The sequence below is a fragment of the Pristiophorus japonicus genome, chromosome 10 (genome assembly GCF_044704955.1).
Source record: "Pristiophorus japonicus isolate sPriJap1 chromosome 10, sPriJap1.hap1, whole genome shotgun sequence".
Classification (NCBI taxonomy): domain Eukaryota; kingdom Metazoa; phylum Chordata; class Chondrichthyes; family Pristiophoridae; genus Pristiophorus; species Pristiophorus japonicus.
This window is the reverse complement of record NC_091986.1, coordinates 218,031,911-218,176,089: the sequence shown is the minus strand read 5'-3', so window position 1 is coordinate 218,176,089 and position 144,179 is coordinate 218,031,911. Positions and strand designations below refer to the sequence as shown.

At 50.3% G+C, this 144,179-nt stretch overlaps 1 protein-coding gene across 4 annotated transcripts; it reads right to left on the bottom strand.

The window, feature by feature from the left end:
* Positions 1-25,296: 25,296 nt before the first annotated feature.
* Positions 25,297-130,336, bottom strand: LOC139275300 (solute carrier organic anion transporter family member 2B1-like). Of its 4 annotated transcripts, none has more exons than XM_070892574.1 (16): positions 130,234-130,336; positions 78,889-79,007; positions 74,252-74,389; positions 68,871-69,033; positions 68,734-68,772; positions 65,308-65,520; positions 63,641-63,739; positions 61,489-61,619; positions 57,376-57,469; positions 50,972-51,136; positions 46,771-46,975; positions 45,057-45,207; positions 40,070-40,230; positions 36,647-36,711; positions 30,419-30,539; positions 25,297-28,937 (listed from the first exon to the last, which is right to left on the bottom strand). In XM_070892574.1, the coding sequence occupies exons 2-16, from the start codon at positions 78,982-78,984 to the stop codon at positions 28,736-28,738; spliced, it is 2,043 nt and encodes a 680-aa protein (XP_070748675.1). In that variant the 5' UTR covers positions 78,985-79,007; positions 130,234-130,336; the 3' UTR covers positions 25,297-28,735. The 4 variants fall into 4 exon arrangements, with proteins under 4 accessions (XP_070748675.1, XP_070748676.1, XP_070748674.1 ...); XM_070892575.1 differs by having other exon boundaries at positions 78,889-79,002; XM_070892573.1 differs by lacking the exon at positions 130,234-130,336 and adding an exon at positions 129,625-129,770.
* Positions 130,337-144,179: the final 13,843 nt, after the last annotated feature.

Sequence of the window (144,179 nt, the reverse complement as noted above, 5' to 3'; positions counted from 1 at the left end):
GCGAAGATAGACAGATTTTTGAGCGATAAGGGAGTGAAGGGTTATGGGGAGCGGGTAGGGAAGTGGAGCTGAGTCCATGATCAGATCAGCCATGATCTTATTGAATGGCGGAGCAGGCTCGAGGGGCCGAATGGCCTAATCCGGCTGATATTTCTTATGTTCTAACAAAGGGACCTTGGCGTGCAGGTCCACAGATCCCTGAAGGTAGCAGGCCAGGTGGATAAGGTGGTTACGAAGGCATACGGATACTTGCCTTTCTTAGCTGAGGTATGGAATACAAGAGCAGGGAGGGTTTGCTTGAACTGTATAAAACACTGGTTAGGCCACAGCTGGAGTACTGCGTGCAGTTCTGGTCACCACATTACAGGCAGGACATGATTGCACTAGAGAGGGTACAGAGGAGATTTACGAGGATGTTGCCTGGACTGGAGAATTTTAGCTATGAGGAAAGATTGGATAGGCTGGGGTTGTTTTCTTTGGAACAGAGGAGGCTGAGGGGAGACATTATTGAGGTGTATAAAATTATGAGGGGCCTGATATAGTGGATAGGAAGGGCTATTTCCCTTAGCAGAGGGGTCAACAACCAGGGGGCATAGATTTAAAGTAATTGGTAGAAGGTTTAGAGAGGATTTAAGAGGAAATGTCTTCACCCTGGGGGTCTGGAACTCACTGCTGAAAGAGTGGGAGAGGCAGAAACCCTCACCACATTTAAGAAGTACTTGGATGTGCACTTGAAGTGCCGTAACCTACAGGGCTACGGACCGAGAGCTGGAAAGTGGGATTAGGCTGGGTAGCTCTTGGTCGGCCGGCACGGACATGATGCGCCAAAATGGTTTCCTTTCGAGCTGTAAACGTCTGTGATTCTATGATTACAAAAAGGATATGGGGGCATTGAGAAGACCGAAGCCACTGTTTTCAGTTCCCGCCACAAATTCCATCCCCTAGCCACTGACTCCATCCCCCTCCCTCGTCATTGTCTGAGGCGGAACCAGGCTATTCGGAACCTTGGCCCCCTATTTGTCCCCGAGATGGGTTTCCGACCACGCATCCGCTTGATCACCACGATCGCCTACTTGCAGCTCCGTAACATCGTCCGTCTCCGCCTCTGCCTCAGCTCATTCTCTGCCTTTGTTACCTCTAGACTCGAAAGCACTCCTGGCTGGCCTCCCCTCTTCCACCCTCCATAAACTTCAGGTCATCCAGTGCCCCATGTCCGGACTCGCACCAAGTCCCGCTCACCCATCACCCCCTGTGCTCGCTGACCTACATCGGCTCCCGGTTAAGCAACTTTAAAATTCTCATCCTGGTTTTCAAAACCCTCCATGGCCTCGCCCCTCCCTATCTCTGTAATCTCCTCCAGCCCCACAACCCTCCGAGATCTCTGCACTCCTCTAATTCTGCCCTCCTGAGCATCCCTGATAATAATCGCTCCACCATCGGTGGCCATGCTTTCTGTTGCCTGGGCCCCAAGCTCTGGAATTCCCTCCCTAAACATCTCCACCTTTCTGTCCTTCAAGACGTTCCTTAAAACCTACCTCTGTGACCAAGTCCAGTCCTAATATCTCCTTAAGTGACTCAGTGTCAGAATTTGCTTGATAATGTTCCTATGAAACATAGAAACATAGAAAATAGGTGCAGGAGAAGGTCATTCAGCCCTTCGAGCCTGCACCGCCATTCAATATGATCATAGCTGATCATTTCCTCAGTACCCCTTTCCTGCTTTCTCTCCATACCCCTTGATCCCTTTAGCTGTAAGAGCCATATTTAACTCCCTCTTGAACGAATTGGCATCAACAACTTTCTGTGGTAGAGAATTCCACAGGTTCACAATTCTCTGAGTTGACATGTATCTTACATTATTATATATAACTGTATCCTAACATGCTGTACATGACTGTAATAAGATATGACCTGTAACCACCAGCATACCTTACCACCGGGGGTGCACTTGCAAGAGACAGGTATATAAGCACAGGTCTCAGGCAAGTGCAGCATTCCAGAGCTGTGAAATAAAGGTGCAGGTCCAGAGTGACCTTGACTTCACGACATGCCTCGTGTGAATCTGTACTGAGGGGACAGGACTTTACAGTGTCGACGGGTTACGGGATTACAGAATCCACAGAATGGCGAACAACGGATCAGATGAAAAGTACAATGTGGGAGACAATTGGGAGGACTTTATAGAAAGGCTCCAGCAAAGCTTTTTAACCGAAGACTGGTTAGGCGACGATAAGGCAGACAAGAGAAGAGCCCGTCTCTTGACCAGCTGTGGCTCGAAAACTTACGCTTTAATGAAGGACCTGTTGGCACCCGAGAAACCAGCAAGCAAGTCGTTTGAAGAGTTGAGCATACTGGTAAGAGACTACCTGAAGCCAGTGAGCAGCCTACACATGGCCAGACACAGGTTCTACAACTACAGACGCTGTGTGGGCCAGAGCATACCCGACTTCGTGGCGGAACTTCGGAGGTTGGCTAGTTTATGTGAGTTTTCCGATGAACTGAGGAGAGAAATGCTGAGAGACTTTTTCATTGAAGCAATAGGCCACGCAGGCATATTCCGAAAGCTCATACAGACCTAGAACCTGACCTTAGAGGCAGCAGCACTGGTTGCACAGACATTCTTGGTAGGGGAAGAAGAAACGAGGTTGATTTACAATGCAGGTACGACAACTAACGAAATATTGGAACAAGAAGTTCACAGCACTAAACAAGCTGCTACCCCCACACACAGACAAAACCGGGAGAACAGGCTCTCGACAGCAGGCAGAAGCCATCAAGCTGCTACCCCACACAGAGACAAAACCGGGAGAACAGGCTCTCGACAGCAGGCAGAAGCCATCAAGGGCCACAGGAACGGCCGTTCACACCTCATCAACTCACAATGCGAGCAATCAACTACAAACTGTGAGAAGCTCAAGAGAGATCAGCCAGACGCAGCTTATTCATTGGGAACTCTTTGAACAATGGAACAGGTCTGTGCTGGAGGTGTGGGGGTGGGCACTCGTCAAGGGGATGTCGATTTCAGCAGGCTGTTTGCAGAAATTGTGAATATACAGGGCATTTGGCCCGCATGTGCAAAAAAATGGCAGCTCGGCTGGTATACGAATCGGATGGGTCGGAAAGCGGACCAGAAGATGGTGGGGACAGTACCCGGGACACCGATGTACAGCGGGTCAACACGATCAATGGCCGCTGCTCCTACAACAGGACGCCTCCTATAATGATGAGGGTCCTACTCAACGGGATATCTGTCAACATGGAGCTGGATACGGGAGCGAGTCAATCTCTCATGGGCGCTCAACAATTTGAACAACTGTTACCGCATAAAAGAGATAGATCAAAACTCACAAGGGTCGACACCAAACTAAGGACCGATACCAAAGAAATTGTACCAGTCCTCGGCAGCGCCATGCTCTCTGTCACACACAAAGGGACAGTGAACCGACTTCCCCTGTGGATTGTCCCCGGAGACCCCCCAGCACTGCTGGGGGGAAGCTGGCTGGCAAAACTAAACTGGAAATGGGATGATGTCCATGCCATGTCATTAGAGGAACGGACCTCCTGCTCAACAGTTATAAAGTGATTTGAACATCTCTTTCAGCCAGGTGTGGGCACTTTCAAAGGGGCCAAAGTCAAAATCTACATCACACAGGATGCTAGACCGGTCCATCACAAGGCCAGAGCTGTACCCTATGTGATGAGGGAAAAGATTGAACACGAACGAGACAGGCTTCTGCGGGAAGGCATTATATCACCCGTGGAATTTAGCGACTGGGCAAGTCCCATCGTCCCAGTCATGAAGCCTGATGGATCCGTACGAATCTGTGGGGACTACAAATCTACCATAAACAGAGTCTCCCTATAGGACCAGTACCCGCTGCCCAGAGTGGAGGACTTATTTGCCACATTTGCTGGAGGTAAACTTTTCTCAAAATTAGACCTCACATCTGCGTATATGACGCAAGAATTGACCGACGAGTCGAAGTTACTCACCACCATCAACACACATCGAGGCCTTTTCATGTACAATAGATGCCCATTCGGCATCAGGTCAGCAGCTGCCATATTCCAGTGCAACATGGAGAGTCTGCTCAAGTCCATCCCGGGAACGGTTGTATTTCAAGACAACATATTTATCACGGGCAGGGACACCGACTCCCATCTCCGTAATTTGGAGGAAGTACTAAAGTGGTTGGATTGGGTAGGCCTACGAGTCAAGAAATTCAAGTGCCTGTTTCTCGCACCCGAGGTTGAATTTTTGGGCAGAAGGATTGCCGCTGATGGAATCCGCCCAACAGAGTCCAAAACAGAAGCAATTCGCCTGGCACCCAGACCCTGGCATGTCTCAGAACTGTGCGCCTTTCTCGGGCCACTCAATTACTTTGGGAACTTTATGCAGAACTTAAGCACGCAGCTGGAGCCTCTCCACGTGCTACTCAGGAAGGGGTGCGATTGGTTTTGGGGGGACACCCAGGAACGCGCCTTCAATAAGGCACGCAACCTTCTGTGTTCCAACAGTGTTTTGACTTTCTTTGACGGTAAAAAGCTAGTTCTCACATGCGATGCGTCAGCCTATGGGGTCGGGTGCGTTTTGCAACATGTCAATAGTGCGGGCAAATTACAACCCATAGCTTATGCCTCCAGGTCACTTTCGCGGGCGGAGTGTGGGTATGAAATGGTAGAGAAGGAGGCGCTCGTGTACATGTATGGTGTCAAAAAGATGCACCAATACCTTTTCGGGGCCAAGTTCGCATTAGAAACCGACCACAAGCCCCTCATGTCCCTCCTATCTGAGAGCAAGGCAATAAACGCCAACGCCTCGGCGCGAATTCAACGGTGGGCACTCATGCTGGCGTCCTACGACTATACCATAAGGCACAGACAAGGCACAGACAACTGTGCCGACGCGCTCAGCAGACTACCCCTGGTGACCACGGAAGGGTCTGACGAACAGGACTGTGAGATAGTCATGGCAATCAATGCCTTTGAGTCCACAGGTTCGCCCATGACGGCTCGCCAAATCAGAGCCTGGACGGCCAGTGACCCCACGTTATCCTTAGTAAAAAGATGTGTCCTAACCGGTGACTGGGCAGAGGCTCGCGATGCCTGCCCCGAGGAATTAAAACCCTTTCACAGGCGCATGCATGAGCTATCACTACAAGCAGACTGCCTGATGTGGGGCAGCCGAGTAGTTATGCCTCTGCGAGGCAGAGAGGCATTTGTCCGGGAGCTCCACCGCGAGCACCCGGGGATCGTTCTCATGAAGGCCATAGCCAGATCCCACATCTGGTGGCCTGGTATTGACGCAGACTTGGAGTTCTCTGTCTGAAGGTGCACCATTTGTGCCCCCAGGGAGGCTCCACTGAGCCCCTGGCCCTGGCCTATCAAACCGTGGTCGCGAGTGCACGTAGACTATGCGGGCAAATTCATGGGCAAAATGTTCCTTGTAGTTGTAGATGCATTTTCAAAGTGGATCGAATGCACCATTTTAAACTCGAGCACAACCTCCACCACTGTGGAGAGCCTCGCAACCATGTTTGCAACGCACGGAATCCCTGACATATTGGTCAGTGACAATGGTCCGTGCTTCACCAGCGCAGAATTCCAAGACTTCATAATTGACCACGGCATAAATCACGTCAAGATGGCACCGTTCAAGCCGGCCTCCAATGGCCAGGCGGAGAGAGCTGTGCAAATCATTAAACAAGGTGTGCTTAAAATCCAAGGTCCCACGCTGCAGGGTCGCTTGTCGCGACTGCTGCCGGCATACAGATCTCGTCCACACTCACTGACTGGGATCCTCCCGCGCAACTGTTGATGAAAAGGACTTTAAAAACAAGGCTCTCATTAATCCTCCCAGACATGCACGAAATCGTTGAGGCAAAGCGCCGTAAGCTGACTGAGTACCATGACAGAAATTCGAGGGGGAGATGGAATGAGATAGGGGACAAAGTGTTTGTACTAACCTATGCCAGGGGTCCCAAATGGCTTGCAGGGACAGTAACAGGCAAGGAAGGAAACAGGCTACTGGTAATACAAATGGACAATGGCCAAACCTGCCGGAGGCATGTAGACCAAGTCAAAAGCAGATTTACCAACAGCACTGCGGAACCAGAGGCATACTACAATGTGGAACTCGCACCACACCTGGTGGACAGACAGAGGGAACAACCTGAGGAAAGGGCAATCCCAACAGACAGCCCAGGCGAGTCAACAACAATTACACCAATCGAAACAGGCAGCCCAGGCGAGATACCAGCAACCACACCCAAAGAAAAACAGACACCAAGGCAAACAACTGAACCACAACTCAGATGCTCCACGTGAGAGCGTAGACCACCTGAGAGACTGAATCTATAAAGACAATAAGACCTTGGGGGAGGGTGATGTCATGTATCTTACATTATTATATATAACTGTATCCTAACATGCTGTACATGACTGTAATAAGATATGACCTGTAACCACCAGCATACCTTACCACCAGGGGTGCACTTGCAAGAGACAGGTATATAAGCACAGGTCTCAGGCAAGTGCAGCATTCCAGAGCTGTGAAATAAAGGTGCAGGTCCAGAGTGACCTTGACTTCACTACATGCCTCGTGTGAATCTGTACTGAGGGGACAGGACTTTACATGAGTGAAGAAGTTTCTCCTCAATTCGGTCATAAATGGATTACCCCTTATCCTTGGATTGTGACCCCTGGTTCTGGACTTCCCCAACATCGGGAACATTCTTCCTGCCTCTAGCCTGTCCAATCCCATTGAATATTATATATTTCTATGAGATCCCCTCTCATCCTTCTAAATTCCAGTGAATATAAGCCTAGTCAATGCAGTATTTCTTCATATGTCAGTCCTGCCATCCTGGGAATCAGTCTGGTGAACCTTCGCTGCACTCCCTCAATAGCAAGAATGTCCTTCCTCAGATTAGGAGACCAAAACTGTACACAATATTCCAGGTGAGGCCTCACCAAGGCCCTGTACAACTGCAGTAAGACCTTCCTGCTCCTATACTCAAATCCCCTCGCTATGAAGGCCAACATGCCATTTGCCTTCTTCACCGCCTGCTGTACCTGCATGCCAACTTTCAATGACTGATGTACCATGACACCCAGGTCTCGTTGCACCTCCCCTTTTCCTAACCTGTCACCATTCAGATAATATTCTGCCTTCATGTTTTTGCCACCAAAGTGGAAAACCTCACATTTATCCACATTATACTGCATCTGCCATGCATTTGTCCACTCACCTAACCTGTCCAAGTCACCCTGCAGCCTCTTATCATCCTCCTCACAGCTGCCACCCAGCTTAGTGTCATATACAAACTTGGAGATATTACACTCAATTCCTTCTTCTATATCATTAATGTATATTGTAAAGAGCTGGGGTCCCAGCACTGAACCTTGTGGTACCCCACTAGTCACTGCCTGCCATTCTGAAAAGGACCCGTTTATCCTGACTCTCTGCTTCCTGTCTGCCAACCAATTCTCTATCCACGTCAGTACATTACCCCCAATACCATGTGCTTTAGATGTAAAAGATCCCACGACTATTATAGAAGAAGAGTTCTCCCCGGTGTCCTGGTCAACATTTATCCCCCAACCAACATCACTAAAATAGATCACCTGGTCATTTACTTCATTGATGTTTGTGGGAGCTTGCTGTGCACAAATTGGCTATAGCGTTTCCTACATGACAACAGCGACTACCCCGCTTCAAAAGTGTTATGTATGAAGAAAGAGTCAGACTGAACACTGTGAGCTCAAAGTAAAGTGTGACCTTAGTCTTTTATTGCAGGTCTCCAGAGTGCCTCTCCAACCTGTGAGGCCTTATTAAATACCTGTGCTCCCAAGGGATTATGGGATCCCTTGGACTCCAGGGGATGAGCCCTCTGGTGGCTGTACGGGGTATATACAGGTTTACATATGTAACAACACTCCCCCCAAAGTCAACATAGAAACATAGAAACATAGAAAATAGGTGCAGGAGCAGGCCATTCAGCCCTTCTAGCCTGCACCGCCATTCAATGAGTTCATGGCTGAACATGCAACTTCAGTACCCCCTTCCTGCTTTCACGCCATACCCCTTGATCCCCCGAGTAGTAAGAACTTCATCTAACTCCCTTTTGAATATATTTAGTGAACAGTGTAACTATTTACAAGGTGAGTTGATCTGTGGCCCTTCTTGCCCTGGTTGATCGTCTCGGGGGAAAATGCTGGTGTTGGCGAATCATCTGTTGGGTCCTCGCTGGGCTGCAGTGCAGCTGGCCTTGCTGGGCTGCTATGGATGATGGGTTCTGCTTTGTGGCCAACCACGGTGTCGGTTGCCACTGGTGTGTACGTTGGGGCGGCTCAAAGAAGGTAGGATCCAAGGTGGATTGCTCAGGATAGTCCGTGAATCTGAGTTTGATTTGGTCCAAGTATTTCTGGTGAACGAGTCCATTTGAAAGTTTGACCCGAAACACCCTGCTCCCCTCTTTGGCCACAACAGTGCCGGGAAGCCACTTGGGACCTTGTCCATAATTTAATACAAATACAGGATCATTGATTTCAATCTCGCGTGATACATTTGCGCTCACATGATATGTACTTTGTTGAAGCCACCTGCTCTCTACCTGTTCAGTTAGATCAGGGTGAACTAACGAGAGCCTTGTCTTAAGTGCTCTTTTCATGAGCAGGTCAGCAGGTGGGATCCCAGTGAGCGAGTGGGGTCTCATTCAGTAGCTAAGCAGGACATGGGATAGGTGAGTCTGCAGTGAGCCTTTCGTTACCTTCTTCAAGCCCTGCTTGATGGTTTGCACTGCTCTCTCTGCCTGACCATTGGATGCTGGTTTAAATGGGGCAGAGGTGACATGTTTATCCCGTTGCGGGTCATGAATTCTTTGAACTCGGCACTGGTAAAACATGTCCCGTTGTCGCTCACCAGGACGTCAGGTAGCCCGTGCATGGCAAACATGGCCCACAGTGGTGGCAGCGGACGTGCTAGCCAACATTATCTCACATTCAATCTATTGTGTTCCTAACGCAGATGAGGCTGCACACAGGGAGGTTAAAGTGACAGTGACCTCAGTCTTTAATAAGACACTCCAGAGTGAGGAACAGGACTTAGGGGCCGGCTTATATTTAGTGCTCCCAAGGGATGCTAGGATCCCTTGGGACTTCAGGGGATGAGATCCCTGGTGGCGGAACATGGGAGTGCATGCTGTACAGATACACAACACTGTCTATCTCTGCCTTAAATATATTCAATGTCTCAGCTTCCACAGCTCTCTGAGGCAGCAAGTTCCACAGATTTACAACCCTCTGAGAGAAAGAATTCCTCGCATCTCAGTTTTAAATGGGCGGCCTCTTATTCTAAGATTATGCCCCCTAGTTCTAGTCTCCCCCATCAGTGGAAACATCCTCTCTGCATCCACCTTGTCAAGTCCCATCATAATCTTATACGTTTTGATAAGATCACCTCTCATTCTTCTGAATTCCAATGAGTAGAGGCCCAACCTACTCAACCTTTCCTCATAAGTCAACCCCCTCATCACCGGAATCAACCGAGTGAAACTTCTCTGAACTGCCTCCAAAGCAAGTATATCCTTTCGTAAATATGGAAACCTGTTACATTCATAATAAATGGTGAGACTGAGTACTGTGTGTAATGAACAAGTGTGACCTTAACTCCTTTATTAAGATTCCAGAGTGCAGGTACCTTGTGGGTGGCCTGCTTATATACTGTGCTCCCAAGGGATGCTGGGATCACTTGGGACTCCAACAGGTGGGCCCTCTAGTGGTCAGGTGTCATGGAGGTTACAAAGGGTTAAATACATAACATCACTCCCCCGTGAAGTCAACAGAACACTTATTTACACGGTGAGACGATCTGGGACAATGCGCTCCCTTGTCGATCATCTCGGTACAAATGCTGGTGTGGGTGGGTTGGTCAGTTCTTCACTGGGCTGTTGGGCAGCCGGCCTTGTCGGGTTGCTGGGGATGGTGAGTTCTGTTTCGTGGTCAAACATGATGTCAGTTGCCACTTGTGTGTGTTTGTTGGAGGATCAAAGTTTGTGGTGTCCTCTTCGGGTTGTGACGTAGCTGTTGGTGAACCGCAATTTGATTTGGTCCAAATGTTGTCTGTGAGTTTGTCCATTGGCCAATTTGACCTGAAACACCGTCTTTGGCTGTGACCGTGCCAGCGAGCCATTTGGGACCATGTCCATAATTGAGCACAAACACAGGATCATTGATTTCAATATCGTGTGACAAATTTGCGCGGTCATGGTACACACTTTGTTGATGCCGCCTGCCCTCCACGTGATCATGGAGATCAGGGTGGACAAGAGAGAGCCTTGTTTTAAGTGAAATTTTCATGAGCAGCTCAGCTGGGGGGAACCCCGGTGAGTGAGTGGGGTCTGGTGCGGTAGCTGAACAACACTCGGGACAACCAGGTCTGCAGGGAGCCTTCCGACACGCGTTTCAAGCTTTGCTTGACGGTCTGAACTGCCCGTTCTGCCTGGCCATTGGATGCGGGCTTGAACGAGGAAGATGTGACATGTTTGATCCCTTTGCGTGTCATGAATTCCTTGAATTCAGCACTGGTGAAGCACGGCCCAGTGTCGCTGACTAGGACATCAGGCAAACCGTGCATGGCAAACATGGCTTGTAGGCTTTCGATGGTGGCCGTGGACGTGCTTACAGACATTATTGCACATTCAATCCATTTTGGGTAAACGTCCACGACAACCAAAAACATTTTGCCTAGAAATGGGCCTGCATACTCCACGTGGATCCTCGATCAAGGTTTGGATGGCCAGGACCACAAACTTAGCGCTGCCTCTCTGGGTGCATTGCTCAGCTGACAGCAAGTGTTACACTTGCGCACACATGACTCTAAATCTGAGTCAATGCCGGGCCACCACACGTGGGATCTGGCTATGGCTTTCATCATTACAATGCCTGGGTGGGTGTTGTGCAGTTCGCAAATGAATGTGTCTCTGCCTTTCTTGGGCAAGACCACTCGATTGTCCCAAAATAGACAGTCCGCCTGCAGGGACAACTCGTCTTTGCGTCTGTGAAACGGCTTAATCGCTTCCTGCATCTCCACTGGGACACTGGACCAGCTCCCATGGAGGACACAGTTTTTTTACCAAGGACAGTAAAGGATCCTGGCTGGTCCAGGTCCTGATCTGACGGGCCATAACGGGGGACTTCTCGTTCTCAAATGCCTCCATGACCATGAGCAAGTCCGCTGGCTGCGCCATTTCCACCCCGGTGGTGGGCAATGGCAGCCAACTGAGAGCATCAGCGCAGTTCTCTGTGCCCGGTCTGTGGCGGATTACATAGTTGTATGCCGACAGCGTGAGCACCCATCTTTGGATGTGGGCAGAGGCATTGGCATTAATCCCTTTGCTCTCCGAGAATAGCGATATGAGCGGCTTGTGGTCAGTTTCAAGCTCGAACTTGAGGCCAACTAAGTACTGGTGCATTTTTTTTACCTCGTAAACGCACACCAGAGCCTCTTTTTCAATCATGCTGTAGGCCCTTTCGGCCTTGGACAAACTCCTGGATGCATAGGCGACCGGTTGCAAAATCCCCGATTCATTAGCCTGTTGTCACTCACACCCGACCCCGTATGACGACGCATCGCAAGCTAACACCAATCGTTTACATGGGTTGTACAGGACAAGCAGTTTGTTAGAACACAATAAATTTATTGTTTTCTTAAAGGCAGCTTCTTGTGAATTCCCCTGTACCCAGTCATCTCCCTTGCGCAGTAGCGCATGTATGGGTTCGAGCAGGGTGCTTAACCCAGGTAGTAAATTACCAAAATAGTTAAGGAGTTCGGGGAATGACCACAGCTCCGTCACGTTCTGGGGTCTCGGCGCGTTCTTGATGGCCTCCGTCTTGGCGTCGGTGGGTCTGATGCCCTCTGCTGTGATTCTCCTTCCCAAGAATTCCACGTCCTGTGCCAGGAAAACACACTTTGAGCGTTTCAACCTGAGCCCCACGCGATCCAACCGACTAAGAACCTCCTCTAGATTCTTCAAGCGCTCCATGGTGTCCCGACCTGTAACCAATATGTCGTCCTGGAAGACCACTGTACAAGGAACCGACTTTAGCAGGCTCTCCATGTTCCGCTGGAAGATCGCCGCGGCCGACCGGATCCCAGACCTTTGTGCGTGTTGATGCAGGTGAGGCCTTTCGAAGATTCCTCCAGCTCCTGCGTCATGTAGGCCGAGGTCAGGTCCAGCTTGGTGAACATCTTTCCTCCAGCCAGGGTCGCAAATAGGTCGTCTGCCTTGGGTAGCGGGTACTGGTCCTGTAGTGAAAAACGGTTAATCGTTACTTTATAGTCCCAGCAAATTCTAACTGTACTGTCCTCCTTGAGTATCGGAACAATCGGACTGGCCCAGTCGTTGAATTCCACCGGCGCGATGATGCCTTCATGTTGCAGATCAATTTCCACTTTTTCACGTATCATGTGGTGGATTGGTCGCGTACCGGGAACCAAATAGATCTGCACTTTCGCCTCCGAGAAGCTTCCAATGCCTGGCTCGGATAATGATGGGAACTTGCTTAGAACCTGGGTACATGAGGCGTCGTCGGTGGACGAGAGTGCTCGGATGTCGTCCCAGTTCCAGCGGATTTTCCCTAGCCAGCTTCTGCCAAACAACATGAGGCCATCTCCTGGTACAATCCACAGCGGGAGTTCGTGTACTGCTCCATCGTAGGAGACTCTGACTTCAGCACTGCCAATTATAGGGATTAGTTCCTTTATATAAGTCTTTAGTTTGGTGTGAATGGGGCTGAGTTTGGGCCTGTGTGCCTTCTTTCCCTACAGCCTGTCAAAGGCCTTTTTACTCATTATTGGCTGATTTGCCCCAGTGTCTAGCTCCATAGACACTGGAATACCGTTCAGTTCAACTTTCAACATTATTGGCGAGCATTTCGTCGTGAATGTATGTACCCCGTATACCTCTGCCTCCTCCGTACGAGTTTCCAATTCCATCTGATCCACTGTGGATCGATCTTCCTCTGCAACATGGTGGTTTGCAGGGTTTGCAGCTCGCCTGCACATTCGATGGAGGTGTCCCATTGTTCTGCAGCCATTGCACGCATAGTGCTTGAAGCGGCATTGATGGGGCCGATGATCACCTCCACAGCCTCAACAGGGTGTTAACTGCCTCGCATTAACGATTGATGGAGCTCTGGGTCAATTGAGGTCGGGCCTCAGCAGCCGGCGTGTACGTTCTTCCATGTACATTTCTGCTCACAGCCGACGTTACTTTATGCACAATACTGGCCAAAACTTCTTTGTTCTGTGAAATCTGCTTGGTCTCATCGCTGGTGGACATAAATGTCTGGGCTATCGTTAAGGCTTTACTCAGATTCAGAGTTTCTACAGTCAACAGTTTGCGAAGGATTATCTCATGTCCGATGCCCAGTACAAAAAGGTCTCTGAGCATTTGTTCTAGGAATCCCTCAAGCTCACAATGTCCTGCGAGGTGCCTTAGTTCGGCGACATAGCTCGCCACATCCTGGCCCTCCGAACATTGACACTTGTAGAACCGATATCTCGCCATCAAAATGCTTTCCTTAGGATTTAGGTGCTCCCGGACCAGCGTACACAATTCTTCATAGGATTTCTCTGTTGGTTTTGCCGGGGCCAGGAGATTCTTCATGAGGCCATAGGTTGTTGCCCCACAGACAGTTTGGAGGATCGCCCTTTGTTTGAAACATAGAAAATAGGTGCAGGAGTAGGCTATTCGGCTCTTCGAGCCTGCATTCTCGTCCCCTTCTAGCTCGTTGGCCACAAAGTATTGGTCGAGTCTCTCCACGAAGGCCTCCCAATCATCCCCTTCTGAGAACTTCTCCAGGATGCCAACTGTTCGTTGCATTTTCACGCGATTGTTCGTTACCTCGTCGCCAATTGTAACACTCATAATAAAGGGTGAAACTGAGTACTGTGTGTAACGAGCAAGTGTGACCTTAGCTCCTTTAATAAGATTCCGGAGTGCAGGTACCTCGTGGGTGGCCTGCTTATATACTGTGCTCCCAAGGGATGCTGGGATCCCTTGGGACTCCAACAGGTGGGCCCTCTGGTGGTCAGGAGTGATGCAGGTTACAAAGGGTTAACTGCATAACAAAACCAAAACTGTATGCAGTACTCTAGGTGTGGCCTCACCAATTCCCTGTAGAACTGTAGCAAGACGGCCCTGCTTTTATACTCTATCCCCCTTGCAATAAAGTCCAAGATTCCATTGGCCTTCCTGATCACTTACTAACCTTTTGTGTTTCATGCACAAGTACCCCCAGGTCCCTCTGTACTGAAGCACTTTGCAACATACCATTTGCTTTGCTAATTGCTTGCTGTACCTGCACATTACCTTTCAGTGATTAGTGTACAAGGACACCCAGGCCCCTCTGAACACCAACAGTTCCCAATCTCTCACCATTTAAAAAATACTCTGCTTTTCTATTCATCCTACTAAAGTGGCTATCTGAGGCCCAAGCACCGATGTGGCTTTGGTTTGGCATCTCATCCAAAGGACTGCACCTACGACGGTGCAGCGCTCCCTCACTCCTGCGCTGGAGTGTGGGCTGAGATTTTGTGCGCGGGTCTCCGGATTGGGTCTTGAGCCCGCGGCTTTCTGGCTCGGAGGTGAGAGTGACACTCATCATCATAAGCAGTCCCTCGAGTCGAGGATGACTTGCTTCCACGCCAAAAAGTTCACAGGCGTTTCAATTAAGGACCTGATATTCCAGATCCCGAACTACATCCCGAAGGGTGGAAGATGCCTGTGCGTGGATTTTTTTAACGTGGGGTGACCGTTGCACACCAGCCACCACACGGGCTTGACAGAGCTAGGTCTTGGTCCAGTGGCAAGGGTTAACCAGGACGACTGGAGACCAGCTCTGCTGCACGGGACCTAGTGCGCACACATATCGCAGTGTGGGCTGGGCCCGTGCTGCCCCTGGGCCCTCGCCTCTTCTGGGCCCCGAACTCACGCCTCTCCTGGGCCCCGATCACGTCCCTCTACGATCTCTCGCCGCTCCTTCGGCCCGACCTCGCTGCTCCTGCTGTACCTGCCCACGCTCCAATCAGCGACCTGGTCCTTGATGAGGTCCCATCCAGTCGCCCTCTTTGCTGCCGTTGCCCTCCTGCTCCTAACACGTGCTGCTCTCTGGAGTGGTAGGCCGTCACGCTGCTCCCATGGTGCTCGCAGGCCGGGGGTCGCGCAGACTGCTGGGCCGGCCAAGCGGAAGGAATGGCACTACTGAACCACGGCTGCTAATGTTGAATGTCATGCCCGAGGACCTAATGACCTTTGCAAATGCCACTGATTTCTCTGCACAGATATTCATCCAGGGAAAAAAACCATAACGACTTGTGCATGAAACACAAAAGGTTAGTATGCAGGTGCAGCAAGTGATCAGGAAGGCCAATGGAATCTTGGCCTTTATTGCAAAGGGGATGGAGTATAAAAGCAGAAAAGTCTTGCTACAGTTATACAGGGTATTGGTGAGGCCACACCTGGAATACTGCGTGCAGTTTTGGTTTCCATATTTACGAAAGGATATTCTTGCTTTGTAGGCAGTTCAGAGAAGGTTCACTCGGTTGATTCCGGAGATGAGGGGGTCGACTTTTGAGGAAAGGTTGAGTAGGTTGGGCCACTACTCATTGGAATTCAGAAGAATGAGAGGTGATCTGATCGAAACGTATAAGATTATGAGGGGGCTTGACAAGGTGGATGCAGAGAGGATGTTTCCACTGATGGGGGAGACTAGAACTAGGGGGCATGATCTTAGAATAAGGGGCCGCCCATTTAAAACTGAGATGAGGAGGAATTTCTTCTCTCAGAGGGTTTTAAATCTGTAGAATTCGCAGCCTCAGAGAGCTGTGGAGGCTGGGACATTGAATATATTTAAGATAGAAATAGACAGTTGCTCAACCAAGAAGGGGATAAGGGGTTTTGGGGAGCGGGCGGGGAAGTGGAGCTGAGTCCATGATCAGATCAGCCACGATCACATTAAATGACGGAGCAGGCTCGAGGGGCCATATGGCCTACTCCTGCTCCTATTTCTTATGTTCTTATGATATATGTTCTAATTATTTTCTGATTTCTTTGGTAATAAGGAAATCCATCTCTCCCCCGCTGCTTTTGCCAAATTTGTACTCAGGAAATTGTGTTGCATCGTGCGTGACATCAAAATGTGACAACCGCTCTGAGCTTATTTGATTGTTTAGAATCTATGGTGAGCAGATGTTTTCAAGAGTAACATTTATCTACAGCTGTTCTGTACGTTTTACACTTGAAAGGAAATATGTTGATTTCATTTTAATAATTGAGTCTTGTTTTGATGTTGCCAGGACATAATGGCCAAAAATCACGGCTTCCCCTGGTCCGTACGGAGTGTGTACAGGCTGTGTACAGCGTGTGTACGAGGTGTGTACGGAGTGCGTACGGGGTGTGTACAGGGTGTGTACGGAGTGTGTACGGAGTGTGTACGGGGTGTGTGTGTACAGGGTGTTTGTGTACGGGGTGTTTGTGTACGAGGTGTGTACGGGGTGTGTAAGAGGTGTGTACGGGGTGTGTACGGACTGTGTACGGGGTGTGTACAGACTGTGTACGGGGTGTGTACGGGGTGTGTACGGAGTGTGTAAGGAGTGTGTACGGGGTGTGTGTGTACGGGGTGTGTACAGACTGTGTACGGGGTGTGTACGGAGTGTGTACGGGGTGTGTACAAACTGTGTATGGGGTGTGTACGGAGTGTGTACGGGGTGTGTACGGAGTGTGTACGGGGTGTGTACAGACTGTGTACGGAGTGTGTACGGAGTGTGTACAGACTGTGTACGGGGTGTGTACGGAGTGTGTACGGAGTGTGTACGGGGTGTGTATAGACTGTACGGGGTGTGTACGGAGTGTGTACAGACTGTGTACGGGGTGTGTACAGACTGTGTACGGGTGTGTACGGGGTGTGTACAGGGTGTGTACGGCGTGTGTACGGGGTGTATACGGGGTGTGTACGGGGTGTGTACAGGGTGTGTACGGTGTGTGTACAGGGTGTGTACAGACCCGGGAAGGTATCGCAAAAGATGTTTATCAGCGCATACTTTTCCGATCTATCACGCTGTAGCTCGACAGATCTCGTGCATCTCGGGTGTGAGGCTATTTGCACAGGCAAGATTGCGGGATTTACCCATACCTTGCCCAGCAAATGTCCTCAAAACTCCTGTGCCTGATAAAAGCATAGCCTACTGATACAGGCATAAGTTTTTTAAAACATACAAAAACACGTTAAAATAAAGTTATAAACACATATTTTATTGTTTGAAAACCCTCCCCACTACGGTAAGTTTATTTTTAACCATAATTAAAAAACCTTAATAAAATTGGGAAAATATTTTATTTTTATAAGACATAATTACTTTAATTTCAATTAATTTTAAATATGCGTGGTCTGTTTTTTATTTTTTCTTATTTTGTGTGTTTGGTTTTATTCCCATTAATAGCACTGAGACTTTGTAGATACGTGTATCTCAGTGCTATTAATGGGAACATGTGAAATACTTATCACTTTCCATATGCACCGACCATGAGACTTGGCTTTGGGGCCCAGTCCACTTGTTAACATTGAAGGACTGGAATTCCCACCTATTGTATGCAGTGGATGGAATCACTTAAAGTAACATGATATTAGCCGAGGCATAGATTATAAGAGCAGGGAGGTTATGCTTGAACTGTATATCATCATCATCATAGGCAGTCCCTCGGAATCGAGGAAGACTTGCTTCCACTCCAAAAATGAGTCCTTAGGTGGCTGAACAGTCCAATATGAGAGCCACAGTCCCTGTCACAGGTGGGACAGACAGTCGTTGAGGTAAAGGGTGGGTGGGACTGGTTTGCCGCACGCTCCTTCCGCTGCCTGCGCTTGCTTTCTGCATGCTCTCGGCGACGAGACTCGAGGTGCTCAGCGCCCCCCCCGGATGCCCTTCCTCCACTTCGGTCTTTGGCCAGGGACTCCCAGGTGTCGGTGGGGATGTTGCACTTTATCAGGGAGGCTTTGAGGGTGTCCCTGTAACGTTTCCTCTGCCCACCTTTGGCTCGTTTGCCGTGTAGGAGTTCCGAATAGAGCGTTTGCTTTGGGAGTCTTATGTCAGGCATGCGGACAATATGACCAGCCCAGCGAAGCTGATCAGGTCTGGTCAGTGCTTCAATGCTGGCCTGGTCGAGGACACTAATGTTGGTGCATCTGTCCTCCCAGGGGATTTGTAGGATCTTGCAGATACATCGTTGATGGTATTTCTCCAGCGACTGTATAAAACACTAGTTAGGCCACAGCTGGAGTACTGCGTGCAGTTCTGGTCACATTACAGGAAAGATGTGATTGCACTGGAGAGGGTACAGAGGAGATTTACGAGGATGTTGCCTGCACTGGAGAATTTTAGCTATGAGGAAAGATTGGATAGGCTGGGTTTGTTTTCTTTGGAACAGAGGAGGCTGAGGGGAGATCTTATTGAGGTGTATAACATTATGAGGGGTCTAGATGGAGTGGATAGAAAGGACCTGTTTCTCTTAGCAGAGGAGTCAACAACCAGGGAGCATAGATTTAAAGTAATTGGTAGGAGGTTTAGAGGGGATTTGAGGGGAAACATTTTCACCCAGAGGGTGGTGGGGGTCTGATACTCACTGCCTGAAAGGGTGATAGAGGCAGAAACCCTCACCACATTTAAAAAGTACTTGGATATACACTTGAAGTGCCGTAACCTATAGGGCTACGGACCGAGAGCTGGAAAGTGGGATAAACCTGGATAGCTCTTTGTTGGCCGGCACGGACACAATGGGCCAAAGTGGCCTCCTTCCATGCTGTAAATTTCTATCTCTACGATTCAATGATCCTTGCGGCACTACACTAGTTACAGCCTGTCAACCCGAAAATGACCCATTTATTCGTACTCTCGCTTTTCTGTCCATTAACCAATCCTCAATCCATGCTAGGATATTACACCCAATCCTCGTGAGCCCTAATTTATTTTAATAACCTCTTGTGGCACCTAATTGAATGTCTTTGGAAAATCTAAATACACCACATCCCCTTATCTATTCTGCTCTTAACTTCAAAAAACAGATTCGTCAAACATGATTTTGCTTTTATAAATCTGTGTTGACTTTGCTCATTCCTATTATTATTTTCTAAGTGCCCTGTCACCACATCTTTAATAATAGATTCTAGCATTTTTCCCTAATACTGATGTCAGGCTATCTGCTCTGTAGTTCCCCGTTTTCTCTCTCCCTCCGTCCTTTCTTAAATAGCGGGGTTACATTAATGACCTTCCAATCTGCGGGAAGCTTCCTCGAAGCTATGGAATTTTGGAAGATGTAGACCGACTATCTCTGTAGCCATCTCTTTTAAAACCATAGGATGCAGGGTATCAGGTCCAGAAGATTTATTGGCTTTGTCCCATTAATTTCTACAGTACTCATTTTTTTTACTAATACTAATTACTTTCAGTTCCTCATTCTCATTAGCGATGGGTAATAGCTGCTGGCCTTGCCAGCGACACCTGCATCCCATGAATGCAGAACAATAATAATAATTTAGAAAAATAAAACACACACAAACTGCAGAGTGTTCAAACATAAATGTAATTATTTCATTGGTATATAAAGGATAACGTATACAAGCAGTTAATCACATTCTTTACACTACAGACAGGTACAATTATATATTTTCTCATTCACATTTGATAAGAGTTCACCGTAGTGATTGTTTATTGTGCTTTTATATTGTTTCCATTTAGATTTGTCCGTCTACCATGCTGGTACTCATGAAGCTGGCCATGGGCATCATCGGTGAAACGGAGCACCCTCTCTCCTCACACCCTCCCTCCGCACAGCCTCAGGCTCTCTCTCCTCCAGTGCCCTCGAACTAGCAGAACCACAGTGGGTAGCACTCTCGCTTGTAAATCAGGAGGGCATGGGTTCAAGTCCCACTCTAAAGAGTTGAGCACAAAAATCCCAGTGCCAGTACTGAGGGAGTGCCGCACTGTCGGAGGGGCAGTACTGAGGGAGCGGCGCACTGTCGGAGGGGCAGTACTGAGGGAGCGGCGCACTGTTGGAGGGGCAGTACTGAGGGAGCGGCGCACTGTCGGAGGGGCAGTACTGAGGGAGCAGCGCACTGTCGGAGGGGCAGTACTGAGGGAGCGGCAGTACTGAGGGAGCGGCGCACTGGCGGAGGGGCAGTACTGAGGGAGCGGCGCACTGGCGGAGGGGCAGTACTGAGGGAGCGGCGCACTGTCGGAGGGGCAGTATTGAGGGAATGCCGCACTGTCGGAGGGGCGGTACTGAGGGAGCGCCGCACTGTCGGAGGGGCAGTACTGAGGGAGCGCCACACTGTCGGAGGTGCAGTACTGAGGGAGCGTCGCCTTTCGGATGAGACATTAAACCTCTCAGTTGCATGAAAGATCCCACGGCCACTATTTCGAAGAAGAGCAGGGGAGTTATTCCCGGTGTCCTACGTCCAATATTTATCTCTCAACCAACATCACTAAAAGATTATCTGGGTCATTATCACATTGCTGTTTGTGGGAGCTTGCTGTGCGCAAATTGGCTGCCACGTTTCCTACATTCCAACAGCGACTACACTTCAAAAAGTATTTAATTGGCTTTGGTACGTCGAGGTCGGAAAAGTTGCTATATAAAGGCAGGCGTTTCGTTGTTGAAGGCTTGCGAAACCCAACCTTGTGGTGAACTAAACGCAATGCTTCATGTAACGCATTTTCTCTTCCCTTGGCCATTTTATCGGGAACCCATATATCATCATTTTGGGCCCCAACCCTTCGTCCTAGGGTTTTTACAATGCACAAAAAATAATTATCTTTCAGTAAGTATCACTTCCTGGAGTGAGACAGCTGTGTTTTGCGTTTTGTATCCTGTACTGACAGCAACCCGTGACAGGTCTTGCACAATAACATGGGAGGCTTCTTCTCATTGCTAAAGACATTTACTACAACACATTTGAATTTCCTAAACCTCTCTCTCACTTCTTTTATAATGTTCCTGGAAAAACACCTCCTTGGCCAAACCTGTCCCAATATCTCACTGCCAGATTTTGTCTGAGTCACGCTCCTGTGTGAAGCACCTTGGGACATTTCATTGCGTTGAAGGTGCTATATAAATGTAAACTGTTGTTGTAGAATACCGATTTAATCATTTGTGCGGCTTTGGTGGCCTTACAAAAGAGGGCACTTGGTTTAATGTTATAATGAAAATAGTGTAGAGCTGTTGAGTCGGGAGTGGCTTAGCCAGTCACGTGATGTTCACAAGACTCCATAAAACCCCAGCCAGTTGGGTTCGGGAGATCCACGATGAGGTATGCAGTTGTGAGCCTGGTGGATGAACTGGTAATTTGTAATGTGATTGTTAAACCTTTGCTAATAAACCAACTCGTTCTTAAAAAAATAAAATTAGAAAATCCCAATGAGCGTTGGATTGGCAATGCTAGTCTTGGTGAATCAGAGGGTGGGGTGTTTGCCTCTGATCGTACCGTCACAGTGAAGTTGTCTTTTCACTATAGATGGTGTGCAAATACACGCAACCTTGCAACAGATCACATCAAGTGGAACGTTGGCAGAACACAGGAAGACTTGCATTTATATAGCGGATTTCGTGACCGCTGGACGTTCCAAAGCGCTTTACAGCCGATGCAGTACTTTATTTTTGGAGTGTAGTCACTGTTGTAACACAGGAAACTTGGCAGCCAATTTGTGCACAGCAAGCTCCCACAAACAGCAATGTGATAATGGGCAGATAATCCATTTGGGTGACATTGATTGAGGGATAAATTTTGGCCCCAGGACACCGGGGAGAACTCCCCTTCACTTCTTCGAAAGTGTCGTGGGATCTTTTACATCCACCTGAGAGAGCAGGCGGGGCCTCGGTTTAACATCTTATCTGAAAAGTTGCACCTCCGACAGTGCGGCGCTCCCTCAGCACTGTCCCTCCGACAGTGCAGTGTTCCCTCAGTACTGCCCCTCCAACCGTGCAGCACTCCCTCAGCACTGCCCCTCCGACAGTGCGGCGCTCCCTCAGCACTGCCCCTCCGACAGTGCGGCATTCCCTCAGTACTGCACGGGGAGTGTCGGCCTAGATTTTGTGTTCAAGTCTCGAGTTGGGTTTGAACCTACAACCTTCTAACTCACAGATTGGCTGAGGGGCAGGGAGTGCCATTTAGCACTATATAAGTATAAGCCCAATGAGTTGAAATCGTGCCACGTAATCTATCTCAATAACAAATGTGTTACTTGGGAGTGACGTCTTACTAAGTGTCAGTTTGGCTCAGTGGGCAGCACTCTCGCCCTCACCCGATTGTAGCTCCACGCCTTAGTCCATTGTCAGGTTGCCAGTACCGTACAGTGCTGCCTTGTCAAGGGTAGCCCCTTTCACTTGTCGCAAGGTGGAGGAAGTGAAGTTCTAGTTGTACAGGGCCCAGCCAGTTCTGGGCCCCGCTCCTCGCGGAGGATATATCGGCCTCAGAAGGGGAGCAGTGCAGATTCCCCAGAAATGATACCGGGGCTGAAAGGGTTAAATCACCAGGGCAGGTAGCACACAGACTGGGCTTGTGGAAAATTGAGGGTTGGGAAGAGGAGGAGGCCAATCAGCCCCTCGAGCCCATTCCGTCATTCAATGGGATTCACGGCTAGTCTGTATCCGACCTCCATATCCCTTTATTAAACTTGGCAAGCTAAAATCTATCGCTCACGGATTTAGAATGCTGAAGTTGGCCAGCAGGATTGATCTAATCGAGGTGTTTGCAGGCCTCAATAGGACAGAAACGGGGAAAGTATTTCCTCTGTTTGGAGGAATCAAGAGCTTAAATTTAGAGCGAGGCCGTTCAGGAGTGAAATGGATAAATGCTAATCCTTTCTAACATCTCAAACCCGATTTACGAACACAAGAAATAGGAGCAGGAGTTGTCCATTTGGCCCCTCGAGCCTGCTCCACCATTCAATAAGATCGTGGCTCAAAAGAACAAATTCAAAATGCATAAATGTTTAAAACTTCACAGTTTAGGAATAAATGTGCAAAAATATATTCGTAAGTAAATGCTCATGTGAAGCAAATTGCTATAAAATCTGAATTAATATTTAGTTAAAATTGACACACCATAATGTTTCATTCACTAGGCCCCATCAATCAGATGGAGACTCTATCCAGGTTCACTATTTACAAAGCAAAACAGGTCTTGGTAATTCTACCAAATCACCGTATTAAGCACCATTAAATCACGCAGAAACATTCTAGTGTGATGCAGTAGGCACTAATAGCTCGCCAAGACTGCATATCAATAGAATTCACACCAAGTCTCACTCACCCAACACCCCCTGCAATCACTGACCTACATTGGCTCCTGGTCAGGCAATGCCTCGAGTTTAAAATTCTCACCCTTGTATTCAAATCCCTCATAAGAACATCAGAAATAGGAGCAGGAGTCGGCCATTCGGCCCCTCGAGTCTGCTCCGCCATTCAATATATCATGGCTGATCCAATCACGGACTCAGCTCCACTTCCCTGCCCGCTCCCCATAACCGTTTACTCCCTTATCGCTCAAAAATCTGTCGATCTCCGCTTTAAATATATTCAATGACATAATAAGAACATAAGAATTAGGAACAGGAGTAGGCCATCTAGCCCCTCGAGCCTGCTCCGCCATTCAATAAGATCATGGCTGATCTGGCCGTGGACTCAGCTCCACTTACCCGCCCGCTCCCCATAACCCTTAATTCCCTTATTGGTTAAAAATATATCTATCTGTGACTTGAATACATTCAATGAGCTAGCCTCAACTGCTTCCTTGGGCAGAGAATTCTACAGATTCACAACCCTCTGGGAGAAGAAATTCCTTCTCAACTCGGTTTTAAATTAGCTCCCCCGTACTTTGAGGCTGTGCCCCCTAGTTCTAGTCTCCCCGACCAATGGAAACAACCTCTCTGCCTCTATCTTGTCTATCCCTTTCATTGTTTTAAATGTTTCTATAAGATCACCCCTCATCCTTCTGAACTCCAACGAGTAAAGACCCAGTCTACTCAATCTATCATCATAAGGTAACCCCCTCATCTCCGGAATCAGCCTCGTGAATCGTCTCTGTACCCCCTCCAAAGCTAGTATATCCTTCCTTAAGTAAGGTGACCAAAACTGCACGCAGTACTCCAGGTGCGGCCTCACCAATACCCTGTACAGTTGCAGCAGGACCTCCCTGCTTTTGTACTCCATCCCTCTCGCAATGAAGGCCAACATTCCATTCGCCTTCCTGATTACCTGCTGCACCTGCAAACTAACTTTTTGGGATTCATGCACAAGGACCCCAGGTCCCTCTGCATCGTAGCATGTTGTAATTTCTCCCCATTCAAATAATATTCCCTTTTACTGTATTTCCCCCCCCCCCCCAAAGGTGGATGACCTCACACTTTCTGACATTGTATTCCATCTGCCAAACCTTAGCCCATTCGCTTAACCTATCTAAATCTCTTTGCAGTCTCTCTGTGTCCTCTACACAACCCGCTTTCCCACTAATCTTTGTGTCATCTGCAAATTTTGTTACACTACACTCTGTCCCCTCTTCCAGGTCATCTATCTATATTGACCCAGCCTCCACAGCTCTCTGGGGCAGAGAATTCCACAGATTTACAACCTTCTGAGAGAAGAAATTCCTCCTCAACTCAGTTTTAAATAGGCGGCCCCTGAGACTATGCCCTCTAGTTCTAGATTCCCCCACGAGGGGAAACATCCTCTCTGCATCTACCCTGTTGAGCCCCCTCAGAATCTTATTAGGTTTTAATAAGATCACCTCTCATTCTACTAAACTCCAATGAGTACAGGGCCCAACCTTCTCCACAGCCAGCATCTATGCCTAATGCTCATCATCAGTCAGCGACTGGAAGGGTGAGGAGGGTCTGAGAGGAGAGCAGGATTGGTGACCCTCCTCGGCGCCCTGTGCCAGCCAACCAGTGAGCTGGCAGCCATGGTCTGAGACTCTAGGTATCAGACAGGTAGGGTGGGACTGCCAACAACTGTGGACCTGTTCCCCAAGCAAGAGTCAGGAGCAAGGAAATGGGGAGAGAACTTTGAAAATGCTCTACCTTGGTCTCCAGAGATCATCATCATAGGCGGTTTCTTGAAGCGAGGATGACTTGCTTCCATGCCAAAAAGGGATGAGTTCACAGGTGTTTCAATGAAGGACCTAATATTCCAGGCCCCGAACTGCATCCTGAAGGGTGGAAGATGCCTGTGCGTGGATTTTTTTAACATGGGGTGGCCGTTGCACACCAGCCACCACACGGGCTTGACAGAGCGAGGTCTTGGTCTAGTGGCGAGGGTTAACCAGGACGACTGGAGACCAGCTCTGCTGCAAGGACCGAGCGCGCACATATATCGCAGTGTGGGCTGGCCCCAGTTGCCCCTGGGCCCTCACATCTTCTGGGCCCCAGATTCACGCCTCTCCTGGGCCCCGGTCACTTCCATCTACAAACTCTTGCCGCACCTTCGCCCGCACTGCAATCAGTGACCTGGCTTCGAAGCGGCCACCCTCCTGCAGTGGTATGCCACCGAACGCTGCTCCCTCTGATGGCCCCAGGCCTCCAGAGAACACAACCAGCAAAGACATGCCGATCCAGGCCGACTTGAACAACCGACCACCAACCATTGGGCCCATCATGCCTGTGCCGGCTCTGTGACAGAGCGATCCAATCAGTCCCACTCCCCCCGCTCTTTACCCCACAGCCCCACAAACTTCTGCTTTTCAAGTATTTATCCAGTTCCCTGTTTGAAAGTTACTATTGAATCTGCTCCCACCGCCCTTTCAGGCAGCGCGTTCCCGATCACAACAACTCGCTGCGGTACAATCAAACTCTCCTACTCTCTCCCTTCTGCCACTGGAAACAGTGTCGCCTTATTTACGCCGTCAAAACCCCATCATAAATTTGGAACCCCTCTGTTAAATTGCCCCTTAACCTTCTCTGCTCCGAGGAGAACAAGCCCCAGCATCTCCCGTCTCTCCGCGTAACTGAAGTCCCTCATCCCCTGGAACCATTCTGGTCAATCTCCTCCGCACCCTCTCCATGAGGGAGGAAGGGATGGAAGGATACGGTGATGGGGGGGAGATGGAACTGGGGTGGGAGGGGGCTGGTGTGGAGCATAAACCCCGGCACGGAGCAGCGGGGGGGCCCCGATGGCCCGTTTCTGTGCCGTGAATTCCACGTGTGGATTAAGGTGTGCAACACCACACGTTAATCCACGCACAGACATCTTCCACCCTTCAAGATGTAGCTCGGGATCTGGTACACAAACACTGAAACACCTGTGAACTCATCCCTTTTTTGGCATGGGAGCAAGTCATCCTCACTTCGAGGGACCATCTATGATCAGCGTCCCTTGTGGCAATTTACCAAACATAGTCCTGCTTTGTTTCAACAGGTTCACCAATTCATATAAAATAGCACAAACAGTAAGCTCTACCTTTCAGTAACTTGTGTAAAAGCGCAGATTAATAAACAGATTGCATACAATGAGATATAGATGCACAGGGAGGTAGATCAGTAGCGGGTAGATATGTATACGTATGAATACTTGGGTTGAGGGCTACAGATAATACTCTGGGTTTGGGTCTTGTTCCTGTCTGCAGTGCTGTGCCGAGTTGCGTCCATTTAAGAGGAGGCTACGTCCAACGTGACGTCCTCCAGGGACACCGCGAAGAGATGAAGCTGATCACCGCTCGCCCGGCAACCTTGTGACACCGACACAAAGACCTCGAGAGCGGCAACCAGTCATCGAGCTCCCGCAACTTTGCGGGGGGAAAAAAAAAAGTGACGCGGTGGGACATGCCGACCCGGAAGTGACATCACCGGGGGGGGGGGGGGGGAAAGAGAACCAGAAATGGCCGCCCGGCGTCATTAACCACTGCCGTCAAAAAAATAAATGGGAGGGAAAAGACGCGTTAATCACTAGCGGCACGGTCCCGGCCTGCAAGACCATCCATCGGCAGGCCGGGGCCATTAGAGGGAGCAGCGCGAGCTGCTGCAGGAGGGCGACGGCTGACTGCAGCGCGGGCAGGTACAGCAGGAGCGGCGAGGTCGGGGTGGAGGAGCGGCGAGAGTTCATAGAACGACGTGATCGGGGGCCCAGGAGAGGCGTGAGTTCGGGGCCCAGGAGCGGCCAGGAGCCCAGGGGCCCAGCCCACACTGTGCGATATGTGTGCGCGCACTAGGTCCGTGCAGCAGAGCAGGTCTCCAGTCGTCCTGGTTAACCCTCGCCACTGGACCAAGACCTCGCTCTGTCAAGCCCCGTGTGGTGGCTGGTGTGCAACGGTCACCACACGTTAAAAAAATCCACACACAGACATCTTCCACCCTTCAGGATGTAGTTCAGGACCTGGAATATCAGGTCCTTCATTGAAACACCTGTGTACTCGTTGAACTCATCCTTTCTGGCGTGGAAGCGGGTTATCCTCGACATGAGGGACCGCCTACGATGATGACGACTCCTGCCGAGGGCTGGATTCTCGCCATGTTGCCGCCTCTTGTCTCCGCCTTGGAGATGCAGTAATGACGGCGGGGATGGTTTCTGGGCGGGAGGCCAGTGCCCAGCGCCCACCGCCGGGACATTTGTTACCGTTTTTTGCGGGGGAGGGGCGGGAAGAGCGGCGAGCAGCACCGCCCGGGAGTCTCGAGCCGGTGTGCAACTCCCTCCCCTCCCCAGTTTCGACAACGCTTCAATTTTAGACTGACCCCGAACCCGTGGCGCGCCGTGAAGCGAGCGCCTGGGGAAAACCAGGCCGTCAAGTGCTGTCCCGGCGGGCGGTGAGCGACGGGATTGGTCAACGAGGCCAGCACAACGGTTTTTGTTTCGTTTTATGATTTATCCTAATGTGGGATGAGTAAGGTATTGGGGCTGTTTTGTGTGTGTTTGGTGTCCATTGGGGAAATCTCTCTCAGGGCGTTCTGCGGCCGGCTGTTTATCTCGGGACGTTCAGTCGCTCAGCCGAGAGAGAGAGAGGTGTGGAACGCCTCCCTTAGCGCCCCACACTCAGGGCCCCAGCTGCTGAATTTTGTGGCCGAGGACGCAAACCATTTCCCCCCGGGGCAAACGTCACCACCCCGTCGCCATTACCACCCGAATAATCCTCCCAACCGAAAATCCGGCCTGTCGGCTTTCCGATTCATCGCCGGGTGTCTTTACGCCCGGGGCAAACGCCACTGAGCCATCCCGTCCCACCTAAAGTCCGCTCGGGGAAGAGACCGAGGAAGGACTCGAGACAGGGGCGGAGCAACCGCCGCCGGCCAAAATCTCAACACAGCACTGGACACAGAAATAAGAGGAGGCCACCAGCAACCCCCACCCAACCCACATCTCCTGGGATCCCCAGAGCGTGATAGGGGGTCTCGCTCTCGCAGCACGTCAAAATTCAACAAAAAAAAACAACACTCCTTTCACAGACTTTTACACCTCTTCACTAGGAGGCCTTCACGACGGAGGGTAGGGGGTGGGTGAATAAAAACATCCCAGACAATCCAAGAGACAAGTCAGATCAGCAGCCGGGTACAATAGGAGTGAAGACCAACCAGGGAAGACGACCAGTTTTCCGAAGGCAGCCATCGATTCCACAGCATTGCCTCCTGGCTCTCCTCTGTCCTCTGGCTGTTGACGTGCATGTAGATTCCCCTCCCCCGCCCGCCCGCCAAATCTCTCTCTCACACTTTCGATTCGGGCTGGACCAAGCTTCCGTTCCCTCGCGCCATCATTTGTTTTCTCTCTTTCCTGTTCCCCGGAGCTTTGGCCGTCGTTCCACCTGGCTGTTGGTCCCCCCTTAGCAATTCCTTCACGAGGAAGTAATAAGCCAGCAGGAAGAGCAGAAACGCTCCACACTGGAACAGCATCTGCAACCCGATGTACCTGGGCAACACCAAAAGAGACAAAGCACAATAACGTCACAGCTACTTTTATAAAGCACGAATACATTTTCCCATAGCTGGAGTACTGCGTGCAGTTCTGGTCAACCCTATTGTAGGAAGGACTTATGAAGGGGAAGTCATGTTTGACAAATTTGCTGGAATTCTTTGAGGATGTAATGAACAGGGTGGATAAAGGGGAACCAGTGGATGTGGTGTATTTGGATTTCCAGAAGGCATTTGACAAGGTGCCGCATTAAAGGTTACTGCACAAGATAAAAGTTCACGGGGTTGGGGGTAATATATTACATGGATAGAGGATTGGCTAATGAACAGAAAACAGAGAGTCGGGATAAATGGGTCATTCTCCGGTTGGCAATCAGTAACTACTGGGGTGCCGCAGGGATCAGTGCTGGGACCCTAACTATTTACAATCTATATTAACGACTTGGAAGAAGGGACTGAGTGTAACGTAGCCAAGTTTTTTGTCGATACAAAAAGTGGGAGGAAAAGCAATGTGTGAGGAGGACACAAAAAATCTGCAAAAGGACACAGACAGGCTAAGTGACTGGGCAAAAATTTGGCAGATGGAGAATAATGTTGGAAAGTGTGAGGTCATGCACTTTGGCAGAAAAAAACATCAAAGAGCAAGTTATTATTTAAATGGAGAAAAATTGCAAAGTGCTGCAGTACAGCGGGACCTGGGGGTCCTGGTGCATGAAACACAAAAGGTTAGTATGCAGATACAGCAAGTGATCAGGAAGGCCAATGGAATCTTGGCCTTTATTACAAAGGGGATGGAGTATAAAAGCAGGGAAGTCTTGCTACAGTTATACAGGGTATTGGTGAGGCCACACCTGGAATACTGCGTGCAGTTTTGGTTTCCATATTTACGAAAGGATATACTTGCTTTGGAGGCAGTTCAGAGAAGGTTCACTCGGTTGATTCCGGGGATGAGGGGGTTGACTTATGAGGAAAGGTTGAGCAGGTTGGGTCTATACTCATTGGAGTTTAGAAGAATGAGAGGTGATCTTATTGAAATGTATAATATTCTGAGGAGGCTTGACAGGGTAGATGCAGAGAGGATGTTTCCATTGTTGGAGGAAATCTAAAACTACGGGGCATAATCTTAGAAGAAGGGACCGCCCATTTAAAAATGAGATGAGGAGGAATTTCTTCTCGGAGGGTTGTAAATCTGTGGAATTCTCTGCCCCAGAGAGCTGTAGAGGCTGGGTCATTGAATATATTTAAGGCAGAGATAAGGGAGTAAAGGGTTATGGGGAGCGGGCAGGGAAGTGGAGCTGAGTCCATGATCAGATCAGCCATGATCGTATTAAATGGCGGAGCAGGCTCGAGGGGCCGTATGGCCAACTCCTGCTCCTATTTCTTATGTTCTTATGTTCTAATGTTAGTACATTTGCCTACTCCAATCAACCGCCGAGGATCCCCAATCTCTATCTTTCCAACGAAAGGTCAACAACGTACCTGACCCGGAAGCGATCGAGGTCGTAGTATCTGCAGGCTGCTTTTTTATTGCATTTCTTCTCCCATCGGATACACGTGCTGTCGATCGTACTGCCGTAAATGATTGGTCCAGGCAACCAGGCTAGGAAAGAACGTCAGATCGTGAGGATGTCGGATGTGACTCACGGCATGCTGCAAATGTTCAAGGCAACAACCCAGAACTGTGAACAAGAAACGGCAATTTGGCCCTACAATCACATTCCTCCCACAGCCCATGTACACTCTCCCCCATCACAGACCCTACCCACCCATTTAATCCCCTCCCACAGCCCATGTACACTCTCCCCTATCACAGACCCTACCCACCCATTTAATCCCCTCCCACAGCCCATGTACACTCTCCCCTATCACAGACCCTACCCACCCATTTAATCCCCTCCCACTCAGACATTTAGAGGCTGCATGGATGAACTACAACAATTGTACATTCCTGTCTGGCGTAAAAATAAAAAAGGGAAGGTGGCTCAACCGTGGCTATCAAGGGAAATCAGGGATAGTATTAAAGCCAAAGAAGTGGCATACAAATTGGCCAGAAATAGCAGCGAACCCGGGGACTGGGAGAAATTTAGAACTCAGCAGAGGAGGACAAAGGGTTTGATTAGGGCAGGGAAAATAGAGTACGAGAGGAAGCTTGCAGGGAACATTAAGACGGATTGCAAAAGTTTCTATAGATATGTAAAGAGAAAAAGGTTAGTAAAGACAAACGTAGGTCCCCTGCAGTCAGAATCAGGGGAAGTCATAACGGGGAACAAAGAAATGGCGGACCAATTGAACAAGTACTTTGGTTCGGTATTCACTAAGGAGGACACAAACAACCTTCCGGATATAAAAGGGGTCCGGAGGGTCTAGTAAGGAGGAGGAACTGAGGGAAATCCTTATTAGTCGGGAAATTGTGTTGGGGAAATTGATGGGATTGAAGGTCGATAAATCCCCAGGGCCTGATGGACTGCATCCCAGAGTACTTAAGGAGGTGGCCTTGGAAATAGCGGATGCATTGACAGTCATTTTCCAACATTCTATTGATTCTGGATCAGTTCCTATGGAGTGAAGGGTAGCCAATGTAACCCCACTTTTTAAAAAAGGAGGGAGAGAGATAACAGGGAATTATAGACCGGTCAGCCGGACATCGGTAGTGGGTAAAATTATGGAATCAATTATTAAGGATGTCATAGCAGTGCATTTGGAAAGAGGTGACATGATAGGTCCAAGTCAGCATGGATTTGTGAAAGGGAAATCATGCTTGACAAATCTTCTGGAATTTTTTGAGGATGTTTCCAGTAGAGTGGACAAGGGAGAACTAGTTGATGTGGTATATTTGGACTTTCAGAAGGCGTTCGACAAGGTCCCACACAAGAGATTAACGTGCAAAGTTAAAGCACATGGGATTGGGGGTAGTGTGCTGACATGGATTGAGAACTGGTTGTCAGACAGGAAGCAAAGAGTAGGAGTAAATGGGTACTTTTCAGAATGGCAGGCAGTGACTAATGGGGTACCGCAAGGTTCTGTGCTGGGGCCCCAGCTGTTTACACTGTACATTAATGATTTAGATGAGGGGATTAAATGTAATATCTCCAAATTTTCGGATGACACTAAGTTGGGTGGCAGTGTGAGCTGCGAGGAGGATGCTATGAGGCTGCAGAGCGACTTGGATAGGTTAGGTGAGTGGGCAAATGCATGGCAGATGAAGTATAATGTGGATAAATGTGAGGTTATCCACTTTGGTAGTAAAAACAGAGAGACAGACTATTATCTGAATGGTGACAGATTAGGAAAAGGGGAGGTGCAAAGAGACCTGGGTGTCATGGTACATCAGTCATTGAAGGTTGGCATGCAGGTGCAGCAGGCGGTTAAGAAAGCAAATGGCATGTTGGCCTTCATAGCGAGGGGATTTGAGTACAGGGGCAGGGAGGTGTTGCTACAGTTGTACAGGGCCTTGGTGAGGCCACACCTGGAGTATTGTGTACAGTTTTGGTCTCCTAACCTGAGGAAGGACATTCTTGCTATTGAGGGAGTGCAGCGAAGGTTCACCAGACTGATTCCCGGGATGGCGGGACTGACCTATCAAGAAAGACTGGATCAACTGGGCTTGTATTCACTGGAGTTCAGAAGAATGAGAGGGGACCTCATAGAAACATTTAAAATTCTGACGGGTTTAGACAGGTTAGATGCAGGAAGAATGTTCCCAATGTTGGGGAAGTCCAGAACCAGGGGTCACAGTCTAAGGATAAGGGGTAAGCCATTTAGGACCGAGATGAGGAGAAACTTCTTCACCCAGAGAGTGGTGAACCTGTGGAATTCTCTACCACAGAAAGTTGTTGAGGCCAATTCACTAAATATATTCAAAAAGGAGTTAGATGAAGTCCTTACTACTAGGGGGATCAAGGGGTATGGCGAGAAAGCAGGAATGGGGTACTGAAGTTGCATGTTCAGCCATGAACTCATTGAATGGCGGTGCAGGCTAGAAGGGCCGAATGGCCTACTCCTGCACCTATTTTCTATGTTTCTATGTTTCACCCATTCAATCCCCTCCCTCGGCCCATGTACACACTCCCCATCACTGACCTTACCCACCCATTCAATCCCCTCCCACAGCCCATGTACACTCTCCCAATCACTGACTCTACCCAACCAATTAATCCCCTCCCTCGGCCCATGTACACTCTCCCCATCACTGACCCTACCCACCCATTCAATCCCCTCCCACAGCCCATGTACACTCTCCCCTATCACAGATCATACCCACCCATTCAATCCCCTCCCTCGGCCCATGTGCACCCTCCCCTATCACGGACCCTACCCACCCATTTAATCCCCTACCTCGGCCCATGTACACTCTTAAGACAGAGATAGACAGCTTCTTAACCGATATAGGAATACGGGGTTATGGGGAGCAGGCAGGGAAGTGGAACTGAGTCCATGATCGGATCAGCCATGATCGTATTAAATGGCGGAGCAGGCTTGAGGGGCCGTATGGCCTATCCCTGCTCCTATTTCTTATGTTCTTATTTCCTAATGTTCTCCATCACGGACACTACCCACCGATTTAATCCCCTCCCACAGCCCATGTACACAATCCCCTATTATGACACTACCCACCCATTGAATCTCCTCCTACAGGCTCTATAGAAAGTGAGCTTGTTGGACCAAATGGGCCTTTATACCTCCCTCGAGTTTAGAAGGTTGCTGGATGACCTAATCAAGATCTTTGATTCAATACAGGGCTACAGAGAAACTATGTCTTGAGGGAGATAATCTCAAAGTTAGAGCTAGGTCTTCTAAGAGTGATGTCAAGAAGCACTTCTTCACACAAAGGGTGGGGGAAATCTAGAACTCTCCCCCTAAAGAGGCTGTGGATTCTGGGGACAATTGGAGCTTTGATGACTGAGATTGGTAAATTTTTGTTGGGTAAGAGGTCAAGGAATTTGGAGCAACGGTGGAGAAATGGAATTGAGGTACAGGTCAGTCATGGTGGGACATTGAATGGCGTGAATGGTGGAAGAGAGTGTTCGAAGACCAGGCCCTCAAATCTGCCACCAAGCTCATGGTCTACAGGGCTGTAATAATACCCGCCCTCCTGTATGGTTCAGAGACATGAACCATGTACAGTAGATACATCAAGTCGCTGGAGAAATATCACCAACAATGTCTCAGCAAGATCCTGCAAATCCCCTGGGAGGACAGACGCACCAACGTTAGCGTCCTCGATCAGGCCAACATCCCCAGCATCGAAGCACTGACCACACACGACCAGCTCTGCTGGGCGGGCCACATTGTCCGCATGCCCGACACAAGACTCCCAAAGCAAGCGCTCTACTCGGAACTCCTTCACAGCAAGCGAGCCCCAAGTGGGCAGAGGAAACGTTACAGGGATACCCTCAAAGCCTCCTTGATAAAATGCAACATCCCCACGGACACCTGGGAGTCCTTGGCCAAAGACCGCCCTAAGTGGAGGAAGAGCATCCGGGAGGGCGCCGAGTACCTCGAGTCTCATCGCCGAGAGCGTGCAGAAACCAAGCGCAGGCAGCGGAAGGAGCGTGCGGCAAACCAGACTCCCCACCCACCCTTTCCTCCAACCACTGTCTGTCTCACCTGTGACAGAGACTGTAATTCCCGTATTGGACTGTTCAGTCACCTGAGAACTCACTTTCAGAGTGGAAGCAAGTCTTCCTCGATTCCGAGGGACTTCCTATGATGAATAGTGGAACAGTCTCAAAAGGCTGAAAGGCCTCCTGTTCCTATTAAAGCATTAAGTCAAGTGAGAATAATGAAACAAAATGTCAGGCTGCAATTCTACAAGGCCTTGGTGAGACCACACCTGGAGTACTGAGCACAGTTTTGGTCTCCGTATCGAAGGAAGGAAATACTTGCCTTGGAGGCGGTACAACGAAGGTTCACCAGACTGATTCATAGAAACATAGAAAATAGTTGCACGAGTAGGCCATTTGGCCCTTCTAGCCTGCATCGCCATTCAATTAGTTCATGGCTGAACATGCAACTTCAGTACCTCCTTCCTGCTTTCTCGCCATACCCCTTGATCCCCCTAGTAGTAAGGACTTCATCTAACTCCTTTTTGAATATATTTAGTGAATTGGCCTCAACAACTTTCTGTGGTAGAGAATTCCACAGGATTCACCACTCTCTGGGTGAAGAAGTTTCTCCTCATCTCGGTCCTAAATGGCTTACCCCTTATCCTTAGACTGTGACCCCTGGTTCTGGACTTCCCCAACATTGGGAACATTCTTCCTGCATCTAACCTGTCTAAACCCGTCAGAATTTTAAACGTTTCTATGAGATTCCCTCTCATTCTTCTGAACTCCAGTGAATACAAGCCCAATTGATCCAGTCTTTCTTCATAGGTCAGTCCCGCCATCCCGGGAATCAGTCTGGTGAACCTTCGCTGCACTCCTTCAATAGCAAGAATGTCCTTCCTCAGGTTAGGAGACCAAAACTGTACACAATACTCCAGGTGTGGCCTCACCAAGGCCCTGTACAACTGTAGCAACACCTCCCTACCCCTGTACTCAAATCCCCTCGCTATGAAGGCCAACATGCCATTTGCTTTCTTAACCGCCTGCTGTACCTGCATGCCAACCTTCAATGACTGATGTACCATGACACCCAGGTCTCGTTGCACCTCCCCTTTTCCTAATCTGTCACCATTCAGATAATAGTCTGTCTCTCTGTTTTTACCACCAAAGTGGATAACCTCACATTTATCCACATTATACTTCATCTGCCATGCATTTGCCCACTCACCTAACCTATCTAAGTCGCTCTGCAGCCTCATAGCATCCTCCTCGCAGTTCACACTGCCACCCAACTCCTGGGATGAGAGGGTTGTCCTATGAGGAGAGATTGAGTAGATTGGGCTGATACTCTCTGGAGTTTAGAAGAAGAGAGGTGATCGCATTGAAACATAGAAGTTTCTGAGGGTGATTGACAGGGTAGATGCAGGGAGAATATTTCCCCCGGGCTGGGGAATCTAGAACCAGGGGTCACAGTCTCAGGATAAGGGGTCGGCCATTTAGGACTGAGATGAGGAGGAATTTCTTCACTCAGAGGGTGGTGAATCTTTGGAATTCTCTACCCCAGAGGGCTGTGGGTGCTCAATCGTTGAGGAGATTCAAGGTTGAGATAGCTAGATTTCTGGACTGCAGGGGAATTGAGGGATATGGAGATTATGATGTCTGTAATGCACTTATGAATGATTCCACGAGACAATGTGTTGTACTCAAAACTGTAGTGACCTTGGTCCTTTATTTGTAACTCCAGAGTGAGGCACAAGCATGCTGGGCAGCCTTTTATACTGGGCCCTGCACACCTAATGCAGGTGACCCTCAGGTCTCCCACCGCAGTGCCCTCTGGTGGACAGACTCTGCCACAGGGGCAGGAAACCCCGGTCTCCACCAGTTGCACCCTCTAGTGGTGCCAGCATCGTATATACACAGTGTAAACCTTATTGATAGCACATCAGATAACAAGTCTCCATCTTATGCAACTATACAGTGACTACACAGAGAGTATATCTATAGTCTGCATATATAACAGGGATAATGCAGGAAGGTGGAGTTGAGGTCTTTCTGAATAGCAGAGCAGGCTCGAGGGGCCAAATGGCCAACTCCTGCTCCTAATTCTTATGTTCTTTACATGCAGCATCTGCAAGTTAGATCAAGTTATCCTCGCACTTACCGAGAACTCGGAATAGCATGAACTGAATGCCAATCGCAAAGGATTTATCTTCAGGCTTCACTGACCTGCCGATCAACAAATAAGAAACGGAGACAAAATAATTGATAACTATGTATAAACATTTTCTCAATGGTAAATAAGTAACTTGTAAGGGGACTTCCAAGGCTGATATAGCTCAGCAAGATTGTCCTGTGAGCAGCGAGTTCATTCAGAGAATTACATGGAATATACGGCACAGAAACAGGCCATTCGGCCCAACCAGTGTGTGTCGCTGTTTGGACTTAGAACGAAAGACTTGGATTTCTATATCACCATTCACGACCACCGGATGTTCCAAGGCGCTTTACAGCCAACGAAGTACTTTTGGAGCATAGTCACTGTTGTAATGTGGGAAACGCGTCAGCCAATTTGCGCACAGCAAGCTCCCACAAACAGCAATGTGATAATGATCACATAATCTGATTTTAGTGATGTTGATTGAGGGATAAATATTAGCCCCAGGACACCGGGGAGAACTCCCCTGCTCTTCTTTGAAATAGTGGTCATGGGATCTTATATGTCCACAAGAGAAAACAGACAGGACCTCGCTTTAACGTCTCACCTGAAAGACGGCCTCTCCAACAGTACGGCGCTCCCTCAGTACTATCCCTCCGACAGTGCAGCTCTCCCTCAGTACTGCCCCTCCAACAGTACGGCGCTCCCCCAATACTATCCCTCCGACAGTGCGGCGCTCCCTCAGTACTGCCCCTCCGACAGTGCGGCGCTCCCTCAGCACTGCCCCTCCGACGGTGCGGCGATTCCCTCAGCACTGCCCCTCCAACAGTGCGGCGCTCCCTCAGCACTGCCCCTCCGACGGTGCGGCGCTCCCTCAGCACTGCCCCTCCGACAGTGCGGCGCTCCCTCAGCGCTGCCCCTCCGACAGTGCGGCGCTCCCTCAGCGCTGCCCCTCCGACAGTGCGGCGCTCCCTCAGCGCTGCTCCTCCGACAGTGCGGCGCTCCCTCAGCGCTGCCCCTCCGACAGTGCGGCGCTCCCTCAGCGCTGCCCCTCCGACAGTGCGGCGCTCCCTCAGCGCTGCCCCTCCGACAGTGCGGCGCTCCCTCAGCGCTGCCCCTCCGACAGTGCGGCGCTCCCTCAGCGCTGCCCCTCCGACAGTGCGGCGCTCCCTCAGCGCTGCCCCTCCGACAGTGCGGCGCTCCCTCAGCGCTGCCCCTCCGACAGTGCGGCGCTCCCTCAGCGCTGCCCCTCCGACAGTGCGGCGCTCCCTCAGCGCTGCCCCTCCGACAGTGCGGCGCTCCCTCAGCGCTGCCCCTCCGACAGTGCGGCGCTCCCTCAGCGCTGCCCCTCCGACAGTGCGGCGCTCCCTCAGCACTGCCCCTCCGACAGTGCGGCGCTCCCTCAGCACTGCCCCTCCGACAGTGCGGCGCTCCCTCAGCACTGCCCCTCCGACAGTGCGGCGCTCCCTCAGCACTACACTGGAGTGTCAGCCAAGATTTTTGTGCTCGAGTCTCTTGAACCCACAACCTTTTGACTCAGAGGCGAGAGTGCTGCCCACTGAGCCACAGCTGACAGTCAGCAGATCAGAATTTTGGAGCGGCAGGGTCAGGAGCAAGCTTTGGCAATGTGTGCGTTTATAAAGTGGGATGTTCAGGGAATATAAAGTGCCCCAGAGGAGTGTGTACAAAGGCCGAGGGATTGGATTGCTGGCACAAAGCAATGCTAGGCTTCGGGAGGAAGCTGGCTGCACTCCACAGCATACCCGTGGAGGATAGGTCTGAGCTTGACATGTCCTGGAAGATGGCCATCCTGAAGACAGGGTCAACAACCTCCAGGATTGAGCAGCAGTTCACAGGAATAGGCAATCAATCACCAGGACACTGCAGGCAGCAATACTGCCGGGAAAACCATCATAGACGGAGAGGAAACTGGGATTGAACAATCCAACTTCAAGACAGTATCAGCCGTGAATGTGCCTTAAGTCCAGGGACTCGAGCACATAAATCTAGGCTGACAATCCCAGTGCAGTGCTGAGGGAGCGCCACACTGTCGGAGGGGCAGTACTGAGGGAGCGCCGCACTGTCGGAGGGGTGGTACTGAGGGAGCGCCGCACTAGCGGAGGGGCGGTACTGAGGGAGCGCCGCACTGTCGGAGGGGTGGTACTGAGGGAGCGCCGCACTAGCGGAGGGGCGGTACTGAGGGAGCGCCACACTATCGGAGGGGCGGTACTGAGGGAGCGCCGCACTAGCGGAGGGGCGGTACTAAGGGAGCGCCGCACTAGCGGAGGGGTGGTACTGAGGGAGCGCCGCACTAGCGGAGGGGCGGTACTGAGGGAGCGCCACACTGTCGGAGGGGCTGTACTGAGGGAGCGCCGCACTGTCGGAGGGATGGTACTGAGGGAGCGCCGCACTGTCGGAGGGGCAGTATTGAGGGAGCGCCGCACTGTCGGAGGGGCCGTCTTTCGGATGAGACGTTAAACCGGGGCCCCGTCTGCTCTCTCAGTTGGACATAATAGATCCCACGGCACTATTTCAAAGAAGAGCAGGGGAGTTCTCCCCGGTGTCCTGGGGCCAATATTTATCCCTCAATCAGATTATAAGAACATAAGAATTAGGAACAGGAGTAGGCCATCTAGCTCCTCGAGCCTGCTCCGCCATTCAATAAGATCATGGCTGATCTGGCCGTGGACTCAGCTCCACTTACCCGCCCTCTCCCCGTAACCCTTAATTCCCTTATTGGTTAAAAATCTATCTATCTGTGATTTGAATACATTCAATGAGCTAGCCTCAACTGCTTCCTTGGGCAGAGAATTCCACAGATTCACAACTCTCTGGGAGAAGAAATTCCTTCTCAACTCGGTTTTAAATTGGCTCCCCCGTATTTTGAGGCTGTGCCCCCTAGTTCTAGTCTCCCCGACCAGTGAAAACAACCTCTCTGCCTCTATCTTGTCTATCCCTTTCATTATTTTAAATGTTTCTATAAGATCACCCCTCATCCTTCTGAACTCCAACGAGTAAAGACCCAGTCTACTCAATCTATCATCACAAGGTAACCCCCTCATCTCCGGAATCAGCCTAGTGAATCGTCTCTGAACCCCCTCCAAAACTAGTATATCCTTCCTTAAGTAAGGTGACCAAAACTGCTCGCAGTACTCCAGGTGCGGCCCCACCAATACCCTGTACAGTTGCAGCAGGATCTCCCTGCTTTTGTACTCCATCCCTGGGTCATTATCACATTGCTGTTTGTGGGAGCTTGCTGTGCACAAATTGGCTGCCGCGTTTCCCACATTACAACAGTGACTACATTCCAAAAGTATTTAATTGGCTGTAAAGCGCTTTGAGACATCCGGTGTTCGCGAAAGGCGCTATATAAATGCAAGTCTTTCTTTCTTCTTAAATCACTCAATGAAATCAATGAACGAATCTTACCTCAGTACCAACATGAAGGAAGGGGTCTGGCAAAGAGTGGCCACGAAGGCAGTCAAGGTTAGGAAGAACATAAAAGGCAAGAGGAGTTTGTAGCAGCCAGTGCCACAAGTGCCAGGTTTCACCCAGTTTTCAGCCGCAACGCAAGCACAGTTGGTGTAATTCTTTGAAGGGAAGAAGACAGAAAGAGGAGCGTTAAATTCTCAGCGGATTTTTCAAAACATTCATTCATGGGATGTGGGCGTCGCTGGCAAGGCTGGCCTTTATTGCCCGTCCCTGGAGAAGGTGGTTATTATCTGCCTTCTAGAGCCACTGCAGTGTCACCCTGCATCCCAGTGTTGTACTGAGGGAGCGCCGCGCTGTCGGAGGGGCAGTGCTGAGGGAGCGCCGCGCTGTCGGAGGGGCAGTGCTGAGGGAGCGCCGCGCTGTCGGAGGGGCAGTGCTGAGGGAGCGCCGCGCTGTCGGAGGGGCAGTGCTGAGGGAGCGCCGCGCTGTCGGAGGGGCAGTGCTGAGGGAGCGCCGCGCTGTCGGAGGGGCAGTACTGAGGGAGCGCCGCGCTGTCGCAGGGGCAGTACTGAGGGAGCGCCGCACTGTCGGAGGGGCAGTACTGAGGGAGCGTCGCACTGTCGGAGGGGCAGTACTGAGGGAGCGCCGCACTGTCGGAGGGGCAGTACTGAGGGAGCGCCGCACTGTCGGAGGGGCAGTACTGAGGGAGCGCCGCACTGTCGGAGGGGCTGTCTTTCAGATGAGACGTTAAACCGAGGCCCTGTCTGCTCCCTCATGGCCAATATTTGGAAGAAGGGCAGGGGAGATCTAGTCGTGATCACGTTGCTGCGTGTGGGAGCTTGCTGTGCGCAAATTGACTGCTGTGTTTCCCACATTACGACAGTGACTACATGTCAGAAGCTTTTGGAGTGTCTTGAGGATGTGAAATACACTGTGCAAGTCTTTATTTCCTTCTAATCGTCGCGCAAAGCCCAGTCTAACCGCACCTCTTGGCTAGGATTAGCTATCTCAGCACGGATGAGGAATATTCTGGTACAAAGGGCTGATTTATTGATATTAAATTCTGCGAATGCTTTCACTGGGCCTCTGATGAGTTGTGTAACTGATGAAGCAGAGCAAGATGAGACAGGTTTCACGAAGATATATCAAGAATGATGTGTGGAGCAGCCAGGTCCTCCCACGCATTGTTACACAACATAAGGCATGCAACATAAGGCACCCATTATCCTGAATTTTTCTTAAAGTTAGTAATTAAAGCAAAGGCCTTCACTACACTGTCGGAGGGGCAGTGCTGAGGGAGCGCCGCACTGTCGGAGGGGCAGTGCTGAGGGAGCGCCGCACTGTCGGAGGGGCAGTGCTGAGGGAGCGCCGCACTGTCGGAGGGGCAGTGCTGAGGGAGCGCCGCACTGTCGGAGGGGCAGTGCTGAGGGAGCGCCGCACTGTCGGAGGGGCAGTGCTGAGGGAGCGCCGCACTGTCGGAGGGGCAGTGCTGAGGGAGCGCCGCACTGTCGGAGGGGCCACCTTTCAGATGAGACATTAAACCAAGGCCCCGTCTGCTCTCTCAAGTGGATGTAAAAGATCCCATGGGCACTATTTTGAGAAGCATGGGAGTTCTGCCAGGTGTCTTGGGGCCAATATTTATCCCGCCAACAAACATCGCTAAAACCAATTATCTGGGTTATTTATCTCATAAAAGTCAGTTATGGTAAAGAACTTGCTTCCAAACTAGTTTCGCAATCATTGCTTCATCCTGGGCCAAGTCTGATGTTTAAATATCTTGGCATCATTTTATCTACATCAAAAGTGCATTGTCGCATTTATCAACACTTCTTGAATCAGTTTTGAACATCTCTGACCATGCCTGGGATTTTTCTCTGTTGTGTGTGATCCCACTAATGAGCGTTCGTCCGGTTGGGAGGAGGGTGAACTGACCAGGGACTCGGGATTATTCCCAGGAACTGCTCCCGATATGCTGAGCAATGTTTGTACACGTGAGTATGTTCCCCCAACAACCACATCCTAATGTGATTTGTTAGGGTTAGGGTGTTCATTTGTCCGTTCTGCTGCCCCTTGAATAAGGGGAAAACTTGATTTTAGGTTTTGCACAAAATAGTTGTGGAGCTGTTGAGTTGGGGAGTGGCTCAGCCAGTCACGTGATGTTCACAAGACTCAATAAAACCCCAGCCAGTTGGGTTTGGGGGATCCACGATGAGGTATGCAGTTGTGAGCCTAGTGGATGAACTGGTAATGTGTAGTGTGATTGTTAAACCTTTGTTAATAAACCAACTAGTTCTTAATAGCAATGTGTTGCTATGAATTCTTAAGCAAAGAACCCATGAAGCAAATACATTAAAGCAATGTTCCCATTAATTTTTGGTGGGGGCCATGCGGCCCCTGTAACAGGCTGCACGGGTTGATCAAATTTCCACACGTGCGCAGTTTTTCGATTGGACAGTTGGTTTACCATCAATGTGGGAGGTGCAGCTCTCAGGGAACGATGGCCGAAAGGGTCACTGGTGATTTGTGGCAGTAGAGCAGGTTAGTTAATCCACCATTAAACCCATGCTGAACCCAATCTGTTGGGCCAATACAGGACCAGTGTTATCCTGCCTTCCAAGCTCTATCTCCAGTACCCGTGCATCAATTCCATGGGATATATGAACTTGCATCGTATTTACAGCACGGAAACAGCCCATTGGGTCCCACTGCTCCGTGCCGGGGTTTATGCTCCACACCAGCCCCCTCCCATCCCTCTCCATCTCCATCTCACCCCATAACCATATCCTTCTATTCCTTTCTCCCTCATGTGTTTACCCAGCTTCCCCTTAAATGCATCGATACTATTCGCCTCAACCCCTCCCTGTAGCAGCGAGTTCCACATTCTCACCGCTCTCTGGGTAAAGAAGTTTCTCTTGAATTCCCCATTGGTGGGACACTTGAGAGCTTTATTGTGCATCTAACCCACTGTAGTTGACCCGGGAATGATATATCTAAAAAGGACTTGCATTCATATAACGCCTTTCATGATCTAAGAGCATCTCAAAGTGCTTTACAGCCAATGAAGTACTTTTGGAGTGCAGTCACTGTTGTAATGTGGCAAACACGGTGGCCAATTTGTGCACAGCAAGCTCCCACACACAGCAACGTGATAACGACCAGATAATCTGTTTTTATGTTATGTTGCTTAAGGATAAATATTGGACCCAGGACACCAGGGAGAACTCCCCTGCTCTTCTTTCAAATAGTGCCCTGGGATTTTTTACATTCACCTGAGAGGGCAGACATGGGCCTCGGTTTAACTTCTCATCCGAAAGTAGGCACCTCCGACAATGCAGCGCTCCCTCAGTACTGCCCCTCCGACAGTGCAGCACTCCCTCAGTACTGCCCCTCCGACAATGCAGCGCTTCCTCAGTACTGCCCCTCCGACAATGCAGCGCTCCCTCAGTACTGCCCCTCCGACAGTGCGGCGCTCCCTCAGTACTGCCCCTCCGACAGTGCGTGCTCCCTCAGTACTGCCCCTCCGACAATGCAGCGCTCCCTCAGTACTGCCCCTCCGACAGTGCGGCGCTTCCTCAGTACTGCCCCTCCGACAGTGCGCGCTCCCTCAGTACTGCCCCTCCGACAATGCAGCGCTCCCTCAGTACTGCCCCTCCGACAGTGCAGCACTCCCTCAATACTGCCCCTCCGACAGTGCAGCGCTCCCTCAGTACTGCCCCTCCGACAGTGCAGCGCTCCCTCAGTACTGCCCCTCCGACAGTGCAGCGCTCCCTCAGTACTGCCCCTCCGACAATGCAGCGCTCCCTCAGTACTGCCCCTCCGACAGTGCGGCGCTTCCTCAGTACTGCCCCTCCGACAGTGCGTGCTCCCTCAGTACTGCCCCTCCGACTGTGCAGCGCTCCCTCAGTACTGCCCCTCCGACAGTGCAGCACTCCCTCAGTACTGCCTCTCCGACAGTGCGGCGCTCCCTCAGTACTGCCCCTCCGACAGTGCGGCGCTCCCTCAGTACTGCCCCTCCGACAGTGCGGCGCTCCCTCAGTACTGCCCCTCCGACAATGCAGCGCTCCCTCAGTACTGCCCCTCCGACAGTGCGGCGCTTCCTCAGTACTGCCCCTCCGACAGTGCGCGCTCCCTCAGTACTGCCCCTCCGACAATGCAGCGCTCCCTCAGTACTGCCCCTCCGACAGTGCAGCTCTCCCTCAATACTGCCCCTCCGACAGTGCAGCGCTCCCTCAGTACTGCCCCTCCGACAGTGCAGCGCTCCCTCAGTACTGCCCCTCCGACAATGCAGCGCTCCCTCAGTACTGCCCCTCCGACAGTGCGGCGCTTCCTCAGTACTGCCCCTCCGACAGTGCAGCGCTCCCTCAGTACTGCCCCTCCGACAATGCAGCGCTCCCTCAGTACTGCCCCTCCGACAGTGCGCCGCTTCCTCAGTACTGCCCCTCCGACAGTGCAGCGCTCCCTCAGTACTGCCCCTCCGACAGTGCGGCACTCCCCCAGTACTGCCCCTCCGACAGTGCGGCACTCCCTCAGCACTGCCCCTCCGACAGTGCGGCACTCCCTCAGTACTGCCCCTCCGACAATGCGGCGCTCCCTCAGCACTGCCCCTCCGACAGTGCAGCGCTCCCTCAGTACTGTCCCTCCGACAATGCGGCGCTCCCTCAGTACTGCCCCTCCGACAATGCAGCGCTCCCTCAGTACTGCCCCTCCGACAATGCAGCGCTCCCTCAGTACTGCCCCTCCGACAGTCCGGCGCTCCCTCAGTACTGCCCCTCCGACAATGCGGCGCTCCCTCAGTACTGCACTGGGAGTGTCAGCCTAGATTTAAGTGCTCAAGTTTCTGGAGTGGGACTTGAACCCACGACCTTCTGACTCAGAGGCGAGGGTGCTGCCCACTGAGCCACAGCAGATACCCCAACTGCAGGTTACGCTGGTCACATCATCTCAGTTCAGGGCTCGTGGGTTAAAACCGTCTCACCGAACTTACCACAACTCTTCGTTGGTCTTCGAAGGAGACAGAGTTACAGCCTGCATGACACGGAGAGAGGAATTCAAGGCCACTGCTGGAGCAGACTGGATTGTAGGCCTGATCTCTGCAGGAACATCCTTGATTACAGCTCAGCTCAACGCCCGATGTGCTAGAAAGTGTAGAGAAAAATGGTTTTAAAGCAATAGAACCGATATTTATTCATCCTCTCCATTTAAACATTTTGTTCGAAGCATCACCAAGGTGAACTATGTCTGCCAGTGCACCCAGGTCATGAGCAGCATGGATTTAGATGTACAATAAATTTCCCCTAGTTCTGTTCCTCAACAATTAGTCTCAATTCTGACCACAATCTCTGAGTCACACACCATCCCAACTTGGAAATATATCGGCCGTTCCTTCATCGTCGCTGGGTCACAATCCTGGAACTCCCTCCCTAACAGCACTGTGGGAGCACCTTCACCACACGGACTGCAGCGGTTCAAGAAGGCGGCTCACCACCACCTTCTCACGGGGCAATTAGGGATGGGCAATAAATGCCGGCCTTGCCACTGTCGGAGGGGCAGTTCTGAGGGAGCGCCGTACTGTCGGAGGGGCAGTACTGAGGGAGCACCGTACTGTCGGAGGGGCAGTACTGAGGGAGCGCCGCACTGTCGGAGGGGCAGTGCTGAGGGAGCGCCGCACTGTCGGAGGGGCAGTGCTGAGGGAGCGCCGCACTGTCGGAGGGGCAGTGCTGAGGGAGCGCCGCACTGTCGGAGGGGCAGTGCTGAGGGAGCGCCGCACTGTCGGAGGGGCAGTGCTGAGGGAGCGCCGCACTGTCGGAGGGGCAGTGCTGAGGGAGCGCCGCACTGTCGGAGGGGCAGTACTGAGGGAGCGCCGCACTGTCGGAGGGGCAGTACTGAGGGAGCGCCGCACTGTCGGAGGGGCAGTACTGAGGGAGCGCCGCACTGTCGGAGGGGCAGTGCTGAGGGAGCGCCGCACTGTCGGAGGGGCAGTACTGAGGGAGCGCCGCACTGTCGGAGGGGCAGTAATGAGGGAGCGCCGCACTGTCGGAGGGGCAGTAATGAGGGAGCGCCGCACTGTCGGAGGGGCAGTGCTGAGGGAGCGCTGCACTGTCGGAGGGGCAGTACTGAGGGAGCGCCGCACTGTCGGAGGGGCAGTAATGAGGGAGCGCCGCACTGTCATTACTGATCTCAGTATTGTTCCCTCAGTACTGCCCCTCCGATAGTGCAGCTCTCCCTCAGTACTTCACTGGAGTGTCAGCCTAGATTTTGTGCTCAAGTCTCTGGAGTAAGACCTGAACCCACAACCTTCTGACTCAGAGGTGAGAGGAAGTGTTGCCCCTGAGTCATTGCCAACACATCAACCGAGGGGAAACAGCTTTAGGGGAGACTAGAACTTAGAATTAGAGGCCGCCCATTTAAAACTGAGATGAGGAGGAATTTCTTCTCTGAGGGTTGTAAATCTGTGGAATTCGCTGCCTCAGAGAGCTGTGGAGGCTGGGTCATTGAATATATTTAAGACAGAGATAGACAGTTTCTTAACCGATAAGGGATTAAGGGGTTATGGGGAGCGGGCAGGGAAGTGGAGCTGAGCCCATGATCGGATCAGCCATGATCGTATTAAATGGCGGAGCAGGCGCGAGGGGCCGTATGGCCGACTCCTGCTCCTATTTCTTATGTTCTGATCCCGTGGCTGTGGGGTTGTACAGTACCTGTTGAGGAATTTGTAGTTGTGTGTCAAGCCCGCGACCTTCTGCGTGGAGCAACCCAGGAACAGGAGCGGGGCAGCAGCACAGATGGAGACAAATATGGACATGAAGCACATGATTGCCGACCCACGGAGGGTCATGTTAAACCTCCTCAGGATGGCCCCGCCAATCAAGATGCCAAGCACAGCCCCGGGGACGTGAATACTCCCTTGAGTTGGAACAAAAAAAGGCAGAGTTAAAAAAAAATTGGTGCAGTCAAATTAATTTACCACAGACAACAAACGCAGGAGTAAACCTTCGTGTGGGAGCGAGTTGTCAGTCCCGGAATCAGCGGCGTGTATCTCAACACTGCCAGCTCCTTCCCACCTTTGGCTCGTTTGCCGTGAGGAACACCAGCCAGAGTTCCTGTGCCGAGTGGCATCTGTTATATATGTGGACTTGTATTTACTCTGTACGGCCACCAGAGGGCTCATCCCCCGGAGTCCCAAGGGGTCCCATAATCCCTTGGGAGCACAGGTATTTAAGGAGGCTTCACAGGCTGGAGGCGCACTCTGGAGACCTGCAATAAAAGACTAAGGTCACACTTTACTTTGAGCTCACAGCGTTCAGTCTGACTCTTTCTCCAGACACAACAATATCCACTGGCGTTGCCCGCATCCCCGACACAAGACTCCCGAAGCAAGTGCGCTACTTGCAACTCCTACACGGCAAGCGAGCCAAAGTTGGGCAGAGGAAACGTTACAAGGGACACCCTCAAAGCCTCCCTGATAAAGTGCAACATCCCCACCTGGGAGTCCCTGGCCCAAAGACCACCCTAAGTGGAGGAAGTGCATCCGGGAGGGCGCTGAGCACCTCGAGTCTCGTCGCCGAGAGCATGCAGAAAGCAAGCGCAGGCAGCGGAAGGAGCATGCGGTAAACCTGTCCCACCCTCCCCTTCCCTCAACCACTGTCTGTCCCACCTGTGACAGAGACTGTAATTCCCGTATTGGACTGTTCAGTCACCTGAGAACTCACTTTGGGAGTGGAAGCAAGTCTTCCTCGACTCCGAGGGACTGCCTATGGATAATGATGCTCCTTCCCAGCCCCATAGGTCGTCGCTGTTGTAACATAGGGAAACCCGGCAGCCAACCTGCGCACAGCAAGCTCCCACAAACAGCAACGTGTTACTGACGCGACAATGGGATCGAAATTGCCCCCCTCCGCCCGAAACAGGGCGCACCTACCGATCTCGAAGGTATCGCGGGATGGACAATCCGGAGACATTTAGCGCTGTGTGGGTTTTATATTGGGAGCGGGGCGGATATACGTTCGGGTCGGAGTGGCCGACGCTCGAATTCGTCAGCGCCGCGCTCACGATGACATCACGCTGGTGCGTCACAACGCCCCTCCCCTTCAGTTAAAGGGGCAGGCCGCTGCGAGCTCTGCAGCCAACTAGTGGCAAACACCGGGCCACCAGGCCGGGACAAGAGGGGGCTGCCCAGGCTAGCCTGTTGGCGGCCCGGCCGAACCCGGGGAGCAGAACTCTCGGCCCGACGAGGCAGTCGGCCGACAAAAAACAAATAACACGGAGTCGCCGGCAGTGCGCCCTCCCCTTTAAAGGGATGACGCGCCGCCCAGCCAGAGAAAGGGCACCGACAGAGAAAGCTGTCGGCGGCACTGACCGACGGGGCAGTTCACGGGAGGTGGGCGTCGCCGGTCAGTAAGGGGTCGGCGCTTGCCCAAGGGGGCAGGAAAAGAGACGGCGCGGTCCCCTACACCGCTCCAAAACTAAAGGATGGCACTATCCAAAATGGCGGCCCTGTGGGGGCCAGTCCGCATCGACCCGTGCCCGCCGCGGGTCAGGTACAAACGGGCAACTTTGGCCCCAATGTGTTTTGGCCACGTTAGTTGAGGGATAAGCTGGTAAGTGGGATTAGACTGGATAACCTCTTGTTGGCTGGTGCAGATACGATGGTAAGTATTGCAGGGAATCGAATATGGCCAGGGTGATCTCCTGGACTAGTCTCGATCACCTGGATGGGTTGGAGGGGAATTTTCCCCAATTGGCCTGGGTTTTTTTTAAATCTGGTTTTTGCCTCTCCCAGGAGATCGCATGGCTCCGGTTGGGGTGGAGTGTAGAATGTTTCGGTGTAAGGGGTGTCGCAGTTGTGTGGGGCGGACTGGTTGGGCTGGGTGCCCTTTACCTGTCCGCCATTGTTCATTGCTCATAGGTTTATATGTAACCTTCAGGGCTGCTGACCGAGGGCCGTGCGGCTCTTTGTGAGCCGGCACGGACACGATGGGCCGGAATGGCCTCCTTCTGCGCTGTACATTTCTATTTCTTTCTATAAATATTGGCCCCCAGGACACCGGGGAGAACTCCCCTGCTCTTCTTCGAAATAGTGGCCGTGGGATCTTTTACATCCACCTGAGAGAGCAGGCGGGGCCTCGGTTTAACGTCTCATCCGAAGCGCAGCATCTCCGACAGTGCAGCACTCCCTCAGCACTGCACTGGGAGTGTCAGTCTGGAATTTTTGTGCTGGAGTCCCTGGAGTGGGACTTGAACCCACGACCTTCTGACTCAGAGGCGAGTGTGCTGCCCACTGAGCCACAGCTGACTCCAGCGATGAGAAAATCCACCGATGTTCCCATACGGGACATCAAATGAGTCTATGTTAAAACAAATATTCAAACACAACTTGTATTTATATAGCGCCTTTAACGTAGTGAAACGTCCCAAGGTGCTTCACGGGAGTATTATGCGACAAAAATTTGACACCGAGCCGCATAAGTAGAAATTAGGGCAGGTGACCAAAAGTTTGGTCAAAGAGGTAGGTTTTAAGGAACGTCTTGAAGGAGGAAAGTGAGGCAAAGAGGCGGAGAGGTTTAGGGAGAGAGTTCCAGAGCTTGGGGCCCAGGCAGCTGAAGGCACGGCCACCGATGGTGGAGCGATTATAATCAGGGATGCTCAGGAGGGCCGAATTTGAGAAATGCAGACATCTCGGGGGGCTGTGATGCTGGGGGAGGTTACAGAGATAGGGAGGGGTTGGGATTGTAGGGCTGGAGGAGGTTACAGAGATAAGGAGGAGCTGGGATTGTGGGGCTGGGGGAGGTTACAGAGATAGGGAGGGACTGGGGGAGATGAGAGAGATAGGGAGGGGCTGGAGGAGGTTACAGAGATAGGGAGGAGCTGGGATTGTGGGGCTGGAGGAGGTTACAGAGAGAGGGAGGGGCTGTGATTGTGGGGCTGGGGGAGGTTACAGAGGTAAGGAGGGGCTGGGGGAGATGAGAGAGATAGGGAGGGGCTGGAGGAGGTTACAGAGATAGGGAGGAGCTGGGATTGTGGGGCTGGAGGAGGTTACAGAGATAGGGAGGGGCTGTGATTGTGGGGCTGGGGGAGGTTACAGAGATAGGGAGGGGCTGTGATTGTGGGGCTGAGGGAGTTTACAGAGCTAGGGAGGGGCTGTGATTGTGGGGCTGGGGGAGGTTACAGAGCTAGGGAGGGGCTGTGATTGTGGGGCTGGGAGAGGTTACAGAGATAGGGAGGGGCTGTGATTGTGGGGCTGAGGGAGGTTACAGAGCTAGGGAGGGGCTGTGATTGTGGGGCTGGGGGAGGTTACAGAGCTAGGGAGGGGCTGTGATTGTGGGGCTGGGGGAGGTTACAGAGATAGGGAGGGGCTGTGATTGTGGGGCTGGGGGAGGTTAGAGAGATAGGGAGGGGCTGTGATTGTGGGACTGGGGAGGTTAGAGGTAAGGAGGGGCTGGGGGAGATGAGAGATAGGGAGGGGCTGGAGGAGGTTACAGAGATAGGGAGGGGCTGTGATTGTGAGGCTGGGGGAGGTTACAGAGCTAGGGAGGGGCTGTGATTGTGGGGCTGGGGGAGGTTACAGAGGTAAGGAGGGGCTGGGGGAGATGAGAGAGATAGGGAGGGGCTGGAGGAGGTTACAGAGATAGGGAGGGGCTGTGATTGTGGGGCTGGGGGAGGTTACAGAGGTAAGGAGGGGCTGGGGGAGATGAGAGAGATAGGGAGGGGCTGGAGGAGGTTACAGAGATAGGGAGGGGCTGTGATTGTGGGACTGGGGAGGTTACAGAGACCATGTCCCCAACTACCCCCCCCCCCTCACCTCCCAGTCTTTGTCAACCGGAAGGGAACGAAAACAAGAGGAATCCCGAGGGATCGATTCGAGCTTCAGAAAGAATCCACATGTTTTCCCGATGTGCTCACCGATCAGGAGGTTTGCAAACGATGCGGTGACACTGAACTGCTGCTCCAGGAACTTGCCGATGAAGACGGCTAACCCGGACATCAGGGCCGACATACACACCTGCGCCAACACCACCAGCAGGTAAATCGAACTCCGCAATGTGCGCAGCAATATCCGAGGGAAACCTGCGGGAAAGACAAGCAAAGTTGAGGTAGGAGCTTTGCGTCTTCGCACAATACAATCATAGAGTCTTACAGCACCGAGCGAGGCCATTGGACCCATCATGCCTGTGTCAGCTGTCCGACAGAGCGATCTCATTTAGTCCCACACCCAAGCTTTTTCCCCCATAACCCTGCAAAGCAGCCCCCTTCAACTACATGTCCAATTGTCTTCGTTACATCCTCACATTTACGTCCAGGAGAGAGAGAAGACTTGGTTTAACGTCTTATATGAAAGAGGACACTCCGACAGTGCGGCACTCCCTCGGCACTGCCCCTCCGACAGTGCGGCGCTCCCTCGGCACTGCCCCTCCGACAGTGCGGCACTCCCTCGGCACTGCCCCTCCGACAGTGCGGCACTCCCTCGGCACTGCCCCTCCGACAGTGCGGCACTCCCTCGGCACTGCCCCTCCGACAGTGCGGCGCTCCCTCGGCACTGCCCCTCCGACAGTGCGGCGCTCCCTCGGCACTGCCCCTCCGACAGTGCGGCGCTCCCTCGGCACTGCCCCTCCGACAGTGCGGCACTCCCTCGGCACTGCCCCTCCGACAGTGCGGCACTCCCTCGGCACTGCCCCTCCGACAGTGCGGCGCTCCCTCGGCACTGCCCCTCCGACAGTGCGGCACATACACGGCACTGCCCCTCCGACAGTGCGGCACATACACGGCACTGCCCCTCCGACAGTGCGGCACTCCCTCGGCACTGCCCCTCCGACAGTGCGGCACTCCCTCGGCACTGCACTGGGAGAGTCAGCTTAGACATTTGTGCTCAAGTCTGTGGAGTGGGACTTGAACCCATGACCTTCATCAATAATAGCGTCAATTTTGCCCCATCAGCACTTGGACTTTGCCATTTCATGTTCCCTCTTTCCCCTCCAAGTGAAGGAATATTTTGCACACCGACCACTGAAGCAACGAAACTCATGTCCCTACTTGTTTTTCCGTACAAGAGGATTGGCAGCTCTTTGAGGCCTGTGCCAGCTTGATTGAAACAGTCTGCTGACAGCTGCCATGAGCAAAATTCTCTGGTAAAAGGGGCCTGTCACTCCCGGGAGTACGTACTCACTGACCTACATTGGCTCCTGCTCAGCAATGCCTCGAATTCAAAATCCCTTCAGGGCCTCACACCCTCCTCACATTTAAAATTCTTATCCTGGTTTTGAAGTCCCTCCATGGCCCTTGCCCCTCCCTGTCTCTGTAACCTCCTCCAGCCCTACAACCCCCCAGAGATCCCTGCGCTCCTCCAATTCTGCCCTTTTTTTCAGTTCCCGATTTTAAATCGCCCAAATCATCAGCAGCCGTGCCTTCAGTTGCCGAGACCCCAAGCTCTGGAACTCTCTCCTAAACCTCTCCGCCTCTCTTTGCTCCTTTAAGATGCTCCTTAAAGCCGACCTCTTTTACCAAGCCTGCCCCAATATCTCCTTATGCGGCTCGGTGTCAAGTTGTTGTCTGCGAACACACCCGTGAAGCAACTTGGGACGTTGTACTACGTTAAAGGTGCTATATAAATGCAAGTTGCTGTTGTGAGAGAGAGAGAGAGAGAGGGTGCCTCTGGGACCTGATTAAATCTGTATGATCCAGCTGCTGGTTCCAAAACAATCTTCGAGCTTCAATCTACGGTCCCGTGCCAAAAACAGCAACAGGAACAAACATGAGCAACAGATTTTGTCCAACTTAATTCCAGGAGACAAGGTCAACCAAAGATTTCACTGTGAAGCCAAACTGTTGTGAAATGCACAAAAGGCAGGGGCCAGACACATCACTTAAAGTATTGACCCCTGATGACCCCCAATTTCCATTGCTGGTATGCTAAACCTTTATAAACCACTGGTTAGCCCCTCGCTGCAGAGCAAGATCCTGCAAATCCCCTGGGAGGACAGACGCACCAACGTTAGCGTCCTCGACTAAGCCAACATCCCCAGCATCGAAGCACTGACCACACTCAACCAGCTCCGCTGGGCGGGGCCACATCGTCCACATGCCAGACACGAGACTCCCAAAGCAAGCGCTCTACTCGGAACTCCTTCACGGCAAGCGAGATAAAAGGTGGGCAGCGGAATAGTTACAAGGGACACCCTCAAAGCCTCCCTGATAAAGTGCAACATCCCCACCGGCATCCGGGAGTCCCTGGCCAAAGACCGCCCTAAGTGGAGGAAGTGCATCCGGGAGGGCGCTGAGCACCTCGCGTCTCGTCGCCGAGAGCATGCAGAAAGCAAGCGCAGGCAGCGGAAGGAGCATGCGGCAAACCTGTCCCACCCTCCCTTTCCTTCAACCACTGTCTGTCCCACCTGTGACAGAGACTGTGGTTCTCGTATTGGACTGTTCAGCCACCTAAGGACTCATTTTTGGAGTGGAAGCAAGTCTTCCTCGATTCCGAGGGACTGTCTATGATGATGATGATGGAGTGTTGCATCCAATTCGAGGCACCGCACTTTAGGATGGACCTCAATACCTTGGAGAGGGTGCAGGGAGATTTATCAGAATGGTTCCAGGGTTGAGGCGGGGGGGGGGGGGGGGGTGGGTGTCAGTTATCTGGAAAGACGATGACGACAACAACAACTTATATTTATATAGCGCCCTTCACGTAGCCAAACGTCCCAAGGTGCTTCACAGGAGTGTTACAAGACAAATATTTGACACTGTGCCACATAAGGAGATATTAGCGCAGGTCATCAAATGCTCGGTCAAAGAGGTGGGTTTTAAGGAGCATCTTGAAGGAGGAGAGAGAGGTAGAGAGGTGGAGAGGCTTAGGGAGGGAGTTCCAGAGCTTGGGGCCCAGGCAGCTGAAGGCACGGCCACCGATGATTATAATCAGGGATGCTCTGGAGGGCAGAATTTGAGGAGCGCAGAGATCTCGGGGGGGGTTGTGGGGCTGGAGGAGATTACAGAGATAGGGAGGGGCGAGGGCCATGGAGGGATTTGTAAACAAGGATGAAAATCTGGGGTTGGTCTCCTTAGAGCAGAGGTGATGAATATCGAGGTGTTCAGAATCATGAACGGCTTTGACAGAGCAATAAGGAGAAATTGTTTCCACTGGCGGGAGGGTCAGTAACCAGAGGGCACAGATTTAAGAAACTTGGCAAAAGAACCAGAGGGAGAGATCAGGAGAATTTATTTGTGATCGGGAACACGCTGCCTGAAAGGGCGGTGGGAGCAGATTCAATAGTAACTTTCAAAAGGGAATTGGATAAGTATTTGAAAAGGGATAAAATTACAGGGCTGTGGGGAAAGAGCGGGAGTGGGGAGGGTGTAGGGTGTGGGGAGTGGGACTGGTTGGATTGCTCTTTCAGAGAGCCAGCACAGGCACGATGGGCTGAATGGCCTCCCTCTGTGCTGTATGAACCGATGGCACGATAGCCAATCGGTACTGAGGTCTTGTGGGAGAAGGATAGTCATCTGTAAACAAGCTGAAGAAAAAGGACCTCAAGGGGGATGGGCATTCCACACGACAAACAGTTTGAGTTCAAACAGGAAGAGGCGTAATGAAGCACATTTGAGTTTGGCCAATCAGCTAAAGGGTCAAGTTATCACTGGCCAAACACAACTGGACACCCGGTTATCAAGCGGGCCCAGTGTGCTGTGAACTATAAAAACATGAGGATAAAGGACATCTTTCTCTTGGGCTGAAGACATCGAAGGGAGCGATTAGCTGACAGAAACATAGAAACCTAGAAAATAGGAGCAGTAGTAGGCCATTCGGCCCTTCGAGCCTGCACCGCCATTCAATATGATCATGGCTGATCCTCTATATCAACACCATAGTCCCGCTTTCTCTCCATACCCCTTGATGCCTTTTGTGTCTAGAAATCTATCTATCTCCCGCTTAAATATATTCAGTGACTTGGCTTCCACAGCCTTCTGTGGTAGAGAATTCCACAGGTTCACCCCCCTCTGAGTGAAAACATTTCTCCTCATCTCGGTCCTAAATTTCCTACCCCGTATCCTGAGACTGTGACCCCTTGTTCCAGACTTCCCAGCCTGGGGAAACATCCTCCCCGCATCCAGTCTGTCCAACCCGGTCAGAATTTTATACCTTTCAATGAGATCCCCTCTCATTCTTCTAAACTCTAGTGAATACAGGCCTAGTCGACCCAATCTCTCCTCATACGACAGTCCTGCCATCCCAGGAATCAGTCTGGTGAACCTTCGCTGCACTCCCTCTATGGCAAGTATATCCTTTCTTAGGTAAGGAGACCAAAACTGCATACAATACTCCAGGTGCGGTCTCACCAAGGCCCTGTATAACTGTAGTAAGACATCCTTGCTCCTGTACTCAAATCCTCTTGCAATGAAGGCCAACGTACCATTTGCCGTCCTAACTGCTTGCTGCACCGGCATGTTTGCTGTCAATGACTGGTGTACAAGGACACCCAGGTCCCTCAGTACATCCACACTTCCCAAGCCATCACCATATACCGTATATACTCGCGTATCCTGCAATCTCGCGTATCATGCGACCCCTAAATTTTCGTCCCCAAAACATGATTTTACCGTATATCTCATGTATCATGCAAGTCACTTTTTTGAGATCGAATACAGACCTTAACATGAAACATCGAGTGGATTCTGCTCTCTCTCCGTACTCTCTCTCTCCATGCTCTCCCCCCCGACTCTCCCCCCCCCCCCCGACCTCCGCGACTCTCTCTCCCCCCCCGACTCTCTCTCCCCCCCCGACCTCCGCGACTCTCTCTCCCCCTGAAGAGAAGAATTTCAGCAGGAGTCAAACGGATTTTTTTTTGCATTGGGAGGATGTAGTTAGTGGTGTGCTGCAGGAACTTGGCTCGTTTTCCACATAAACTAATGATTTGGTCATGAGTATCGAGGAACTAATATCAACCAGGGATATTCGATTTACAACCATCATGGAGAGTGAGAGGAGAAACCAAGAGAAATGTCTTTACATAGAGGATTGTTGGAGCATGCCGAGATTCAGCGTGGATACGGTCTGCTTAACAGCCGAACAGCCTAACATTGGCCAGCACTTCACACCCGCAAATTTTGTATCTCGCGCATCATGCGACCCCCCAAATTTAGGTTACAATTTAGGTCTTCAAAAGTCGCATGATACGCGAGTATATACGGTAAATAATAGTTTCCTATCAAAGTGGATAACTTCACATTTATCCACGATATACTGCATCTGCCATGTGTTTACCCACTCACCTAACCTATCTAAATCGCCTTGCAGCATCTTTGCATTGTCCTCACAACTCACAATCCCACCAAGTGTTGTGTCATCAACAAACTTGGAAATATTACAATTAGTTCCCTCATCCGAATCATTTGTAGGGAAGGTTTGAATCCGTTGGAGTGATCACCCACAGGGTTATATGCAAGCCAGTTTGGATATATACACTGAGAGGCATTGTGTATAACCAGCTAACTTAGGGGAATATACATTGTGCAGGTTAAATTAGTTTTAATTGTACGTAACTAGCGAAATTGAGGCATAGATGTTGCGACGTTTGAATTTTTAAAAATCGGTAAGCTGGAGAATTTGTACTTTTGTTTTGCGTGCAGTTTTGGTTTCCATATTTACGAAAGGATATACTTGCTTTGGAGGCAGTTCAGAAAAGGTACACTAGGTTGATTCTGGGGATGAGGGGGTTGACTTATGAGGAAAGGTTGAGTAGGTTGGGCCTCGACTCATTGGAATGCAGAAGAATGAGAGGTGATCTTATCGAAACGTATAAGATTATGAGGGGGCTTGACAAGGTGGATGCAGAGAGGATGTTTCCACTGATGGGGGAGACTAGAACTAGGGGGCATGATCTTAGAATAGGGGCATCCCATTTAAAACTAAGATGAGGAGAAATTTCTTCTCTGAGGGTTGTAAATCTGTGGAATTCGCTGCCTCAGAGAGCTGTGGAGGCTGGGTCATTGAATATATTTAAGACAGAAATAGACAGTTTCTTAACCGATAAGGGGTTATGGGGAGTGGGCAGGGAAGTGGACCTGAGTCCATGATCGGATCAGCCATGATCTTATTAAATGGCGGAGCAGGCTCGAGGGGCCAAATGGCCAACTCCTGCTCCTATTTCTTATGTTATGTTCAACATTTTAAACCTGTACTCAGTAGTGTTGAACTAGGAACTTAGTAATTTTTTCTTTTTAATAAAGCCCATTGTTTTGGAAAATATCAGTGTTTTTATATGTTTTGGGGTTCGAAACCCGTCGGAAAAATCCTACAGCCCGTGGGAGAGACCTACTCCGAATGAACTGGAACAGCGTCAGGTTCTGCGTCACATCCTCTTGCCTGGATTTTAATTCCTTCAAATTTTTTTCCGAGTTCCCGTCGGAGTCCTGAAAAAGAAACAGAGGAGAAGTGTCCTGATCAATCGCGTCGATGGTCATTCCTGTGGGTAACATAGAAACATAGAAAATAGGTGCAGGAGTAGACCATTCGGTCCTTCGAGCCTGCACCACCATTCAATATCATGGCTGAACATGCAACTTCAGTACCCCATTCCTGCTTTCTCTCCATACTCCTTGATCACTTTAGCCATAAGGGCCATATCGAACTCCCATTTGAATATATTTAACAAACTGGTCTCAACAACTTTCTGTGGTAGAGAATTCCACAGGTTCACCACTCTCTGGGTGAAGAATTTTCTCCTCATCTCGGTCCTAAATGGCTCACCCCTTACCCTTAGACTGTGATCCCTGGTTTTGGACTTCCCCAACATCGGGAACATTCTTCCTGCATCTAACCTATCCAATCCCGTCATAATTTTGTATGTTTCTATCAGATCCCCTCTCATTCTTCTAAATTCCAGGGAATATATGCCTAGTCGATCCAGTCTTTCTTCATATGTTAGTCCTGCCATCCTGGGAATCAGTCTGGTGAACCTTCGCTGCACTCCGTCAATAGCAAGAATGTCTTTCCTCAGATTAGGAGACCAAAACTGAACACAATATTCCAGGTGAGGCCTCACTAAGGCCCTGTACAACTGTAGTAAGACCTCCTTGCTCCCATACTCAAATCCTCTCGCTATGAAGGCCAACATGCCATTTGCCTTCTTCACCGCCTGCTGTACCTGCATGCCAACTTTCAATGGCTGATGTACCATGACACCCAGGTCTCGTTGCACCTCCCCTTTTCCTAATCTGTCACCATTCAGATAATAGTCTGTCTCTCTGTTTTTGCCACCAAAGTGGATAACCTCACATTTATCCACATTATACTGCATCTGCCATGCATTTGCCCACTCACCTAACCTGTCCAAGTCACCCTGCAGCCTCTTAGCATCCTCCTCACAGCTCACACTGCCACCCAGCTTGGTGTCATCTGCAAACTTGGAGATATTACATTCAATTCCTTCGTCCAAATCATTAATGTATATTGTAAATAGGCAGCACTGAACCTTGCGGTACCCCACTAGTTACTGCCTGCCATTCTGAAAAGGACCCGTTTATTCCCACTCTTTGCTTCCTGTCTGCCAACCAGTTCTCTATCCACATCAATACATTACCCCCAATAACATGTGCTTTAATTTTGCACACTAATCTCTTGTGTGGGACCTTGTCAAAAGCCTTTTGAAAGTCTAAATACACCACATCCACTGGTTCTCCCTTGTCCACTCGACTAGTTACATTGTCAAAAAATTCGAGAAGATTTGTCAAGCATGATTTCCCTTTCATAAATCCATGTTGACTTGGACCAATCCTGTCACTGCTTTCCAAATGCGCTGCTATTACATCTTTAATAATTGATTCCAACATTTTCCCCACTACTGATGTCAGGCTAACCGGTCTATAATTACCTGTTTTCTCTCTCCCTTCTTTTTTAAAAAGTGGGTTTACATTAGTTATATCTGCCTCGGCAGCATCTCCTAAACCCGCGACCTCTACCGCCTAGAAGGACAAGGGCAGCAGGTCTATGGGAACACCACCACCTCCACGTTCCCCTCCGAGTCACACACCACCCCAACTTGGAAATATATCGGCCGTTCCTTCATCGTCACTGGGTCAAAATTCTGGAACTCGTTCCCTAACAGCACTGTGGGAGCACCTATACCACATGGACTGCAGCGGTTCAAGAAGGCGGATCACCAACTTCTCAAGGGGCAATTAGGGATGGGCAATAAATGCCGGCCTTGCCAGCGACGCCCACAAAACCGCGTGAGTTTTGGTTTCCATATTTACGAAAGGATATACTTGCATTGGAGGCAGTTCAGAGAAGGTTCACTCGATTGATTCCGGAGATGAGGGGGTTGTCTTATGAGGAAAGGTTGAGTAGGTTGGGCCTATACACATTGGAATTCAGATGATTGAGAGGTGATCTTGTCAAAATGTATAAGATTATGAGGGGGCTTGACAAGGTGGATGCAGAGAGGATGTTTCCACTGATAGGGGAGACTAGAACTAGAGGGTATGATCTTAAAATAAGGGGCTGCCCACTTAAAACTGAGATGAGGAGGAATTTCTTCTCTCAGAGGGTTGTAAATCTGTGGAATTCGCTGCCTCAGAGAGCTGTGGAAGCCGGGACATTGAATAAATTTAAGACAGAGATAGACAGTTTCTTAACCGATAAGGGAATAAGGGGTTATGGGGAGCGGGCAGGGAAGTGGAGCTGAGCCCATGATCAGATCAGCCATGATCTTATTGAATGGCGGAGCAGGCTCGAGGGGCCGTCTGGCCTACTCCTGCTCCTATTTCTTATGTTCCTATGTAATCAACCTGTGTCCAACTGTGCCCTCCTCGCCCGCTCGGCAATTTCGGAAATATTTGGCTGGTCAGCCAACGTTGTCCCGGACGGCAGGGCTGAGTTTAAATATACTCCCTCCCTCCGGACAACGGGACATATGCCGAGATCGGTGCCCACCAGTACTGTAGCCTGTGGGGTCTGCACTGGAGGACATCTAATCACCTTGGCCAAGGCAGGTTCCCGGGCTACTGTAGATTCATCCTGAGTGCTCCCTTGTCCCAAATTGCTTATCCAGTCTCTGTTGCCAGGCACGTGGGACACTTCCCTTCCCCCATCCCACTCGTAGAATCACTTCACATTGGCTCAAGGGGGGTCACAGTGACTCAAGACAAATGTACCTTTTCCAAGTTTTTGAAGATGGGTGTGTCCAACCATTTGAGAAAAGTTTTCAGGGGATATTATGGGAAACAGATAGGGTGGAAAGGGAGAAACATTATTGCCGCTGGTTCGGGGAGTCTAGGACTCAGGGTCATAGTCTAAATATTAGAGCCAGATCTTTCAGGAGTGAAATTAGGAAACACTTCTACACACAAAGGGTGGGAGAGGTTTGAAACTCTCTTCCCCAAATGGCAACTGATGCTGGGAGTCAATTGTTAATTTTAAATCCGAGATTGCCCGTGTCCTAGCTCGCACCGAGTCCCGCTCACCCATCACCCCGTGCTCGCTATCCCGTGTCCTAACTCGCACCAAGTCCCGCTCACCCATCACCCCCCTGTGCTCGCTGTCCCGTGTCCTAACTCGCACCAAGTCCCGCTCACCCATCACCCCCTGTGCTCGCTGCCCCGTGTCCTAACTCGCACCGAGTCCCACTCACCCATCACCCCCTGTGCTCGCTGCCCCGTGTCCTAACTCGCACCAAGTCCCGCTCACCCATCACCCCCTGTGCTCGCTGCCCCGTGTCCTAACTCGCACCGAGTCCCACTCACCCATCACCACCTGTGCTCGCTGCCCCGTGTCCTAACTCGCACCAAGTCCCGCTCACCCATCACCCACTGTGCTCGCTGCCCCATGTCCTAACTCGCACCAAGTCCCGCTCACCCATCACCCACTGTGCTCGCTGACCTACATTGGCTCCCGGTTAAGCAACACTGCGATTTCAAAATTCTCATCCTTGTTTTCAACTCCCTCCATGGCCCTCGCCCCTCCCTATCTCTAGCCCCACAACCCCCTCACCTCACCTCCCTCCCTCCTCCCACCCCTCCCCCCTCCCCCCTCCCAGATGTCTACGCTCCTCTAATTCTGCCCTCCTGAGCATCTCTGATTATAATCGCTCAACCATCGGTGGCCGTGCCTTCAGCTGCCTGGGCCCCAAGCTCTGGACGGCTGTACAGTCCAATACAAGAACCACAGACTCTGTCACAGGTGGGACAGATAGTCGTTGAGGGAAGGGAGGGTGGGACTGGTTTGCCACATGCTCTTTCCGCTGCCTGCGCTTGATTTCTGCACGCTCTTACATTCTACGGCATAATACTCCTGTGAAGCGTCTTGGGACGTTTCATTAAGTTAACGGCGCTATTAATAGATGTTGCTGTCATTGCTAACAGGCTTGAAGGACTGAATGGCCAGCTCCTGTTCCCACCTCCCTTCAGATTGACACCTCTGCCAAGGGACTTACCTCCTTGGGCATCTCTCTTGGGAAGAAAAAGTATGGAATGGAGAACAACAGGACACAACTGGCTGCAATGAGAAAACCAAGCCACCAGGCTCCCACCCACCTCGGGTCTCCGAACTTCAAATCAATCTCGTCTGTAACAGAGAAAAAAAACTCAATTAATATCAGGCCAAATAAACTCGCAAACTACAAAGCCACAAAACAAAGGGCATCGCGATGGGTCACCTACCGGTACCTCGTCCCTGGTCTCGGAGTCAGTAGCTTGTGGCTTCAAGCCCCACCCCATAGACTTCACGAGGCCGATGTTCCCAGTGCAGTACTGAGGGAGTGCCGCACTGTCCCAGGGGCAGTACTGAGGGAGCGCCGCACTGTCGGAGGGGCAATAGTGAGGGAGCGCCGCACTGTCGGAGGGGCAGTACTGAGGGAGCGCCGCACTGTCGGAGGGGCAGTACTGAGGGAGCGCCGCACTGTCGGAGGGGCAGTAGTGAGGGAGCGCCGCACTGTCGGAGGGGCAGTAGTGAGGGAGCGCCGCACTGTCGGAGGGGCACAATCTTTCAGGAAGTAGGTGCACTAACTGATTTTGCCGAATGGCCGCCACAAACAAGCATTAACAAGTCTCTCGGAGGCCCTGAATTTCGGCCCCCTCGTGTCAGTAATGGTGACCATGAAACTACCGGATTGTCGTAAAAACCCAACTGGTTCACTAATGTCCCTTTTGGGGAAGGATATCTGCTGCCCTTACCTGGTCTAGGCCTATATGTGACTCCAGACACACAGCAATGTGGTTGACTCTTAATCACCCTCGGAAATGGCCCAGTGAGACACTCAGTTGTACCAACCCGCTAGAAAAACACATCACGGACTGCAGCGGTTCAAGAAGGTGGCTCACCACCACCTTCTCAGGGGGCAATTAAGGATGGGCAATAAATGCCGGCCTTGCCAGCGACACTTACATCCCAGGAATGAAGAGAGAAAAAGAAAAAATAAGGGGGTGATCTAATCGAGGTGTGTACGATGATTAAAGGGTTCGATCGGGTAGGGGGAGTCCAGAACAAGGGGGGCGTCACCTTAAAATTAGAGCCCGGCTGTTCAGGGGTGATGTCAGGGAGCACTTCTTCACACAAAGGGTGCTGGGAATCTGGAACTCTCTCCACCCAAAAAGCTGTTGAGGCCAGGGGGCAATTGGAGCTTTCAAGACTGAGACGGATAGGTTTTTGTTGGGTCAGGGTATCGAGGGATAGAGAGCAAAGGCGGGTAGATGTAGTTAAGATATAGATCTAAGTGAATGGCTCTACGTGGAGCTCCGACACGGCAAGCGAGCCCCAGGTGGGCAGAGGAAACGTTACAAGGACACCCTCAAAGCCTCCCTGATAAAGTGCAACATCCCCACCGACACCTGGGAGTCCCTGGCCAAAGACCGCCCTAAGTGGAGGAAGTGCATCCGGGAGGGCGCTGAGCACCTCGAGTCTCGTCGCCGAGAGCATGCAGAAACCAAGCGCAGGCAGCGGAAGGAGCGTGCGGCAAACCAGACTCCCCACCCTCCCTTTCCTCCAACCACTGTCTGTCCCTCCTGTGACAGAGACTGTAATTCCCGTATTGGACTGTTCATTCACCTGAGAACTCACTCTTAGAGTGGAAGCAAGTCTTCCTCGATTCCGAGGGACTACCTCTGATGCACGTCAGCAGAGCTGGTCTCCAGTCGTCCTGGTTCTGTCAAGCCCGTGTGGTGGCTGATGTGCAACGGTCACCTCACGTTAAAAAAATCCACGCACAGGCATCTTCCACCCCCTTCAATTGGAGTTCAGGACCTGGAACATGGGGTCCTTCATTGAAACACCTGTGAACTCGTGTGGAAGCAAGTCATCCTCGTTCGAGGGACCGCCTATGATGATGATGACGATGAATGGTGGAGCAGTCTCGAGGGGCTGAATGGCCTCCCCCTGGTCCTGTAATTGCTACGCCCTTCACAATACACTGGGGGGTAATAGTGGGTGATGGTTTAATACGGGGAGCATTGAATTCGAGGCTGGTTATACACCACGCCCCGATATTCCTGACCACTGAAGTCAACGGGGGAGGGGCGCAGTCCAACCGTGCCCATTTTACCCACGGTTAAGGGCACCCCTGACTGGGCACCTCCAACGGAGGCACTTACCCGCTGATTGCTTATCGATGTCCACGTAGAATCGGAGAGCAAAAGAGCCCAACATGAAGCCGAATGCGGGGCCCAGAACACTGACTGCAAACAGAATCCCTAGGGAGAAAAACACAGCAATCAGGGGGAGCACAAAAACATCAGAAATAGGAGCAGGAGTCGGCCATACGGCCCCTCGAGCCTGCTCCGCCATTTAATACTATCATGGCTGATCCGATCATGGACTCAGCTCCATTTGCCCGCCCGCTCCCCATAACCCTTTACTCCCTTGACTGGGGAGAAACAAGCTCCTCTATTCCCCCTTCGACACGAGAGGGGGAATAGAGGAGCGGTTTCCTTCTTTAAATATTGATAAACGTTAATGCAGTCCGGCAGACCCAAGATAGTGAGAGGGAAAACACGGCGAGTCAGGAATTATGGTGCGCTGAAGCCAAACTTGGATTCTAAAAGGCGACAGAAGCCAGAATTTAAAAAAAACAAAATTCAGACTTGGCTTCTTTGCTGCCTTGATTTATCCCACAGTCTCTCAAATTCTCTCGGTCCTAGGACGATGCTCGGTTGTCAGCCGTGGCTCTATGGGCAGCGCTCTCGCCTCGGAGTCAGAGGTGGTGGGTTCAAGTCCCACCCCAGAGACTCGAGCACAAAAATGTAGGCGGACACTCCTAGTACAGGGAGCGCCGCACTGTCGGAGGGGCAGTGCTGAGGGAGTGCCGCACTGTCGGAGGGGCAGTACTGAGGGAGCGCCGCACTGTCGGAGGGGCAGTGCTGAGGGAGCGCCGCACTGTCGGAGGGGCAGTGCTGAGGGAGCGCCGCACTGTCGGAGGGGCAGTACTGAGGGAGCGCCGCACTGTCGGAGGGGCAGTGCTGAGGGAGTGCCGCACCGTCGGAGGGGCAGTACTGAGGGAGCACCGCACTGTCGGAGGGGCAGTGCTGAGGGAGCGCCGCACTGTCGGAGGGGCAGTACTGAGGGAGCGCCGCACTGTCGGAGGGGCAGTACTGAGGGAGCGCCGCACTGTCGGAGGGGCAGTACTGAGGGAGCGCCGCACTGTCGGAGGGGCAGTACTGAGGGAGTGCCGCACTGTCGGAGGGGCAGTACTGAGGGAGCGCCGCACTGTCGGAGGGGCAGTGCTGAGGGAGTGCCGCACCGTCGGAGGGGCAGTACTGAGGGAGTGCCGCACTGTCGGAGGGGCAGTACTGAGGGAGTGCCGCACTGTCGGAGGGGCAGTACTGAGGGAGTGCCGCACTGTCGGAGCTGCCGTCTTTCGAATGAGACGTCAAACTGAGGCACCACCTGTTCTCTCAGGTGGATGTAAAAGATCCGGTTGCAATATTCAAAAGAAGAGCAAGGGGAGTTCTCCCCGGTGTCCTGGGGCCAATATTTATCCCTCAATCAACATCACTAAAACAGATTATCTGGTCATTATCACATTGCTGTTTGCGGGAGCTTGCTGTGCGCAAATTGTCTGCTGAGTTTCCCACATTACAACAGTTAACACACTCCAAAAAGTACTACATTGGCTGTAAAGCGCTTTGGGACGTCCGGTGGTCGTGAAAGGTGCTATATAAATGCAAGTTCTTTCTAAGTGGAGCAGAGGGCTGTCGGCCCAAATGGTTTTCGTCCTCAACCCAACAGGTACACGCTAGGGCTGAAAGCATGCTCGACCTACCGAGATACAAAGGCGAGTTCCTGTCGCTGGCAAAATCGTCAACGTAGGAGATCCCGAACGGCTGAATGGGAACGCCGCCAATTCCCAGCAGCAGCTGCCCAATGATCAGCAGGGAAAGCATTTGGTGATCGCTGTTGCCATTGTTGACAGTGCAGCTCTCAACGTTTAGCTCCTGGGCTGCTCTTGTCGCAGAGCAGATATCGGAGACATTATCTAGAAGCAAACAAAAATCATGCCTATTTCATTTAAATAAGTTACGAGCTTATAAGTCATGGCAAAACTTTGAGTTGGCACTGCTGGGAATGAAACAGCACAGAAGGAGGCCGCTCGGCCCATCGAGCCTGTGCCGGCTCTGTGACAGAGCGATCCAATCAGTCCCACTGCTCCCCCCCCCCCCCCCGCTCTTTCCCCACAGCCCGGCACATTTTCCCCTCTAAATATTTATCCAATCCCCGGTTTGAAAGTCACTGTTGAATCTGCTCCCACCGCCCTTTCAGGCAGCGCGTTCCCGATCACAACAACTCGCTGCGTAAAAACATTCTCCGCATCTCCCCCACTGGTTCTTTTGCCGATTATCGTCAATCTGTGTCCCTCTGGTTACCCACCCTCCCAACACTAGAAACAGTGGCTTCTTATTTACTTTATCAAATCCCCTTCATGAATTTGAACAACTATCAAATCTCCCCTTAACCTTCTCTGCTCCAAGGAGAACAACCCCAGCTTCTCCAGTCTCTCCACGTCGCTGAAGTCCCTCATCCCTAGTGTCAGCTGTAGCTCAGAGGGCAGCTCTCTCTCCTCCGAGTCAGAAGGTTAGTGGGTTCAAGTCCCACTCCAGGGACTTGAGCACAAAATTCTAGGCTGATACTCCCAGTGCAGTGCTGAGGGAGCGCCGCACTGTCGGAGGGGCAGTGCTGAGGGAGTGCCGCACTGTCGGAGGGGCAGTGCTGAGGGGGAGCGCCGCACTGTCGGAGGGGCAGTGCTGAGGGAGCGCCGCACTGTCGGAGGGGCAGTGCTGAGGGGGAGCGCCGCACTGTCGGAGGGGCAGTGCTGAGGGGGAGCGCCGCACTGTCGGAGGGGCAGTGCTGAGGGAGCGCCGCACTGTCGGAGGGGCAGTGCTGAGGGGGAGCGCCGCACTGTCGGAGGGGCAGTGCTGAGGGAGCGCCGCACTGTCGGAGGGGCAGTGCTGAGGGGGAGCGCCGCACTGTCGTGTTTCAGATGAGGCATTAAACCGAGGCCCCGTCTGCCCTCTCAGTTGGACATAAAGATCCCATGGCACTATTTCAAAGAAAAGCAGGAGAGCTCTCCCCGGTGTCCTGGCCAATATTTATCCCTCAATCAACATCACTAAAAACAGATGATCTGGACATTATCAGCTTGCTGTGTGCAAATTAGCTGCCACGTTTCCTACGTTACTACAGTGACTACACTTCAAAAGTACTTCATTACAGTAAAAAAGCTTTGGGATGATCAGTGGTTGTGAAAGCCGCTATAAGAACATAAGAAATAGGAGCAGGAGTCGGCCATTCGGCCCCTCGAGCCTGCTCCGCCATTCAATAAGATCATGGCTGATCTGATCATGGACTCAGCTCCACTTCCCTGCCCGCTCCCCATAACCCTTTACTCCCTTATCGCTCAAAAATCTGTCTATCACTGCCTTAAATATATTCAATGACCCAGCCTCCACAGCTGTTCAAATTCATGTCTTTCTTGCTTTTTCTATTAAATCTCCTCCACACCCTCTCCAAGGCCTTGATATCCTTCCTAAAGTGCAGTGCCCAGAATTGGTCTCAAATACGGCAGCTGAGGTTTAAACAATGATGTATAAAGGTTAACGTTATAAAAACACTGGTTAGGCCACAGCTGGAGTACTGCGTGCAGTTCTGGTCACCATATTACAGGAAAGATGTGATTGCACAGGAGAGGGTGCAGAGGAGATTTACAAGAATGTTGCCTGGACTGGAGAATTTTAGCCATGAGGAAAGATTGGAGATGCTGGGTCTGTTTTCTTTGGAACAGAGGAGGCTGAGGGGAGATCTGATTCAGGTGTATAAAATTATGAGGGGCCTGGATATAGTGGATAGGAAGGGCCAGTTTCCCTTGGCAGAGGGGGCAACAATCAGGGGGCATAGATTTAAAGTAATTGGTAGGAGGTTTAGAGAGGATTTGAGGGGAAATTTCTTCACCCAGAGGGTGGTGGGGGTCTGGAACTCACTGCCTGAAAAGGTGGTAGAGGCAGAAACCCTCACCACATTTAAAAAGTACTTGGATGTGCACCTGAAGTGCCGTAACCTACAGGGCTACGGACCGAGAGCTGGAAAGTGGGATTAGGCTGGGTAGCTCTTTGTCGGCCGGCATGGACATGATGCGCCGAATGGTCTCCTTCCGTGCTGTAAATTTCTATGATTCTAACATAACTCCCTTGCTTTGTGCACTGAACATTATATCGGCAGGTGCATTGCACACGGATTTCATCATAGGCAGTCCCTCGAAATTGGGGAAGACTTACTTCCACTCTAAAGGTGAGTTCACAGGTGACTGAACAGTCCAATACAGGCATTACAGTCCTTGAAATGCTGGGGATGTTGACGTGATCGAGAACACTGATGTTGGTGAGTCTATTGTGCGTAGTACAATATAGTGCGTAGTACAATATAGTGCGTAGTTGGGCTGTAGTAATACCCGCCCTCCTGTATGGACCATGTTCAGTAGACACCTCAAGTCGCTGGAGAAATACCACCAGCAATGTCTCTGCAAGATCCTACAAATCCCCTGGGAGGACAGACGCACCAACGTCAGTGTCCTCGACCAGACCAACATCCCCAGCATTGAAGCACTGACCACACTCGACCAGCTCCGCTGGGCAGGGCCACATTGTCCGCATGCCCCGACACGAGAATCCCAAAGCAAGCGCTCTACTCGAAACTCCTACACGGCAAGCGAGCCCCAGGTGGGCAGAGGAAACGTTACAAGAACACCCTCAAAGCCTCCCTGATAAAATGCAACACCCCCACCGACACCTGGGAGTCCCTGGCCAAAGACCGCCCTAAGTGGAGGAAGTGCATCCGGGAGGGCGCTGAGCACCTCGAGTCTCGTCGCCGAGAGCATGCAGCAAGCAAGCGCAGGCAGCGGAAGGAGCGTGCGGCAAACCAGACTCCCCACCCCACCCTTTCCTTCAACCACTGTCTGTCCCACCTGTGACAGGGACTGTGGCTCTCGTATTGGACTGTTCAGCCACTCTTAAAACAAGGCCTTAAATGGCTGAAAGTCCTCCTCGATTCCGAGGGACTGTCTCTGATGATGATGATGATGATGATGAAGAAGATATCATGCGTCTTGGATTTACACCACAACGGAAGTACAAAACCTTGTGCGAACAGCGGCAATTCGCACAAGCGTGGTCAGCAAAACACCAACACAAAAACCTACCTTTAAAACTTGCATCTGCTGTTCTGTTCCAATCCATTTCTGTATATATATATAAAAAATAATCTGTAACAAGTGCCAATAACTGTCTCCCAAGACAACCCCTCCCCAAGAACTGCTTGAACAGAAGAAATACTCACTTGCGATGGACTGATCGTACATGTATGATCCCATAAGAAAGTGGGGCAGCGCCATTGTGAATGCAGCAACACTAACGAGGATCCCTCCACAACCAATCAGGCGAGGCCGATGCACCAGACTGCCGAAATAACTCACAAACACTATGAAGCCCGCACTTCCGATCTGAAATGACAGCATGAAACACAAAAAGTTAGTGTGCAGGTACAGCAAGTGATCAGGAAGGTAAATGGAATGTTGGCCTTTATTGCAAGGGGGGGGATAGAGTATAAAAGCAGGGAAGTCCTGCTACAACTGTACAGGGTATTGGGTGAGGCCACACCTGGAGTACTGCGTGCAGTTTTGGTCTCCGTATTTAAGGAAGGATGTACTTGCATTGGAGGCTGTTCAGAGGTGGTTCACTCCCTCAGCGCTGCCCCTCCGACAGTGCGGCACTCCCTCAGTACTGCCCTTCCGACAGCACGGCGCTCCTTCAGCACTGCCCCTCCGACAGCGCGCAGCATTCCCTCAGCACTGCCCCTCCGACAGCGCGCCGTTCCCTCAGCACTACCCCTCCGACAGCGCGCCGCTCCCTCAGTACTGCCCCTCCGACAGTGCGGCACTCCCTCAGTACTGCCCTTCCGACAGCACGGCGCTCCTTCAGCACTGCCCCTCCGACAGCGCGCAGCATTCCCTCAGCACTGCCCCTCCGACAGCGCGCCGTTCCCTCAGCACTACCCCTCCGACAGTGCGGCGCTCCCCGAGCACTGCCCCTCCGACAGCGCGGCGCTCCCTCAGCACTACCCCTCCGACAGTGCGGCGCTCCCCGAGCACTGCCCCTCTGACAGCGCGGCGCTCCCTCAGCACTGCCCCTCTGACAGCGCGCCGCTCCCTCAGCGCTGCCCCTCCGACAGCGCGGCACTCCCTCGGTACTACACTGGGAGTGTTGGCCTGGATTTTGTGCTCAAGTCCCTGGAGTGGGGCTTGAACCCACGACCTTCTGACTCAGAGTCGAGAGTGCTGTCCACTGAGCCACAGCTGACACAGTTAGAATCTGTACCTTCTACTGGAAAACGAAGAAAGTTGGAAAGGATAGGGTGATATACTTCATACCACACCTTGTTTCAATATTTATCTATTTAGTTTGGCAACAATCATCATTAATTATGTTAAGTCCACTACTTAAACAGAATGTCACTCTGACCCAAAGGTGCGATACGCAAACTGGCCTGGCAGTAAATTGAAAGAGTCTATCTTAGCCCGGGCACTTTCTGTTAGTTTACTTCCTGGTTCGGCCTCCGCTGGAGTATTGTGGCCAATTCTGGGCACCGCACTTTAGGAAGGATGTGAAGGCCTTGGAGTGGGTGTGGAAGCGAGTCACTAGAATGGTTCCAGGGGCCAAGGGTCTTCAGGTATTTGGAGAGACTGGAGAAGCTGGATGTTAAGTTCAGAATAACTCCACGAGACTGTGTTGTAAGCTCAAACCATTGTGACCTTGGTCTCTTTAATATAACTCGAGTGAGGGGGCAGTGTGGTGGACTACCTTTTATACCTGCTTGGCCAGGGTGCATAGGTGACCCTTAAGTCTCCCACAGGTGTGCCCCCTGGTGGCAAGTCTTACACATTGGTGAGGTTTGCATATAAAACACTAGGGTTGTTCTCCTTGGAGCAGAAAGGGTCAAGAGGAGATTTGATCGAGGTGTTCAAAATCATGAGGGGGATTTGATAGAGTAAATAAGGAGAGACTGTTTCTAGTGTCGGGAGGGTCAGTAACCAGAGGGACACAGATTGACGATAATCGGCAAAAGTACCAGAGGGGGAGATGGGGAGAATGTTTTTACCCAGCGAGTTGTTGTGATCGGGAACGCGCTGCCTGAAAGGGTGGTGGGAGCAGATTCAATAGTAACTTTCAAACGGGAAATTTGATAAATACTTGAAAAGGAAACATTTGTAAGGGCTGTGGGGAAAGAGCGGGGAGTGGGACTGATTGGATCACTCTGTCACAGAGCCAGCACAGGAACAATGGGCCGAATGGCCTCCTTCAGTGTTGTATCATTCTACGATTAATAATAGCGGCTGTACATTTGGACTTAATACGGCTAAAACCTTGAGTAATTAAAGGGTTTTTGAAGGTGTGTTTATGTTATGTTATCGTTTAGTTCCATAAGAACATAACATAAGAATTAGGAACAGAAGTAGGCTATCTAGCCCCTCGAGCCTGCTCCGCCATTCAACAAGATCATGGCTGATCTGGCCGTGGACTCAGCTCCACTTACCCGCCCGCTCCCCATAACCCTTAATTCCCTTATTGGTCACAGGGACATCTGATGATCACTCTCTGCCTTGAACAACTTGCATTTATATAGCGCCTTTAATGTAGTAACACGTCCCAAGGCGCTTCACAGCAGTGTTTTAGGACAAAACAAATAAATTTGACAGTGAGCCACACAAGAAGAAATTAGGGCAGGTGACCAAAAGCTTGGTCAAAGAGGTAGGTTTTAAGGTGCGTCTTAAAGAAGGAGAGAGAAGTAGAGAGGCGGAGAGGTTTAGGCAGGGAGTTCCAGAGCTTGGGGCCCAGGCAGCAGAAGGCACGGCCACCGATGGTGGAGTGAGTATAATCAGGGATGCTCAAGAGGGCAGAATTAGAGGAGTGCAGAGATCTCGGGGGGGGGGGTTATGGGGCTGGAGGAGATTACAGAGATAGGGAGGGGGCAAGGGCCATGGAGGGATTTGTAAACAAGGATGAGAATTTTGAAATCGAGGCGTTGCTTAACTGGGAGCCAATGTAGGTCAGCGAGCACAGGGGGTGATGGGTGAGCGGGACACGGTACGAGTTAGGACACGGGGCAGTGAGCACAGTGGGTGATGGGTGAGCGGGACTCGGTGCGAGTTAGGACACGGGGCAGTGAGCACAGGGGGTGATGGGTGAGCGGGACACGGTATGAGTTAGGACACGGGGCAGCGAGCACAGGGGGTGATGGGTGAGTGGGACACGGTACGAGTTAGGACACAGGGCAGCGAGCACAGGGGTGATGGGTGAGCGGGACTTGGTGCGAGTTAGGACACGGGGCAGCGAGCACAGGGGGTGATGGGTGAGCGGGACTCGGTACGAGTTAGAACACAGAGCAGCAAGCACAGAGGGTGATGGGTGAGCGGGACTTGGTGCGAGTTAGGACACGGGGCAGCGAGCACAGGGGGTGATGGGTGAGCGGGACTCGGTGCGAGTTAGGATACGAGGCAGCGAGCACAGGGGGTGATGGGTGAGCGAGACTCAGTGCGAGTTAGGACACGGGGCAGCCGAGATTTGGATCACCTCCAGTATATGTAGGGTGGAATGTGGGAGGCTGGCCAGGAGTGCGTTGGAGTCATCAAGTCTGGAGATAACAAAGGCAGGGATGAGGGTTTCAGCAGCGGATGAGCTGAGGCAGGGGCGGAGACACGGAGGTGGAAATAGACGGTGTTAGTTAAGCTGTGGATATGTGGCCGGAAGTTCATTTCAGGGTCAAATATGACACCAAGGTTGAGAACACGAGCTCTGAATTTAATTCACCTCCTTGCCTGGTGGAAACTGGGCTGGGAGGTGCGGGGAGGGGGGAGGTAAGAAGGAGCTGTTAAAATGAGGCCGCACTTTAACCCCCTCTGTGTCCCGACGTTAACCTGCTCTTTTAACCAGGCAAGCGGGACATCCGCAGGTGGGGTACCTCTTTAAATATGCAGATCGGGGTCCAATGATGTCATCGGGATCCGATCTGCAACATTAGTGGGAGGCCCGAGTGTGGGAGTCGTGACACTTACCCCCACCACCAACTCCTCCTCCCTGACCTACCTCCCTCCCCCACCCCACACCATACCAGGAATAAAGGGGTTATGGGGAGCGGGCGGGGAAGTGGAGCTGAGTCCATGATCGGATCAGCCATGATCGTATTAAATGGCGGAGCAGGCTCGAAGGGCCGAATGGCCGACTCCTGCTCCTATTTTCTTATGTCCTTAGGTTTAGCCTTCCTGATCCCCAGGCTCTCGCCCAGATCGGGTCGACAGCATACCCTCACCACTCTCCCAGCGTTACAAAGCTCTCCACAAACCTGGAGTCCATCATCCCGCTTACCATTCTAGTAAACCGCTAGAATCACAGAAGACGGCCATTCAGCACATCATACCTGTGCCGGCTCTCTGGAAGAGTGATCCAACCAGTCCCACTTCCCCCTGTTCTTTCCCCGTAACCCTGCAAAATTTTTCTCCTCTGCCCCCTCTCCAAGGCTTTAAGATCCTTCCTATAGTGTGTTGACCAGAATTGGACACAGTACTCCAGTAAGGTCCAATCTAGTTAAAGTTTTAGCACCATTTCCTTGCTTGACATTCCTGAGAACACACGATAGGAATGTAGGAAGGCAAATTAGTTCATTAAAAGCCAAAGAATATAATAAGTAAAAATTCTAATTTAATATAATTATTCTAATTCAAACAAAATAAATGTGTATCTGAGAAAGATGTGCGATTTAAAGTCTTCCTTGTTGCTTGTGAGCAGGTGTGACTGGTGTGGCGAAATTCATAGATGCAGGGAGGATGTTTCCCCCGGGCTGGGGAGTCTAGAACCAGGGGTCACAGTCTCAGGATAAGGGGTCGGCCATTTAGGACTGAGATGAGGAGGAATTTCTTCACTCAGAGGGTGGTGAATCTTTGGAATTCTCTGCCCCCGAGGTCTGTAGATGCTGAATCGTTGAGTGTATTCAAGAATGAGAGAGATAGATTTTTGGACTCTAAGGAATTCCAAGGGGAAAGGCAGTGAAGTGGAGTCAAGGTAGAAGATCAGCCATCATCATCATCATAGTCCCTCGGAATCGAGGAAGACTTGCTTCCACTCGAAAAGTGAGTTCTCAGGTGACTGTACAGTCCAATACGAGAATTACAGTCTCTGTCACAGGTGGGACAGACAGTGGTTGAGGGAAGGGGTGGGTGGGGAGTCTGGTTTGCCACACGCTCCTTTCGCTGCCTGCGCTTGCTTTCTGCATGCTCTCGGCGACGAGACTTGAGGTGCTCAGCGCCCTCCCGGATGCACTTCCTCCACTTAGGGCGGACTGGTCTTTGGCCAGGGACTCCCAGTGTCGGTGGGGATGTTGCACTTTATCAGGGAGGCTTTGAGGGTGTCCCTGTAACGTTTCCTCTGCCCACCTGAGGCTCGCTTGCTGTGTAGGAGTTCCGAGTAGAGCGCTTGCTTTGGGAGTCTTGTGTCGGGCATGCGAACAATGTGGCCCGCCCAACGGAGCTGGTCGAGTGTGGTCAGTGCTTCGATGCTGGGGATGTTGGGCTTTTCAGCCATGATCTTATTGAATGGTGGAGCAGGCTCGAGGGGCCATGTGACTTCTAATTCTTGTACCCCTGCAGGCCCATAACCTCTGTAACCTACCTCATTCAGAGAGGACAGCATCCCCGAGGTCTGGCTGGACAGTCCGAATCGCTTCTCAACGGTTGAAATGATGCTTTTCAGGTACCCGGATACCAAGAGCTGGGAGAGCTGCAAGAGGCCATGACACAGGACAAAAAACTGAGGGAGAAAGGAAGATAAAAAATATCTGGTGTGAGTTGAGACCAGTTGCCAAAGTTGCTCCCTCCCCCAATTTATGAGGATGTTGCCGGGACTGGAGAATTTTAGCGATGAGGAAAGATTGGATAGGCTGGGGTTATTTTCTTTGGAACAGAGGAGGCTGAGGGGAGACCCAATCGAGGTGTATAAAATTATGAGGGGCCGGGATATAGTGGATAGGAAGGACCTATTTCTTTTAGCAGAGGGGTCAACAACCAGGGGGCATAGATTTAGAGTAATTGGAGGAAGGTTTAGAGGGGACTTGAGGGGAAATTTCTTGGGGGTCTGGAACTCACTGCCTGAAAGGGTGGTAGAGGCAGAAACCCTCACCACATTTAAACAGTACTTGGATGTGCACCTGAAGTGCCGTAACCCACAGGGCTACGGACCGAGAGCTGGAAAGTGGGATTAGGCTGAATAGCTCTTTGTCGGCCGGCGCGGACACGATGGGCCGAATGGCCTCCTTCCGTGCTGTAAACTTCTAGGATTCAATCTTCCCCCCCCCCCCCACTCTGATGCCCCCACCCCCCCCCATGTTCTCCCCTCTTTTCCTGAAGGTCCATCCTCCAGCACCTCCACCCAAAGGACCATTCATGCTCGAGCCTTAAGGTTGCCAACCCCTCCAGGATTGGCCTGGAGTCTTCAGGAATTGAAAATTAATCTAAGGATACTGCTGGGAGCAAAAACACCTGGGAGCAACATCATAAGGGCAATAAATGTTTTAATTAAGTTTTCATTGAACGCTTTTGTTTATTAGTTATAAATATCTCGGTGATGAGGAAAAGGGGCTGTTTGACTGACAGTCAAGAATTATCCAATCGGGTAACGAAGAGACTGTTCTCTTTGTGATTGGCCGGGGGAAGGCAGGGCCCCACGAGATAGAAACATAGAAAATAGGTGCAGGAATAGGGCATTCAGCCCCTCGAGCCTGCACCACCATTCAATAAGATCATGGCTGATCATTCACCTCTGTACCCCTTTCCTGCTTTCTCTCCATACCCCTTGATCCCTTTAGCCGTAAGGGCCACATCTAACTTCCTTTTGAATATATCCAATGAACTGGCATCAACAACTCTACGGTAGGGAATTCCACAGGTTAACAACTCTCTGAGTGAAGAAGTTTCTCCTCATCTCAGTCCTAAATGGCTTAACCCTTATCCTAAGACTGTGATCCCTGGTTCTGGACTTCCCCAACATCAGGAACATTCTTCCTGCATCTAACCTGTCGTGTCCCGTCAGAATTTTAGATGTTTCTATGCGATCCCCTCTCATACTTCTAAACTCCAGTGAATAAAGTCCCAGTCGATCCAGTCTCTTCTCATATGTCAGTCCCGCATCCCGGGAATCAGTCTGGTGAACCTTCGCAGCACTCCCTCAATAGCAAGAACGTCCTTCCTCAGATTAGGAGATCAAAACTAAATACAATATTCCAGGTGAGGCCTCACCAAGGCCCTGTACAACTGCAGTAAGACCTCCCTGCTCTTATACTCAAATCCCCTCGCTATGAAGGCCAACATACCATTTGCCTTCTTCACCACCTACTGTACCTGCATGCCAACTTTCAATGACGGGTGTCATGGTACATCAAGGTCTCGTTGCACCTCCCCTTTTCCTAATCTGCCGCCATTCAGATAATATTCTACCTTCGTGTTTTTCCCCCAAAGTGGATAACCTCACACTTATCCACATTATACCATTATACTGCATCTGCCATGCATTTGCCCATTCACCTAACCTGTCCAAATCACCCTGCAGCCTCTTAGCATCCTCCTCACAGCTCACACCACCATCCAGTTTAGTGTCATCTGCAAACTTGGAGATATTACACTCAATTCCTTCATCTAAATCATTAATGTATATTGGAAACAACTGGGGTCCTAGCACTGAACCCTGCGGCACCCCACTAGTCACTGCCTGCCATTCTGAAAAGGACCCGTTTATTCCCACTCTTTGCTTCCTGTCTGCCAACCAGTTCTCTATCCACGTCAGTACATTACCCCCAATACCATGTGCCTTAATTTTGCACACTAATCTCTTGTGTGGGACCTTGTCAAAAGCCTTTTGAAAGTCCAAATACACCACATCCACTGGTTCTCCCTTGTCTACTCTACTAGTTACATCCTCAAAAGATTTGTCAAGCATGATTTGTCAATCAAGATGGACGTGTCAGCCGACCAATGGTGGGAGTGTGGCGGAGAGGTGGTGAGAGGCAGGAGGTCATGTGATGAAACCTTCAGGAATATGTCCAACCAGATTTGGCAACTGGTACCCATCCCCCAGCCCCAATTTTCTCCCCTCCACTCCACTCCTGAAGGTGCTGCCCGGGGAGGGTTCCATCCTCCAGAAGACCATTCTACATGCGTGAGCCTGGACAGCCACTAGTCAACTGTGGGGCCCACTACATTCATTCTGGCCCTACCCAAAATCCACAAGGATTGCATTGATGGCCACCAGGGTGATTCATGGGCCGGAGTGATGGACACCAGGGCGATTCGTGGGCCGGAGTGATGGACACCAGGGCGATTTGTGGGCCGGAGTGATGGACACCATGAAGGTCATGGGCCAGAGTGATGGACACCAGGGCGATTCGTGGGCTGGAGTGATGGAAACCAGGGCGATTCGTGGGCCGGAGTGATGGACACCATGAAGGTCATGGGCCAGAGTGATGGCCACCAGGGCGATTCATGGGTCAGATTCGGTGTTCCGATTTAGAATTGATCAGTGAGGCAACAGTACAGCTCTTTGCCAACTTCATGAAACGTAACATTTCGACAGGACAAGCCATAAAAATACCAACTACGAGCAAAAACACGACGGAGTTGCCTGGGCTGGAGCAGGAGGGCGGACAGGTTAGATGGTCTTGTGGCCATGTCTTGGTCAGCACAGAACACCACCTTGCACTTATATAGTGCCTTTAATCTGCTAAAGTGTCCCAAGGCATAATCAAAGAAAATTTGACAGAGACTCACATATTACGACTGGTGACCAAAAACTTGGTTAAAGAGGTCAGTTTTAAGGAGACTCTTAAAGGAGGAGAGAGAGGTAGATAGGTGGAGAGGTTTAGGGAGGGAGTTCCAGAGCTTGGGGCCCAGGTAGCTGAAGGCACAGCCACCGATGGAGAGGCAAAGAAAATTAGGGAATACGCAACAGGCCAACAACAACAACTTGTATTTATCTAGCGCCTTTAACATAGTGAAATGTCCCAAGTCGCTTCACAGGAGTGTTAGGAGATAAAAATTTGAGACCAAGCCACATAAGTAGAAATTAGCGGTGACCAAAAGCTTGCTCAAGGAGGCAGGTTTTAAGGAGTGTCTTGATGGAGGAAAGAGAGGTAGAGAAGCGGAGAGGTTTCGGCAGGGAGTTCCAGAGCTTGGGGCCCAGGCAGCTGAAGGCACGGCCACCGATGGTGGAGCGATTATAATCAAGGATGCTCAAGAGGGAAGAATTAGAGGAGCGCAGAGATCTTGAGGGGGGTTGTGGGGCTGGAGGAGATTACAGAGATAGGGAGGGGCAAGGCCATGGAGGGATTTGAAAGCAAGGATGGGAATTTTGAAATCGAGGCGTTGTCTGACTGGGAGCCAATGTAGGTCAGCGAGCACAGGGGGTGATGGGTGAGCGGGACTTGGTGCGAGTTAGGACACGGGGCAGTGAGCACAGTGGGTGATGGGTGAGCGGGACTTGGTGCGAGTTAGGACACGGGACAGCTAGCACAGGGGGTGATGAGTGAGTGGGACTTGGTGCGAGTTAGGACACGGGGCAGCTAGCACAGGGGGTGATGAGTGAGTGGGACTTGGTGCGAGTTAGGACACGGGACAGCTAGCATAGGGGGTGATGAGTGAGTGGGACTTGGTATGAGTTAGGACATGGGGCAGCGAGCACAGGGGGTGATGAGTGAGCGGGACTTGGTGCGAGTTAGGACACGGGGCTGCGAGCACAGGGGGTGATGAGTGAGCGGGACTTGGAGAGAGTTAGGACACAGGGCAGCAAGCACAGGGGGTGATGAGTGAGCGGGACTTGATGAGAGTTAGGACACGGGGCAGCCAAGTTTTGGATCACCCCTATTTCACGTAGGGTAGAATGTGGAGGCCAGCCAGGAGTGTGTTGGAAGAGTCAAGTCTAGAGGTAACAAAGGCATGGATGAGGGCTTCAACAGCAGATGAGCTGAAGCAAGGGCAGAGACGGACGATGTTACATAGAATTGGAGGTGTGCAGAGATCTCGGAGGGTTGTAGTAGGAAGCTAGAGATAGGGAGGGGGTGGGGGCAAGGCCATGGAGAGATCTGAAAATGGAAACGTTGCTGGACCAGGAGTCAATATAAATCGGCGAGCATGGGGGCCGGGGGGGTGAACGGGAATGGGTGGGAGTTCGGATACGGACAGCAGAGTTTCAGATGAGCTCAAGTTGGCGTGGGTGTCAATAAGGAACGCAAGGCAATGGTCTCCGTTGAGTCCTCCACCCACCTTTACACTGTGAAACGGGTTTTTGGAACACCTTCTGGGCCCTCCTTCACTGCGGCTGGCCTTTGACGTACCAGGTGGAGGCCCGGTCATACCCATCTTCACAGCTGAGTCACTCTGTTCTGAATGAGAGAGAGAGAGAGAGAGAGAGAGAGAGAGAGAGAGAGAGAGAGCGAGAGAGAGAGAGAGAGAGAGAGAGAGAGATCCAATGTTGGTTAACATGTTTGCCAGTCTGTACCGTGATGACAATTGCACGCAAGTGCCATGAGTCCTTGCCCATGTTAACATAAGAACATAAGAAATAGGAGCAGGAGTCGGCCATTCGGCCCCTTGAGCCTGCTCCGCCATTCAATAAGATCATGGCTGATCTGATCATGGACTCAGCTCCACTTCCCTGCCCGCTCCCCATAACCCTTTACTCCCTTATTGCTCAAAAATCTGTCTATCTCCACCTTAAATATATTTAATGACCCAGCCTCCACAGCTCTCTGGGGCAGAGAATTCCACAGATTTGCAACCCTCTGAGAGAAGAAATTCCTCCTCATCTCAGTTTTAAATGGGCGGCCCCTTATTCTGAGACTATGTGCCCTCTAGTTCTAGTCTCCCCCATCAGTGGAAATATCCTCTCTGCATCCACCTTGTCAAGCCCCCTCAATCTTGTATTTCAATATGATCACCTCTCATTCTTCTGAATTCCAATGAGTAGAGGCCCAACCTACTCAACCTTTCCTCATAAGTCAACCCCCTCATCTCTGGAATCAACCGGGTGAACCTTCTCTGAACAGCCTCCAATGCAAGTATATCCTTCCTTAAATACGGAGACCCAAACTGTACGCAGTACTCCAGGTGTGGCCTCACCAATCCCCTGTACAGTTGTAGCAGGACTTCTCTGCTTTTATACTCGATCCCCCTTGCAATAAAGGCCAACATTCCATTTGCCTTCCTGATTACTTGCTGTACCTGCATACTAACTTCTTGTGATTCATGCACAGGGACCCCCAGGTCACTCTGTACTGCAAACAACAACGTATTTAGATAGCACCTTTAACGTAGTAAAACCTCCCAAGGCGCTTCACAGGAGCGTTAGAAGACAAAAACTAAATTCAACACTGAGCCAGATAAGAAATTACGGCAGATGAACAAAAGCTTGGTCAAAGAGGCCCCTATATAAACGGAAACTGTTATAATGTCGTTTCAATTGCACCTGATAACACGGTGTGTACACAACACATTTCAAATCCAGTCCCACCATTGGAGCTTGTGATAAGGACACACCAATCTAAATCAAAGGACATAAGAACAGGAGGAGGCTGTCCCTCCATTCAATGAGATCACAGCTGACCTGTATCTTTACTCCACTTACCCGCCTTGGTTCCGTAACCCTCAATACCCTTCGCGCAACAAAACTCTATCCATCTCAGGTTTGACATCTCCAATTGACCCCCGGCCTCAACAGCTTTTTGGGGGAAATAGAGTTTCAGATTCCCAGCACCCTTTGTGTGAAGAAGTGCTCCCTGACATCACCCCTGAACGGCCAGGCTCTAATTTTAAGGTGACGCCCCCCTTGTTCTGGATTCTCACACCAGAGGGAACAGTTTCTCTGTCCATTCTACAACAACAACAACTTGTATTTATATAGCACCTTTAATGTAGTAAAACATCCCAAGGCGCTTCACAGCAGTGATTACAAGACAAAAAAATAACTGACAATGCCTTGGATCCGGATCAATTTGTACTCTTGGTTAGCAAAAAATCTGACAATCTCAGATTTCATAAGAACATAAGAAATAGGAGCAGAAGTAAGCCATATGGCCCCTCGAGCCTGCTCCGCCATTTAATACGATCGTGGACTCAGCTCCACTTCCTTGACCGCTCCCCATAACCCTGATGCGTCAATAAGAAAGACTTGCATTTCTATAGCACCTTTCACAACCACCGGATGTCCCAAAAAGTGCTTTACAGCCAATGAAGTACTTTTGGAGTGTAGCCAATGTTCCAATCGATGGCGAGATGGGTCAACGGGTCAACAACGGCGGCTCCAACACCCACACACAGAAAAAAACGCGCATTTCTATAGTGCCTTGCACAACCTCACTCAACCAACATCACGAGAAACAGATTATCCGGTCATTACTACATTGCTGTTTGTGGGAGCTTGCTGCACGCGAATTGGCTGCCGCGTTTCCCACATTACAACAGGGACTACACTCCAAAAAGTACTTCATTGGCTGTAAAGTGCTTCGGGACGTCCGGTGGTCGTGAAAGGCACTATATAAAATGAAAGTCCTTCTTTTTTTTACCCCCAACCTTAGTGCTGCCCCAGGACCTTACCCGTTGGTCAGCCATTTGTTTATCAAGAAAATAAAAGTGGTCCATGCCCATATTAAAAGTTTAGTTGAAATGCTCGGAATCTGGCATTTCATAGCTTTAGTTTAAATCCTTAAAATTTAGTCATTCAAATTGCGTACGCCATCGGTAAATGGTGCAGCTATTAAAAGGTTAATTTTCACCATTATACCAGTGTTTGTATTGTGAAGAGAATAATGATCCCTTTGTACAGCTACAGGTAGTCATTAACTTGTGTGTGGGTTGGGAGTATTGCTCGATAGGTCTCAGAGATTACCGAGTAGTGTAAAGTGCTCAGTTCTTGGCCCTGCCCCTCAGGGAGAATATATCGGCCCCCCGAGAGGGAGCAGCGAGTCCACTATTTGAAGGGGCTGCTCTTCAAATTCTGGTTGCACTTCAAGTCCCACGCTCCTGATCTTTGGGCACCCTGTGCCGATTGGGAGCGGGCAGGTCTGGGGGCCTCCTCGTGGTCCTGCTCCTGGGCCTGGCCAAGGGGGCCATCAGCCGGTCCAGGCAGCGGGCAGTCGAGGGGGTCATTCAGCCCGACCGCCTGCCTCTCTTCCGCGGTTACATCCGAGCCAGGGTGTCCCTGGAGATGGAGCACGCGGTGTTCACCGGTACGCTCGCGGCCTTCCGCGAGAGGTGGGCGCCGGAGGGACTGGAGTGCATCGTTACCCCCGGCAACCAAATTTTAATTTGCTTTAAGTTATGGTTAAAAAGTTAATTTCCTTAATTGTCGGTTTTAGTGTCCCCCGTTAATAAAGGGGGGGGGGGGGAAACTTGATTTATGGGTTTTACAAAATAGTTGGAGGGGGAGCAGCGCAGATTCCCCAGAATGATACCCCGGGGCTGAAAGGGTTAAATCCCGAGGGCAGGCTGCACAGACTGGGCCTGTATTCCCTCGAGTGTAGAAGATTGAGGGGTGATCTAATCGAGGGGTTTATGATTACAGGGTTCGATCGGGTGGATCGAGTGAAACTCTTCCCTCTGGTGGGGGGAGCCCAGAACAAGGGGCGTCACCTTAAAATTAGAGCCCGGTCGTTCAGGGGTGATGTCAGGGAGCATTTCTTCACACAAAGGGTGCTGGGAATCTGGAACTCTCTCCCCCAAAAAGCTGTTGAGGCCGGGGGGGGGCAATAGAAACTTTCAAAATGGAGATTGATAGATTTCTGTTGGGTAAGGGTATTAAGGGTTATGGAACCAACGTGGGTAGATGGAGTCAAGATACAGATCAACCATGATCTAATTGAATGGTGGAACAGGTTAGAGGGGCTGAATGGCCTCCTCTTGTGTCAGCTGTGGCTCAGTGGGTAGCACTCTCGCCTCTGAGTCAGAAGGTTGTGGGTTCAAGTCCCACTCCAGAGACTGGAGCACAAAAATCTAGGCTGACATTCCCAGTGCAGTACTGAGGGAGTGCCGCACTGTCGGAGGGGTGGTACTGAGGGAGCACCGCACTGTCGGAGGGGCGGTACTGAGGGAGCGCCGCACTGTCGGAGGGGCGGTACTGAGGGAGTGCCGTACTGTCAGAGGTGCCATCTTTCGGATGACACATTAAACCGAAGCCCCATCTGCTCTCCCAGGTGGACGTAAAAGATCCCATGGCACCAGAGCAGTGGAGTTCTCCCCGGTGTCCTGGCCAATATTTATCCCTCAATCAACATAACAGTTTATTTAGGTCATTATCACATTGCTAGTTGTGGGAGCTTGCTGTGCGCAAACTGGCTATCACCTTTCCCACATTACAACAGTAACTACACTCCAAAAAAAGTACTTCATTGGCTGTAAAGTGCTTTGAAATGTCCGGCGGTCGTGAAATGCAAGTCTTTCTATTTTCTTGTTGCATTCAATGACCTGAAAGGGAAAGTACGTTGTACTGAATTGTCCTTGTAAATCAAAGGGAGATAGCAGTAAATTTGTCAGCCTCTCTTAGGTGTTTTTTTTAAATCCCATTGCTGGCAAGGCCGGCATTTATTGCCCATCCCTAATCGCCCCTTGAGAAGGTGGTGGTGAGCCGCCTTCTTGAACTGCTGCAGTCCGTGTGGTGAAGGTGCTCCCACAGTGCTATTAGGGAGGGAGTTCCAGGATTGTGACCCAGCGACGATGAAGGAACGGCCGATTATATTTCCAAGTCAGGATGGTGTGTGACTGGGAGGGGAACGTGGAGGTGATGGTGTTCCCATGCGCCTGCTGCCCTTGTCCCTCTAGGCGGTAGAGGTCGTGGGTTTGGGAGGTGCTGCCGAAGAAGCCTTGGCGAGTTGCTGCAGTGCATCTTGTAGATGGTACACACTGCAGCCACGGTGCGCCGGTGGTGGAGGGAGTGAATGTTGAAGGTGGTGGGTAGCGTGCCGATCAAGCGGCTGCTTTGTCCTGGCTGGTGTCGCGCTTCGAGTGTTTTAATATTGAACGGAATTGCTGATAGTCAGGCGCTCAGTGGGCAGACAGTTTGTGGACCAGTGATTCGCCTAATGTTATGTGTGCACCCGAGAGTATGCTCACAGGTTTGTAGAGTGGCTGAGGGGCAAGCTGGCCATCAGCTGGTCCAGACAGCGGGCGGTCGAGGGGGTCGTTCAACCCGACTGCCTGCCTCTCTTCTGCGGTTACGTTCGAGCCAGGGTGTCCCTGGAGATGGAGCACGCGGTGTCCACTGGTACGCTCGCGGCCTTCCGCGAGAGATGGGCGCCGGAGGGACTGGAGTGCATCATCGCTCCCGGCAACCAAAATTTAATTTGACCGTTTGTTGTTTAAAAAGTTTAATTTGTTAATTTGTCGGTTCTAGTGCATTATTTAGAAGGGAGGGTTCTTGATTTTTATGTTTTACAAAAACAGTTGTACAGCTGTTGAGTTGTGAGTGGCTTAGCCAGTCACATGATATTCACAAGACTCAATAAAACCCCAGCCAGTTGGGTTCGGGGGATCCACGATGGGGCAGGTGGTTGTGAGCCTGGTGGATGAACTGGTAATGTGTAGTGTGATTGTTAAATCTTTGACAATAAACCAACTAGAATTTTTAAGCAAAGAACCCATACAGCAAATACATTACAAGTTATAGCCGTAACAACAAACTAAGCGATTTGATGCCGAGACACATCGATAAGGTGGTCCCGGATTCAAACTCCTCTGGTCCGTGCCGATTTAATTCGCCTCAGTTGCGGCAACAGCTCGTAGGTCACACTTGGCCTCAGTATCCCTGGGCTAGAGACACAAAAAAAATGCTGCAAATAGTGACACCAGATTGGGTAATGACGCCGTCAATCGCTAAATGCTGCAAGTGGCTGGAATTAATTTAACCCACATCATTTACATCCTGTATCTCTCCTCGACACACTGCAGTCCCCTGGAGAAATCACATTGAAAATAGGAGCAGTGCTAGGGCATTCCACACGACAAACAGTTTGAGTTCAAACAGGAAGAGGCATGGAGAAGGACATTCGAGTTGGCCAATCAGCGAAAGGGTCAAGTTATCACTGGCCAAACACAACTCGACACCCGGCTATGAAGCGGTCCCAGTGTGTTGAGAACGATAAAAATACGAGGACAAAGGAAATCTTTCTTTTACGCCAAAGTCATCGAAGGGAGTGGTGAACTGACAAACATAGAAAATAGGAGCAGGAGTAGGCCATTCGCCCCTTCAAGTCTGCACCGCCATTCAATATGTTCATGGCTGATCCGCTATTTCAACATCATATTCCTGCTTTCTCCCCATACCCCTTGATGCCTTTTGAGTCTAGAAATCTATCTATCTCCCTCTTAAATATATTCAGTGACTTGGCCTCCACAGCCTTCTGTGGTAGAGAATTCCACAGGTTCACCACCCTCGGAGTGAAAACATTTCTCCTCATCTCAGTCCTAAATTTCCGACCCCATATCCTGAGACGGTGACCCCCTTGTTCTAGACTTCCCAGCCAGGGGAAACATCCTCCACACATCCAGTCTATCAAACCCGGTGATATATTCACAGAACACAGCACACACAGCTTCCTAACATGGCAGGCAGCTCTCTCGGAAGTCTCTGGAACAGTCTGGTTCTGTTTATTATTAACTATGCAGTTGCAGTACACAATACGTCCACATCCACGAACATTACAAGCTTACAGACATTACACTTCTCCCTCCTTAATGAAGAAGTTGTTATTATAACAAACATCATACATAACTTTCATGTTTATACATAACACAGGATATAAACTTATTTTTTTTCCATATTTACAAATTTAACTTTATCACTTGTTTTCTGTTTTGAAGAGGATACCTTCACTCTCGAACAGAACATGGTGTCAAATCTAAGCTCATTCGAGGCTCATCCCAAGGAATGTTTTCCTCGATTTTCATTTGAACTCACTAACTTCAAGCTCTTTGTTTTCCTGACTCGGACTCAGACTTTCATTCTGATTCTCTCCTGGATTTGTTTCCAGTACATTGGATTTAGGATTTGCTACTGGTGTATCAAAACTATCTGATCAGTCAGAAATAATTGAATCATTCCCACCTTCAACTCCTTCCATGACTGTAGGTAAAATATGATCAATATGAACAAACCTAACCTGTCCATTATCAAACATCTTTACCAAATATGTGCGAGGACCACATATCTTCACCACTCTTCCTGGTAACCACTTTAACCATTTATGGTGATGGTTCTTCACTCTCACCTTCTGGTTTAATTTCACACTTCTCTCTTTTACTCTACCTCTATCATGATTCTCTTTCTGTCTTAATTGTGTCTCTTCTACAGACTGTGCCAAATTTGGTTTTAACAACGAGAATCTGGTTCGTGGCTGTCGTTTGAGAAACAGCTCTGCTGGAGTTCTACCAGTAGTTGTACGAGGAGTATTTCGATATGTAATCAAAAAATTAGCCAATTTGTGATCCAATGACAATTGTCGTTTCCTTGGATTTGGATCTAACATTTGTTTTATGAGGGCACGTTTTACAATTTGTACAGTGCGCTCTGCTGCACCATTTGGTATGTTTCACACCATTTTTGCTCATGAACTGTGCAAATTCTTCTGAACGAAATTGTGGTCCATTATCCAAAACAATTTCTTCAGAGAGGCCAAATGAAGAAAATAATTTTCATAAAATGTCCAATGTTTTACTTGTTATTTTCCACATTGGAAACACCTCAACCCACTTCGAATGGCTATCAATCACAATGAACAATTGTTGTCCTTCTAGCTCAGCAAAATCAATATGTAGCCTTTGTCACACCCTGGGAGGCCATTTCCATGGCTGTAATGGTACTGGTGGTGGTTGCTTGCTTACCGATTGACATGTCGTACACTGACTCACAATGTACTCTATATCTTTATCAAGACCTGGCCACCATAAATAACTGCGTGCAAAACTCTTGGTCAAGCACATTCCCAGGTGCTGGTCATGGAGGTCTCCTAATAATTTGGACCTGAATCTATTTGGTATAACCACTCTTGCACCCACATGATACAATCTTTATCGACTGATAATTCATTCCTACAAATGAAGAATGGATGTGTATCTTTGTCTGTTACCTGGTTTGGCTATCCATTTGCAATATAATCATACATCTTTGACATTACTGGGTCATGTTTGGTTGCTCTCCCAATCTCTTCAACTGTGACTGGCAGTTCATCAATGTATGAAAAATAAAACACTTCTTCCCTATCGGGTGTAACTTGTGATGGGGAAGACAATCTAGACATTGCATCAGCATTACTGTGATCAGCTGATCGTCTGTATTCAATATCATATGTATATGCTGACAAAATCAAAGCCCATCTCTGCATTCGGGCTGGAACTGGGGACTTTGGATGGAGGATTGCTGTTAGGGGGCTTATGGTCCGTAACGATGGTAAACTTACGACCATACATGTATTTGTGAAACTTCTTGACCCCAAAAATTAATGCCAAAGCTTCCCTTTCAATTTGCGATAATTACTCTCACTGGCACTGAGAAGCAAAAGCAATTGGTCTCTCCTCCCCACTACTTAATGAGAGATTACTGCCCCAACTCCATACGGAGAGGCATCACATGCTAGCTTAATCTCCTCATAGTGCTCTCTACCAATTTTCTTTTACACTCCTTGAATGCTGTATCGCATTCTTTTGACCACTTCCAATGGACCTGTTTTTTCAAAAGTTCATTCAGTGGATGTAATATTGTAGCCAAATTTGGTAGGAACTTCCCATAATAGTTCAAAAGACCCAAGAATGAACGAAGTTCAGTGACATTCCTGGAAGTGGGTGCATTTCTAATTGCATCCAATTTTTCCATGATTTGATGTAAACCACCTTTGTCTACTCTGTACCCTAAGTACTCCACTGAGTTTTTAAATAACTCACTTACGAGCAGACACTCGTACTCTGTGCTTCTCTAGCTGTTTGAGGACTTCATTCAATATGTTGTTATGAGTTTGCCTATTTGGTGCTGAAATTAGTATTTCATCCAAATAACATACTACCCTTCAATATCTTGCAAAATCTGGTTCATCACCCCTTGGAATATGGCAGGGGCGGAAGACACTCCAAACGGTAGCCTATTAAATTGATATAGGCCCAGATGAGTATTTATCGTCAAACATGACTTGGACTCATCTAGTTCAAGCTGTAAGTAGGCATTCGTAAGATCTAGTTTTGAGAAGATCTGACCACCTGTCAGTGTTGTGAACAAACCTTCTATATTCGGCAATGTATTGGGGACATTACCCTCTAGAACCTGGTTTACGGTTAATTTATAATCACCACACAATCTTACCTTACCATCGGACTTAGGTACAACAACAATGGGTGTAGCCCAATTACATCGATCTATCTTACAAATAATGTTCTCAGTCTGTAGTCTTTGGAGTTCTTGCTCAACTTTCTCCTTGAGTGCACATGGTACAGAACGTGGCTTGTAGTAAACCGATCTAGCATCCTTCTGTACCCTGACACTCGCCTTGAAGCCTGGGATCGGACTGCCTGCATCATAAAACACCTTCGGATACTTCTTGATAACCTCATCCGTTGATGAAAATCTCACTTCCACACAGAAAATCTTACTCCAATCCAGCTTCAGTGAGCTCAACCAATTTCTTCCTAGTAAGGCAGACTTGTCTCCTTTCACTACTATTAGAGGCAAGTTCTGAAATTGATCTTTATATTTCACCGGTACGGTGATACGGCCTACCACAGGAAATTTCTCTCCAGAGTAGCCTCGCAGCTCTATCTTGGATTTCTCCAGTTGAAAATCACACAATTTGTCACGGTATAGTGACTCCGGTATTACACTCACGGATGCACCAGTGTCAATTTTCATTGGTATCTTGAATCCCGCAACATCCATGTAGATTTTGATGCTTTCCGAATCACTGTCCGTTAACCTCATGCTCCTGATGACGTGTAACTCCAACATCTCCTCGTCCTGTTGTTGTTCTTCCATGCTATATAGTCTCTTTGGATTTCTACTCATAGCTTTGAACGCTGGACTCATAGCTTTGAAAACTGGTTCACCCTTCAGTTCGCATGCCTTCACAAGATGCCCAGTCTTCCTGCAGAAGAAACACTCTGCCTTCACGTATGGACAACTTTGAGCAATGTGTTGTCCCAGGCACCTATAGCACAACTTCGAGACTCTGAGAATTTCCAGTTTCTGAGACTTTCGGCCCCCACCGTCTTTTACTTTGAACCTGCAGGTGATTTACCTCGGTTGACTGACAACCGTAATTATTATTTAAATCTCGGGAATATTGTTCGGCCATGCCCATCGACCTCGCTGTCTGACAAGCAATCTCAAAAGTCAAGTCATCCGTCGTCAATAACTTCCTTCTGATCGCATCATTTTTCACCCCACAAACAAAACAATCCTGTAATGCTCGGTTTTGAAAGTTTCCAAAATTAGTGCATCAATAGCTGTTTAATGCTATGATATAATCACTGATACTTTCATCAGCCTTTTGAGTCCGAATCCCAAAACGATAGCTTTCAGCAATTTCTAACGGTTTGGGGTTATAGTGCTGCTCCAGCTTCGTTAAAATCTCTTTAAGCATTGTGTCCTTTGGCTCGTCAGGCACAAGCAGATTTACAAGGGTGTCATATAATGCCGGACCCACCTCCGATAAGAAGATCACTTTCTTACGTTCCAACACAGCCTGGTTTTGGACTGCATTGTCTGGAACGTCGATGATGTTATTTGTAGTGAAATACATGTCTAGCCGATCCACATACGCTTTAAAACGTTCCCGATCGTGTCTATATTCACCCAAATGTCCCAATAAACCTGCCATTTTAACCTCTAGCTGTATTTTACCTCGAATTTTGTAGCTTTTTTTCCAATGACAGAAACTTCCAAAGTCTCTCTGTCGGCTGGCTGAATCCTTCACCAACAAAAATTAAACTTTAAATCATCCGCAAAGTCCCATCTCAGTTGCCAAATGAGATATATTCACAGAACACAGCTTCCTAACATGGCAGGCAGCTCTCTCGGAAGCCTCCGGAACAGCTTGGTTCTGTTTATTATTCACTATGCAGTTGCAGTACACACTACGTCCACATCCACAGTGTGGAGCTACAAACATTACAAGCTTACAGACATTACAAACCCCATCAGAATTTTATACTGAGAACCCCTCTCATTCTTCTGAACTCGAGTGAATACAGGCCTAGTCAACCCAATCTCTCCTCATACAACAGTCCTGCCATTCTGGGAATCAGCCTGGCGAACCTTCGCTGCACTCCCTCTATAGCAAGTATATCCTTTCTTAGGTAAGGAGACCAAAACTGCACACAATACTGCAGGAGCGGTCCTGTATAACTGTCGTAAGACATCCTTGCTCCTGTACTCAAATCCTCTTGCAATGAAGGCCAACATAGCATTTGCCTTCCTAACTGCTTGCTGGACCTGCATGTTTGCTTTCAATGACTGGTGTACTGCCCCTCCAACAGTGCGGCGCTCCCTCAGTACTGCCCCGCCAACAGTACAGTACTCCCTCAGTACTGCCCCTCCGACAGTGCGACGCTCCCTCAGTACTGTTCTCCGACAGTGCAGCGCTCCCTCAGTACTGCCCCTCCGACAGTGCGACGCTCCCTCAGTACTGTCCCTCCGACAGTGCGGCGCTCCCTCAGTACTGCCCCTCCGACAGTGCGGCGCTCCCTCAGCACTGCCCCTCCGACAGTGCAGCACTCCCTCAGTACTACCCCTCCGACAGTGCGGCGCTCCCTCAGTACTGCCCCTCCGACAGTGCGGCACTCCCTCAGCACTGCCCCTCCGACAGTGCGGCGCTCCCTCAGCACTGCCCCTCCGACAGTGCAGCACTCACTCAGTACTGCCCCTCCGACAGTGCGGCACTCCCTCAGTACTGCACCTCGTTTTCACTTATCCAAGCTGTCATTTTATCTCCCGGAGTGCAGCGGAGCAAGCTTTTTTTTTGGTAGATTGCTAGGTTGGCATTTCAGTGTAAATATTTCTAAAACCGGGTCAAAACTTGCTTTAGAAAAAAAAACACACAAATTGTGCAGCCCAACCAATTGAAATAAGGCACAATGTTATGAAACCTTAATGCCATTTTCTTTTGTTCTCTTGCCAATTTTTCCTCCCACCTTCTCCAGAATTGCTTCAATGACCTTGGCATTTGGGCAAAGTGCCAGATCGTTGCCAGGTAACATGAAGCCACTTCATTTTAATGCTCACCTGGTTGTTAAGACTTATGCAATAATGAACAGTTCACATCAATCGCTTTGCCAGTTTTCTAAACGTCCTTTGTCAGCCTTGGCTCCGTGGGCAGCACACTCTCCTCCGAGTCAGAAGGTTGTGGGTTCAAGTCCCATATCAGGGACTGGAGCACAAAAATCTAGGCTGACATTCCCAGTGCTGCACCCTCAGAGGGCGGTACTGAGGGAGCGCCGCACTGTCGGAGGGGCGATACTAAGGGAGCGCCGCACTGTCGGAGGGGCGGTACTGAGGGCGTGCCGCACTGTCGGAGGGGCGGTACTGAGGGAGCGCCGCACTGTCGGAGGGGCGGTACTGAGGGAGCGCCGCACTGTCGGAGGGGCGGTCTTTCGGATGAGATGTTAAACCGAGGCCCCATCTGCTCTCGAGAGGATATAAAAATATCCTTTGGCATTATTTCGAAGAGCAGGGGATTTCTTTCGAGTCCTGGACAACATTTGTCGCTCAATCAACTCCACTAAAAAATTATCATCGCGTTACTGTGTGTGGGAGCTTGCTGTGCGCAAATTGGCTGCCGCGTTTCCCACATTACAACAGTGACTACATTTCAAAAAGTACTTCATTGGCTGTAAAGGGCTTTGGGACATCCTGAATCGTGCTTTTTTTTAAAAAATGGTGCGAACACAATCTCACTGGCCCACCCCCCAGGGAGTGAATATCCTTGGCAGCATTTGTGATGTGCCTCAGTATTGAGAATCCATGGACTTACAATGATGCAATGGAAGAACCATCTTGTATCACAAGTGAAACAATATTTTAAGTCGAATATGTGCTCATCAAGACAAGGGATACCATTGTTCATAGTTCACAACTAAACGTTTCCCACTCTTTGCAACAATATTAGTGTCAAGCACTCCAGAGTTAGATGTAGCAAGGGTTAGGAACAGGGTGACACTCCTCCTACACTGCTCTAGCCGATACTGACTGTCCAAGTTAGATACAGAGTAAAGCTCCCTCTCCACTGTCCCATCACACACTCCCAGGGCAGGGACAGCACGGGTTAGATACAGAGTAAAGCTCCCTCTACAATGTCCCATCAAACACTCCCAGGGCAGGGACATCACGGGGTTAGATACAGAGTAAAGCTCCCTCTACACTGTCCCATCAAACACTCCCAGGGCAGGTACAGGGGGTTAGATACAGAGTAAAGCTCCCTCTACACTGTCCCATCAAACACTCCCAGGGCAGGGACAGCATGGGTTAGATACAGAGTAAAGCTCCCTCTGCACTGTCCCATCAAACACTCCCAGGGCAGGTACAGCATGGGTTAGATACAGAGTAAAGCTCCCTCGACACTGTCCCATCAAACACTCCCAGGGCAGGTACAGCACGGGGTTAGATACAGAGTAAAGCTCTCTCTACACTGTCCCATCAAACACTCCCAGGGCAGGTACAGCACGGGGTTAGATACAGAGTAAAGCTCCCTCTACACTGTCCCATCAAACACTCCCAGGGCAGGCACAGCATGAGGTTAGATGTAGAGTAACCCCACCAAGAGCTCCGAGGTCAGGTAAAGTTTCCTCACACTCCGACCTGTCAGCAGGTCAGGGATTGCCAGACCGAGAGACACAGAAAAAACATCTCTTGGGTATAGAAAGAAAAGACTTGCATTTATATAGCGCCTTTCATGACCACCGGATGTCTCAAAGCGCTTTACAGCCAATGAATTACTTCTGAAGCGTAGTCACTGTTGTAATGTGGGAAATGTGGCAGCCAATTTGTGCACAGCAAGATCCCACAAACGGCAATGTGATAACAAAAGCAGATTATCTGGGTCATTATCTTGATTGAGGAATAAATATTGGTCCCAGGAGACCGGGGAGAACTCCCCTGCTCTTCTTCAAAATAATGCCTTGGGATAATTTACATCCATCCGAGAGGACAGGGCCTCGGTTTAACATCCACCCGAGACTGTGACTAATAAATCCCACGTCTTTCCCCAGAGAGCGGTGACAATATGGAACTCGCTGCCACAGGGAGTGGTTGAGGTGAGTGGTATGGTTGCATTTTAAGGGGGGGGGCTAGATAAACACATGAAGGGGAAAGGAATAGAAGGATATGTGGATGGGGTGAGAGGAGGCTCAAATGGAGCATAAACACCAGCATGGACCTGTCTCTCTGCACTGAATTCTATGTAATATTCGAAAAATGCGTCACAAGCCTTAGAAAGGTGACCTTTATTTATTTGCTGCATTTTTCTGGCCTCAGAGGTTGCAAGTTAATGGAGACATATGCATAATGCTATGGAGCTGACTTGCACTCAGGGGTCACAACTGCCAAGAATGCAGCAAGTGTGATAAACAATCAGCTCGAGTGCCAAAGAGCACAAATGTTTTTATCTTTTAAGACAAACGACACATTCAACTGAGTGACAACTTTAAACCCAAGTGGTAGATTATCGCTCACATTGATTGATACTTGGCAAGTATGAAGGTTAAGGCTCATTTCAGTTAAAAGTCTTCCAGCAAGAGGAGGCAGGAAATGAACATGCCATCAGTTATAGCAGCAGGAGGAGGCCATTCAGCCCCTCGAATCTGTTCTGCCATTCAATTAGATCATAGCTGGCTCTGTATCTTAACTCCATTTGTCTGCCTTTGAAAGAAAAAGGAAAGACTTGCATTTATATAGCACCTTTCACTGGACATCCCAAAGTGCTTTACAGCCAGTGAAGTACTTTTGAAGTGCAGGCACTGTTGTAATGTGGGAAACATGGCAGTCAATTTGCGCACAGCAAAGTGATAATGACCAGATAATCTGTTTTAATGCTGTTGATTGAGGGATAAATATTGGCCCCAGGACACCGGGGAGAACTCCCCTGCTCTTCTTCAAAGTAGTAGTTATGGGATCTGTTACATCCACCCGAGAAAGCAGACGGGGCCTCGGTTTAACATCTCTGAAAGGTGACACCTCCAACAGTGCAGCGCTCCCTTACTGTACTGCACTGGTGTGTCAGCCTGGATTTTTGTGCTGAAGTCTCTAGAGTGGGACAGTACTGAGGGAGTGCCGCACTGTCAGAGGAGCAGTTGTAAGGGGGAGGGGTTGTGTTGTGGTCTCTATGAATGTCCTTCCTAAGATTAGGAGACCAAAACTGAACACAATATTCCAGGTGAGGCCTCACCAAGGCCCTGTACAATGGCAATAATACCTCCCTGCTCCTATACTCAAATCCTTTAGCAATGAAGGCCAACATACCATTTGCCTTCTTCACCACCTGCTGTACTTGCATGGCAACTTTCAATGACTGATGAACCGTGACACCCAGGTCTCATTGCACCTCCCCTTTTCCTAATCTGCCGCCATTCAGATAATATTCTGCCTTTGTGTTTTTGCCCCCAAAATGGATAACCTCACATTTATCCACATTATATTGCATCTGCCATGCATTTGCCCACTCACCTAACCTGTCCAAGTCACACTGTAGCCTCTTAGCGTCCACCTCACAGCTCACACCGCCACCCAGCTTAGTGTCATCTGCAACCTTGGAGATATCACACTCAATTCCTTCATCTAAATCATTAATATATATTGTAAAGAGCTAGGGTCCCAGCACTGAGCCCTGCGGCACTCCACTAGTCACCGTCAGCCATTCTGAAAAGGACCCATTTATCCCGACTCTCTGCTTCCTGTCTGCCCACCAGTTCTCTATCCACGTCAGTACATTACCCCAATACCATGTGCTTTGATTTTGCACACTAATCTCTTGTATGGGACCTTGTCAAAAGCCTTTTGAAAGTCTAAATACACCACATCCACTGGTTCTCCCTTGTCCACTCTACTAGTTACATCCTCAAAAAATTCCAGAAGATTTGTCAAGCATGATTTCCCTTTCATAAATCCATGCTGACTTGGACCGATCCTGTCACTGCTTTCCAAATGCACTGCTATTTCATTCTTAATAATTGATTCCAACATTTTCCCCACTACTGATGTCAGGTTAACCGGTCTATAATTATCCATTTTCTCTCTCCCTCCTTTTTTAAAAAGTGGTGTTACATTAGCTACCCTCCAGTCCATAGGAACTGATCCAGAGTCAATAGACTTTTGGAAAATGATCACCAATGCATCCACTATTTCCATGGCCATTTCCTTAAATACTCTGGGATGGAGACTATCAGGCCCCGGGGATTTATCAGCCTTCAATCCCATCAATTTCCCTAACACAATTTCCCACTTTAGAAGGATATCCTTTAATTCCTCCTTCTCACTAGACCCTCGGTCCCCTATCATTTCCGGAAGGTTATTTGTGTCTTCCTTCATGAAAACAGAACCAAAGTATTTGTTCAATTGGTCCACCATGTCTTTGTTCCCCATTATAAATTCACCTGAATCTGAATGCAAGGAACCTATGATTGTCTTCACTAATCTTTTTCTCTTCACATATCTATAGAAGCTTTTGCAGTCAGTTTATATGTTCCCGGCAAGCTTCCTCTCATACTCTATTTTCCCCCTCCTAATTAAGTCCTTTTTCCTCCTCTGCTGAATTCTAAATTTCTCCCAGTCCTCAGGTTTGCTGCTTTTTCTGGCCAATTTATATGCCTCTTCCTTGGATTTAACACTATTCTTAATTTTTCTTGTTAGCCACGGTTGAGCCACTTTCCCCATTTTATTTTTACTCCAGACAGAGATGTACAATTGTTGAAGTTGATCCATGTGATCTTTAAATATTTGCCATTGCCTATCTACCTTCAACCCTTTAAGTATCCTTTGCCAGTCCGTTCTAGCCAATTCATACCTCATACCAGCAAAGTTACCTTTCCTTAAGTTCAGGACCCGAGTCTCTGAATTAACTGTCACTCTCCATCTTCACTGCACTGGAGCATCAGTCTAGATTTTTGTGCTCAAGTTTCAAATTAATATATAATCTAATACAAACGAATTCTCATTTACCTGTGTGATCTTGCAGATACCAGATCTACTCAGTGCCAAACTCCAGTTGCAACCGAGCTCTCTCTGCTGCCTCTCATTCCATTGGCTTCTCACCCCGCCACTGCTCTCACTTGGACACTCTGCTTAAATGCCCCAGGCATCACAACCAGCTCATTGAAACTCAGGTACTACTTACCAAACAGCCAATCAAACCACACCCATTCATCCACATGTCTTCACCCCCTAATCAGCACTGCGCCAGTTAGCCACACAAGCACACTCACCACTTGCAAAAAAAAATATATACTCACTTAGAAATAACACAGCTAGCAGCAATTTGACAGCTAAGTCAGCCATGGCCCAGTGGGTAGCACCCTCCCCTCTGAGTCAGAAGGTTGTGGGTTCAAGTCCTGCTCCAGGCACATGAGCGCAAAAATGTAGGCTGACACTCCCAGTGCAGTGCTGAGGGAGCGCCGCACTGTCGGAGGGGCAGTACTGAGGGAGCGCCGCACTGTCAGAGGGGCAGTACCGAGGGAGCGCCGCACTGTCGGAGGTGATATTTTTCGGATGAAACATTAAAGTGAGGCCCTGTCTGCTCTCTCAGCTGGATGTAAAAGATCCCATGGCACAATTTCAAAGAAGAACAGGGGAGTTATCCCCGATGTCCTGGGGCCAATATTTATCCCTCTATCAACATAGCAAAAACAGATGATCTGGCCATTATCACATTGCTGTTTGTGGGAGCTTGCTGTGCACAAATTGGCTGCCGCGTTTCCCACATTGCAACAGTGACTACACTTCAAAAAGTACTTGATTGGCTGTAAAGCGCCTCGAGACGTCCGGTGGTTGTGAAAGTCACTATAGAAATGCAATTCTTTTTAAAAAATGTTATACCTGATTTGGGAGTGTCTGGTGTGGCTTGGTGGGTAGCAGACTTACCTTGGTGTCACAAGGCTGTGGGTTCAAGTCCCACTCCAGGGGCTGGTGTGGGGCAGCGACTAGTTGAGCCGAATGTTGTGTTTCTGTGCTGCAGACTCGGTGTTACAGGCAATAATTAATGGCTTGGTTGGAAGACTATGTGCATACATGCTGCGTTTGAAGAACTATTTTGCAAGCTATAAATAGTGCTACCTCAGGAATCTTCCAAAGAATACAATTTGTTCCTTGTTAAAACTTCTGCTGCTGACACAGAAAAACAAGCATTGAAACAATTGTAACTCTGCTTTAATGAAATGCTCCCTTTGCAATAATCGTATAATTAGACGGAACGTAAATAGTAATGGTTGGAAAAGATGTTCTTTTTCACTGTACCCAAACACACTGCCTGAAAGGGCGGTGGGAGCAGATTCAATAGTAACTTTCAAACGGGAGTTGGATAAATACATGAAGGGGAAAAATGTGCCGGGGCTGTGGGGAAACACAGAAAATAGGTGCAGGAGTAGGCCATTCGGCCCCTCGAGTCTGCACCGCCATTCAATAAGATCATGGCTGATCATTCCCTCAGTACCCCATTCCTGCTTTCTCTCCATACCCCTTGATCCCTTTAGCCGTAAGGGCCACATCTAACTCCCTCTCGAATATATCCAACGAACTGGCATCAACAACTCTCTGCGGCAGGGAATTCCACAGGTTAACAACTCTCTGAGTGAAGAAGTTTCTCCTCATCTCGGTCCTAAATGACTTACCCATTATCCTTAGACTGTGTCCCCTGGTTCTGGACTTCCCCAACATCGGGAACATTCTTCCTGCTTCTCACCTGTCCAGTCCCATCAGAACTTTATATGAAAGAGTGAGGGAGGGTGACCAATTGGAGAGCTCTTTCAAAGAGATGGCACAGGCATGATGGGCCGAATGGCTGTACGATTCGATGATTTTCAACTTGTGCCTGGGTGCAAAACTGGCATCGTGAATCAGCCGGCCTTTGTAGAAACTGCTCGGTTGACCTTTCATTGAATTCCCTGATCCTGGATTGTGCACCTCCTCCAGGCAACGCGCAGTCTTACAACTCTGTTTTTCTTATCGCAATATCTTTAGCTTTAAAATCCAATTGTAAAGTTCCCATCCTTGCTTTCAAATCCCTCCATGGCCTCGCCCCTTCCCTGTCCCTTTAACCTCCTCCAGCCCCGCAACCCCACCCCCACCCCCACCCCCCCGAGATGTCTGCACTCCTCTAATTCTGCCCTCCTGAGCATCCCTGATTATAAATCGCTCCACCATCGGTGGCCGTGCCTTCAGCTGCCTGGGTCCCAAGCTCTGGAACTCCCTCCCTAAACTTCACCGCCTCTCTACCTCGCTCTCCAGTGCAGTGCTGATGGAGCGCCGCACTGTCGGAGGTGCCGTCGTTCGGATGAGACGTTAAACCGAGGCCCCATCTGCCCTCTCAGGTGGACGTAAAAGATCCCACGGTGCTATTTCGAAGCAGGGGAGTTCTCCCCGGTGTTCTGGGGCCAATATTTATCCCTCAATCAACATAACAAAAAAAGCAGATTATCTGCTCATTATGATGTTGCTGTTTATGGGAGCTTGCTGTGCGCAAATTGGCTGCCGCGTTTCCCACAGTGACTACACTCCAAAAGTATTTTATTGGCTGTAAAGCACTTTTGAGACGTCCTGGGGTTGTGAAAGGCGCTATATAAATCCAAGTCTTTCTTTCTCTCTCCTCCATTAATACACTCCTTAAAACCTACCTCTTTGACCAAGCTTTTAGTCGTCACCTGCCCGAATATCTCCTTGTGCAGCTCGAAGTCAAATTTTGTTTGACGACACTCCTTGTGAAGCGCCTGGGGAGCGTCTTACTACGTCAAAGGGGCTATATAAATGCAAGTTGTTGTTTAGCCTGACTCCTCAAAGCCCTTTTCACCTCGTCCTTAGGGTTGACTTCCCAAATCCGCCCACGTGGGCCTGAGCGAAGGCCCATTGTGTCAACGCAGCTTTGAAGCTGTCTGACTAATGCACGGAGCCTTGCAGCTATGAGCCGATGTGGCCCCTTCCTTTCAGCGAATGCCGTTGTTTACAGATGTCTGCCCAGTCATGCACCCTCAGCATTTCGACCACCCAAGGAGAAAGCGCACGGACCTGGGAGCCTTTCTACTGAAAGAAAGACTTGGCTTTATATAGCGCCTATCACACCCCACCAGATGTCCCAAAGCGCTTTACAGCCAAGGAAGTATTTTTTTTTTTTAAATGGTAGTCACTGTTGTAATGTGGGAAACGCAGCAGCCAATTTGCGCACAGCAAGCTCCCACACACAGCAATGTGATAATGACCAGATAATCTGTTTTTTTTTTAGTGATGTTACATAACATAAGAACATAAGAGTTAGGAACAGGAGTAGGCCATCTAGCCCCTCGAGCCTGCTCCGCCATTCATTAAGATTATGGCTGATCTGGCCGTGGACTCAGCTCCACTTACCCGCCCTCTCCCCGTAACCCTTAATTCCCTTATTGGTTAAAAACCTATCGATCTGTGATTTGAATATTCAATGAGCTAGCCTCAACTGCTTTCTTGGGCAGAGAATTCCACAGATGTTGGGTGAAGGATGAATATTGGGCCAGGACACATAGGAGAACTCCCCTGCTCTTCTTCGCAATAGTGTCGTGGGATCTTTTACATCCATCTGACAGGGCAGACGGGGCCTCGGTTTAACATCCCATCTGAAAGACAGCATCGTCAATATTGCAACACTCCCTCGGTACTGCCCCTCTGACAGTGCAGCGTTCCCTCAGTACAGCACCTCCGACACTCCCTCAGTACTGCCCCTCCGACAGTGCAGCGCTCCCTCAGTACTGCCCCTCCGACCGTGCAGCACTCCCTCAGTACTGCCCCTCCGACAGTGCGGAACTCCCTCAGTACTGCCCCTCCGACCGTGCAGCACTCCCTCAGAACTGCCCCTCCGACCGTGCAGCGCTCCCTCAGTACTGCCCCTCCGACCGTGCAGCGCTCCCCCAGTACTGCCCCTCCAACCGTGCAGCACTCCCTCAGTACTGCCCCTCCGACCGTGCAGCACTCCCTCAGTACTGCCCCTCCGACCGTGCAGCACTCCCTCAGTACTGCCCCTCCAACCGTGCAGCACTCCCTCAGTACTGCCCCTCCGACCGTGCAGATGAGACACTAAACCGAGGTCTGCTCTCTCAGGTGGACGTAAAAGATCCCACGCCACTATTTCGAAGGAGGGCAGGGGAGTTATCCCCAGTGTCCTGGGGTCAATATTTATCACTCAATCAACATCACTAAGACAGATTATCTGATCATTATCACACTGCTGTTTGTGGGAGCTTGCTGTACACAAATCAGTTGTTGAATTTTCCTACATAACAACAGTGATTAACTCAGGAATGGGATCACGGTGTTGACATCATCAAGGCTGGAATAAACCTTCGGAAAATTGCTAGGCAGCAAGCTAGAGGATTTGAAGAAGCAACAGGGCAGTGGCCCAGAGTAGTTGTTAACTGCGACAGAAATTAGCAACATAATATTAGTATAGTTATAAATACAAGTCTGTTCATAACAGGGTTACGGTAAACATCAATTATTTTCCACAAATATCTCGTGCTGATACTCAGCATTGAAAGCTGTTGTGGGACAGATTGTGGGCAGATGGATCAGAATAGACATCCATCACACCCTTTTACTTTATCTCACTAACATGCGCTGATTCGTGCCTTGGGTTCGATAATCACAGTTCATTAATGTGCGTACACAGTGAGTGGGGGGCTTTGGGGGGGTTGTGTCCTGGATGTGGTGCAAAGTGGGAGGGGGAGATGATGTATGGTGGGAGGGGCCTGGTGTGGAACATAAAAGTTGGCTCGAACATAAGAACATAGCAGGTTGGGCCTCTACTCATTGGCGTTTAGAAGAATGAGAGGTGATCTTATCGAAACATATAAGATTATGAGGGGGCTCGACAAAGTGGATGCAGAGAGGATGTTTCCACTGATGGGGGAGACTAGAACTAGAGGGCATAGTCTCAGAATAAGAGGCCCCCCCATTTACAACTGAGATGAGGAGGAATTTCTTCTCAGAGGGTCGTAAATCTGTGGAATTCTCTGCCCCAGAGAGCTGTGGAGGCTGGGACATTGAATATATTTAAGGCGGAGATAGACAGATTTTTGAGCGATAAGGGAGTAAAGGATTATGGGGAGCGGGCAGGGAAGTTGAGCTGAGTCCATGATCAGATCAGCCATGATCTTATTGAATGGCGGAGCAGGCTCGAGGGGCCGTATGGCCGACTCCTGCTCCTACTTCTTATGTTCTTACGTTCTTATCTCAGCCTAGAAAGTACTGTTGGCGAGATTGGTGTTATGTATTTGTGTCAGAGACCTGCGCCGCACTGTGGGAGGGGCAGTACTGAGGGAGCGCCGCACTGTCGGAGGGGCAGTACTGAGGGAGCGCCGCACTGTCGGAGGGGCAGTACTGAGGGAGCGCCGCACTGTCGGAGGGGCAGTACTGAGGGAGCGCCGCACTGTCGGAGGGGCAGTACTGAGGGAGCGCCGCACTGTCGGAGGGGCAGTGCTGAGGGAGCGCCGCACTGTCGGAGGGGCAGTACTGAGGGAGCGCCGCACTGTCGGAGGGGCAGTACTGAGGGAGCGCCGCACTGTCGGAGGGGCAGTACTGAGGGAGCGCCGCACTGTCGGAGGGGCAGTACTGAGGGAGCGCCGCACTGTCGGAGGGGCAGTACTGAGGGAGCGCCGCACTGTCGGAGGGGCAGTACTGAGGGAGCGCCGCACTGTCGGAGGGGCAGTGCTGAGGGAGCGCCGCACTGTCGGAGGGGCAGTCTTTTGGATGAGACGGTAAACCGAGGCCCCGTCTGCTCTCAGGTGGACGTGAAAGATCCCATGGCACTATTTCGAAAAAGTGCAGGGGAGTTCTCCCTGGTGTCCTGGATCCAATATTTATCCCTCAACCAACATCACTAAAAACAGATTATCGGGTCATTATCACAGTGCTGTGTGTGGGAGCTTGCTGCGCGCAAATTGGCTGCCGCATTTCCCACATTACAACAGTGACCGCACTCCAAAAGTACTTCGTTGGCCGTAAAGCGCTTTGGGACGTCCGGTGGTTGTGAAAGGCGCTATATAAATGCAAGTCTTTCTTTGAACTCAACAGAAAAGGATATCGTGAGGTGAAGGCTGAAATCTACACTTCAGTGCGGAAACAGAGAGCAAAGAGTTTTCCTCAGTGGCAGAGTAGGCCTTGGACTCAAGCAGCATATGTTATAAAAGCTCAGACATTTCCAGCTGTGCTTTATTCCAGTAACAGATCTCGTGCCCTGAGGGAGGAAAGATTATTCTTCATTGTTCTTTCTCCTGTTTGGACTAATCTCGGCAATATGGACACAATCACAGTGCTCTGAATCAAACACGCTGGCCTCTCCTACTGTCTAGGCAGCAACATATCGGGGCATGTTTTAGGCATGAGCAGGCTGGTGCTGCTTTGCATGCAGAACATCAAAGCACATCGGACACGTGTCCGATACATAGGAGACGATTTAACGCAGGGAATTTTGAGACTTAATGAAAAGGAATTAAGAACTTTCACCACCTCTGGATGTCGCAAAGCACTCTACAGCCAATTCAGTGCTTTTTTTGAAGTGTAGTCACTGTTACAATGGAGGAAACGCAGCAGCCAATTTGCGCACAGCAAGCTCCCACAAACAGCCGCAAGACAATCTGTTTTAGTGATGTTGGTTGAGGTATAAATCAGGAGCTAAATAGGACACAGAGAACTCCCCAGCTCTTCTTTGAAGAATTGGCCGTGAGATCTTCTACTTTCACCGGAGAGAGCAGACGGGGCTCCCTCAGTACTGCCCCTCCGACAGTGCGGCACTCCCTCAGTACTGCCCCTCCGACAGTGCAGCGCTCCCTCAGTACTGCCCCTCCGACAGTGCAGCGCTCCCTCAGTACTGCCCATCCGACAGTGCGGCGCTCCCTCAGTACTGCCCCTCCGACAGTGCAGCGCTCCCTCAGTACTGCCCCTCCGACAGTGCAGCGCTCCCTCAGTACTGCCCATCCGACAGTGCGGCGCTCCCTCAGTACTGCCCCTCCGACAGTGCGGCGCTCCCTCAGTACTGCCCCTCCGACAGTGCGGCGCTCCCTCAGTACTGCCCCTCCGACAGTGCGGCGCTCCCTCAGTACTGCCCCTCCGACAGTGCGGCACTCCCTCAGTACTGCCCCTCCGACAGTGCAGCGCTCCCTCAGTACAGCCCCTCCGACAGTGCTGCACTCCCTCAGTACTGTCCCTCCGACAGTGCAGCGCTCCCTCAGTACTGCCCCTCCGACAGTGCGGCGCTCCCTCAGTACTGCCCCTCCGACAATGCAGCGCTCCCTCAGTACTGCCCCTCCGACAGTGCAGCGCTCCCTCAGTACAGCCCCTCCGACAGTGTGGCGCTCCCTCAGTACAGCCCATCCGACAGTGCGGCACTCCCTCAGTACTGCCCCTCCGACAGTGCAGCGCTCCCTCAGTACTGCCCCTCCGACAATGCTGCACTCCTTCAGTACTGCCCCTCCGACAGTGCAGCGCTCCCTCAGTACTGCCCCTCCGACAGTGCAGCGCTCCCTCAGTACTGCCCCTCCGACAGTGCAGCGCTCCCTCAGTACTGCCCCTCCGACAGTGCAGCGCTCCCTCAGTACTGCCCCTCCGACAGTGCAGCGCTCCCTCAGTACTGCCCCTCCGACAGTGCGGCGCTCCCTCAGTACTGCCCCTCCGACAGTGCAGCGCTCCCTCAGTACTGCCCCTCCAACAGTGCAGCGCTCCCTCAGTACTGCCCCTCCGACAGTGCGGCACTCCCTCAGTACTGCCCCTCCGACAGTGCGGCGCTCCCTCAGTACTGCCCCTCCGACAGTGCGGTGGTCCCTCAGTACTGCCCCTCCGACAGTGCGGCGCTCCCTCAGTACTGCCCCTCCGACAGTGCAGCGCTCCCTCAGTACTGCCCCTCCGACAGTGCAGCGCTCCCTCAGTACTGCCCCTCCGACAGTGCAGCGCTCCCTCAGTACTGCCCCTCCGACAGTGCGGCGCTCCCTCAGTACTGCCCCTCCAACAGTGCAGCGCTCCCTCAGTACTGCCCCTCCGACAGTGCGGCGCTCCCTCAGTACTGCCCCTCCAACAGTGCGGCGCTCCCTCAGTACTGCCCCTCCGACAGTGCGGTGCTCCCTCAGTACTGCCCCTCCGACAGTGCAGTGGTCCCTCAGTACTGCCCCTCCGACAGTGCGGCGCTCCCTCAGTACTGCCCCTCCGACAGTGCGGCGCTCCCTCAGTACTGCCCCTCCGACAGTGCAGCGCTCCCTCAGTACTGCCCCTCCGACAATGCTGCACTCCTTCAGTACTGCCCCTCCGACAATGCGGTGCTCCCTCAGTACTGCCCCTCCGACAATGCGGTGCTCCCTCAGTACAGCCCCTCCGACAATGCTGCACTCCTTCAGTACTGCCCCTCCGACAGTGCGGTGCTCCCTCAACACTGCCCCTCCGACAGTGCGGTGCTCCCTCAGTACTGCCCCTCCGACAGTGCGGTGCTCCCTCAGTACTGCCCCTCCGACAGTGCGGTGCTCCCTCAGTACTGCCCCTCCGACAGTGAGGCGCTCCCTCAACACTGCCCCTCCGACAGTGAGGCGCTCCCTCTGCACAGCACAGGAGTGCACATCTGGATTTTGTGCTCATGTCTCTGGAATGGGACTCGAACTCACAACCTTCTGACTCAGACGAGAGAGCTGCACACTGAGGCTAGGTTCTGTGTTCAACTCTAGTTCCTGGGCTAATGAACACATACTACCAGGCTGCTACTGCAATGCGGTGCAGAGAAAAAGCCACATTGTTAATCGTAACTTCCTTTGACTGAAACATTAAAACAAAATTAAATGTGTCTATTTATGTGAATGTTAAAAGTTCCAATCTTCAATTCCAAGAGGAGGAAGTTATCTCGAACCACACTTCTTCCCCAAACAACATCTGGGAAAAACAGATTAGCATATCTTGCAAATCGTTGCTGTGTGACGGACATTGCAGTCAGCAACGTGGCTGTTGCGTTTTTTCAACAATAGTGTGAATAATACAGCCCGGATTATTATTATTATTATTATATGATCGGAGTGTTGGAACATGAGAAAAGTTGATGAGCAAAAGGTACCAACAGCAGAAGTGAGTTGGTGAGAACGGGACATAAAAACATAAGAAATAGAAGCAGGAGTAGGCCATTCGGCCCTTCGAGCCTGCACCGCCATTCAATAAGATCATAGCTGATCATTCCCTCAGTACCCCTTTCCTGCTTTCTCTCCATACCCCTTGATCCCTTTAGCCGTAAGGGCCATATCTAACTCCCTCTTGAATACATGCAATGAACTGGCATCAACAACTCTCTGCAGCAGGGAATTCCACAGGTTAACAACTCTCTGAGTGAAGAAGTTTCTCCTCATCTCGGTCCTAAATGGCCTACCCCTTATCCTTAGACTGTGTCCCCTGGTTCTGGACTTCCCCAACATCGGGAACATTCTTCCTGCATCCAACCTGTCCAGTCCCGTCAGAATTTTATATGTTTCTATGAAATCCCCTCTAATCCTTCTAATCTCCAGTGAATACAGACCCAGTCGATCCAGTCTCTCCTCATTTGTCAGTCCTGCCATCTCAGGAATCAGTCTGGTGAACCTTCGCTGCACTCCCTCAATAGCAAGAATGTCCTTCCTCAGATCAGGAGTCCAAAACTGAGCACAATATTCAAGGTGAGGCCTCACCAAGGCCCTGTACAACTGCAGTAAGACCTCCCTGCTCCTATACTCAAATCCCCGAGCTATAAAGGCCAACATACATTTGCCTTCTTCACCGCCTGCTATATCTGCATGCCAACTTTCAATGACTGATGTACCATGACACCCAGGTCTCGTTGCACCTCCCCTTTTCCTAATCTGCCACCATTCAGATAATATTCTGCCTTCGTGTTTTTGCCACCAAAGTGGATAACCTCACATTTATCCACATTATACTGCATCTGCCATGCAATTGCCCACTCACCTAACCTGTCCAAGTCACCCTGCAGTCTCTTAGCATCCTCCTCACAGCTCATGACGCCACCCAGTTTAGTGTCATCTGCAAACTTGGAGATATTACACTCAATTCCTTCATCCAAATCATTAATGTATATTCTAAATAGCTGGGGTCCAAGCACTGAGCCCTGCGATACTCCACTAGTCACTGCCTACCATTCTGAAAAGGACCTGTTTATCCCGACTCTCTGCTTCCTGTCTGCCAACCAGTTCTCTATCCACGTCCAAGTGGACTCAGGTCCACTTCCCTGCCTGCTCCCCATAACCCCTTATCGGTTAAAAAACTGTCTACCTCTGCTTTAAATTTATTCAATGTCCCGGCTTCCACAGCTCTCCGAGGCAACGAATTCCACAGATTTACAACCCTCAAGAAATTTCTCCTCATCTCCATTTTAAATGGGCGGCCCCTTATTCTAAGATCATGCCCTCTAGTTCTAGTCTCCCCCATCAGTGGAAACATCCTCTCTGCATCCACCTTGTCAAGTCCCGTCATAATCTTATATGTTTCGATAAGATCACCTCTCATTCTTCTGAACTCCAATGAGCAGAGGCCCAACATCCTCAACCTTTCCTCATAAGTCGACCTCCTCCTCTCTGGAATCAACCGAGTGAATCTTCTCTGAACTGCCTCCAAAGCAAGTATATCCTTTCGTAAATATGGAAGCCAAAACTGCACGCAGTATTCCAGGTGTGGCCTCACCAATACCCTGTATAACTGTAGCAAGACTTCCCTGCTTTTATACTCCATCCCCTTTGCAATAAAGGCCAAGATACCATTGGCCTTCCTGATCACTTGCTGTACCTGCATACTATCCTTCTGTGTTTCATGCACAAGGACCCCCAGGTCCCGCTGTACTGCGGCACTTTGCAATCTTTCTCCATTTAAATAATAACTTGCTCTTTGATTTTTTTCTGCCAAATTGCATAAAGTGAAGTGACTGAAAGTATCTACAATTGAAAGAATGAAGAATAATGCACGAAGAACATGGCTTGCGAAAGAAACGGAGCTTAAACGGCAGATCCAAGAGCGACGACTGCGAAGGTCTGGGATAGTTTCAGGACTGAAAGAGCTCACGTACCTTCCATGGAGGACCAAGGAATCGCTGGGCAGACAATGTCCAGGAGTGATGTGTCGCAGGAAGGGTTACAGAGGAGTGAAGTGGCTCGGCTAGTTACAGAACCAACCACAGGTCTTTAGGATTACGGAGGGGTTCAGTAAGCTAGACGTAGAGAAGATGTTTCCATTTGAGGGCAGGACCAGAACTGGGGGCCACAATCGTAGAATCACAGAATCATAGAATGGTCACAGCTCAGAAGGAAGCCATTTGGCCCGTTGAGCCCGTGCTGGCTTTCTGCAAGAGCACCTCAGCTAGTACCACTCCCCTTATTAACATATTTATAATAAATAGTTTACTGTCTTCTGAAACAGCAGAGAAATAAAATTCATATAGAAACATAGAAATGTACAGCGCAGAAGGAGGCCCATCGTGTCCACGCCGGACGACAAAGAGCCGCACGGCCCTCGGTCAGCAGCCCTGAAGGTTACATATAAACCTATGAACAATGGCGGAAAGGTACAGAGCATCCAGCCCAACCAGTCCGCCCCACACAACTGCGACACGCCTAACAATGAAACATTCTACACTCCACCCCAACCGGAGCCATGTGATCTCCTGAGGCTAATTGGGGGGGGGAAAAAAAAAAGAGGCAAAAACCAGATAAAAACCCAGGCCAGTTGGGGGAAAAAAATCTGGGAAAATTCCTCTCCGACCCATCCAGGCGATCGAAACTAATCCAGGAGATAATTGTGTTGAAATGGTCATGTATGAATATTGCACAGGATTTTCATTGTATAATGTGTTCAGTTAGTGTATGGAAATATCAGACTGTCACGAATAATTCCAATGGGGAATTCAGGAAAACCATCTTTACCCAGAAAGCGGTGAGAATGTGGAACTCGCTGCCACAGGGAGGGGTTGAGGCGAATAGTATCGATGGGTTTAAGGGGAAGCCGGATAAACACATGAGGGAGAAAGGGATAGAAGGATAGGTTGATGGGGTGAGATGAAATGCTTCGAAGGCTGTTCACTCCCTGGGATAGACCAGTGAGATTGTACAACCACCATTAAAAAAAAAAGAAAAGAAAGTATTGCATTTCTATAGCGCCTTTCATGACTGCTGGGTGCCCCAAAGGCAGACAGGACCTCAGTTTAATGCCTCATCCAAAAGGTGGCAGCCCCACTATTGCAGCACTCCTCAGTACTGGTCACTGGGAGTGCCAGCTTAGACTCTCTGCTCAACATAAGAAATAGGAGCAGGAGTAGGCCATTCGGCCCCTCGATCCTCTCAGCATCTACTTTTTCGAGCCCCCTCAGAATCTTATACGTTTCAATAAAATCACTTCTCATTCTTCTAAACGCCAATGAGTACAGGCCCAAACTGCTCAACCTTTCTTCACCAGGGAACCCCTTCATCTCAGGAATCAACGTAATGAACCTTCTCTGAACTGCTTCTTAATGAAAGTATCATCATCATAGGCAGTCCCTCGAAGCGAGGATGACTTGTTTCCACACCGAAAAAGGATAAGTTCACAGGTGTTTCAATGAAGGACCTAATATTCCAGATCCCGAACTACATCCTGAAGGGTGGAAGATGCCTGTGCGTGGATTTTTTTAACGTGGAGTGGCCGTTGCTCACCAGCCACCACACGGGCTTGACAGAGCTAGGTCTTGGTCCAGTGGCAAGGGTTAACCAGGACCATTGGAGACCAGCTCTGCTATGTGTGCCTATGATGATCCCTCCTTAAATACGGAGACCAAAACTGCACGCAGTACTCTAGGTGTGGCCTCACCAATACCCTGTACAGTTGTAGCAGGACTTCTCTGCTTTTATACTCCATCCCCCTTGCAATAAAGGCCAACATTCCATTTGCCTTCCTGATCACTTGCTGTACCTGCATACTAACTTTTTGTGCTTCATGCACAAGGACCCCCAGGTCCCTCTGCACCTCAGCATTCCATAGCCTCTCTCCATTTAAAAAAATAATTTGCTATTTTTATTCTTCCTAACCAAAGTGGACAACCTCACTTTTTTTCCACATTATACTCAAGTCCCTGGAGTGGGATTCGAAACCACAAACTTCTGTTCCTCAGAGACTGAGGCACGGCTGACAGACTGTTTTAAATATTTGAGTTGGATCCCGAAATATTTGCTGAAGAATCCCGTCGGGACAAGTTGCTGATTACGGGCCCGAATTCACGGCCCCCCTCGGGCGCGTACAAGGTCATTAATCACAGACAATCCCTCGGAATCGAGGAAGACTTGCTTCCAGTCTAAAAATGAGTCCTTAGGTGGTTGAACAGTCCAATATGAGAGACACAGTCCCTGCCACAGCTGGGACAGATAGTCGCTGAGGGAAGGGGTGGGTGGGACAGGTTTGCCGCACGCTCCTTCCGCTGCCTGCGCTTGATTTCTGCATGCTCTCGGCGACGAGACTCGAGGTGCTCAGCGCCCTCCGGGATGCACTTCCTCCACTTAGGGCGGTCTTTGGCCAGGGACTCCCAGGTGTCGGTGGGGATGTTGCACTTTATCAGGGAGGCTTTGAGGGTGTCCTTGTAACGTTTCCTCTGCCCACCTGGGGCTCACTTGCTGCGAAGGAGTTCCAAGTAGAGCGCTTGCTTTGGGAGTCTCATGTCTAGCATGCAGACACTGTGGCCCGCCCAGCGGAGCTGATCAAGTGTGGTCAATGCTTCAATGCTGGGAATGTTGGCCTGGTCGAGGACGCTAACTTTGGTGCGTCTGTCCTCTCAGGGGATTAATGGATCTTGCGGAGGCATGCATTTTTAAGTAATGCGGAGGCGTACTAGCTGCGCACGCGCCCGTGGGGGTCCCCGCAAGTTCTGGATTTAGGTATGCGAAGCGCATGCTCCAAAACCCGGCACTTGCGACCGGTCAAGAATCCTCTTGACTGATCCATCGCATTCGGAGGTAAAAAAGAGCCTCCCCGGGCAGGGTCGGGCTATTTGCCTACCTCCTGTCCAACGAATGCCCTTCAAATTCTAACGACTGATAAAAGCTGGTGTAAGGCCTGCTTGTTACCAGCGTAAGACTTTTCAAGTACGAAAAAATGCCTCTTTAAAAATAATTTAAACATTTTAAATCCTATTAAATAAGGTGAGTTTATTTTGGGACCTGTTAAAATAGGCAAATTTATATATCAATTTTTGTTTTTAAATAATTAATTCAATTCAATTTTTATTCATTTGAAATATGTGATGGTTCTTTAAAGTTATTTTCCGTGCTTGTGTGTGTTTTGTGGGTACTCCCAATGGTGGTCCGTATATACGGAACTCACGTTACGTATGAATGGAGATTCCCCCTACTCTGATAGGTTGGGCTGGCCCACGTGATCCCAGCGATGCGTAGGAAACCCACACGCTCCTGGGATTTGAGAGTCCCTACGCAGGCCTTCACGCAGAGGTCCAGGACAGCAAGCCTCCGTACCTCCCGGGTACTTTCGTGGGAATTTCCGAGGTTGGAGCCATCCGCCGGCGGGAAACCTTCGAACGCAAATTCTGGTCTGTTGTGTCTGACGAGGGAGATGTGACACTGCCACCTGAAGAAGAGAGAATTCGAAGACCAGGCCCTCCAATCTGGCTGGAGTGATACCCACCCTCCTGTATAAGCTCAGAGACATGGACCATGTACAGCAGACACCTCAAATCGCTGGAGAAATACCACCAACAAAATGTTGAATCATTGTGGGTGGAGATTAGAGATAGTAAGGGGAAAAAGTCACTGGTGGGCGTAGTTTATAGGCCCCCAAATAATAACTTCACGGTGGGGCGGACAATAATCAAGGGAATAATGGAGGCATGTGAAAAAGGAACGGCAGTAAACATGGGGGATTTTAACCTACATATCAATTGGTCAAATCAAATCGCACGGGGTAGCCTTGAGGAGGAATTCATAGAATGCATACGGGATTGTTTCTTAGAACAGTATGTTACAGACCCTACAAGGGAGCAAGCTATCTTAGATCTGGTCCTGTGAATGAGACAGGAATAATAAACGATCTCCTAGTAAAAGATCCTCTCGGAATGAGTGATCACAGTATGGTTGAATTTGTAATACAGATTGAGGGTGAGGAAGTAGTGTCTTAAACGAGCGTACTATGCTTAAGCAAAGGGGACTACAGTGGGATGAGGGCAGAGTTGGCTAAAGTAGACTGGGAACACAGACTAAACGGTGGCACAATTGAGGAACAGTGGAGGACTTTTAAGGAGCTCTTTCATAGTGCGCAACAAAAATATATTCCAGTGAAAAAGAAGGGCGGTAAGAGAAGGGATAACCAGCTGTGGATAACCAAGGAAATAGAGAGTATCAAATTAAAAACCAATGCGTATAAGGTGGCCAAGGTTAGTGGGAAACTAGAAGATTGGGAAAATTTTAAGCGACAGCAAAGAATGACTAAGAAAGCAATAAAGAAAGGAACGATAGATTACAAAAATAAACTTGCGCAAAACATAACAGATAGTAAAAGCTTTTACCGATATATAAAACGGAAAAGAGTGACTAAAGTAAATGTTGGTCCCTTAGAAGATGAGAAGGGGGATTTAATAATGGGAAATGTGTAAATAGCTGAGACCTTAAATAATTATTTTGCTTCGGTCTTCACAGTAGAAGACACAAAAACCATGCCAAAAATTGCTGGTCACGGGAATGTGGGAAGGGAGGACCTTGAGACAATCACTATCACTAGGGGGTAGTGCTGGACAGGCTAATGGGACTCAAGGTAGACAAGTCCCCTGGTCCTGATGAAATGCATCACAGGGTATTAAAAGAGATGGTGGAAGTTATAGCAGATGCATTCGTTATAATCTACCAAAATTCTCTGGACTCTGGGGAGGTACCAGCGGATTGGAAAGCAGCTAATGTAACGCCTCTGTTTAAAAAAGGGGGCAGACAAAATGCAGATAACTATAGGCCGGTTAGTTTAACATCTGTAGTGGGGAAAATGCTTGAAACTATCATTAAGGAAGAAATAGCGGGACATCTAGATAGGAATAGTGCAATCAAGCAGACACAGCATGGATTCATGAAGGGGAAATCATGTTTAACTAATTTACTGGAATTCTTTGAGGATATAACGAGCATGGTGGATAGAGGTGTAGCGATGGATGTGGTGTATTTAGATTTCCAAAAGGCATTTGATAAGGTGCCACACAAAAGGTTACTGCAGAAGATAAAGGTACGCGGAGTCAGAGGAAATGTATTAGCATGGATCGAGAATTGGCTGGCGAACAGAAAGCAGAGAGTCGGGATAAATGGGTCCTTTTCGGGTTGGAAATCGGTGGTTAGTGGTGTGCCACAGGGATCGGTGCTGGGACCACAACTGTTTACAATATACATAGATGACCTGGAAGAGGGGACAGAGTGTAGTGTAACAAAATTTGCAGATGACACAAAGATTAGTGGGAAAGCGGGTTGTGTAGAGGACACAGAGAGGCTGCAAAGAGATTTAGATAGGTTAAGCAAATGGGCTAAGGTTTGGCAGATGGAATACAATGTCGAAAAATGTGAGGTCATCCACCTTGGGGAAAAAAAACAGTAAAAGGGAATATTATTTGAATGGGGAGAAATTACAACATGCTGCAGTGCAGAAGGACCTGGGGGTCCTTGTGCATGAATCCCAAAAAGTTAGTTTGCAGGCGCAGAAGGGAATCAGGAAGGCGAATGGAATGTTGGCCTTCATTGCGAGAGGGATGGAGTACAAAAGCAGGGAGGTTCTGCTGCAACTGTACAGGGCATTGGTGAGGCTGCACCTGGAGTACTGCGTGCAGTTTTGGTCACCTTACTTAAGGATATACTGGCTTTGGAGGGGGTACAGAGACGATTCACTAGGCTGATTCCGGAGATGAGGCGGTTAACTTATGATGATAGATTGAGTAGACTGGGTCTTTACTCGGAGTTCAGAAGGATGAGGGATGATCTTATAGAAACATTTAAAATAATGAAAAGCAATAGAGGTTGTTTCCACTGGTCGGGGAGACTAGAACTAGGGGGCACAGCCTCAAAATACGGGGGAGCCAATTTAAAAATGAGTGGAGAAGGAATTTCTTCTCCCAGAGGGTTGTGAATCTGCGGAATTCTCTGCCCAAGGAAGCAGTTGAGGCTAGCTCATTGAATGCATTCAAATCACAGATAGATAGATTTTTAACCAATGAGGGAATTAAGGGTTATGGGGAGCGGGCGGGTAAGTGGAGCTGAGTCCACGGCCAGATCAGCCATGATTTTGTTGAATGGTGGAGCAGGCTTGAGGGGCTAGATGGCCTACTCCTGTTCCTAATTCTTATGTTCTTTTGTATTCAACTATCATTGTAACCCATGTATAAGCTGACCTAAGTTGTACACCTTGAGAACATTGAGCACAAGGGGGTGAACTTGTCGGAGACACTCCGAACCTGGACTTTCAGGTATAAAAGAGGAAGCTCCACCCACCTTCATCACTTGAGGTCTTGGTAATAAAGGTAACTGGTCACAGAGTGACCTTCTCTCAAGTATGGGCCTCGTGTGCATTCATACTGTATAGTAAGGACATATCATTGGCGACGAGAAACTGGGATTTAAACCACGCGAGCATGGCCACTAGCAGCACAGACGAGAGGTACTGTGTTGGTGATGATTGGGACGACTTTATTGAGAGACTACAGCAAAGTTTTGTCACTAAGGAATGGCTGGGACAGGATTCGGCCGACAAACGCAGGGCTCATCTGAAGGTTTGTGGATCCAGAACGTACTCCCTGATGAAGGACCTTCTAGCGCCAGAGAAGCCGGTGGACAAGACGTTTGAAGAGCTCAGTAAGTTGATCGGGGAACACCTTAAACCGGCGAGCAGCATGCACATGGCGAGACACCGGTTTTACACGCACCGGCGGCGAGAAGGGCAAAGCGTTCCAGACTTCGTAGCAGATCTCCGATGACTGGCGAGCCTATGTAAGTTCCCAGATGCATGCAGAGCAGAGATGCTGCGAGACTTTTTTTTATTGAGGGCATAGGGCACGCTGGGGTTTTCAGGAAACTGATTGAGACCAAAGACTTGACCTTGGAAGCGACGGCTCTGATAGCCCAGACATTTATCTCAGGGGAGGAAGAGACCAGAATGATGTATGACAAAAATCTTGGCTCAAATGCAGCAAACGACCAGGGAGCCAACATTGTTAACGCGGCACACAGTTCTCGAGGCAGACAAGGGCAATCGGACATGCCCCAGCATGTAGTCGAACCCAAAGGGGGAATTCAACAGAGACAATGGCTAGCTGAACGGCGATTCATGCCATCGCAATGGACAAATCAGCCAGGAATGGGGTCATCAACACCTGTCAATGGTGCGTTTAAGGACAGTTACAGAGACAGTCAGAGACGATCGACTGGTAATGGACCTTTTTTTTCCAACAACGGGGCCTCCAGCTCATGCTGGAGATGTGGAGGCAAACACCCAGCCAGAGCTTGCAGGTCTCAGCAATATACCTGCAGAAACTGCAACGTCAGCGGTCACTTGGCGCGTATGTGCAGGAAGCCTGCAGCCAGGTTGATGTACGAGGAGGACGGGCCTGATGTAAGCCCTACAAGGTCAAATGAATACTGGGGGAAATCGTGGGAAGCTGAAGTTCAGCGAGTTCATGTGGAGCACATATACAGTTCATATACCAGGACGCCACCGATAATGATGAAAGTGCTCCTCAATGGCATCCCAGTATTAATGGAGCTAGACACGGGGGCCAGCCAGTCCTGATGAGTATCAAACAGTTCGAAAGGTTGTGGGTGTCCAAGGCCAGGAGGCCAAAATTATCGCTGATTGACGCACAGCTATGGACATATACAAAGGAGATAATTCCGGTGCTAGGCAGCGCCACTATAGTCGTGACCCACAAAGATTCAGAGAACAGGTTGCCACTCTGGATTGTCCCGGGAGATGGTCCCGCACTACTGGGGAGGAGTTGGCTTGCTGTCATGAACTGGAAATGGAGCGCGATGTCAATGCAATTTGCTCTGTGGAGCGAGTATCATGCTCACAGGTTCTGGACAAATTTGACTCATTATTTCAACCCGGCATCAGCACTTTCATGGGGGCCAAGGTAGTGATTCACATAAACCCGGACACCGGGCCAGTACACCACAAGGCCAGAGCGGTGCCGTACGTGATGCGGGAAAAGATAGAAGGCAAATTGGACCGCCTGCTGAGGGAAGACATCATCTCACCAGTCGAATTCAATGACTGGGCGAGCCCGATCGTGCCGGTGCTCAAGGCGGATGAGTCATTCAGGACATGTGGCGATTACAAGGCCACCATCAATCGGGTGTCACTCCAAGACCAGTACCCGCTACAGAGAGCGGAGGACCTCTTTGCGACACTATCCGGTGGCAAACATTTTTCAAAATTGGACCTGTCCTCAGCTTACATGACCCAGGAGCTGCCGATTGAGTTGAAGAAGCTGACCACCATCATGACACACAAGGGGTTGTTTGAGTGTAACAGATGTCCGTTCGGGATTCGCTCGGCCGCCGCGATCTTTCAGCAAAATGTGGAAAGCCTCCTCAAGTCGATTCCAAGGACGGTGGTTTTTCAACATGACATCCTCATCATGGGTCACGATACTGAAGAACACCTCCACAACCTGGAGGAGGTGCTACGCAGACTGGACCGGGTAGGGCTGCGACTGAAAAAGGCGAAGTGCGTCTTCTTCGCTCCAGAGGTAGAATTCCTGGGGAGGAGGGTAGCAGCAAACGGGATCAGACCTACTGCGTCCAAAACGGAAGCGATCCAGAGAGCACCCAGACCCCATAACACGACGGAGCTGCGTTCGTTCCTGGGGCTCCTGAACTATTTTGGTAACTTTCTTCCTAAATTGAGCACGCTGTTAGAGCCACTACACGTGCTCCTATGCGATTGGGTCTGGGAGGACAGCCAGGAAAGGGCTTTTGATGGAGCATAACAAGTTGCGTGCTCTAACAAACTGTTAACGTTATATGACCCATGTAAGAAACTTGTTCTAACGTGCGATGCGTCGTCCTAGGGGGTCGGGTGTGTGTTGCAACAGGTCAATGCCAATGGCCAGTTACGGCCGGTAGCTTATGCCTCCAGAAGTCTGTCCCAGGCAGAAAGGGGCTACGGGATGGTAGAAAAGGAAGCGCTAGCATGTGTATATGCAGTAAAAAAAAATGCACCAGTAGCTGTTTGGCAGGAAATTTGAGCAGGGGACAGATCACAAACCCCTAACGTCTCTTTTGGCCGACAACAAGGCCATAAATGCGAATGCATCTGCCCGTATAGAGGTGGGCACTCACGTTAGTCGCCTATGACTACACAATTCAGCACAGACCGGGCACTGAAAACTGCACCGATGCACTCAGCAGGCTCCCATTAGCCACCACTGAGGGGGCTATCGAGCATGGTGCTGAGATGGTCATGGCTGTTGAAGCTTTCGAAAGCGAAGGCTCACCTGTGACAGCTCGTCAGATTAAAAGTCTGGACAAATAAAGACCCGCTGCTGTCTTTAGTTCAGAAATGTGTCCTGAATGGGGACTGGGCAGCCATGTAAAGGGCATGCCCTGAGGAATTTAAACCGTTTCATAGGCGCAAGGATGAACTCTTGATTCAGGCCGATTGCCTACTGTGGGGAAACTGAGTAGTCATGCCCCAGAGGGGCAGAGAGGTGTTTATCAGAGAACTTCACAATGAGCACCCAGGCATTGTCATGATAAAGGCAATTGCCAGGTCACACGTTTGGTGGCCAGGGATAGATGCAGACCTGGAACTTTGTGTTCGCAGGTGCAACACATGTTCTCAGCTGGGCAACGCACCCAGGGAAGCCCCCCTTAGCCCCTGGCCTGCCAAGCCATGGTCACACATCCATGTGGACTACGCAGGTCCTTTCACGGGAAAAATGTTTGTGGTTGTAACAGACGCCTACTCCAAATGGATTGAGTGTGCCATTTTAAATTCAAGCATATCCTCTGCCACGGTAGAAAGTCTACGGGCAATGGTCGCCGCCCATGGTCTACCGGACGTCTTGGTCAGCGACAATGGCCCGTGCTTCACAAGCACTGAATTCCAGAACTTCATGGCAGGCAACGGAATCAACCATGTCAGAACGGCACCGTTCAAGCCGGCCTCAAACAAGCAGTGCAGATAATCAAACAGGGGATGCTCAGAATCCAAGGGGGTTCCCTACAAAGCTGCTTATCACGCCTCCTGTTGGCCAATAGATCTCGACCACACTCGCTCACAGCGGTTCCACCCGCAGAGCTGCTAATGAAAAGGACGCTCAAAACCAGGTTATCCCTTAAACACCCTATAATGAAAGAAATTGTTGAGAGCAGGCATCAGTCACAATGTGACTACCATGAGAGGAATACGAGGGTGCGATTTATTGATGTCAATGACCCTGTTTTCACCTTAATTGCGCTGCAGGGCCCAAATGGCTTGCAGGCACTGTGATTGCCAAAGAGGGGAATAGGATTCTGGTAGTTAAACTTACCAATGGACAAATCTGCCGCAAATATGTGGATCAAACTAAAACGAGTTTCAGCAACCCCATAGAAGCAGAGGAAGAACACGATGTAGAGTTTACTCCACCACAGGTGACCGAACGCCAAATGATAAGTCATTACTATACAGTATAAATGCACACGAGGCCCATACTTGAGAGAAGATCACTCTGTGACCAGTTACCTTTATTACCAAGACCTCAAGTGGTGGGTAGAGCTTTCCCTTTTTTACCTGAAAGTCCAGATTAGGAGTGTCTCCTACAAGTTCACCTCCATGTGGTCAATGTTCTCAAGGTGTACAACTTAGGTCAGCTTATACACGGGTTACAATGATAGTTGAATACATGACAAACAATGTCTCCGCAAGATCCTGCAAATCCCCTGGGAGGACAGATGCGCCAATGTTAGCGTCCTCGACTAGGCCAACATCCCCAGCATTGAAGCACTGACCACACTCGACCAGCCCCGTTGGGTGGGCCACATTGTCCGCATGCCTGACACAAGACTCCCAAAGCAAGCACTCTACTCGGAACTCCTTCACGGCAAGCGAGCCCCAGGGGGGCAGAGGAAACGTTACAAGGACACCCTCAAAGCCTCCCTGATAAAGTGCAACATCCCCACCGACACCTGGGAGTCCCTGGCCAAAGACCGCCCTAAGTGGGGGAAGTACATCCGGGAGGGCGCTGAGCACCTCGAGTCTCGTTGCCGAGAGCGTGCAGAAAGCAAGCGCAGGCAGCGGAAGGAGCGTGCGGCAAACCAGACTCCCCACCCACCCTTTCCTTCAACCACTGTCTGTCCCACCTGTGACAGAGACTGTAATTCCCATATTGGACTGTTCAGTCACCCGAGAACTCACTCAGAGTGGAAGCAAGTCTTCCTCGGTTCCGAGGGACTGCCTAGGATGATGATGACACTGCCAGAGAACAGTCAAGAAAGGGGAGCTTGAACATAGCTCGGTCGATTGCTCTGGTCGAATAAAGCATCTAGCATTTTAATCGCTCATATCAATGACCGCATGACGCAGTCCAGCAATTTGCATATCATCATACGGCACACAGCGAGACCATTCGGCTCATCCCACCTGTTTGAAAGAACTCCCCAATCAGTTCCACTCGCCCCACTCTGTCCCAGCATGCCCTTCAAGTTGTTCTTTTCAAATATTTATCCGATTCTCCATTTTGAAAGCTATTATTGAATCTGCTTCCACTTCCCTTTCAGGCAGCCTAAAAAAACATTCTCCTCTTCACCCCCTCTGGTTCTTTTGCCAATTAACTTAAATCTGACCCTCCTGCCAATCCAAACAATTTCTCCCTCTTTACTCTATCAAAGACCCCTCATGATTCAGAACATCCTCTGTCAAATCTCCCCTTAACCTTCTCTGCTCCAAGGAGAACAACCCCAGCTTCTCCAGTCTCTCCCCAGAACTGAAGTCCCTCCTCCCTGGAACTATTCTGGTCAATCTCCTCCGCTCCCTCTCCAAGGCCTTGACATCCTTCCTAAAGTGCAGGGCCCAGAATTGGACACAATACTCCAACTGGGGCCTAACCAGAGATTTGTACAGGTTTAGCACAACATCATTGCTTCACAGCACATGATCAAAACTCCCCCTCCCTTTGAATGGAGCAATGGAAATACTGCACGCGCTCTTCCCAAACAACGAATGCGAGGTAACAGGTCGAGAACGGGAGTCCCGAAGGCTGTGTTGCCTGCCCGGTGCCAGGGTTAAGGACATCTCCTCTGGGCTGGAGAGGAACTTGGAGTGGGAAGGGGAAGATCCAGTTGTTGTGGCCCACGTGGGTACCAACGACATAGATAGGACAAAGAAAGAGGTTCTGCTGATGGTGTATGACTAGCTAGGGGCCAAATTAAAAAGCAGAACCACAAAAGGTAATAATCTCTGGATTACTACCTGAGCCACCAGCAAATCTGCACAGGGTAAATAAGATCAGAGAGTTAAACACATGGCTCAAAGATTGGGAGAAATGTATTTTGGTTCATGACTGATCTGATCATGGACTCAGCTCCATCATCATAGGTAGTCCCTCGAAATCGAGGAAGACTTGCTTCCACTCTAAAAGTGAGTTCTCAGGTGACTGAACAGTCCAATACGGGAATTACAGTCTCTGTCACAGGTGGGACAGACAGTGGTTGAAGGAAAGGGTGGGTGGGGAGTCTGGTTTGCCGCACGCTCCTTCCGCTGCCTGCGCTTGCTTTCTGCATGCTCTCGGCGACGAGACTCGAGGTGCTCAGCGCCCTCCCGGATGCTCTTCCTCCACTTAGGGCAGTCTTTGGCCAGGGGCTCCCAGGTGTCGGTGGGGATGTTACACTTTTGCAAGTGTACATCGCCTCAGTCGGCACAGAACCCATTGACCTTTCCTGACCACAGGGTGCCCTGGATAGTGCATTACCCAGTCACCCAGGAGAAGCTTGCATTGTACCAAAAAATAGATCGAAGCATTGACAAAACCCAACACCCTTCCTGCCCTTGGTGACGATCACCTTTTCTCTATTAGTTCTCAGGATGTGGGCATCACCGGCATTTATTGCCCATCCCTAGTTGTCCTCATAAAGGTGTTGGTTGGACTGCTTCTTCTCAAATACAACGAAGTAGTTTGCTCAGAGAACTCCAGGGGGCAGTAAAGAGTCAACCACATCGCTGTGGGATTGAAGTCACATATGGACCAGACTGGGTAAGGACGTAAGAACAAAAGAATTAGGAGCAGGAGTTGGCCACACGCCCCCTCGAGCCTGCTCTGCGATTTAATAAGATCATGGCTGATATTCGACCTCAACTCTACTTTCCCGCCCGATCCCCGTATCCCTCGATTCCCCGAGAGTCCAAAAATCTATCGATCTCTGTCTTGAATATATTCAGAGACTCACCATCCACAGCCCTCTGGGGTAGAGAATTCCAAAGATTCACCACCCTCTGAGTGAAGAAATTCCTCATCTCAGTCTTAAATGGCCGACCCCTTATCCTGAGACGGTGACCCCCTGGTTCTAGACTCGTTAGTCCCGGGGGAAACATCCTCTCAGCATCTATCCTGTCAATCCCCCTCAGAATCTTGTATGTTTCAATGAGATCGCCTCTCATTCTTTTAAACTCCAGAAAGTATCGGTCCAATCTATCCTCAAAGGACAATCCCATTGGACAGCAGGTTGTCTTCCCGAAAGGACAGCAGTGAACCAGTTGGGTTTTGAACGACAATCCGACAGCTTCACAATCACTTTTACTGACACCGGGTTATTTCCAGATTGTTTTTGAACTGAATTCATATTCTCAAACTGCGATGGTGGGACGTGAACCCAGCATATTGTGAACATTTGCTGCACGTTCCCAAACCAGTCGTTTGATGTCAGGACCTCGAATTGAGACATCATTGGAACAGTATGATAGCGGCCATTGATTTAAACGACATTACATTTTACAGTCTCATCAAGGACAGAAACTTCTTATAAAATGTTGGTTCCATATAGCTTAAACATTGCCAGCTGTGGCTCAGTGGACAGCACTCTTGCCTCCGAGTCTGAAGGTTGTGGGTTCGAGTCCCACTCCAGGGACTTGAGTACATAGTCTAGACTGACAAGCGAGTGCCGCACTGTCGGAGGGGCAATGCTGAGGGAACGCCGCACTGTCGGAGGGGCAGTGCTGAGGGAGCGCCGCACTGTCGGAGGGGCAGTGCTGAGGGAGCGCCGCACTGTCGGAGGGGCAGTGCTGAGGGAACGCCGCACTGTCGGAGGGGCAGTGCTGAGGGAGCGCCGCACTGTCGGAGGGGCAGTGCTGAGGGAGCGCCGCACTGTCGGAGGGGCAGTGCTGAGGGAGCGCCGCACTGTCGGAGGGGCAGCGCTGAGGGAGCGCCGCACTGTCGGAGGGGCAGCGCTGAGGGAGCGCCGCACTGTCGGAGGGGCAGTGCTGAGGGAGCGCCGCACTGTCGGAGGGGCAGTGCTGAGGGAGCGCCGCACTGTCGGAGGGGCCGTCTTTCGGATGTTAAGTTAAACCAAGGTCCTGTCTGCTCACTCACGTGGCGTAAAAGATCCCATGGCCACTATTTCGAAGAAGTGCAGGGGAGCTATCCTTGGTGTCCTGGGGCCAATCTTTATCCATTAATCAACATCACTAAAAACAGATTATCTGGGTCATTATCACATTGCTGTGTGTGGGAGCTTGCTGTTGCTGCGTTTCCCACATTACAACAATGACCATACTTCAAAAGTACTTCATTGTCTGTAAAGCGCTTTGAGGCGTCCAGTGGTCGTGAAAGGCGCTATATTGCTGGTCACGGGAATGTGGGAAGGGAGGACCTTGAGACAATCACCATCACTAGGGGGGTAGTGCTGGACAGGCTAATGGGACTCAAGGTAGACAAGTCCCCTGGTCCTGATGAAATGCATCCCAGGGTATTAAAAGAGATGGCGGAAGTTATAGCAGATGCATTCGTTATAATCTACCAAAATTCTCTGGACTCTGGGGAGGTACCAGCGGATTGGAAAGCAGCTAATGTAACGCCTCTGTTTAGAAAAGGGGGCAGACAGAAGGCAGGTAACTATAGGCCGGTTAGTTTAACATCTGTAGTGGGGAAAATGCTTGAAACTATCATTAAGGATAAAATAGCAGGATATCTAGATAGGAATAGTGCAATCAAGCAGACGCAACATGGATTCATGAAGGGAAAATCATGTTTAACTAATTTACTAGAATTCTTTGAGGATATAACGAGCATGGTGGATAGAGGTGTTCCGATGGATGTGGTGTATTTAGATTTCCAAAAGGCATTCGATAAGGTGCCACATAAAAGGTTACTGCAGAAGATAAAGGTACGCGGAGTCAGAGGAAATGTATTAGCATGGATCGAGAATTGGCTGGCGAACAGAAAGCAGAGAGTCGGGATAAATGGGTCCTTTTTGGGTTGGACATCTGTGGTCAGTGGTGTGCCACAGGGATCGGTGCTGGGACCACAACTGTTTACAATATACATAGATGACCTGGAGGAGGGGACAGATTGTAGTGTAACAAAATTTGCAGATGACACAAAGATTAGTGGGAAAGCGGGTTGTGTTGAGGACACAGAGAGACTGCAAAGAGATTTAGATAGGTTAAGCGAATGGGCTAAGGTTTGGCAGATGGAATACAATGTCGGAAAATGTGAGGTCATCCACCTTGGAAAAAAAAGCAGTAAAAGGGAATATTATTTGAATGGGCAGAAATTACAACATGCTGCGGTGCAGAGGGACCTGGGGGTCCTTGTGCATGAATCCCAAAAAGTTGGTTTGCAGGTGCAGCAGGTAATCAGGAAGGCGAATGGAATGTTGGCCTTCATTGCAAGAGGGATGGAGTACAAGATCAGCCATGATCTTGTTAAATGGCGGGGCAGGCTCGAGGGGCTAGATGGCCTACTCCTGTTCCTAATTCTTATGTTCTTATGTTATGTACAAAAGCAGGGAGGTCCTGCTGCAACTGTGTAGGGTATTGGTGAGGCCACACCTGGAGTACTGCATGCAGTTTTGGTCACCTTACTTAAGGAAGGATATATTAGCTTTGGAGGGGGTACAGAGACGATTCACTCGGCTGATTCCGGAGATGAGGGGGTTACCTTATGATGATAGATTGAGTAGACTGGGTCTTTATTCGTTGGAGTTCAGAAGGATGAGGGGTGATCTTATAGAAACATTTAAAATAATGAAAGGGATAGACAAGGTAGAGGCAGAGAGGTTGTTTCCACTAGTCGGGGAGACTAGAACTAGGGGGCACAGCCTCAAAATACGGGGGAGCCAATTTAAAACCGAGTTGAGAAGGAATTTTTTCTCCCAGAGGGTTGTGAATCTGTGGAATTCTCTGCCCAAGGAAGCAGTTGAGGCTAGCTCATTGAATGTATTCAAATCACAGATAGAGATTTTTAACCAATAAGGGAATTAAGGGTTATGGGGAGTGGGCGGGTAAGTGGAGCTGAGTCCACGGCCAGATCAGCCATGATCTTGTTGAATGGCGGAGCAGGCTCGAGGGGCTAGATGGTCTACTCCTGTTCCTAATTCTTATGTTCTTATGTTCTTATGTATAAATGCAAGTCTTTCTATATCCAGTCGTGCAATTGTGGGTACTGTGGGCGAGTGGTGTTGACACTGAACTTGCAATCCACAAGTCCGCAGTTCAAATCCCACCGCGGGGCAGGATGTAAAAAAATTTAATTTGATAAACCTGGTCATTTGTGAGCTGGTACCTGCACCATGAAAATCTGCCGGAGGGCTGTAAAAAGACAAATGATTCAGTTATGTCCTGCAGGGAAAGGAATCGGACACTGTGACCCAGAGCCGGCCTTGTGCTTGGGCGAGAGGGTCTGACATTGATGGCCTCGACCTCTGCGGAGAGCTTGGCCATCTCCAAAGTCTGCTTCCAACCAACTGCAGCGCTCCTCATAAAGAGGAAACTTCAAGTCTCAAGAGCAAGTCGGCACACACACGGCGAACACTCAGGGTATTGAGTACTGGGGGGCCGATGGATAGCGCTCAGGATCCCGTTAACCGCGCCCGTATCAGGGGCAACTTCTTTACCCAGAGAGGGGTGAGAATGTGGAACTCGCTGCCACAGGGAGGAGTTGAGGCGAATAGGATCGATGCATTTAAGGGGAAGCTGGATAAACACATGGGGGAGAAGGGAATAGAGGGATATGGTGATGGGGTGAGATGGAGAGGGGTGGGAGGGGGCTGGTGTGGAGCATAAACCCCGGCACGGAGCGCTGGGGCCCAATGGCCTGTTTCTGTGCTATACATTCGATGTATTTCTATGTAATCTGAAAGTTATCCAGTTACATCACTTGCTGAATCACCTGCCACTTTCGGCAGACCAGATGCATTTTTAAGCTATTGTTTTTACAGTCTTGATGATTCAGCTATCTTTAGCGCCTGTTTGCAGCGTGATTATTGACTGCCCTCTCTCTGGGCTCAATTTTCCCCCGGTAATTCGCGCCGTTTGTTTTGGCGCAAGTTAAAAAATTGAAGTTTCCCCAAGGAACGTGTGCCAGCGTAACTCAGTGAGTTACGATTTTTTTTAGGTTAATTATTTCTTGCGTAAACTGATGTCTGCGCCAGTATTTGTCAATTATGGAAATCTGCCCAAAAAGAATTTCTCCCAGGTCAGCGTGCGTGACTACTCCCAAAAAACCTTCTGGTGAGTTAATAAAAAGCAGCGCGCGTTGAAAAATTGGCCATTGTATTTCAGCGAAGTTTTGGAGGGAGTCAAGAACACTTAAATATGCATAACAAAGATTAAGTTTTTTTTTTAAAAAAACCTTATAATGCAGTAAATGGATGTTTGGTGGAATTCTGCAAGTTCTCAGTTGTTTTTCAACTGACAAGCCACCATCGAACGTCTGCAAACAGGGCTGCAGCGTTGGAGCATCGGCTGGCAGAATCGGTCCCACGCCCGGACACAGGGGCTCGGGACTCGGTTGCAAAAGAAGCCCGGAGGGGGAGGTTGAGGGGGGGGGGGGAGGGGGGGGCGGGCGGAGGCTGTGGAACGCATACAGAATGCATCAGAAGCCTACACTACACATCAAATCAAGCCCGGGGGCGGTAGGTGGGGGGGGGGGGGGTTGTGGAAGGCATTCAGAACATAAGAACATAAAAGTTAGGAACAGGAGTAGGCCATCTAGCCCCTCGAGCCTGCTCCGCCATTCAATAAGATCATGGTTGATCTGACCGTGGACTCAGCTCCACTTCCCTGCCCGCTCCCCATAACCCTTTACTCCCTTATCGCTCAAAAATCTGTCTATCTCCACCTTAAATATATTCAATGACCCAGCCTCCACAGCTCTCTGAGGCAGAGAATTCCACAGATTTACAACCCTCAGAGAAGAAATTCCTCATCTCAGTTTTAAATGGGCTTGCCCCTTGTTCTGAGACTATGTCCCCTAGTTTTAGTTTCCCCTATGAGTGAAAACATCCTCTCTGCATCCACCTTGCCGAGTCCCCTCATTATCTTATATGTTTCGATAAGATCACCTCTCATTCTTCTGAACTCCAATGAGTAGAGGCCCAACCTACTCAACCTATCCTCATAAGTCAACCCTCTCATCTCCGGAATTAACCTAGTGAACCTTCTCTGAACAGCCTCCAATGCAAGTATATCCTTCCTTAAATATGGAGACCAAAACGGCACACAGTACTCCAGGTGTGGCCTCACCAATACCCTGTACAGTTATAGCAGGACTTCTCTGTTTTTATACTCTATCCCCCTTGCAATAAAGACCTACATTCCATTTGCCTTCCTGATCACTTGCTGTATCTGCACACTAACAGTGTGTGTTTCATGCACAAGGACCCCCAGGTCCCTCTGTACTGCAGCACTTTGCAATTTTTTTCCATTTAAATTAAATTTTGCTTTTCTATTTTTTCTGCCAAAGTGGATAACCCACATTGTACTCCATCTGCCAAATTTTTGCCCACTCATTTAGCCTGTCTATATCCCTTTGCAGATTTTTTGTGTCCTCCTCACTCATTGCTTTTCTCCCATCTTTGTATCGTCAGCAAACTTGGCTACGTTACACTTGATCTCTTCATCCAAGTCATTAATATAGATTGTAAATAGTTGAGGCCCCAGCACCGATCCCTATGACACCCCACTAGTCAGTGTTTGCCAACTGGAAAATGACCCATTTATCCCAACCCTCTTTTTTCTGTTAGTTAGCCAATCCTCTATCCATGCTAATATATTATCCTCAATCCCGTGAACTTTTATCTTGTGCAGTAACCTTTTATGTGGCACCTTATCGAATGCCTTCTGGAAATCCAAATACAACACATCCACTGGTTCCCCCTTACCCACCCTGCCCATTACATCCTCAAAGAACTCCAGCAAATTTGTTAAACGTGATTTCCCTTTCATAAAGCCCACGCTGAAGCCAGCACTATCCATCAAATCACGCCCGGGTGGGTGGAGGGCTGTGGAAGGCATCAGAAGCCTGCGCTACGCATCAAATGTAGCCCGGGAGTGGGAGGTTCCTGATCACTGCACCTGCTCAGACCTGAGTGTGGTCCATATAGACCTTGTGGGGAGAGAGAACAAAGAACCTTGTCCTACCTGCCTGCCATTTTGAGCTTCTAGCACGGGGGCAGTACTGACAATGCCATATCTTGTGCAAGCCTTTTTGCATGATGGTGCTGCGGAAGAGACAATTGTTTCGACATCATTGCATGAGGAACCTCAGAGCCCTTAGGGTGCTGGGCAGGAGGCCTTACCCACGTCGGGTATATTGAGACAGGCGTTCGTACCTGCACCTGAGTGATGCAGACTGTGTCAGAAGGCTGCTATTCCGCAAAGAAGTTGTAACCGAGATGTGCGAGTTAGTCAAGGCAGACCTGCAACCTAGAGGCATCAGGAGGACTGCTTTGTCAGTTGAAGTGAAGGTTGCAGCTGCACTTTCATTCTATGCATCTGGATCGTTCCAAGCTACAACTGGGGATGTGTGCGCCACCTCTCAACATGCAACACATGTCTGCATTCAGCAGGTGACAGCTGCACTATATGCCCGGAGGAATGACGACATAAAGTTCCCCATGACCGCACAGGCAATACATAAAAGGGCTGTGGGCTTCTCCAGGATTGCTGGCTTCCCAAAGTTACAGGGCTACATTGACAATTGCAATTCCAGTGAAAAATGAAAATATTACTTGCACTAACCACTCGTCCTGCCACTTCTTTTTGCACCGGTCTCCAGACCTCGGGGTGGTCACCATTGCACAGTAATCTTCTGCAAGTTGGTTCCAGAGTTTCTTCCTTTCTTTGGGTGGAACTTTTATGTGACCTCTGCTGGTGTCCAGCTCCTGCCATCTGTCCTCAATCACAGTAACTAGTGCCTCCACTTCATCCTGTAAGAAATTCTTGGTCCTTGCGCCGGGGTTGCATCTTGTATTGCAGCTCCGATTTTTCCCCAATGAGAATTAAAGTTCTCACACAGCGCTCAAAGTTCTCACACACACAACTGCCTCTTTAACAATGGCCGATTGCAGATTGGGAGCCGTACTGCGCATGCGGCCCATAGCAGTCACGTCAAAAACTTCCTTTTTTTTTTCTCCGCGCATGCGCAGAACGGGCAGCATCGCTGTTTCGGCGCAGACATTTGGCTCCACCGCCCCACCCCCCCCCAGCTGCGCAACGCCAATTTAAAAAAATAGAGCGGGGAAACTTGGCACATTTATTTTTGGAGTAGGTCTGGCCGAGAAAAACGGGTGTAACTCTGGCAATACGCCAAAAAACGGCTTTGGAAAAAATTGAGCCCCGAGTCTTCTTCACAGCTGTACAATACAAATTATGCTCAACAAACACTCAACAAAAACACTGCCTCTACGAGGAGAGAATGGGCCGATACTCGCTGGAGTTTAGATGAATGACATCTGATCTCATTGAAACATACAAGATTCTGAGGGGGATTGACAGGGTAGATGCAGGGAGGGTGTTTCCCCCCCCGGGCTGGGGAGTCTAGAACCAGGGGTCACAGTCTCAGGATAAGGGGTCGGCCATTTAGGACTGAGATGAGGAGGAATTTCTTCACTCAGAGGGTGGTGAATCTTTGGGATTCTCTGCCCCAGAGGGCTGTGGAGGCTCAGTCGTTGAGTATATTCAAGGCTGAGATCGATAGATTTTTGGACTCTCAGGGAAATCGAGGGATATGGGGATCGGGCGGAAAAGTGGAGTTGAGGTCGAAGATCAGCCGTGATCTTATTGAATGGCGGAGCAGGCTCGAGGGGCCGAATGGCCGACTCCTGCTCCTATTTCTTATATCCGTAGGTATTTATGCCGGCCGCCACCTATAGAGAGCGAATTGCATTGACCCGAATGCGTCCACTCTACAAACACTGATGATATAATTCAAATCTGTCTGGGCTTATTTCTGATCTATTATTTTTGTGTCGTTGGTAACACTGCTGGCTCCGAGTTGAATCAATGTGTCCGGAGCAGTAGCTTACATATAAATAAAGAACTTGCTTTTATATAGCGCCTTTCATGACCATCGGATGTCCCAAAACGCTTTACAGACCATGAAGTACTTTTGAAATGTAGTCACTGGTGTAATGTGGGAAACACAGCATCCAATTAGCGCACAGCAAGCTCCCACAAGCAGCAATGTGATAATGACACAGATAATCTGTTTTAGTGATGTTGATTGAGGGATAAATATTGGCCCCAGGACAACGCGGAGAACTCCCCTGCTCTTCTTCGAAATAGTGCTGTGGGATCTTTAACATTCACCTGAGAGAGCAGACAGGGCCTTGGTTTAACGTCTCATCTGAAAGACAGCATATCCGACAGTGCGGCGCTCCCTCAGTACTGCCCCTCCGACAGTGCGGCGCTCCATCAGTACTGCCCCTCCGACAGTGCGGCGCTCCCTCAGTACTGCCCCTCCGACAGTGCGGCGCTCTCTCAATACTGCCCCTCCGACAGTGCGGCGCTCCCTCAGTACTGCCCCTTCGACACTCCCTCAGTACTGCCCCTCCGACAGTGCAGCGCTCCCTCAGTACTGCCCCTCCGACACTCCCTCAGTACTGCCCCTCCGACAGTGCGGCGCTCCCTCAGTACTGCCCCTCCGACAGTGCGGCGCTCCCTCAGTACTGCCCCTCCGACAGTGCGGCGCTCCCTCAGTACTGCCCCTCCGACAGTGCGGCGCTCCCTCAGTACTGCCCCTCCGACAGTGCGGCGCTCCCTCAGTACTGCCCCTCCGACAGTGCGGCGCTCCCTCAGTACTGCCCCTCCGACAGTGCGGCGCTCCCTCAATACTGCCCCTCCGACAGTGCGGCGCTCCCTCAGTACTGCCCCTCCGACACTCCCTCAGTACTGCCCCTCCGACAGTGCGGCACTCCCTCAGTACTGCCTATCCGACAGTGCGGCACTCCCTCAGCACCGCCCCTCCGACAGTGCGGCACTCCCTCAGCACCACCCCTCCGACAGTGCGGCACTCCCTCAGTACCGCCCCTCCGACAGTGCGGCACTCCCTCAGCACTGCCCCTCCGACAGTGCGGCACTCCCTCAGCACTGCCCCTCCGACAGTGCGGAGCTCCCTCAGCACTGCCCCTCCGACAGTGCGGAGCTCCCTCAGCACTGCCCCTCCGACAGTGCGGCGCTCCCTCAGCACTGCCCCTCCGACAGTGCGGCACTCCCTCAGCACTGCCCCTCCGACAGTGCGGTGCTCCCTCAGCTCTGCACTGGAGTGTCAGCCTGGATCTTTGTGCTCGAATCTCTGGCGTGGACTTACAAAAGTTATATTTCAAACCACTAACCTGTCAAATCTTCCTCATTCGTGCTTTTGGTAACGTGATGATCCATCCTTAGCTATTTGAAAACGGGTTTGGCAGCTTATAAATGGAAGTCTCACTTTCTTTCTCACTCACTGGCATTTTCTGCACCTTCGCTACAATTAAACAAGTATTCAATCTATCTTTCCCTTTCAACTCAGAACTTCTGTATGTTGTTTTAAGACGTATTTATTCATTTTTGGGGGTTGGAAATAAAACACTAAACACCAAACATTCACTTCAGAAACCAAAATACAGAAACGGAAACCTTTAAGGCACCTTGCTGGACTTTGCATGGTGTGGAAAGTTTACACCCAAGTTCTCCCACTGTGAACGTCACAGCTCTGCAAGTTCCTGGTTTGTTCAAGCCCAGGATCCAGACACTGCACCAGTTTGCAATTCGCTACCCTCTTCAAAATGATCAATGTTGCAAAGTCTAAAAACTCACAAAAAAGGTGATAGAATTCGAGATTAGAATCCAGAATTATTAATTCAGCCTCACTTTCTTTCTCTCTCTCTCTCTGTCTCTCCCTTTTCTGGGACTTCAGAAAGACGCGGCCGAGGTTAGAATCGACACAAGACCTTTTCACTCACCTCTCCGAGTTGGACTCTCGCTCGGAACTTTCTTCAGTAGCTTTTTGAATCTGTTGCCTCAAAGGAGTTGAGTGCTGGCTTGTGAATCTCTGAGGGGGAGGAAAAGGGTGTGTTCCGGGAAACTAGTCCGTGCAAGGAACCAGAGAGAGAGAGAGAGAGAGAGAGTAAATTGTTTGGCAGCTGTAAACATCCCAAAACATAATTGCCTCAAGTGACCTGTACAATGTATCCGACTTAAAGGGAGGACTTGCATTTATATAGCGCCTTTCATCACCTCAGGACGTCCCAAAGCGTCTCACAGCCAACAAAGTACCTTTTGTAGTGTGGCCACTGTTGTAATGTGGAAAACACGGCAACTTGTGCACAGCAAGCTCCCACAAACAGCAAGGTGATAATGACCTGGGTAATCTGTTTTAGTGATGTTGGTTCAGGGATAAATATTGGCCCCAGAACACCGAGGAGGACTCCCCTGCTCTTCTTCCAAATAGTGTCCGTGGTGCATTTTACTTCCAGCTAAGAGAGCAGACGAGGCCTCGGTTTAACGCCTCATCTGAAAGACGGCACCTCCGACAGTGCAGCGCTCCCTCAGTACTGCCCCTCCGACAGTGCGGCGCTCCCAGTACTGTCCCTCCGACAGTGCAGCACTCCCTCAGTACTGCCCCTCCGACAGAGCGGCGCTCCCTCAGTACTGCCCCTCCGACAGTGCGGCGCTCCCAGTACTGTCCCTCCGACAGTGCAGCACTCCCTCAGTACTGCCCCTCCGACAGTGCAGCGCTCCCTCAGTACTGCACCTCCGACAGGGCAGCACTCCCTCAGTACTGTCCCTCCGACAGTGCGGCGCTCCCTCAATACTGCCCCTCCGACAGTGCGGCGCTCCCTCAGTACTGCCCCTCTGACAGTGCGGCACTCCCTCAGTACTGCCCCTCCGACAGTGCGGCGCTCCCTCAGTACTGTCCCTCCGACAGGGCAGCACTCCCTCAGTACTGCCCCTCTGACAGTGCGGCACTCCCTCAGTACTGCCCCTCCGACAGTGCAGCGCTCCCTCAGTACTGCCCCTCTGACAGTGCGGCACACCCTCAGCACTGCCCCTCCGACAGGGCAGCACTCCCTCAGCACTGCCCCTCCGACAGGGCAGCACTCCCTCAGTACTGCCCCTCCGACAGTGCAGCGCTCCCTCAGCACTGCACTGGAAGTGTCAGCTGAGATTATGTTCTCAAGTCCCTGGAGCGGGACTTGAACCCACGACCTTCTGACTCAGAGGCGAGAGAGCTGCCCACTGAACCACGGCTGACAAAGTTTGGCATATAGAACTGGTGGATTATAGAATCATTTAAACTCACGGCACAGGAGGAGGACATTCGGCCCGTCGATCCTGTGCCGGCTCTGTGAAAGAGCGATCGTGGTTTAGTCCCACACCCCGCATGTTGTCTGTGACGCTGTCAGTTCCTCATCCCCCAGAACCTGCCCAACTGCCTTTTACAATTATTGACGGAATCAGCACCCAGCAACTTTTCAGGGAACTTTTGAGGAAACATTTCTCCTCATCGCCCCTCTGGTTCTTTTGCCGATATTGTAATGAATGTAATGTAGTTAGTATCATACATCACGGAAAGAGGCCATTCAGCCCATCATATCTGTGCTGGCACTTTGATAGCACCATCCAATTAGTCGCACACTTCCCCCCCCCCCCCCCCACCACCCATTTTATGGCCGTAGTGGCGAGGGGCGGAGGGCAGGGGCGGGAGGGGGGGGGTGGGTTTAATTCGCTACTCCTGAATGGTGAGGCACGAGGCCCCTCTGATATTGGGCCTTGAGCCACAATTTAATGGCGATAAGAGTTTGACGGTGAAGGGGGAATGCAAGATCGACCCAGTGCTGACGTCGCCGCTGACTGCAGGCAGGTGGGTCTGATGGGGTGGGGGGGGTTGGGTGGGGGGTTCATGGGTCAGCACCAGGACACGGCCAAAAGTCGGGTTCGGGAATGAGGCTGAGAGACGGGGAACGGGGTCAGGATAGGAGCCAGAGGGGGTCAGGAGCGGGGGCCGAGGCTGGGAGGGGGGGGTGGTCAGAGGTCGGGTTTGGGAATGGGGCCATTGGGCAGTGGGGGGGGGGGGCGGTCGGTTTGGTTCCAGAGGCCTGGGACATGTCCAACATCAGAGCTGGCGATGACAGGGATTAAGAACACAGGGCCCGAATTTGGTGGACTTACTGCCAGCCAATGCGGAGTTTTCTCGGCGCTCTCCCCTCCGAGGCCCTCACGCCAGCGGGGAGAGTGGACCGCTGGGGAGCGGCCGCTGGCGTGCAACGTCGACAAAAGTCCTCCCGCCCGCTCGCTTCCCAGTTTGGTCCGGGCAGCCCTCCGCTTGTAAGGTTTACACACTTTTCCAGAAGACACAGAAAGAGGCCACGAGCAAAAAATTGATTGAAGTGATTTGATACAAACTTTTGGGATTGACTGGACAACGGGAGAAAAGGGCGTCAGCCTGGGGCAGGGGGCAACTCTTCACCAATTAAGGACAATCTCTGCGGTTCAGAACCAGACTGGTTCTATGCATGAGAACAATGAGGTTAATACATTTGATATAAACCCACAGAAGAGCCCCTGAACTAATTGGCCGGAGGGGGAAAAGCAATTCTCTCTGGAGACTCCAAGTCTGTAAGCCACCAGAACAACAAATGGACCACACCAGCTGCACATTTTTTGAGAGCGGGACACTTAAGATAAGTGTCCGCGTGCCAGACACGAGACTCCCAAAGCAAGCGCTCTACTCGGACCTCCTTCATGGCAAGCGAGCCCAAGGTGGGCAGAGGAAACATTCATTACAAGGACACCCTCAAAGCCTCCCTGATAAAGTGCAACATCCCCACCGACACCTGGGAAGTCCCTGGCCAAAGATTACCCTAAGTGGAGGAAGTACATCCGGGAGGGCGCCGAGCGCCTCGAGCCTCGTCGCCGAGAGCATGCAGAAACCAAGCGCAGGCAGCGGAAGGAGCGTGCGGCAAACCAGTCCCACCCACCCTTTCCTTCAACCACTGTCTGTCCCACCTGTGACAGGGACTGTGGTTCTCGTACTGGACTGTTCAGCCACCTAAGGACTCATTTTAAGAGTGGAACATAAGAACATAAGAATTAGGAACAGGAGTAGGCCATCTAGCCCCTCGAGCCTGCTCCGCCATTCAACAAGATCATGGCTGATCTGGCCGTGGACTCAGCTCCACTTACCCGCCCTCTCCCCGTAACCCTTAATTCCCTTATTGGTTAAAAATCTATCTATCTGTGACTTGAATACATTCAATGAGCTAACCCTCGGAATCGAGGAAGTAAGTCTTCCTCGATTCCGAGGGACTGCCTATGATGATGAGACTCTGTGTGCAAATTGGGGACACTCAGGTCCATCATCACAGGCAGTCAAATGGATCACCACAAACAACGTATCGAGCCAAACACATAATCGGGAACGGAAGCTAAGCGGGGGGATTATTCATAAAATGGATATAAGTATAGGAGCTGGAAGTAGCTCAGAAGCGAAGTACGGAACGAACACGGAAGGAACAGAACTGAAGAGAATGACCAGAAGAGGGAACAACCGGTCACGGAACCAACGACCACGAACCTACAATCCATGATTACAGCTACTAACTGGGAGGGTGATTGTATGTCTTCAGTCAATTCTCTCAGAAGTCTAGTTCTGTAGTTTTTAGTTAGTTTTTGTGTAATAAACCTGACAGCTGGGTTAAGCCTAAACTTTGCGTCACGTGTCGTCCTTATTCCTGTAATTCCCAAGGTCGACAAATCAAGGTAGCGTGTAAAACCAACACGCTACATGCTCCGGCAGCAGGAGAGACCATCGCTTGGAGGCAGGTCTTACCCGAACGGTAAGTATGAAGACCTGCAAGAAAAAATTAGTGCACTTGGCTTCTTCATTTATTTCGCAGCAATTTTGGTGGATGGAGTCCTCTGAAGGATTTGTAATAATGTTTTTTCATTTTGCTGAACATTTTTTGTCCCCCTTTAGCCCCGCTCCGTGGACCCGCCTCTATCCTCGCCGTTACTTTTGCCGAGGATCGCATTTGCCGCCCAGAATCCGACCTACCGCCCGCTGCCGCCCAGAATCACCGTGTGACGCCCATTTTTCCCGCTGGCCGAATTTTTTTTCCATTTTTCCACCAAACTTCCGCCCAAAGTACCGTCAGGATCTCAGCGGTCCTTCCGACGGTACATGGGCAGAACTTAGGTTTGACCAAACTCGGGCGCGATAAGAACATAGGAATTCAGGGCAGGAGCAGGCCATACGGACCAGGTGGTCGTGAGAGGGGCTATATTAGCGCAGGTCTTTCTTCACTCAGAGAATTGTGAGCCTGTGGAATTCTCCACCACAGAAAGTTGTTGGGGCCAGTTCGTTGGATATATTCAAAAGGGAGTTAGATGTGGCCCTTACGGCTAAAGGGATCAAGGGGTGTGGAGAGAAAGCAGGAATGGGGTACTGAAGTTGCGTGATCAGCCATGATCTTATTGAATGGCGGTGCAGGCTCGAAGGGCCGAATGGCCGACTCCTGCACCTATTTTCTATGTTTCTATATTTCTATGTAAACAACGCTGTTTCAGGCTGTGTGGATGAAACATTAGGAACTTGACTAAACCTCATCCACAGGTTTACAAACTGTTAACAATGAAGTATTTATTGCGTTCCCGATCTGGACCTCAAGATATGACTTATGGCAGCAGTCCTGGAATCTATGTGGCACCAGCAGAAGTTACTGGAAATCCCCCCGCCCCCCCCACGCAGCAGAGCTGGCTGGGGATTACCGAGTGAAAGGGACTACAATACACGTACACAGTGGTGCCAAGTGCTGGAGCCAAGGTCACCATTGCACCAGTGGGACTCCCTCATCAATGCGAGTCTTGAAAAATTGCAACAGCGTTTATTGCTCTCATACAATCACAGAAATTTACAGCACGGAAGGAGGCCATTCGGCCCATCGTGTCCGCGCCGGCTGACAAAGAGCTATCCAGCCTAATCCCACTTTCCAGCTCGCGGTCCGTAGCCCTGTTGGTTACCGCACTTCAGGTGCACATCCAGGTACTTTTTAAATGTGGTGAGGGTTTCTGCCTCTACCACCCTTTTAGGCAGTGAGTTCCAGACCCCCACCACCCTCTGGGTGAAGACATTTCCCCTCAAATCCCCTCTACCAAGAGAAATAGGCCCGTTCTATCCACTATATCCAGGCCTCTCATAATTTTATACACCTCAATGAGGTCTCCCCTCAGCCTCCTCTGTTCCAATGAAAACAAACCCCAGCCTATCCAATCTGTCCTCATAGCTTAGATTCTCCACTCCCAGCAACATCCTCGTAAATCTCCTCTGCACCCTCTCCAGTGCAATCACGTCCTTCCTGTAATGCGGTGACCAGAACTGCACGCAGTACTCCAGCTGTGGCCTAACCAGTGTTTTATACAGTTCAAGCATAACCTCCCTGCTCTTGTATTCCATGCCTCGGCTAATAAAGGCAAGTATTCCATCTGCCTTCTTAACCACTTGACCTGCTACTTTCAGGGATCTGTGGACCTGCACTCCAAGGTCCCTTTGTTTCTCTACACTTCTCAGTGTCCTACCATTTAATGTGTATTCCCTTGCCTTGTTAGCCCTCCCCCAATACATTACCTCACACTTCTCTGGATTAAGTTCCATTTGCCACTGTTCTGCCCACCTGACCAGTTGATCGATATCTTCCTGCAGTCCGCAGCTTTCTTCTTCATTATCAACCTCACAACCGGTTTTAGTATCATCTGCAAACTTCTTAATCATACCCCCTATATTCAAGGCTCTGCGAGCCATACATTGACATAGTTGGCAGCTCTGGTTTGGACCTATTCCAGGAGGTTCCGTAGCATCACCGCCCTGCCTCCAACCACCTCACCCCCACTTTCCCGCCATCGGTCATGCCAATTGTAAAGAAAATAAACCCTTTGTTATCCTATTGCGTGAATCTGGACCATGGCTATATTCGCCTTTATTCCCAGATTCAAAGAATTTATACAGCATCGCTCACAGCCTCAGGACGTCCCAAAGCACTTTACAGCCAATGAAATACTTTTTGGAGTGTGGTCACTGTTGCAATGTAGGAAACGCAGCAGCCAATTTGCACACAGCAAGCTCCCACACACAGCAATGTGATAATGACCATATAATCTGTTTTTTAGTGATGTTGATTAAATGATAAATATTGGCCCCAGGACACCGGGGATAACTCCCTGCTCTTCTTCCAAATAGAGGCCCATGGGATCTTTCACGTCCACCTGAGAGAGCAGACGGGGTCTCGGTTTAACGTCTCATCTGAAAGTCGGCACCTCCAACAGTGCAGCACTCCCTCAGTACTGCCCCTCCGACAGTGCGGCGCTCCCTCAGTACTGCCCCTCCGACAGTGCGGCGCTCCCTCAGTACTTCCCCTCCAACAGTGCGCTGCTCCCTCAGCACTGCCCCTTCGACAGTGCGGCACTCCCTCAGTACTTCCCCTCCAACAGTGCGGCACTCCCTCAGTACTGTCCCTCCGACAGTGCGGCACTCCCTCAATACTTCCCCTTCAACGGTGCAGCACTCCCTCAGTACTGTCCCTCCGACAGTGCGGCGCTCCCTCAGCACTGCCCCTCCGACAGTGCGGCGCTCCCTCAGCACTGCCCCTCCGACAGTGCGGAGCTCCCTCAGTACTGCCCCTCCGACAGTGCAGCGCTCCCTCAGCACTGCCCCTCCGACAGTGCAGCGCTCCCTCAGCACTGCCCCTCCGACAATGCGGAGCTCCCTCAGTACTGCCCCTCCGACAGTGCAGCGCTCCCTCAGTACTGCCCCTCCGACAGTGCAGCGCTCCCTCAGCACTGCACTGGGAGTGTCAGCCTGGATCAAGTCTCTGAAGTATGTCCCAGTCCATTCCTGTGTCGATGAGCAATACTTTATCAAACCCTGTCTGGTTCAGGTTGCTTTAGGTGACCTCCTGGCACAGTTCCTTCAAGAGAGGGAATATTTCCTGGTGTGGGGACAACATTCGCTCCTCAACCAACACCAATAAACACTGGTCTTTGATTTAATTTCCTGTTGGTAGGATCTTACCATGTGTTGGTTGGCTGTGGAATTTACTTACGCATCAAACAGAAACTGCACATCAGAAATAACTCACTGCCCTGCTCTCAGGAAGCGATACTGTGCTTCATAGAAACATAGCGTCATGTATGCATGTCAATGATGTACTGTAACACTCGACCTGAATGTACCTTCACCCTGTATATACCATACCTGTACACCAGAGGGTGCTGCTGCTGGAGACCTAAGGGTGACCTGCACACTGCAGGTAACCCAGTATAAAAGGGAGCTCGCCTCTTGGTGTCCTCACTCTAGGAGCTGCAATAAAAGGACTACAGTCTGTACGGTTCAAGTGCCATACCCCTGCCTCGGGGAATCATTAACAGAGTGCTTGCATGCACAATACATCAGGGGAGAAATTTGGGAGCGTCCCGCTTGGGGTGTGAACCTTTGAAAGCAGGAAAAAGTTGAACCAGGCGCTAATAATTGCCACAGCCTTCAGTAATTCGCTGTTGGTGCCCCACTTCCTGCCTGGAGCGCTACGGGACCACAGGCGGGCAGAGGTGCTGCAGTGCTGACGCAATGGAGGGCTCCTTCCCTCCCTCCCTCCATCGCTGCGTGCTTTGCGTTGGGACCAGTGAGCACGATGAGCAGAGATGCCGGACCGATTGAACTCGGCCCGGGAGAATCGGGAAAAAAAAACGGAAAAAGAGCATTTTAGAAATTTTCCTGCTTATCTCGGTCATCTCCCCTTTTAACTTTTGCCCACCACCCGTCCCCGAAATGTCCGGCACTTCCAAATATCATCACAGGCAGTCCCTCGGAATCGAGGAAGACTTGCTTCCACTCTTAACATGAGTTCTCAGGTGCCTGAACTGTCCAATACGGGAATTACAGTCTCTGTCACAGGTGGGACAGACAGTGGTTGAGGGAAAGGGAGGGTGGGACTGGTTTGTCGCACGCTCCTTCCGCTGCCTGCGCTTGCTTTCTGCATGCTCTCGGCGACGAGACTCGAGGTGCTCAGCGCCCTCCCGGATGCACTTCCTCCACTGAGGGCGGACTGGTCTTTGGGCCAGGGACTCCCAGTTGTCGGTGGGGGTGTTGCACTTTATCGGGGGGCTTTGAGGGTGTCCTTGTAACGTTTCCGCTGCCCACCTTTGGCTCGCTTGCCGTGTAGGAGTTCCGAGTGGAGCGCTTGCTTTGGGAGTCTCGTGTCTGGGGACATGCGGACAATGTGGCCCCGCCCAGCGGAGCTGGTTGAGTGTGGTCAGTGCTTCGATGCTGGGGATGTTGGCCTGATCGAGAACCGATCAACGATTCCTGCAGCTGTTGCTGTTTTGGGGGGGGTTGGTGGGGGGGGGGGGGGGTTGGGCGGAACTGAAGTTCGGGTCAGGGGTCGCTACTGGGGCGATGAGCACGGCAGTGAGGTCATGAACTCCGGACGCCGGAGATCGTGGCTCAACGTGTTACCGTCGCCGCAAACCTCCCGGCCAAGTAAGCAGGAGCCGTTCATCCCAGGAGATAAGTTGATCGCGCCCCCCCGCCCCCCCCCCCACCCCGCCTCTCCCGGAGGCGATAACGGGAGGTGCTGAGGAGACCAATTTCAGCGTGTCGGGCAGGCTCCGTGGAGAGAGAGAAACAGAGTCAATGTTTCGGGTCGATGACCTTTCGTCCAAACTGGAAAAAGTTCAGAGATGTTAACAGATGTGAAAGAACATAGACAGGCTAAGTGAGTGCTCAAAAATTTGGCAGATGGAGTATGATGTTGGAAAGTGTGAGGTCATGCTGTAAGATTGCGAAAATTCGTGGCAACCCATCCCCCTCTCCCCCAGTTTTTGGACTCACTGAAAAAGAAATTCGATTTGGGATTATTAAGCAGAAAGTTTGGGATCCTAAAATGTATGTGGAAGAAATCTACGAGTTTTAACCAAGTTTGGGATTTTAAAAAGGTGCACGTGGGATCTGTGAGAAAAGGGCTGCAAGACCAGGGGTGAGTACCTCTGAAAAGCCAGTTTGTATATTGGAGCTAATCAAATTGTCTGGGGAACTGCTTACCCTCAAACCTGCCACCGAGAAGACATTAACATTTCAACAATCAACCCAAGGAAGTACAGTTTCAGTCCAAGCACAGAACCCATCCAACACATGCATAATGCAAATCACCTTTCCGGCCTGCATAGAAAGCTCGGACCCAGGCAGACAACTCGACACCAGAAACTAACTTCAACAATTTTGACTCAAAGCCGAAAGATAATTTCAACAATTGACACATTTTTGATCAAGTTTCAGTTAGCTGGGCAGCAAAACTTAAACAAAAGAAACGTTAGATTTGGGGCAAAGATTAAGGAGCCTCTCAGAGTATAATTAAGGGCCTATTGTACCAAGAGGAAACTCTCTGTTCTGACCATCACAGAAAGAACTTTTCTGACCAGCACTTCGGAACAACAAGACCGAGAGCACATAGCAAGTAACCACAGGAAGAAAGGTCGCGACATCGGAGAAAAGAACTCCCCCCCCATCTGGCTTCAATACGCAGCAGAGGTCTTTGACCACGTCCGGAGTACAGCAAGGCAAACCGACTATAACCAAAGAACCCCGAAACCGCAAAACAGCCCGAGCTGTCAAAGGAACGGATCTGGTGAGCATTATCCCTGGAGCCCTAGAGTTTGACCTAGCTAGAGAGTAAGTGGGAGGTGGGAGGTATTTCTGTTGTGTTTATTACCTGTAATAAAGTATTCCCCATTGTTTTAAACCTTTTTGTAAGATTTCACAGTGTCTTTCGAGTGTATTTATGTCATTTGCTTTCTGGAATAAAATCCAAACCTTCTTTGTACAAATGTAGGCTGCACTTTATCACACTCTTGATTAATAAATCCAAGGTCGAGAACCAGGGAGTGGGAGCGACTCGAAACCGCTCTGGTCAGGAATGCAAGCTGACAGACCCAGCACCTCCTACCATGAACTTTGGCAGAAAAACTCAAAGAGCAAGTTATTATTTAAATGGAGAAAGATTGCAAAGTGCTGCAGTACAGCGGGACCCGGGGGTACTTGTGCATGAAACACAAAAGGTTAGTACGCGGGTACAGCAAGTGATCAGGAAGGCCAATGGTATCTTGGTCTTTATTGCAAAGGGGATGGAGTATAAAAGCAGGGAAGTCTTACTACAGTTATACAGGGTATTGGTGAGGCCACACCTGGAATACTGCGTGCAGTTTTGGTTTCCATATTTACGAAAGGATATACTTGCTTTGGAGGCAGTTCAGAGAAGGTTCACTCGGTTGATTCCGAGGATGAGGGGATTGAGGAAAGGTTGAGTAGGTTGGGCCTCTACTCATTGGAATTCAGAAGAATGAGAGGTGATCTTATTGAAACGTATAAGATTATGAGGGGACTCGACAAGGTGGATGCAGAGAGGATGTTTCCACTGATGGGGGAGACTAGAACTAGGGGGCATAATCTTAGAATAAGGGGCCGCCCATTTAAAAGTGAGATGAGGAGGAATTTCTTCTCTCAGAGGGTTGTAAATCTGTGGAATTCGCTGCCTCAGAGAGCTGTGGAAGCCGGGACATTGAATAAATTTAAGACAGAGATGGACAGTTCCTTAACCGATAAGGGAACAAGGGGTTATGGGGAGCGGGCAGGGAAGTGGATCTGAGTCCATGATCGGATCAGCCATGATCGTATTAAATGGCGGAGCAGGCTCGAGGGGGCCGTATGGCCTACTCCTGCTCCTATTTCTTATGTTCTTATGCAAGTGCGGGGCAAAGAAAAGGCAGAGAAAAGGACAAAGGGGAACGTTTGTGATCAGGTGGAAGGATCTTCTGAGCATTTCTGTTTCTATTTCAGATTTCCAGTGTCCGCAGTATTTTGCTTTAGGAATAGGAGTTGGCTATTTAACCCCTCGCAACTCGTCTGCCATTGCGAGGATTGTCGTCCAGCTGGGTGGGACTGCACTCGCCTGGTTCCATCCTTATCCGTCCAATTGTAGCCAGTGAATCACCTCTTCTCTTCCCACCCCCGCATCATACGGCTGGTGTCCCTCGAGGATCTATCCTTGGCAGAGCACACCATTTGTTGGCTGTTTAAACTGGCTGCAACTTGACCAAACTTAAAAATTGAGCAAAATTTAATGAACCAGTCTCGAGTCTGGTTCCCGTGAGAACTTTGGTAAAATTGTTGAAACGGAGAGCTGTTTTTGCAGATAAGGGAGCAGCCCACCTCAGACCGGGAAGGAACTAATTGAGCCGTCACCAGGAAAACAGGAACATCTGCAGATCATGATGTCTTTGAGGCCACCGATATAAAACATATGATTTAATTAACTGACTGTTGGTAAGAATCAATGAAGAAAGCAACCACTATGCTGATGCAGTGGGCAGGTCGCCAGGTTTTGGGGCATTAAAAAGTCCTGCGGAAAGTCAGTTGCCAGTTAAAGAGCCACATCAAGTCACTGCCGAACCGACCACTCGCCGGTTTGAGCCCATGTAAGTTTTACGATCGCTCAAGCTTAAAGTAAAAGGAATAGATCTGTGCATATTTATTTGTAAGCCAGGATTATTGTGCACTGGATGCTTGCTTGTGATCTATTGTTTGATTTTAAGTAAAGAAAAGATTTCCCTGTAAAGGGGAAGCAAGATCTCTGTGTCTTGAGTTGTCTGTTCCACAGGTCTGAAGTCTATAAACTGTTGGGCGTCACGGCTTACAGCTTCCTCCTATTTCTCATCTAACCTTAACTCTAACCCTAACCCTAATTGAGTGTAATATCTCCAAGTTTGCAGACGACACTAAGCTGGGTGGCGGTGTGAGCTGTGAGGAGGACGCTAAGAGGCTGCAGGGTGACTTGGACAGGTTAGGTGAGTGGGCAAATGCATGGCAGATGCAGTATAATGTGGATAAATGTGAGGTTATCCATTTTGGGGGCAAAAACACAAGGCAGAATATTATCTGAATGGCGGCAGATTAGGAAAAGGGGAGGTGCAACGAGATTTGGGTGTCATGGTACATCAGTCATTGAAAGTTGGCATGCAGATACAGCAGGCGGTGAAGAAAGCAAATGGCATGTTGGCCTTCATAGCTCGGGGATTTGAGTATAGGAGCAGGGAGGTCTTGCTGCAGTTGTACAGGGCCTTATTGAGACCTCACCTGGAATATTGTGTTCAGTTTTGGTCTCCTAATCTGAGGAAGGACGTTCTTGCTGTTGAGGGAGTGCAGCGAAGGTTCACCAGACTGATTCCAGGGATGGCAGGACTGACATATGAGGAGAGACTGGATCGACTGGGCCTTTATTCACTGGAGTTTAGAATAATGAGAGGGGATCTCATAGAAACATATAAAATACTGACGGGACTGGACACGTCAGATACAGGAAGAATGTTCCTGATGTTGGGGAAGTCCAGAACCAGGGGACACAGTCTAAGGATAAGGGGTAAGCCATTTAGGACCAAGATGAGGAGAAATTTCTTCACTCAGAGAGTTATTAATCTGTGGAATTCCCTGCCGCAGAGAGTTGTTGATGCCAGTTCGTTGGATATATTCAAGAAGGAGTTAGATGTGGCCCTTACGGCTAAAGGGATCAAAGGGTATGGAGAGAAAACAGGAAAGGGGTACTGAGGTGAATGATCAGCCATGGTCATATTGAATGGTGGTGCAGGCTCGAAGGGCCAAATGACCTACTCTTGCACCTATTTTCTATGTTTCTATCTTTCTATGTTTCATCTACATGTTGCCCCTTGGCGACATCATCTGAAAACACAGCGTGAATTTCCACATGTACGCTGACGACACCCAGTTCTCCCTCACCACCACTTCTCTCGACCCCTCCTCGGTCTTTAACTTGTCAGCCTGATTGTCCGATATCCAGTTCTGGCTGAGCAGAAATTTTACCAATTGAATATTGGGAAGACCGAAGCCATTGTTTTCAGTCCCCACCACAAACTCTGTTCCTCAGCCACTGACTCCACCCCTCTCCCCAACCTCTGTCTGAGGCTGAACCAGACTGTTCGCAACCTTGGTGTCATATTTGACCCTGAAATGAGCTTCTGACCACATATCCGCAGCATAACTAAGACGGTCTACATCCACCTCTGTAACATCGCCCGTCTCCGCCCCTGCCTCAGCTCATCCGCTGCTGAAACCCTCATCCATGCCTTTGTTACCTCCAGACTTGACTGTTCCAACGCACTCCTGTCTGGCCTCCCACATTCTACCCTACGTAAACTAGCGGTGATCCAAAACTCGGCTGCCCCGTGTCCTAACTCTCACCGAGTCCTGCTCACCCATCACCCCCTGTGCTCGCTGCCCCATGTCCTAACTCGCACCAAGTCCCACTCACCCATCACCCACTGTGCTCACTGACCCGTGTGCTAACTCTCACCGAGTCCTGCTCACCCATCACCCCCTGTGCTCGCTGCCCCGTGTCCTAACTCGCACCAAGTCCCGCTCACCCATCACCCCCTGTGCTCGCTGCCCTGTGTCCTATCTCGCACCAAGTCCCACTCACCCATCACCACCTGTGCTCGCTGCCCCGTGTCCTAACTCGCACCAAGTCCCACTCACCCATCACCTCCTGTGCTCGCTGCCCCGTGTCCTAACTCGCACCAAGTCCCGTTCACCCATCGCCCCCTGTGCTCGCTGCCCCGTGTCCTAACTCGCACCGAGTCCCGCTCACCCATCATCCCCTGTGCTCGCTGCCCCGTGTCCTAACTCGCACCGAGTCCCGCTCACCCATCACCACCTGTGCTCGCTGCCCCGTGTCCTAACTCGCACCAAGTCCCGCTCACCCATTGCCCCTGTGCTCGCTGCCCCGTATCCTAACTCGCACCAAGTCCCGCTCACCTATCACCCCCTGTGCTCGCTGCCCTGTGTCCTAACTCG

Bases quoted from the DNA above. Each gene is read 5' to 3' on its own strand.
- LOC139275300 (XM_070892573.1), bottom strand. From the start codon at position 129,670: ATGGATCATCACGTTACCAAAAGCACGAATGAGGAAGATTTGACAG. The intron at 74,390-78,888 runs GTGGGTGGAGGA...TTTCTCCCTCAG, and splicing joins ACCCGTTTCACAGTGTAAAG to TTTTTTGTCCTGTGTCATGG. The intron at 68,773-68,870 runs GTGAGTATTTCT...ATATATATACAG, and splicing joins GTACGATCAGTCCATCGCAA to AAATGGATTGGAACAGAACA.